The sequence below is a fragment of the Sinohyriopsis cumingii genome, unplaced genomic scaffold (genome assembly GCF_028554795.1).
Source record: "Sinohyriopsis cumingii isolate HCF-2022 unplaced genomic scaffold, ASM2855479v2 utg000873l, whole genome shotgun sequence".
Lineage (NCBI taxonomy): Eukaryota > Metazoa > Mollusca > Bivalvia > Unionida > Unionidae > Sinohyriopsis > Sinohyriopsis cumingii.
The window spans coordinates 1,161,078-1,305,256 of record NW_028315938.1 but is presented as its reverse complement, the minus strand read 5'-3'; the positions used below and the strand labels follow the sequence as shown (position 1 = coordinate 1,305,256).

General features: G+C 37.8%; 1 protein-coding gene across 3 annotated transcripts; it reads left to right on the top strand.

Moving 5' to 3' along the window:
* The first annotated feature begins 25,220 nt into the window (after nucleotides 1-25,220).
* Nucleotides 25,221-117,390, top strand: LOC149773143 (uncharacterized). 3 transcript variants are annotated; one of them, XR_016417459.1, is made up of 4 exons: nucleotides 25,221-25,453; nucleotides 42,213-44,486; nucleotides 111,088-111,159; nucleotides 114,986-117,390. XR_016417459.1 is itself a non-coding variant. In XM_089946749.1 (3 exons), exon 2 carries the CDS (start codon nucleotides 42,232-42,234, stop codon nucleotides 44,476-44,478), a length of 2,247 nt encoding a protein of 748 aa, XP_089802875.1. In that variant the 5' UTR covers nucleotides 25,221-25,453; nucleotides 42,213-42,231; the 3' UTR covers nucleotides 44,479-44,486; nucleotides 46,816-51,886. The 3 variants fall into 3 exon arrangements, 1 of the variants encoding a protein (XP_089802875.1); XM_089946749.1 differs by lacking the exons at nucleotides 111,088-111,159; nucleotides 114,986-117,390 and adding an exon at nucleotides 46,816-51,886; XR_016417460.1 differs by lacking the exon at nucleotides 42,213-44,486 and having other exon boundaries at nucleotides 25,355-25,453.
* The last annotated feature ends 26,789 nt before the right edge of the window (nucleotides 117,391-144,179 follow it).

The following is a 144,179-nucleotide window of genomic DNA, read 5'->3' as shown; positions in this document are numbered from 1 at the left end:
TTCTTGTGGTAACCTCCTAATCTTGTTTGCAATGTTTTTTTTATGTAGCCTTCGTGTTACAAGTCTACGATTTGGCGATAAATGTGACAACGTTTCCTTCCTGACATTTGTGAGCCTGGCACAATTGGTACGTATCACAAAATCAGGAGTTCACAGCTGGGAACCTTGCATCTTCAGATGATTTTGGTAGGGCTGACTAAAGTTCGCTAACAAACTGAGCAATGCACTCGTTGTTGTTCTTCGTCAAGACAAGGTTGAGGCCAAACATCATAAGCATTTCGATTCACAATGCCTGTATTGCTCTCGATTGTTATAGCCAGTCACATTTCACACAACAATAACTGTATCCCAGAAATGCGGTGATACTAGTAATGACATTGAAATGTTCATCGTGTTGATAGATGTGAATGTATTTTCCGTGTTCAAAAATTTTACCTCTAAATAACAGAGATCTACTTTGGATTTCCACTAAAGGTTTTTTCCTAAATTTAATTATTAGGACTTGTGTTTGTAATTCTAGGATCATTTTGGGAATTAAATCCCAATACCGTAGTTTGTTTTCGTCATTTTTCTTGTATTCTGGGGAAATAAATGACTTAATGAATTTTACAAAGCTTATTGCATTTCATTCTTTTCTGTAACTTATTTTAAGAGCATATACTGGTAACAATTCAGGCATTTTAAAATGGTATGAATGAGAGAAGCAATCAGACATTTTAGCACGGTTGGTGAGAGTCCAGAAATTTGACATTTTAACACGGTTGGAGACAGTCGTTGTTGTTGTAGGGTTTAACGCCATTTTTCAGCACAAGATAGGCCATATATGGCGGCCAGTATAACTGGTGGAGGAAGAACCCTGGAAAACCCAGGAAAGAACCACCGACCCACGAGAAGCTACTGGCAGGCTTTCCCACGTACCCACGCTAGCCGAGCCTTGGACTCGAACATACGCAGACAGAGGTGAGATGGCAGTGATCCGGAACGGTGAGCGCTTTAGACCACTCGGCCACTCGGGGAGACAGTCAAGAAATCAAATAGTTTAGCAGGCTTGGAGAGAATCATGCATTTAGACATTTTAAAACTGCTGAAGAGAATCAAGTAATTAGACATTGGAACACGGTTGAAGAGAGTCAAATAAATAGTCTTTCTGACAATGTTGGATAGGGTCGAATATTTAGATCTTTAAACATGGTTGAAAATAAATTGAGAGAAAATATTGCAAATATCAATGAAATTATTTGAGGGAAACTATGTGGAAACTTGTAAACACTACTTAAAGATGACTACAGCGATAACAATGGTTATGTCAACAATTGAGATATCTATAAAAAAATGACTATATCAACAATAGGTGTGTACATTGCAAAATCGATAAATTGCCGTTTTTTTGCGATCCCCGCTCGGCCTGATTCTCATGCTAGTCCCACTCTGTCAACTCCTCCTAGGTCTCTACCTCCACATTGATTTAATTTTCATCCCATTTACTGACTTGACGTTGGTACACCCAGTACTGAAGTAAGCATCTGATTTATTAGAAATGGACTTGAAAACACAACACATGTGGATCTAAAATTAGTCGGCGGCTCGTAATCAGCAGATCGAACTAACCGTTTTCCACGTGACAGGATGGGGACTGGGTCTGTATGAAAAGACCACCTAGATAGCATTTTAAAAAATTACCTTACTCGCAGCTAAAACGTCCAACGCGATATTCTGTTTATCAAAAATAGATTAAAGAATGTTAGAAATGAAAAGAAATTTCAAAAGATAAGAAGTGGCGCTCCACGCTGATTATTTCATTGAGCAAAAGTGAACGTTGATAGCGTCACGATAAATCTGATAGATCAAACAATTAACGTGGTGAAGGTCGTTGCACGTAACCTTATGAACACAAAAGCGTGAGTAGTGAATGGGGGCACAAGAGGGAATTAGCATTAAAAACACCCCTGGGCAAATATAGCGACAATGGAAATTTAACATGGAGAAAAATCGTGGGCAAATATAGCGACAAGAGAAATTAACATGGAGAAAAAAAAATCGTGGGCCACTCTAGCGACAAGGGAAATGAACATGTGGGAATAAAGTGTGGGTCTATCTAGGGACAAGGGAGGAATTGAATATGGGATTTTTTTTTTTTTAAATATTTTTTTTTTAAATTTAACAAAGGGGTAGGCAATTGAAAGTCATTCTCTTTTCTAGAAATATGGGTGGCCCTGAAAAGGGCCTTTGGGTTTTTTTTCTTCTTCTAACTCCTTAACTTCTTCCACCATCCTCTTATTTTTTCCATCATTCCTTTCTCCTTCTTCTTTTCTGTTTCCGGCATCCAGTCCGGGTGACCCATGGCTCGGAACTTCTCTTGGATTTTCATCCAATTGTTGTTAAGCCGCTCAAACTCTTCCTTTTTCTTTTTGTTTTCTTTTTCTTTTCTTCTACAGTCCAAATGTCTTTTATTATCTTGACTTGTGCTCTCATCACTTTCCTCTTCATCTCCTCTGCTTTCATCATTTGGTTTAAACCCCATTTCACATGGGACCACTCAGTCAACTCCAAAATATCTGTTTAAAAACACCTCACTTCAATAGCATAATCAAGGGCCCCTTTCAGTTTACCTACTTTCACATAGTCAAGTTTTATGAAGCCTCTTAACTTTTTAACCTCCTCTTCAATCATGTCCCCAATCAGATTCCTGGCAAGTTTTAGACTCGTCACTTGACTTTTGACAAAGTCCTTAGTAACTTCATGCATCCACTCCTTATCTAGCCTTTCCACCACATAGGCTGCATCTGTCATCCAGTACCAACTATCCTTTAGCTCATTAAATAGTTCAATACTCATTTTCTTGGGTTCTTCCGTAGAATGGTGCGAACGACTAACCTTGTGGGTTCTTATAGTGAAAGCGCGGACGTGAAGGAAAACGTCCCCCTAAGACATAAAATTGATATTACCTAGATCATGACCAAACAACGCACGGACGTGAAGGAAAACATCCCCCTACTTTCTCATTTCATATAATAAAACCCAAACTATACTCTCCACATACGCTAAGAAACAATAAAGAAACCCATAATCTACTATTCACACAAACTTACGTGAACGGTTACAAACACAATCACTAACACACAAACACATACACTCTCATTATTAAAAAAATGAGTTAGTGTTTATATTCACACTACTCTACCTACACACACACACATACATTGGCAAATGGATAGTTATTTCTTTTCTAGAGTATTGGGTAGCCCTGAAAAGGGCTGTTTTTTTTTGTTTGGAACTTCATGGACACCTGGTTAATGGTGGCACCTTCCAGGCCTGGCTCCACATACACATCTTGTTCCCCAGTTGCTTTCTACTTTTTTTGGGGAGAGAGCAGAGGCAGGATATGTGGCTTCAGAATCCCAATTTTCTGTCTCTGGGATTCTGAAATTTCTTCTCCTTCTCTCCTTTTCCTCCTCTTCTTTGTTTTTCTCTCCTCCTCCTCTTCTTTGTATCTTCTCTCCACCTCTTTTTTGTATCTTCTCTCCTCCTCTTCTTTGTATCTTCTCTCCTCCTCTTCTTTGTTTCTTCTTTCCTCCTCCTCTCTCATCTCCCCTCTTCCACAATGGCCTCCGCGGCCAGTTCGTTCAACAGGCGCCTGGCATATTCCAGATGCACATGAAGTTCCAACAGTTTCGCCAGTCTCGTGTTCATTCGGGTTTTGATGAATCAACAAGGGTAGCTGGACTGCCGAACGAGTTTCAATTTATACTAAAAGTGCGGACGTGAAGGAAAACATCCCCCTAAAAAACATAAAATTGATCTCACCTAGATCATGACCAAAAAACAACGCGCGGACCTAAAAGAAACACTCACTCGCTTTTTTATACTGCTCATCACTATTCTTAAAAAAATTTCATTAATCACTTCAATATACTATTCACATACGCAAAGCAATACAATCCAACCCCCAAATCTGCTCTCTCCACACCTCAAACAGCCAAAAAAATCAAACATCATATTAATCTACTATCCACACCAACGTACGTGAGCGGTTACAAACACAAACACACAAACACATACACTCACACTATTAAAAAAAGAGTTAGTGTTTGTATTCACACTACTCTACCTACACACATTGGCAAATTGATGGTTATTTCTTTTCTAGAGTATTGGGGTAGCCCTGAAAAGGGCTGTTTTTTTTTTTTTTTCTTTTTGTTTTTTTTTGTTTGCTATGGCAATCTTTTTTTAGTTTCTAAGAATGAGATGTCCTCTGAGGATAGACTTTCTGCCGATAGGTCTGCTTCTTCGGAAAGAGAAGAAGAACTCTTTGGTGTCGATACGACAATCGACAAAGCCTCTGTCAGCTTCAGGTTGCTGCTGCTGCTGCTGTTGTTGCTGTTGCTGCTGTTGCTGCTGTCTCTGAAGTCTGTACTTCTCTGTCCATTCTTCGTTCTCCCTGTTCACTTCTTCTCTGAAGAGCTCTTCTATCAGGTCTTCAGTGACTTTTAACATTCTCACATTCTCTATTTCTTCTGGCGTCGGTATCAGACTGTGTCTGACCCTATGGAAATTCACGTAGGCTTCGTTTAGCTTAGTTAGTTTGGAGCACATCTTCGTAGGAGGATGAGTCGACAATGGATGGTTAGACTGGAAACAACCCCGGTTCTTAAAGTCAAAGCGCGGACGTGAAGGAAAACATCCCACACACGGTTTTCGAGTCGCAACTTTCAATCAGTGACATGAGAGGGATAGTAAGAAATTAAAGAGCATGAATCAAACATTCTTATAGCTAAACAAAAAAGACAAAGGCATTTTTTTTTAAAACACAACATTTTTTATTCAAAAATCACTTAACACTAAACAACAACTCTGACATATTTTTTAAACAATAATCCAACACTATAACATCAAACATTTTTTCTTCAAATGACAATCATTTTTTCTTAATTTACAGTCTACTTTAAACAGAGCTGACAACGTTGTGAATGAAATTGTGATTTCCACTGTTGGAAGTCATTAGGCCATTGATGGACACTACGTTTCCTAGCTTGAGACAAAAGATAAGCATAATGGTCACGAAACCATCGATCTACTTTCACATCGTTTCTAGAAGAATGACGAGGATGAAAATGAGTTACTAAATGTTCTAAGGAATAGCCCAGGCTGCGATGATGCAGAAAATACACACAGTACTGTCCACACACCAAGGAATCTGTGCCTTGTAATTTCACATTATTGAATCGGGTGGTCTGAGCATTTCTTCTCATAAAGTCAATGATATCGTCTTCCAAAGGGGGCAATCCGTACGAATCGATATATTCCACACATCCTTCTTGAGGAAAGTAAACGGCTACCTAGTGGGTTCCTGGGAGATGACTGTCGTCCGTGTTGATTACATAAGCTTGATGGTCTTGAGGTTTGCGATGAGGGAGTTCATCTTTAGCACAGACGACAGGATTCCAAGAAGCCGTGTACGAACTGTGGTTCAAAAGGTAATAAAGTTCCCAGGTATCCATTGTTTTGTGTGTTTTCTTCTTCTTCACAGGTAATAATAAGTCGTCAATTCGATCCTGACTTTTTGCTTGAAAATGTCTGACAAATAACCGTTTCATCGTTTCGTCTCCTCACTCTGATTCAGGAGAGCTTCGATACGATGGATCTCTTGAGTGGTTAATGGTGGACAAGAATGTTCACGCAAGTCTTTATACCACTGGTGTTACACGTCTTCGTCCGAGATGAGACTCCAAGCTTCGTCCAGATACTCGTCCAATTTTTCTTCTTGACTCAACATCAGGCATTTATCGTGTTGAATTTGACTGGGATGATCGTTTTGATATCCATAACACTTTTTTTTTGATCAATTCCGTAATTTTTTCGACCAAGTGTTTGGCAAAACAGCAGACTAAATGGGCTTCTTGTTCTGGCCATCTTGACTTCATCATGATCACTTCTTCTTTTTCCACGGTCTCCACACATTCCATCTCCAAAGTTTCTCCACTAGGCAAAGAGGGATAACAGTCTTCCATGACTTCTAATAATCTAGAATGACTTCTCTCAAACTGTTGATTTCTATCGTATTATCTAATTCGGCATACAGGATGACGTTCAACGTTACATCATCATCACCGATTCTGTTTCCAAACTGAATTTCCACACGAATCTGGCCGGATTTTATAGGGTGGAAATGTCCCTCGTCGTTGCCTTGGTCTGGAGTGAAATCAAAAGCCCACAAAGCATAGCATCCGTCATAATCGTCGTACGTAATGCCATGACTGGTGTTGGTTCCTAACTGTCCCGTGGCTTCGTACAGGGACAAGTACGATCTCAAGTAATTCTTCTTCTCAAAGTCAGGTTCGAAAGGTCGGGTACACAAGGTTTTGCCATCGCGACTGACTTCAATCTTGGACACGTTGAAGTGATGAAAGTTGAAAGGATTTTTAGTGATAGCTCCGTTGAAGGCTTCATTCGAGACCATACCAAGGATCAAACGTTTGGGTAGCTGTCCTTGGAACAGATGATCTTCGATCATGGATCGTTGTCCCCTAGGAATGGTGAAAGTTTTCACTTCCACGTATCGGATCGGATACTTGGCGGTCGTTCTGCTCAACGTCTGACTGATGTCGTTACCTACTTTAGGTAATACTTCCCCACGACGTACGTAGAGTCTGGCTTCTTGGATTTTGGTTTTGTACTCGCCAGCATCATCCAATAAATGGAAAGCGGTACTGCTCTGATTCAGTCTCAGGCGGACATTCACCCCGTTCAGCAAAATTTTTCTTGCAACCACATGTCCAAATGCAAACGATTCATCAGTTCTAAACTTTGTCGATTTAATATTTTCTTTCTTCGTTCTACAAATCCCTCATTGGTGGTTGTTTTTGATTTGGGGTCAGCTTCAATACCTGGTTTATCAAATTCGCTCGCTTCGTCAGGTTCCCATAGCACGCAGGCATTGAGATGTGTGTTCTTGGCATCTATTCCGTACGTCAAGAAATTTTCCAGGTAGGCACGATAAGGGTAAGTATCCATGCTGCTACTGACTAGTTTGTTATTCAAGTACAAGTCCACTGAGCTGAACAAGGAATGCATGAAATTGTTGACGGGAGCTACTGGCTCAGTATCTATAGCATTTCCATCCTTATCTAGAACTTTGACTCTCAGGTACAAGTAACTGCTATTGAGATCGATGTAATCTTCGGGCTGTCCCTTGATTTCAAAACTCGATGGGAGCGGAATCGGCCAATGAGGAGACGGGATGAAATTCCACCCATTGGGATTCTTGCATCGTCATCATGGTGGGGGGGGGGGCATGGCAAACAGATCCAGTTCCGTCTTGGAACAGGCGAAAGACTCTCGGTGCATCATTTATTTTTTGTTGCTGTTTCTCAATAATCGAAAACGTCTAAGTCTCGAACGGTTCTTCTTTTCTTGGCCTTTCTAGCTTGAAGTCTGGTGAAAGGGTGTTTTCTTCGTAGTCTCTTTCTGCCTTCTCCTTGCTGAATGCCTGATTCGGTAGCGTGCAGGGCATTTATAGGTGTGTCTCGGCGGCCCAAAAGGTCTTTACCCGTTTGCAGCAAGACATTTTTGCCTGCCCTCATGAAGGCTTCTTTAGGGTTTTGTTTGTCGATGATGACATTTTGGAGAAATTCTTTGCCTTGTGTCAGTGCCGCATCTTTCAAGGCGTGGAATCCGCGTGTCACCATCGGTTTTAACACCGGGGCCACCGAACGAAAGGCCGATTTGAACATATCTCCTAAACCGTGTCCTCGCTGTCGAGCAACCCCTCGGTACACTGGATACATGACTTACGAGTCGTGAGAGAACCGTTTTCGAAAATGGAGTTTCACCGTGACTTTTCCTTTGGTGAATGGAATATTTTGTCCCAAATCTCCTTTTATAGCAATGTTGACCGTGTCCAAATACGACTTGCTGACAGGCAAATAGTGAGGATGCACAAATTCGCGGTGGACGTGATAAGTGTTTCCACCTTCCTCGTCATTGGTCGTGGTACTATCCACTTTGAAAGGAATGACACGCAGTAACGGCACGGAGGTGTGTCCCACCACGTTGTACTCCACCACATCGGAGTACACAAACATCAAATTCAGTCCTTGGTTCAGTTCTACCGGGAAACGAAAATACTTGTAAAATTCCGTATTGCTGTTGACCTTCGGATTAAAATTTAGAGCCATTTATGTGTCTCCACCTAAAATATCAAACAAGTCACAATTGAAACTGATGGACATCATTTGGGTATCCGGAAATTTCATCAGTAAGCGACGAGCCACTTTACGGTAGGCCAGGGTGACACGTTTATTTATTCTGTTCAGGGCTTTGCCAAAGGCTAACTCGAACCTGTCCACAATAGTGTCAACCAAATGTTGGCCACTAAAATAAAACCCTGCCGGAATTTTCAAGGTGTAGATTTTGAAGGCTGGATTGCTGGTGGATGGTTTTGTGATCCCTGATAACTCGTTGATGTCATTCATGGTCTTTTGTAATTGTTCGTTCAGGATTTCGACCTCAAAAGTGTTTTGCTTTTCGGTGATGTTTTGGATTTGTGTAGGGTGAATGATTTCTACCAAAGCCACTTCCCAATGGGCTTCGTGATCTAATTGGATGGCCTGAGGTAATTTAGCCGTGTAACACCACAACATGTTGTGGGGAAACACCTCCATGGAACTGTCACTGGGTAAGGTTAAGTAAAATTGGTGTTGGTGACTCATAATTCCAGAGTTCTGTGGCTGTCCGAGGGGTTAGAGGACGTCAGAGGCGTGTCTCCGCCCAAAATGGGGTTCTGGTTGTGGTTGTTGTTGTTGTTGGAGTGGTGACTGGCACTGGCACTGGACACAAGGTTCCCGTGGTTCCCGTTGGAAGAGAATTTCAGGGAGGGATTGGGAAGCAGGTAACCGATGCAACTGCTCAATAAAATGGTCCACAATTGTTTGTCTCCTTGTTACAAACTCAAATTGGCGATGGCTGCCCCGATAACACAATACACCACGAAGATTTGGCAGAAAAAGACGATTTGCGTTTTAGGCACACGTTCTCCGCACCACACACACAAGGGTTGTTTTTGTAAATCTTGCACAGAAAAACTAGGTGAAGGAGGAGTGGTCGATGTAGCTGCGTCTGTGTGAAAGGGCATGATGGTCACTTCTTTTTTAGTCGATGACTTGCGAAGCGTCGATCCAAGAATCAAAACTGGGTGGATATCCTTTCCAACGTACTTTGACTTCTTTGACACGTCGTTTGCCCACTTTACGGGTTCTGCGTTCGAGAATGCTTTCGATGTCGTACACGTCGTCTTCTTTTTTGGTGACACGTTGTAACTCGGGCAAATAAAACGTTCCTTTGAGCACTTCTCCGTTCATGTCTTGCAATTTATAGACGGTAGGATGACGGCCATGCACTCGTCCAGTAACGCGAAACAATTCGGTCGTCCAGTTAGGTAAGTAACCTTTGTCGAAAGTGCGTTTGGTTTTGCCAATGCGCACCCAATCTCCTACGACCAACTCTCCACTTTTCTTGGGGACAGCCGTCGTCGGGGACGTACCAAACACTTCGTTGTCGGGAGTCACGTCTTGCGGGGCACGTCCGATGCTTCGATTGTAAGATTGGTTGTACGCTTGCACCAGGTGAGGTAAGATGTCGATGTACTTCAGAGTGTGGTGATGCGTAAAATATTTCCACATGCGTTCTTTCAAAGTGCGTTGAAAACGTTCCACGATGCTAGCTTTGGTTTCGGGATTCTCGGTGGTAAAAAAATGAATGTCACGTTTCTTTTATTCTTTTTGGAAAGCTTGGTTCAGAAATTCGGTGCCTTTGTCCGTTTGCCATCGAAGAGGGTGACAACCGCTTTGTTTCAACACCCGTTGCAGGGCTCGTACCAACTCGCTGCTCGATTTGGAAGTCAAGGGCACGACCCAGGCAAATTTGGAAAAGATGTCGATGACACAAAACAAATATTTGTAGCCACGATTGTAACTGGCCAAATGAGAGACATCGGCTAAATCGGCTTGCCATTGATGATCGATGCCTTCCACTCGGGTGCGACTTCTGGCAAACTTGCGTCGAATGGGTTTGTGTAAAGTGTAGGCAGCTTGTTCTTGTAACCATCGTTGCACTTGAGGTAAACGGAGACTTTTCAATCGAGTTTTGGCAGCACGATACAATTTTTGAACTCCTGCGTAACCTGCAGGATGAGAGGGATCGTAGTAAATGCTGGCTAAGACTTTTTCCATTTTTTTGTGTTGGTTTGTGTGTTAATAAGACACCCACTGTTGGAGGATGCTACTCTTTTTCTCTTGGGGTACTTTCTTGGATTGCAATGCTTTGCGTGGGTGACCAGCAATAGGTGTTGAAGAGGAGGATGTCTGAGCGGGTGATATCGGTTCTTGTTTCACTTCTGCCTTCACTTCTGTCTTCACTTTCTTTTTCTCTTGTGATGAAGAAGGGGTGGCCATCATCTTTTTAATCCATCCAATTCTTGAGGTAGGTGGTGTTGTTAACTTGCGTACTTTTTCTGGTTGAGTTTGAAACCCTTCTTCTTCATCTTCTTCTTCTCTTCCTTTTTCTGTCTTGGTCACTGGTACTGGTGGTACTGGTACTGGTACGGGTACTGGTACTGGTGATGGTGCTGGACTTTTCATCAAGGTCTTAAAATCTTTCAGAGTGGGTAGAGCTATTTCGTCTAAAGCTTTCTGGTGAAAGAGTTGCAGTCGTTGCAAAAGTTGACCATACTTTTGCGATTTTTCTGTTTCGGACAAATCTTGGCGATCCATCAAGGACTTCAATTCGTGATCTAACTGGAACATCTCGCTCAAATTGGGATTGGGAGGTAAATGCGGGGTGCGTTGTTCTTGCCACCGATGGTATTCCATCCATCGTTTGTAAGGTACTAAAGCTAGTTTTCGTCCTTCCATGGGGTTGTCAGGGGTCGATTCTGAGATCTTCGGACTTCCGAGGGCCTTTTTATCTTGCTCCCACCAGTCCTCTCAACATGGTTCCCAAGACTCCTTTCAGTATGGGGCCTAACAAGAGAGGCAAAATACCTCCACGTTGGACCAACATCTTCTTCTTTTGACGAATGGGAATTTTCTTTTGAACCATTTGGCGAAGAACGTGACGATGTTTGCTTAAGCATTGTTTCTGGTGTTTGGACAAAGGGATCGTGCCTTTCAAAACGTTCAAACAACATTCGCACACGGTATCGATGACCTCTTTGGAGTCCGATTGAATGAGTTTTTTTCGTAGAGGTGGAGAAGATTTGGACAGGACAGATAACATGTCCCCATGTTTGACTAAACGTGGTGGTAGTCCTTTCCTTTTTTTTCCTTGGAGTTTTCTGGAGGGTGACATCTTTGAGTCTTCAGGAGCACCGAAAAAAACACTGATACCCCCGACTTGGTCACAGGTCTTTTTTATACTGGAACGCGTCACCACTGATTGTCTTTACGTCGTATCAGTTTGAGGACAGGTATGACACGTCGTGGAGGGGTACGCAACGGACTAAATCGAGCCAGTTCTTGCTTGGACAAATCCAGTAAACTTTGTAACATGCCCGATCTTTCATGGACTTTGATTTTGGGAGAAGGTACTTTGTGAGCAGCAGCCACTGCCACTAAATTGGAGGGTCCTGCCACTGGGGAAGTTCTTTTTGGGGTCATCAACGGAGAAGTTCTTGGTGTGATCAACGTCTCCAAGTACTCTTCAGTTCTTGGTGTCATTAATGGAGATGTGGATGAACGTGAGGCTGCCGGAGACGCAGTCACTGCCGTGGCAGGTCGTGGTTTGCGAGTGTAAAGTTGGGTCCTGGCCGAAGTGCCTCTCTTGCGACTAGTTTTCTTCTGTGGACTTTTCTTTTTCTGGGGGCTTCTTTTCTTTTTCCGGGGTGGTGTCTGGTAAGAGGAGGGTCCCGCCACTGGAGAAGTTCTTCGTCTTGGGGACCTGGTCTTTTTCTTTTTCTTCTTGGGGCTTCGTTGGACTTTTTTCTTGGGGATAACTTTGGGGGCATTAGGATCCCATCTTAAGAGAGAGCGAATGATGACCCCTCCTAGAGTACCGCTCCCTCCAGGTTTCAAAATGATTTGTATTTTGGTTTGAGTGTCGATGCGGGGATCGGCCAGTTGGACCAAAGCGACTTTGTTTCGATCGAAAAAGCGTTTGGTTTGATGAGGAATCTGAACGATTCCTTGAAGTATTTGACGTGCCGTCACCATGAACCATCGGAAGACGTCTTTGAGACTAGCTTCTAAGACACGAGCTCGTATTTGTGGATTTTTTTTCTCGACGGACGCCATACAAGGCACGAATCAATTTGACGGGAAGATGCGACTGAAGGGACGTCATGTTCACACTGTGAGTGAGACAGACGAAAAGGGTCTGAGGTTTTTATAGATTTTTTTATGTGGAGTGAAATGAAGTCGAGGACGGAGACGTGTACAGGACAGGCCCTCCGTCTTGGCACCAGTGGTGAAACAAGTGGGTACGAAATCGCAAATCCTCGGGGGTGGTAGGTTTCAAATCGACGAGTAAATAGGCGTGTGGCGTTTGAGTGGCATCGTCGTACGCCTGAGTCAGCCAAGGCGTTCCTAACTGTTTGGCTAAAACTTGCACTTGCGATTTATCTCGAGGGCTTTTAAACAAGACCACGTAATGCGCATTGAGACTGATGGTGCGATGGGCTTTACTTTGTTGAAACAAATTTTGGGTAATGTAAACGACACTGGCATTACGGTGATGCCCTTTGCGCGTGAACCACAGTTTAATTTCTTCTTCGTCTTCTCCTAACATGTCGTCAAAAATGACCAAATGGGTTTGACGGGAGTCAGAGACGATGCCGTCGTCTTCTTTAGGAATGCCTTCCACAAACACGATGGAATCGCCTTGACTTTCTCACAAGAGGCTGTACGCCGATTGCCACTCTTTGTAACACCACACGATCCATTGAGGTGGCCGATCGATCAAATGATGTTTATGTCGATCAAACGTTTGACGAATTCGGTTTTGCCTCAACCGCTATGTCCAGCAATGAGCATGTTAAAGGGATGGCGAAGATACAAAGCTTCCCAACTGGCACGATCTAAGTGTTCGTCGATGATTTTGACAGTAAAGGAAGAGGGAGCAGAGACAGCAGAGGTAGCCATAGTGTGAGAAATGTCACTTGTGACACGAAAACAAACAAGACAAGAGTTTATATACTTTTTCAGAACACGTTTATTGAATGTTTTTCAAACATGAATACGAAAGACAAAAACACATAAAAGCCAAAGGCTTAAGTACAAGGATAAAAGGCACATGATAACCATTAACGTGGAATAAACACAAGTGTCTGTACAACAACATGTTTTGGGTAATGTTCTAACCAGTTCTATAGTAGGGGGTAAGGTCACACAAGTGTCCTCCCGAAAGGGTCTTTCAGGTCTGTCCACGACAGTCCTGTCCTGGGTGACGGGTTCTTCTGGCACCGTCACTAACACGGGTTGAAAAGTAACTTTTTTCCTTGAACAACTCTCGTGCATACTGGGCCACTTCTTGGGTCCAAGCCTCAAAATCCCATTCTTTCCAGGCACGGACATCTGTCCAATGGGGGTGTAAGTCACAAGCTACACACACATCGTCATACACGTCTTGGGTAGCTAAAAGTTGACGAATCTTTTTTTCCCGTAGTGGTCGAGAAGTATCCAGATGAAAATGCAAGGCTTTGAGCAAAAGGAGTTTTTCGTGCCCATTTAAGGCCATTGAGGTGGTAAGTACTGATCGTAAAGAGTCCACAAAGAATCGGCTGGTAAACGAAATCCCAGAAAACAAGTCACTAAGACACACACCACTTGTCGACCCAAATTGAATGGATACAGTTCTTGTAATAATCGATGGTAATGATCCACGGTTTGAATATGGTCATTGAGTTCCTTCCACGGAATCTGTTCAATCACTTGTGACATAAGCCGTGGCATGGATTCCTGTTTTTGTACTCTCTTTTTTTCGGAAGCAATACACGTACATTCTACCCAGACATCTTCGTTCTCCAGAAGGAAATCTAGAATACTGTAACCTACAGTTCAAACTTCGATTAGAAGTTTTCTCTTCCACTAAGCAGATTCCATGTAACATATGTTGATAATCCTTTAACTCTTATTCCTCAATGCGTTGCTCTAGGTGAATCTCGAAATAAGCAAAATGATGAACATTTCGTTCATTCACTAACTCACTAACAAGGTCTGACCACTGAAACAATTTCTGACGAATCAGTTCTCTTATACCATTCAGGTACCAGTGGTTAAAGATCTGGTGACGTAACGGATGCAATTGTTCTTTACGTTTGACTTGTATTTTCACCAGCTCTCGGTAAATCCTTTCTCTCAACTCCTCAGGCAAGCCCAAAATGTTCTCTTGTAAAGTATCCATAAGTATATACACTGTTTTTGGAATCCTTGTGTGGTGGCCAATAGCCTCAATTACCTTTGTGCCTGATGTAATATCCACTCATAATCAGTCTTCTTATACTTTGAAACAGAACATAATTTAAAAACGGTTGAATAACTTTGCGTTTGCGTTTCACTTGTATTTTGATCAGTTCTCGGTAAATGCGTTCTCTCAACTCCACAGGCAAGGCACGAATGTTCTCTAGCAAAGTATCCATGAACAGATTATGGTAAGTTACTTCAATGTCTCGGTCCCACTAAGGGTAAGTAATGACAATTCGGTGACCATCGAGCATGTTCTACGTAGGCCGAATCTTGCGGTTCCCAGTGGTGAAGTGACACACCGCAACTGAAGCACTTGACTTTATCCCCTTCGCCCAAGTAGAAAAATCCGGCTCTGGCTAATTCTTCGGGGGTCGGTCCTCCCAGATACTTAGGCCATTTTCCTTTGAACGATTGAAGACGATTTTCAAAGTCACAGTATTCCGACAAACGCACAGGAAACGAATATTCGTCTTTCACAGGTTCGTTTCGATGAAGGTTGGGTGACATGAACAGGAGTTTGCTCAGGCCTGGATGACATCCATTGGGGGGTAGACGTGAAGGTGAACATTCCCCTTTAAAACGAAAAACAGTAAAATGTCCAAGAGGACGAGCGACATCACTTTCGCATCCCTCAGGTTTGACACGCACAGCATCATTTTCCATGATAAGGGTAGTGACACTAAAGTTCCCATGATGCTTTACGGCATAGCTAAGGTCACAACGTACAGCATCGTACCCATCGCAAGGCTCACAGTCGCATTCCACTTCAGAAGCCTCACACTTGAATTGTGCCTTTCTAAACAACTTGGTTTGTGTTTCTCTGAAAGTATTCATCTTGTTCGCTCGGTCTTGGTAGTCACAATGAACTATCGATCTTGCCTAGGGTTCCTTTTCTATATACAGACCAATACCGACGTGTCCATACGGTAAGGTGAAATGATTGGGAAGTCGCACTCGCTTCTGGTACACGATTTGATAGACTTTCTCTAAGGGCCGACTGACGATGTGGTGAGTGGGTAAACGTACAATCGTGTTCGGTTGGTGAGTGGTCACTTTAAAGTTTCCATCCTCTCCCGATTGCAAGGCTTCTTTCAATACCCCAAAGTTGACCACTCGACTGGTACGATAATTCAGAGTCAGTCCTTTCACTTTGCACGTCGTGTGCACTTCTCCTTGTTTGTCACGGTATTCGTAGCCGTAATTTTTGGGACCGCCACTGACGAAACTTAGAATCTTGTTGTCGGGATGCTCGTCTGTCCAGGCTCCTAAACGGTTTCCTTCGATGTCAGGGTGCCGTTGACTCGGGTGATGGATGTAAATGCAACTGTCCGTGTCAAAGTACAGGACGCGTTCCCCTAACAGTTCTAAAGCTTCGTACAATTTTAAGCGAGCATGAGCTGTCACGTAAGTCGTAATGATGACATTTCCAAAAGGGTCGTCTTGTACAAAGTCCAGATCTTCTTCGTAATTGACCAAGATCAAATTCTCTCGAACGACGTCCACGTGTTTCATGTATTTGGTTTTGTCGTGAATCATCTGGAAGTAGCGGGAAGGTTCTGTCAAATATTCCATCTTGGGTAAACACGGTCGTTGTGCCATTTTACCCCACAAGCAATTTAACATCACTTTGGCAAACGATCGCCTGCCTTCGTTTTACTCGATGTGGTTTAAAGTGATGCCTTCTTGTTCATAGTATTTCTCTTTGAATTGTATTTGGTCTTCGGAAGTGTGACACCAGGAAGGATAGCCGCTGGCTTCTTGTTTCAGTTTCAAAACGGCATCCACGTAGTCGGCGAAAATGCCTTTCTGACTGGGATCACCCTTGTTGTATTGTTGTGTCTTGGGAAAGTGGCAAATTTCGTACACTTCTAACAGTTGGTATCCCATGTCCAGAGCTTTGAACAATTCTACGCTGACCCAGGTTCCCGTCAAGGCACGTTCTTCCTGGGTGTGATGACAAGGTTGGTCTTGGTTGCACGTTTCGGTACAAGTACGGCACAATGAAAACATCAGTTTGCCTTGACAATGGTGAGGTAAGACGGGATGGTATAGGTTCGTGACGGTAAAACTTTACACTTGATCAAGCCTTCGTGTTGTAGAATGTTTTTCAGGTCGATGTGTTCCGTTAACAATACGGGTGCCCTACAGGAAAGTGACAATATTTGCACACGTAGGGATACAGCGAACACAGGTCCAAGTATTTGATTTCTTCTCGTTTCTCTTCGTCGGCTTGGTACAGCAAACAGGTGGCATTGGTCCTTCCTCCGTACAAACTATCCCTCGGGTTCAGCGGGTCCATGAACTGGTAACTTTCCACGAGGCGTTTAAACTCGGGATCGGTTTTCATACGGTGATCGTACTCGTGTTCCCACATTTGCACCACTTGGAATCCTTCCTGTTCCAACTTTAGGCGCCGCTGACAAGTGTCCTGGTACAAGTCTTCCATGGTTCGTTGTAAAAACTGATTTTTAGTGCTACGATCAGGGTAACAGACTGGACATCCGTGAAATAAGCAACCGTTAAACTCGTACACGATCTTGGGGTTTTCTAAGTCCCAGCCATCGACCGAATGCGTTCCGATGGTCTTTTCACCCCCTCCGTTGCGGGCATGCTGAATCCATTTGTCTTCCTTGTCGCACAAGTAATGTAACCAACGTAGGGCTTTGACCGAGTATTGACGTTTGACAAAGTTGGTCGTTTGAGGTCTGATGACAGCCACGGTGTTTTCAGGCATGAATCGTTGCCGGTACACTAAGGAACACGCTTTGGCAATCATGCAAGCTTCTTTTAAAGGATCGACCCATCCGTGTTCCATGAACAGTTCTCGAAATTTTCCACAGCAACGCCTTAAAATGTCCACGTCGGAACGACAATACTTTAGCATTTCTTCCTGAAAGTCGAAAGGGTCCGAGGCGTGAGCCTGGTATCAAGCGTAGAAAGCTTCTCTTTGTTCGGTACGCATGTTGTCGGGGTCGTAATAGTGAGCCTCAGGTAAATGGGGTAGAACGGCGTGTTGAATGGCTTCCGTATTGAAAAAGTGTGGAAAGTACCCTTTTGCCATTTCTGTCATTCCTAACGTTTTAGGCATTCGACTCAATGGCATGGCCAAATAGCTCATCGAATCTTTAAACTGTACTTGTCCCACTTGCATGAAAATGATTTTGGCCCCGTTCAAAGTCACTTTAGGACGCTCGGTGCCATGTTCCGTATAGTATCTGAGAAGAAACTGTCCATCGTATCCGGAGAAATTGTAAGCCATCACCGTGGCATGACTATGACAATCTCCGTAACGTTCGATGTCCTCTTGGCTCCACGTCTTGTCGATGGGGTCTAAGACCCATTGGGCAAAATCGGCTAACGTGTTCGGTCCCCGAAAGATTTTTTCACGTCCTCCAGGTATCTTGCTGCAGTGAGGGCAATGACTGAAGATAGGTTCTTGAATGCACTTCTCGCACGCTCGATGAGCCACGCAGAAATTAGGAATGTGAATGCCGGTCTCTTGCATGCATTCGAAATCGAAAAAGATGAAATTGCCTTTCTTCTTGTGACCATGTGACCATCCTCTTTCTCTGGTGGGGGTTGGTATTTTTGCACGTAGCACTGGTGTTCCAAGTCCACGATGTAGTGACAAATGTGACATTTTTTCTTTCCTTGACAATCGTGTGCCTTGGTACTATTGGTACGTATGCCTTGTCCACACGTAGGGCACAATCTCAGGAGTTGACAAGCACATTTCTGCTGTGAACCTTGCGTCTTCAGATGTTGTTGGTAACAGGTAGGGCTAACAAACGTGCGCAGACAAGTTGAACAAGGCACTGGTCCTTCGCTCAGACAGGGTGAAGAGGCCAAACATCCTGAGCATTTCAATCCACAATGCTTGTGTTGCTCTCGATTATTTAAACCATGGTCACATTTCTCACAGTAATATCTGTATCCCAGGAATCCGGTGATAATGGTAATGGTATTGAAATGGTCATCGTGATAATAGACATGAATGTATTTTCCGTCCTTAAAGTCTTGGCCTCGAAACGACAGAGGTCCGCGCACTTCTTGAGGGTGCACTTTCAAGGTGTAGAGTGGAGCTAGGGCATCTTGCAATTGTTGCATCTCAGGAATGCCACAGGGTGTGTCTTTGGACAGTCCGGCTTGTTGTAACAGGAGTTCTGCTTCGTTTCGATGTTTGGCTCGATCGGATCGTTGAATAGTTTTCCAGGCTCTTTTCCATTCTGCCGTGTCGTTCTTGTTGGCATAGGTTCGTCCCACCACGATGGCTCGAGCTAAACACATCTGGTCTTGAGGATTGTGAATTTGGACAAGGCTACGCTTAATGCTGAGAAGCTCGTTCACCAATAACATCTTTTTGCGTCCGGTCCCTTGTGGAGGAGAGACGTGGGTCATGTCCAATGTGGCTTTTCCATCGGTGATGTCAAACTGGTCATTAGATTGTTGCACGTGTTGAATCTTGTCCATGACTTTGGAAGCGGTCAATTCTGCAGGGGTGCTAAACTCGATCCAAACAGGGGATTTCAAACCGTCATGTTGTATGGAAAGTCTCAAGCGATCGTCTTCTTTGGGTTGACATTGTCGCTTGAGTGCGGTGAGCAAAGAATCCCACACCCCGGTGATGAACACTTCTGCTTTCTCTAACGGTACTTCAGCCTTGAAATCTTTAAACTTCACTGTGTATTTGTAAGCCGTGGTTCTAAATTTTCTAGAGGAACGCTTTTCCGTCTCTCGAATGGAATAGTATTTTTCAGGGTTGACTAAGGGTGGTGAACTTGGTTTAGATGGTTCGGATTCTGGTTCACTCATGTCCTCTTCAAAATCACTGGCATGAATTTGTGCCAAGATTTCAGCCCTGGTACGAGGCGATAGATCACGTTTCTGCTCTTACTTTCTTCTTCTTCATCTTTCTTCTCGAATGAATAGGATCGTTTCATCTTGAGTGAAAAACGTCAAATGACTCAAGTTTAAACACCATAGACTAATTTATAGTCATGGCAGACCAGCGTATATAAAAGGGTGTGTGTCTTGTCCTTTCACTATTCATTTCACTCTCAAACCGAGCACAATGATGGAAGAGACTAGCCAAATCGAACGTTTCGTCAGAGCTTTGCGAGGGGTCATTAGAAAATTCTCTTCAGACCAGCCCACGGACTACTCTCCTTCCTTTCGAGATAAACGTCAAGATACTTGCTATATCTGTCAAAAGAAAGGGCATTGGTCTTCAGAGTGTCCAGACCGTCAAAAAAGAAAAAGACAGGGGCTAAAAAACACAAAAGTCAAGATACATGTTATTATTGTAAAGAAAAAGGACATTGGTCTCCAGATTGCCCCAAAAAGAAACAAAAGGAGTCAGAAGAAAAGAGGAAATCTTTAGAAGAAGAGAGAGATTCTTCAGAGGAAGAGAGGGATTCTTCAGAGGAAGAAGAGGAAGAAAGAAGACAATTCTATTTACAAGAGGCAAAGAAACAGGAGAAGACAAGAAGAAGGGAAGAAAATGAGGAAAAGACGGTGAAGAAATTCAAAAAACAGAGAGACTAAAAAGGAGAAAGAAGAAGTCGATGAACTTTTAATTAAAGTGTTGTGTTGTGAATTGTGAATTGGATTGTAACAATGGATAAAAGAATAAATTAATGATATAAGGTAAGTGTCTTTGAGTTTTGATTTTAAAATAAGAAGGTACACTCAAGCACTCATACACAGACACGTACTATAGGGGGTAAAATGTTTTTTTTTTTTTTTGAGTTATTGGCAATTGAAATTGTATTTCTTTTCGAGAAATGTAGGTGGCCCTGAAAAGGGCCTTTTTTGGTGCAGGGGTGAGTTCAAGCAATCAACTTTAACGGTCTTAAGCCTTTGCCACGGCCAAGGCCTACTTCTGGACTGCGTAATGTTGATGATGATGATTGGGTTGAAATCACTAAGGGTGGTACGGTAGGCTTAGTCACAGGGTTAACGTGTTTAGCTCGGGAAGGTCGTATTCTCATCGGTCGTGATAAAGAAGTCTGATACATTTGTTTCAGACTTCTTAACTCCGCTAAAATGTCCAACAGTACCGTGACCGTTTGATTTTCACCCTCTTGTTTCTTTGCTCCCTCTTCTTCTTGCTGTTGTTGCTGTTGTTACCTCTTCTTCTTGCTCCTGCTGTAGGAGAAAAGCTTGTTCCGCTTTTTTTTGTCGTTGTATAAATTTCTCCAATTCTTCTTTCTGTCTCTGTCTAAAATTCTTCACTTGCGATAATGAAGAAGGTAACGAAGGTTCCGGAACAAATTCTTGCGAGGTAAGAAAATCCACAAAATCCCAATTCACCTCTTCTGAAAGTAAGTCCGGGTTCCCTTGGGCAGTCTCCCCTGCTGGTGCACCCCAATGGATCGTTTTCTGAGTTTCCGTCATGATGAATCACTGTCGCATAGATTGACTGTACACAAGCGCTAGCGAATCTATATAGACCACATGACGTAACAGACTGATCTCTTCGGATTGGATGCGGGCTGACTGAATTTTGTAACTCGTGTTTGGATTGGTGAATGAATTCAATCCGTTTCAATCCTTCCTCTACCTATAAATAAGCGCAGTTCACTGCATTGATTCACCTGTTCTCGTCGCTTCAAGATGTGGACCACAGTCGAATCATCCACCCTTGTGTCTTCCATGATGTTTAGGACGGACATGCTCATGTATGTCCGGTCCAAGTGGACCGTTGTCGACATGTCAGGCACCAGTCTGTGGATACGAAGAGTGTATGTAGAAAGACAAGGTTGCCTCAAGAGGACACTGATTTATGGCCCCCGAGTAAGACGCAGCTTGAGGACAAGAAGATGCCGCAGATGCCCTTTATGTTAATGGATACATTGACATAAACCCAAAGGCCCTTTTCAGGGCCACCCATATTTCTAGAAAAGAGAAAGACTTTCAATTGCCTACCCCTTTTTTAAATTTAAAAAAAAAATTAAAAAAAAAAAAAAAGTCCCATATTCAATTCCCCCCTTGTCCCTAGATAGACCCACACTTTATTCCCACATGTTCAATTCCCTTGTCGCTAGAGTGGCCCACGATTTTTTTTTTCTCCATGTTAATTTCCCTTGTCGCTATATTTGCCCAGGGGTGTTTTTAATGCTAATTCCCATTGTCGCTCTAGTGCCCCCATTCACTATTAGCGTGAAAGAATTGCAATAATGTTACGAGCACATATATTTTATTCTAACAAGAACTTCCGTTGTCAACGAAAGTTGAACGTATCTGTGCTGCTTTTAAGAGCAATATAATTGATGATAAAATAATGATCAACACGCACGAACCTTTCACCGGAACACGTATGAAACATCATGACGAATTAAAACACATCACAATAATATGAACCGTGACGCTCACGTGTTGCCATATCATGAGCACTAAATACTTCCAGTTCGTAATTTTATTTATAACGCAGTGGAGATTATCGATCCCACTGAACGGTAAGAAAACGAGATTATATATTTTTGTGTGATGACACCTGACTACCCAAGATCAATATTTATGACTGTTACACAAATGCTGGATGCTTGATTACGCGCTAGATTAAGATCAACATTAAGATTCGGTGTGGTCATGAAGTATGAATTAACAATAGGATAATAGTTATTCATCAATCCGAGATTGTGTGAGAAGCGATTCAGAAGAGATAAAAACAACATAACCTGGTAGAAGCTCAAACCTTGCCGTAATTATTCATCGACTTCAACAAACTGTAAAATTTGACCGAGTTGCTGAAAGGGTTGAATATATGATAAGGAACTATTATCTGGAATAAGGAAAAAATAATTGATTACGAGAAATTTTATGAAAGGTGATTTTTAAAACATAAATAATGATATAAAGAGGGAAAATATCAAGAAGTTTTGGAACCACAGAAAGCGCAGGTAGAAAGTTTGAGAAGAATGATACCGGAAATTGAACAGAGAATGCCGGGCAGAAAGGAGAAACACATACGGGCGATTAAGATACATTATTATAGAATAATGGTGATATGCAACTTTGGTGGAGGAAATATAAGGCTTGGCTGTATGCAGCTACGAAATGAAAAGGCACTTTATTTGGAGCAAATACTGTAGTCATGTGTTGAGTTAATGAATAAAAATGAAAAGTGTCAAAGCTATTATAATTTTAATGACAGTGACCTTGACGCATTTTGAATAACCCTGTCCTTTTCGTTTAGCCTGCAGCAGTCAGGTAACAACATACGACATTTCATATTGTCCTTAATAACAACATATTTAGCACTTTCATGCACCAGTTGTATATCGTAATCGTCACAACTGCAGCTTTCTGAAACAAGGAAGAGCTACGAAATACCAGGCTTTGTCATCAAAAGTGATTTAGAACCCACAGATCCAGATATCTCTGAAGAAAGCATCTGAACAACACTATATAGCAATTTAGTAGACACAAAATGACATAATTTCTGCAAATTCATCTGAGACAAAATCATAAAAGTAATATAAGTTGCTTCTTAATAGAACAATCTTTAATTATCGCAATATATCAACGGTAAAAATTATTTTTACACGTTCATGCTTGTAAAAGTTTTAAATGTGTAGAAATTTTAAACAAATTAAGTAACATTAAATCTTTATTCAGCCTATACTCCAAAACCATGGAAACAAGTCGCCAACTGAAAAGAGGCTCATCATTTAATGCACTCTTTTGTAGCAGAATTCATGTTTCCGAACGTGTTAGTAAAAATCCTGCCTTCATAAGTCACATATACATAATGATTCTTTAAAAAGAGTTTCTTATTTTACTCTCCTCTTGCATAGTACATATTGTAATTGATAGTGGGTGACTCTTGCTAGCTGTTTATGATGTCCAAGCACAAGGCAAGTTTTCTGTGTGTATGAGTGGTTACTGAAGTGTTCTGTTGTATACATACGGCATGACGTTATTCCTTAGACTTATAGAATAATGGTGACCTTGCGCAATTTTGGCATGATGTATGGAGTTCCATAAGTGGAACTAATGTTGTTTGCAAGCTATTTTCTTAGAGAAATCTCTTTCTACCAAATGGTATTTCATGTTTCCTCTGGAATGTAATATTAAAAACTTCCATTCGTATTATACTACCTGCACATTGTAGTTCAATGTACTTTTTATAACATATATCGTGATCGTGTTTTGATGGATTATGGTCCGTAAAGACCCTTTTATTCTGGATGGTTATAATCTGCAACAATCAAAGATTTGGACATTTTGCAGTTGCAAGTAGAAATGCTGCCTGTCACAAATACCTCTACATCATGTGTAATTGTTGTAGATTAGAATCATAAATGATACTAAATTTGTTTCAGTATGACTCTATAGCTGTAAGTAGGCTTTGAAAATTATTTGACCACTATACATAATCATGACCCTGGGTCGTCACGTAACACCTTCGTATCTGTTTTACTCTACTCATAATGACATGTTCAACCATGTTCGTATTTTCCCAAACAATAAACTTTGCATTTGTTGCGATTCAATGCCTTGGAACTTCCTATATATATATATATATACGCTGGCGGAAACACTGCCCGTTCATGTTTTACCCTGTTTAAAGCATACAATGGCATTTTATATAAAAAATAAACGTGGTGTCTGCTGTTAGTAGAAGTGACACAGTCAGACCTTGTCAAATAATTAAGTACGCCTATTTCAAGGTGCTCATAGCGAAATTCCTTTGCAGTGTCAGATAAAACAACTTTTAGAAAGACGTACGCATAAGTAACTAATAAATGACCGTCAGTGAATACGGCACCAGCATGGATTTTGTAAGTATGTCATATGTATCCAATTATTTCTAACGTCTTTTAAATTTCATACTGATTTTGAGCTTGTTTATATTTGAAGATAGCGTTTGCTAATTTTCTCAGATACATGCACCGAATTGAACTTCATCGTGGTATATTGATCAGTAAAACACATACTTTGATTGGGAAACCTGGATGCCATTTTAATGTTATGGCCCACAAACATTTATGCTCTTGGACATCTTCATCACTGACCTCATCAAAATGTCACTCCCTTCAGATGCAGTGGGCGAATTACCCTTTTTTCTGGGTGTACTCATGCACACTTTCTGCAGATTACTTTGAGGTTTATTTTCCACAAAAATCTGCCCAAGCTGATTTTGCTCCATTTGTCACTGCCAGTGTAACCGCCTTATCAATGTGCAATAAATAGCTCTCATCAAATGTATACAGAATTTTCGGGCCTCTTTGTTTGAATCTGTGTGAGGTATTCAAGCAATACCGTGTTTTCATTGTATTCTTTCCATTCTTTCCATTTTTGCTGTCCCAGTGTCTTGGCAGATTAAAACCGTTGCTAGACACCTCCCTAAATTCCTTCAGTATATTTTGGAAATTGATTAACTGATCAATGTTCGACTTTTGTATATAAACCAGTGCATGTATTTCTTCAATACGAAAATATTTATAACTCATCTCAACTCATCTACATATTAGTTTTTGAAAGTTCAGCACTATCAGGCAGTTGCTGTGAGAAAATCAATGCACAACTTCTGCTGATAAAATTATAGTTACAATCAGTAACACGGGCCTGTTTGTATATAGTATCAATAGGTACTATTCTTCAACCACAGGCACAAGTTGTATCAAATGGTGAGTTTTGCTCTTTCTTGTTCCTCAATGTACGGTACATTGTTCGCTACTGCGCAATGCTAACATCACATACAGTGTTATTCTGCTCACTGTTACAATACGTACCTGTTGGCATACTGTTCATTGCTAAACTACACGTACATGATGTTATACTGCTCACTACTAACTATCTGGCATATGACCTACACAAGCATCGTAATATAGATAACCTATTTAGATAAAATAACAGGTACCTACGCCGCTGTGGACTTAAGCTAATGTGCACTACCCTCTCATCATTCGGCACACAAGTGTTTCTTTCTAAAGATTTATACACTGCATGCAGCATAGTACTGCACTGCCTTCAACTGCTGAGCTGTTTGTAAGGTAAGTGTTTAAATGTTGCCAATAACCTATTCTTAAATATGTGAACACATTTTGTTGTTTTACATTTTTTTTGAAAGCAATACTACACCAAATATATACTGGAAATGCGTATACAATAAGGCAGAGTTGTGTGTGGTAGGTGGTATCACCGTATCTTTATAGCATCTACCCGTATAGTTTACTTAAATGTGTATGGTACAGCAGTACTGAGCTGTCTACCAACCCCCATGCCCCCTCCAGCTTTACAAAACAAAATCTTGTATTTGAATCAAATACATTCTTCAAGTTTTCATGTATATCGTCTTCATTAATTGGATAACTGATGTTAGTGACGATGATGATGATGATGATGATGATGATAATGAGTAGGTGAGGAGGAGGACGCTGAATGTCATTACAGCTGCATCTTCCGTCACATCTCTGATATCATTCCCGGTCTCATTAGCCCAACATGTAATCCTTTACAGATTGTTCAAAATCCAGGATTGTTTTTGCGACATAAAAGCCAATAAAACACTTAAATAGTACGCTTTCATCATGCATGTACTCATTCCACATTGAAATTACATATAATCATCCATTCACATCCTTTCAGAAGTATATTTACATCCAATCACACCTTCATTGTCTTTGTTTTTTGCTAGTTGGCTGCCGTTATTCATTTTTGGTTAAAATTAATTCGTGATCTCTTGTTTCTCTCAGTACTCTGTTAAGTAATCCTTTCTAAGTGAAAAAATATTGAACCCTTTGGACGTATCTCTTCTTAAATGGTATTTATTTCTAGGATCCACAGACGGTGACCGTTTAAGAAAAGTGATCAATAATAGCAGGTGACCTATAAAGGATGGTTAAACGAGCATTACATATAGGGATATTGAGGAGTTTTGTATGTAGGGATACTGATGAATTCATGCAGGGATAGTGACAAGCATTGCATGTAGGAATATTGACGAGTATTTTTTGCAGATATATTGGCTAGCATTACTGATAGAGAGACGTGTCATTAATTAGATTATTTGTTACATGGTGTGTCACGAAGTGGCAGCGTTTCTCTTTACGCACATTTGTGCGTCAGGGACGCACTCTAGAGAAACATGGCGCATACGTTTTGTTGCCGTGCGTTTTTTCTTTCTTTTTTTGGACGCAAAGGATTCGCATAAATGAATCGGGATTTATGTAATATCCAATGTTTTGGATGAGGGATGGCATCGTGTATTCTTGGAACATGTGCATAGTCTGGTTCCCTGCTTCGTATCCTACCTGCCTTGTACTCCGCTATTCGTATAGCGGGGTGCAACGCAGGGAGCATAAACGGGGAATCAGACTAGCAAAGGCAATGTTATGAATACAAAAGAGTGGCTGTGGATCTAACTTTAATGAAAAACGGAGAAAATAATTATCTTTGCTGGAATACGGCACATCCATTAGGATTAATGGTGTGACTTTTGATTGCATGATTGCGAAGACTGCAAAAGTGAATAATCCTTTCGTGACAGGGTTTAAGAATGTAAATATGCCTTGTTCGCCACTATGTATCCGGAGAACACATTATCACCCAAGACATTCTATCACAACAAAGAAATCAGTTATTGCTGAGACAAATGCGTTATTTGGATTACAAAGTCAGGGAGTCATTGCAGATTTTGTTGATTTTTAACTTGATACAAAAAAAAAAGATCTTAAAGTTCCAGGGTAACTTATTAGAAGTAAAATGAAACCGATGATAGTACACAATTTATGACAGGTAGTAAATGAACTACCATTTTGGTTAAAAAGATTTAATTAGCTTTTTGTATTGGCTTATATGTAATGCGTTGGTCTATAATATAGCTACAAAAAGGTTATATAAAGACTGTTAAAAGTACGACTTTGAAATGATAGAAAAATGAACTAATACAATTATTCTTTGAATGGACAATGCATTCTTTTGTTAATTATGTCATTAGGTATATTTGTATTTTTGAGAGAGAGAGAGAGAGAGAGAGAGAGAGAGAGAGAGAGAGCGAATTGTGTGCAAGCTGCAATATCCTATTTTAAGCTGAAAAAGTACGGGCGAGATGAAAAATTTTCAGTACATTTTGACCCCCATATTTTTTATTTGACCCCCAGTTCTGACACCAATGTTTTTACCATCAAGTTTCACCCCTGGGGGATACACTGCGAGGTGGGGATGTGTGAGATTTCCCACTCCTTATGGTTGTGGTTGAGGAGCATTGTATGTAGGGATATCGACGATTTCATGTAGGAATATTGACAAGCATTATTTGTAGGGATATTGAAAAGTAATGCATGTGGGGATATTTTCGAGCATTGTATGTACTGATATTGACGAGCACTATATATCGGGATATTGACGAGCATTGTATGTACCGATGATAGCGAGCTTTGTACGTAGGGATATTGACGAACATTGTACATAAGGGCATTGATGAGCGTTGTATGTTAACATCACCTGGTCAGTTTGAGATCACTATCAGTGACAGGGTCACCGTTGCAGCATTTATATGCCTTCTCTCACTCTCTCGCCTTGCAGTTTCGGGTCACCAACCGTCTTGGTTGTATACTGTGATTTTTCCCACTGTGCAATACAGGTATGGAGCATTTTTACCTTCATATAACAATATAATACTCTGCTTAAATATGTGTCATGTTTGTTCCTTCTCTGGGATTGTAAATATTCTAACTATTTAGGGACCGCTCTGGTGGTCTAGTGGTTAGAGCGTGCGCCTCTGAAGCGGACGGTTGTGGGTTCGATCCAGGCCGATTCTTACCAAAGATTTACAAAATGGTACTAACAGCTGCCTCGCTTGGCGCTCAGCATGAAGAGGTTAGTATTTTGACTGATCGGCCTGGTGTTCGGATAATGTGACTCAGTGGGACATCATGCTACATGTCTGCTGTATGTTGCCCAAGTGCTAAACTATCACACTGCAGATATCGTAGCAATATGGCTGAAAAATTGTTAAAGCTACGTTCAAAATACAAAAATCACACACATCACACACTCACTATTTAGGTCAGATATATTCTATCATAATTTAACATAACTATATATACTCAGTTCGTTTCCAAATACATACTCGCCTTAATAACAGAAAATTAAAGACTTTCTAGCTCCTACTCGCATTCTTAACTAAAACTATGACATAATTAGATCTAAAACACCATACTCGGTGTGGGCTGTCAATTACCAGATGACTATATCTGTCGGCACACGCTCGTTATGTTAAAACAGTCGATTGTCGGTTGAAGAAAATAAATAACTTAATTACACAAACGAAATAATGGGCCTTCTCTCCTTGTCTTATGTCACTTTGATAATTAGCGATTCATTGACACAGACATAGAAAAATACATTCTTGCCATACATGAGACAAATAATATTTATAAAGATAATTTATTTGTTACAATTCGCATCAGAATAAATACACGAACTCCCTTCTGTACATGATCCATAGTACATAAAGAACTACTAAATCTGAACATAATACATTAGTCATATAATACTTGAGAGAAAATGAATGGAAGTAATTTATTTCTGAACTCAGAGAATTCATGCATGAATTTAAAATGAATACATTCAACAAATAATTACAAGCTTACATCAATGCCCATCATTGAACATATATTGTATGCAACTGAGACTAACCTTGTGTTTTATTCGAGACTCGCAACTTTCTAGATTAATCTCTCTCCTTTCGAGTCCCTTCCTTTCAGGCACGCGTCCTTGAACAATTCAACTAATTTCCTGAGCTAAATTTAGGATCGCCTCAGAAACCTAGACTGAATAATTTTGCGATGGCAATTTCTTAAAAGCCTGTATTCCATCAGAGATGATACACCCATCGTTTAGATTAGCCAACAGGAATTGTAAATTGTATCACTACCATCGAAGTCAGAATAATCTCTTTAGGCCGCCTTGATTTCGAATGACCCAAGGCATCCCATAAATGTTCCTTCTTTGTCTCATCTCTTTTCATTTGCCGCTATTGACCTTGCACTAATATTGTCCTCTGTCTATTTCTAAATGTTTACAGGTTTAGAATTTACAATTTGAACATCATGGTAGATTTTGTTTGTTCGAGTTGGAAGATCTGGGAACAGTGCTCATATTGACGTATTAGCTGTTTTAACTCAATCTTTTCCTGTGGCTGTAGATGTGAAAGTTTGTTGTCCAGATTATTTAATATTTCAGAAGCTCTGAATTTTAGTCTGACAGCAAATGTGATGCAGTAGAGACGAACATTAACACTGGCTTTCTCTGCTACCCGAATACGAATGCAATCAATAGAAGAAGACTTCAAAGATAAGGCAAAGTAGAGCTAAGTACCTGACGATAAAATGCACTTACGCTTTTATGCCAATTAATGTCGCAAAAGGGATAAGCTTCTCAGAATCACCAGTATAGAACATATTTTTCATAGTCAAATGAGAAAGAGTTTTATTTGACGAAGCAAATATACTGCTTTGAAAACAATACCGTGACCTTGACGTTTAATATATAAGAGCATTTTGAATAGCCCTGTCCTTTTTGTTTGGCCTGCAACAGTCAGGTAACAACTTACAATATTTCAGATTTTCCTTTCATAACAACATATTTTAGCACTTTCATGCACCAATTGTATATCGTAATCTTCACGAGATTTGCAAATAAGAGCAGTATGTAATAATAAAGTCAAGTGCTCTTTTCCTCGACTTTAACTATTTAGCAAATTTTTTTGCAATGTCATTTCTTTTTATCGTTTTGCACTTGTAATTTAATTCGCATGTATGTGTCTTCTTTTTCTCATTCTTTATCACGCTCCTTTGAGTTTTATATATTATTTTCAATAAGTTCTTTCTCTTTATGGGTTAATTGCCGTAGAGTCGCAACACTTCCTTATTAATTATCATTTCGTTATCTTCTATTTTCATTTGCAATTTCTATCGCACTTCCCTTTCTTCTTTTTCTTGTTTTTATTCAATGTTGTCCTCTTTCTGATTTTAGTAATTGCCGTCCGAGGTTTACACTTTCCTAACTCTATTTACAGCTTAGTTTTTTATTTCATTTCAGAATCCGATATGTACTAGTCAGACACATAGCACCACATTCTTATGAAAAATATTTGGTATTTATTGTTTTACCAGATATGCGTTCATTTCTGAGATAGATTAATATCCATTAAGCTCAATAAATTCATCTTTTTAAAAACTGAAGTCCTTCCCGTTGAAGGATTTTAAATAACGTGAGTATTGAAGAGGGTCACATTATCGTCAGTGGAAATTAGCATTACAATACCCCCTGGGTCACTTTAGCGGCAAGATTTGTTCAGATCACACTGGTTACGTTTAGCGTCAAGAGAAATTTAACATGGGACTGGTGGGACAGAGACAGAGATAACTCAGACAACAGATACTAGCCAAACAACGATACAACACACTAAAAAACGTTTTGAGGCAAGAAAGCAAATTTTGACGCCAAAGTGACCTAGGGGGTATTATGATGATAAAGTGCAACTTCTATACTAACGTGATACCTCGCAATGTTCCCCACCCAACTTAATCGTCCAAGCAGAATTATACTCCACACAGCACGCAGATACACTACAGAGGCCGTACTTAAACTGGTAAACAACTCATCTTTAACTATCAAAGCAATTTCAATCTACAGCTCGAACCAAAGGTTATATATATATATATATATATATATATATATATATATATATATATATATATATATATATATATATATATATAATGTGAGGTTATATATGGAGAAAGATAATTACTTTTCATTTACCACACAATAATATAGTTATGTCTATGTTTATTTCACCCAGCTGTAGAGATTCTCTTTCAGTCGCAAAAACCAAAAATTTTGAAAAGTAGACCTACCTTCGGTTTTACATTACAGAATCATACATAATGTGTTTTAACCTGCTATTTTCAGTTTTGACTTTTCAACATGGAATTAGCACACTTTTAATGGGAAATTAGTGTCAACGCATACTTAGTCTCTGCTTTTCATTTGAAATCTACACCTTTTAATACAAGCTGGTGATACATGCTAGTAATATTTGATTCGTTCAGAGTTGAGATATACATGATGTTCTTACCAATATTCCTTATTTACCCTCTTATATATTTGTGTTTGTATGTCTTATGTCGGGAAACATGTGTATCAAAGTGATAATAATTGACAATAACTTTATATTGAATATTATGTCAAAGCAGATAGCTCCAATGAAATAAACCACGATTTAATTATTTTTTCTCCAAAAAGTAACGATATGCAAAGGTTCCGGGTGTGGTGGTAACTGCGTATCATGCATATTACTTAGAAATGATTTACAGGCCAACACATATGAAAGGATATATACTGTAACGTTGATAAAAAAGCCCTCGTCTCTGGGCGGCATTTACAAATCCTCTTATCAATGATTTCTATAACTTACATATACAAGTCGATATTAAAGCTGATCCCTAAGATAGTGGACTAACCCTAACCCTAACATATGGAAATGCTTTGTTTAGATTCAAAACGAGACGAGTCTATCTGGATATTTTGAAAATTGGAGGATGGAGATCTTTTGACATCAGTATTACTCAGAATATGTTACAAAATGGCTAGCAATAAATGTGTGCATGAATGCAACACAAATTTTGCATATATATATATATATATATATATATATATATATATCACAGCCGACTGATATAATTAGATGACTGACTCCAGTCCAATATACTCTCTTACCACATAAATGTTTATACCCGATCTAGAAACTCACTTGCCACTTCAGACACTCTTGTTCTCATTGTTCCCACTGTTCAAATACAATTAAATGGACAAAGTTCATTTCGTACTTGGACCCATTGATCTTCGACACAAAGTCACATTAATCTCATTCCAGAACGTGCTTAAAAGTCACATATTTCAGTTACAAGAACAGACTTGAAGACTAGCTAATGTTTACTTCTAAGAACAGACTTGAAGACTAGATAATGTTTACTTCCTTAGGTATCTTCAGCATGGTATAGAGTTATAATTATATAGTGTTTCTTTTAGTAATAATGCAGTTGTCTGTGATAGTTCCTGCTTTGTAATATTGTAAAACGCATAGTTCTTGTACTAAGTCCAGATTATTATTGTTATCATTTATTATTATTATTATTATTATTATAAGTGTATGCGTACGTGTTTTTTCTGGCTTTCATAGACTCACTTGTTCAAGTAAAACGCTACGACCAAAATCCAAGATAACTTCTAGACCTCTTAAGGTCTGAATAATAAGGGGAAGTTTAAAAGCAAGATATAAAAAATGGAAGGCAGCAAGAAGAAATCATAGAAAACATGTACAACTTATGCCAAATTTGTGCTGTCTCCGGTCTAATAAATGTGTGTAGAATTCGATGTACGTTCCCATCGAAACAAACACACACACACACACACACACACACACACACACACACACACACACAAACACACACACACACACACACACACACACACACACATATATATATATATATATATATATATATATATATATATATATATATATATATATATATATATATATATATAGATAGATAGATAGATAGATAGATAGATAGATTGCATGGTTCATTGAATAAATACTATAACTAATTTTCTCTATAAATGTTGATTTGTGGTCCGAGATGTCATTTTAGTAAATACATTTAATATTAGAAGTAAACATGTTGATAAGTTCCTGCTTAACTTTTATCCATGGTTGTTGATGCTATTGATCATTCTTTAAAAGCATCTTACATACCTTGTTTTGATTATAGATGATATTTTGCATAATTTGAAAGCTGTAAATAGTTTATTTACTTCGTTTTGAGTTCTAGATCAGCCTTTATTATGGACTTGGAAGATTCTAGATAATGACCCTGTTTACATTTTTGCGTAATTGTCTGTTAGAAATATGTAATTGTATTGCGACATAACTCTAGCTGGAATGTATTGCTACGCAGATTAGTCAGAGATGCATTGAGACATAGAGTAGAGGTAAGGTAAAAAAGGGCAAATAAGTAAAGAAATAGTCATATTCCTGACCCTATTTTATTTTCAATTTGCAGACGTATTTACTGTTTTATTGATATATAATTTGATATCAATACATCACGTATTCCCAATATGACCCTGGCAAAAGCCAATAATTGTATTTAAGTAAAAATTGTTCACTTGGCTGTTACTAAGTTTTAAATTAAGGTCAGGATGTACGTTAGCATTAGCTGTTTACCAAAAGTGTCAGGTCAAACTGACTTTCCGAAAAATAAGCACAAATCACGTTAGCAAGATTACATTATAATAGCATGTAATGGATTAAAAATGTATAACTGGCAAACAAGCAAATTAAATTAAAATAAATACAAATTAAATCAGATATACGTAACATCTTGATAGGGAAAACCGATAATATTCTAATAATATTAAAAGCTGCTTGTGCACACGAATGAAATGTGTCTATATATATATATATATATATATATATATATATATATATATATGCAATGTGGTTGGACATATACAGGATTGGTTGGGGAAGTATCTATCCAGCTCAGCTATCTCTTTTTTATTTAGTCATTCATTTAACATTTTGTAGAACACAACAGTCTTTTTAGGCAGAAGCACATATGAAATGTTAAAACATCAATGGCCATGTCTATAATGTATACGCTGTTACAAGTCCATCGTCTTTAACTAAGTAATATAATAAAGCAAACCCCACAAGAGTTGTAAAATTTAACAAATAATATAATTCTCTAACCTACAAATAAAAGATTAAGAGGAATCTGCATTATTGTTAATTCAATCCTAATAATGTTATCACTAGTCCAGAGTTTGCAGAGTTCCAACTGGATTTCAGCGTTATTGAGGTCATGGATGAATTGATGTACCAAAGATCTGAACCTTGCTGATGTGCTAACAGACTTGACCATTTACAATAATTTCCTTAATTTATTTTGAATGAGATCACTACATTCCCAAACTAAGTTTTTAGTCCAAAATCAATGAACACTTTCTAATTCCAGTGAATAAATAAATAAATAAATCATTCCAAATTGTAACTGAAAAGAACGAAATGATTTATATAAGACTGAACAAAGAATAGAAATAAGAATAACTGTGTTTATCTCCCTTTTTCATATACGTGTTCACCACATGTTGCTAAACGTCTCTATCTGAAATATGTCACATTATATCCCATGATGACACATATCGCAACATTTCAAACATCCAAGTGATGTGACAACATGGCTGTTGAATAGCCAACAACACTGGTGCAAACTTGTGCTCTTCTGCCTCAACGACAATTGCGTAATAGGTGACAATCTCTCCTTACAAAAACATTCAGAAACTGACATGGAAATCCCTCAATTTGCACACTGACAACCAGATAGACCATAATATCGTTACAACATATTAGCGCAGTTCTCTTCAAGGTGTCAATGTCCATCGCTGTGCGTATGTCAACGTACCACACAACAACAGCGAAATGTGTTTGACATCAGCAGGCTTTGCTCACCGGAGAAAATGAGAGATTTTAGCATTGAGCTTAGACATCGTTTTAAAGCAGCAATGAAAATCGTTGGTTATCGATAAAAAAAGGAAAAGGAATGGATAACATTACAGACATGGAAGAGAATATATAAAAGGAGAATGTCCTAAGACAATTTGTTGAGTGCTAAATCACCAAGGTTCATTGAATGAGCACGGAAAGGTTATCAGCTAAAAGATAAAGAAGTCAAACGGAGTACATTAGAATTTGGATTAGAGTTATCACAAGATCTCAAATCATATTTATAAGTCGAAATATAAAAATGATATAAAAGCTTTTACAAAGTTTTATTTACACATTTGTTGAGGAATTTGAAATGAAGCAGAACATGCAGCAGCAAGGTGTAACTGAACATGGTATACAACATACAAAACAACTATGTGTACAAGGTCCAACCAATCCATGCCAGTTAAAGATAGATAGAGAAGAGTGATCAAAGCGCAATGTGAGCAGATTGCGATATGGGTCCAGCACTTTCTTTTTAATTGTTTAATGACCATGATACTTGAAGAGGATTCTGAGGTATACAATCTTTCCAAACTTTCTTCACATTCAAAGTGATATGCAGGCTAAAATTCCAGAACTAAAAATGCATCCTTGATTAGATCAGACAAATTCGGAAAGGTCAAAATGTGTAAATAAAACTTTGTAAAAGCTTTTACTATCGGCTTTATATTCCTACAAGTAAATACCTTTCGAATTCTTATTGACGCACACCTTGTGATCAGGAAGTATTGATTGCTTGACTTGTTCTTAGGTAAATGACCGTCAGATATATTATGTTTGTGTTTTCTACCATTGGCAAGTGTGACAAGATGTACATTATTTTGCAAGCATCATTTTTAAACTTCGACTTATAAATATGATTTGAGATCTTGTGATAATTCTAATTGTTTCCCAAATGACCAGTCTAAAGGTTTTTCATTGAATGAACGAAGAACTTGCTGTCGATATTACTGCGGAACAATAATTTGATAAAGCACGGAGCAATTGTCATGAACGACAACTAGGATAGTCTCCATTGTCATAAGGATGCCATTTTTCACAACATTACAAACTAGTAATTATGTGGCTTCAGGTTTGCTAATAGCTTTCGGAAACAATCAGTAAATCACTGGATCTTATTCGCATGAGACAACTATTGACTGTAGCATGTTACCCTGACTGGAATAAGGAGAATGAGTTGTAAAAAAGAGGATCACTCTAACCAATACGCGCGATTGATCAATACCAGGAGCAAACGTGCCTTCATCAAAAGACTGACCAATAAAGTCGTCAGCTAATGGAATAATTCGACGAGCAACATAATTCTCAATATATAGTTTTGCAATAGCTCTAGAAACTGCACTAGCGGGGTATTAATCAGGGATTTCATTTTCATTTGGATCAAGCTTCTGACCTGACCAAGGCGTATCAGTAACATGTACGTTAACCACAACCATGTCTAGTTAGGTCATTGCCTTGTGAAAATAAATATCTTCGATAGGTAAGTAAATTGCTGTTCCTTTCGACTGCCGTGGTTCCTGAGATTCAGTATAATGACAAATATACACATTGAAATTGGATTTTAACAACGCAGCACTCTATAAAAGTAAATTACCTGATAATAAACGAATTTGATAGGCTCTTGCGTACCTTAATATTCGAATAGTCATGAGCTTGACAGATCCGTCAATGAACGATAGAAACCATTTCGACATGAATATTTCATAACGATCCATAATAAAGTCAGACTTAGGTTTGATTGACTCAGCAAGGGTATTGCTTCCAAGAAACGCCCATGACCTTGATCTCTTAGAAATAAGAGCATTTGGAATAACTCTATCTTTATTACTTTGCTGATTTTCAATCTGTAGCAATCATACATAACGTGTCATTTCTTTTTTGTAGGAAGAGATACGAATTTCTGATCAGTTTTATCTTTTTGTTTCATTCTTAGATGGTTGTTTGCCCCACTCCCAAAAATAAATAACCGAGAAGAAAACGTAATGACAAACGAAAATTTGACAGTCGTGAAGCAATCATTAGCCTTAAGAGCATCATGTTCCAAAATTTATATCTATTCCCATCTTTTCCCATTATGATATATGTTGACATTACTACAGATGAAATGTTTGAGCTCCTTGAACTCTTAAAATAATACTGATATCATAATATTTATCAATCTTCCTCGTGGAGGACAGCCTTTCAAATAATCCTGCTGTGTTTCATATGGATTCGAGAGAGGTTCGTCCCATTTCTTTTCTACGATTCCTACACCTTTGTCTATAAGCCTCAGACACCAACTTGAAAATTTATTTCTTAACTATCATTATCGCCGCTCTGTTGTAGTAATAGTGAAACATTAATATATCAATTGCTAATACGTATCCTTGTAATAACAAAGTCTAGTGTTCTCTTGGCCATTGATTTTCTCTAAGTGAAGAGAATTTCAATCATATACGTTGTTTTTAAAGGGGAAACTAACCTGACATTATTAATAGCATATAAGCATTGACGTGTATGTGAAGAGATAGCAGTGTTCCCTCCTGCCAGTTCTAATTCTTTTGATTTTAATTGTATTATTCATTACTATATCTGCACAGTTCCCAGTCTTCTTTCTCGCTTTGCATCTGCATTTGCAGTTATCTCCCTTATTAGTTCTAATCTCTTGTTTAATTTGAATTTATATTAGCCTCTCCTCTCTCTCTCTTTCTTATTTCTGCATTTGAATTTGTCTTTTTCTTAAGTTTACCTGATTTAGAAACTATATTTTTTCTGTTTTAAGCTCAAACGCTTTAAATTATATGTCCGACTTGTCTTTCAATCATAAATCTCTTAATATCATATCAGATAGAGATAGATACGTGCTAATCAATTTCTAAACGGTTTTATCAAATATTCATTTCCGCCAGATACTGGATCAAAATATATATCTTCTTTTACTAAAGATGCCTTTACGGAAGAAATGGATTGATGTCTGGCAAGCTTAAGAAATAATAAAGGTTTTACAGTATCTTAAGGTTTCACCTTTTTTTAACTTGTCTATCAGTATGCAGTTGGTAAACGCAGTATATATTAGGTTCTTTAAATTATGTTAATTTAAAGAGTGAACTTTCAATTATATCCCCTGATGCAATTCTTTAACAATTATTCGATGTTGTTATAATATACATAATAACCCGAAATTAATCCGAAATTAATGAAAAAGCAATAAAATTAATGTCACTGACATTTTTTAAATAATGTTGCTAATAAAGAAATAACATAAAATAATAGTAAAATATAATATTGTTACACGCACACGGGTATTTACTTGACCGAGCGGTTGTCAAACCCTGGCGCGATTCTCGCTAGAAGTCATAAGTTTCCCCGACTTTCCAAAGACTTCCATACAACCTAAGTTGTAAATCAGAAAGCCAGACGTGTCCATTCTATACCTAAATTTTCCTCAAATTAATGCAAGACCACAGATAAACCAAACTGCCAACAATCTATCAACCGTACATCTGCGTGTTTTGGCTTCATTATGTTTCCGTACCATCAACCGTTCACGCCTTAGAACATATACGAGTACTCCCTAACAATGGGAACTATTTTAACTCCGCCACCTTAGGCCAGTCAATGTATGCTTTCCAGACACATTTCGCCGATATAACTGCACCATATTCGCCCGCATGGCGACATAAACGGTCTCTGCCAAGTCCCTTTTTATTTATGCCCTTGTGTAATTTACCGGTTTAATACCGTTAGTGCTGTCCTTGCAGTCACGCTACCAATGTATACCACTAGATTTTAATATGTACTATTTTACTCAGGGACAGTCATTTGGTATGGGTCGGAATTCACTACTAGTGAACCAGGACATCATGGAAACACACTAACACTTCACTCCGTGACGTTTGCTCCTATTGATTAGCTCATTAGTTCGGGCCAGGAATATTTCCATGGCGCCAAATTCCAATAATCAAACAAGTAATCACACAAATCTAAGAATTGCTTAAAAAACGGGGCACTACAACCACGTGCACATACTCTAAATTTACTACAATATAATTATATAATTTATATAATACCTTTTTCTTTACATTGCTGTCAGTATTATGCAGATAAATATTAAATTTGTACAAGTTCAGTTTCAGCATAATAATTATGAATTATTCTTTTTATAGACAAGACAACATGAACGTAAGACAACGTCATAAGGAATGGATAATGTGAAAAACAAGCTCTAAAATATAAAACATTTAGATAGTTAACAGTTTATGGGGGTGGACCTTCCTAATCTCTAACCAGTCATATATGATATGGGGGTGGACCTTCCTAAGCTTTAACCAGTCATGTATGATCGGATGGACTGGTATTTACTCACAAATAAATAAGAAAACTCAAAACATATAAATCAGAAAATCACACTACATCCGCCCCAGAAAAATAAATACAATCGTAATAATAAACAAAAATAAAGTCAAAGTATAGGCAGGAGTTGCAAAAAAAGAAGAACTGATAAGAAAAGAAACTTTCATGGAAAGTACATATAATAGACGAAAGATATAATGGAAAACTCATCCATGCTACCAGAAACGGCTGGCATGCTATAAACGTATATGCCAACATCAGATAATGAGAAAACCATCGATTGTGTTAGGTAGCTCATGAATTATTTTGGAGATTACGCGAGGGGACCAAGTCTAGTAGGAATGCAATTAAACATATAATACAAATAAATTTGGTGTTTTAGTAGAAAATTAAATATTATGTTCCAATAATATTACTAACTTAGCAATGTTTATCACAGTCTAACAAACTTCACAATAAATGTATTAAACAAATGCGGTGGGAGACGGCTGGAATATAATTGAATAAATAACCGCGGTATGACGTCCTCTGCCTAAATCTGTGAAATCAGAGGATGACTGGGAGGTGTTGCATCAGTATATTGCTCTCCTAGAAGAAATGTTCTGCAAACGGGTCGATCAGGAATTTCCGGAGCCTCCTTCCCTCATTAATCCCCCACCCCGAGAGAGGGAAAGAAAGAGAAAGAGAAAACGAGAGGAGACCTACCCGAAAAATACATAAATTAATGCAGCTGGGTGGGACATCATGCGACATGTCTGTGGCATGATGTCCCAGTGCTAGATATCACTATGAACTGCCAAACTGCCACAAAGCTATGTTTAAATCTAAATCATACACACACATCACATGCTTTTGGTCTTTAAAAGTATAAAAAAAGGAATTGCGCAACTAGAACAATAACTAAAATTAGTCAGCTTAGTATCGCTTATATAATATTTTGATCCAAACACTAATGTTTGAAGATGATGTGACAAAATGCCACAGCAAACCGTATCACAACTGTTCCACACACCAGTCTAGAGAACTGACACTTACAGTTTCATCATTTTGAACAATCGTTTTCGACGCTTATCTCGATAACCTGCTCATAATTGTAATATTATGTGTGTGCCTAAACGTAAGGCCCAGATATAACTAGGTGTGAACATCCAAAGGACAGGGGTTGTATATAGTGTCTAAACATATACAAGGAGAGGGAGGATCGAACGATCTATTATCCCAGGCAAGGTATAATGTGTTGTTTAAATTTCCATTGCATTTTATTTGGTTTTGGAGAAGAACAAAACACAAAAAATATTTATAACATTGATATACATTACCTTGTTACAATATTGGTTTCCTTTATGCGAGCGTAAATCAGAATGTCGACAAGACTTTCCAAGTTCCGAGTACTCCTTAGAAAGTTTTGCCAATTCTGTCAAATTCCACAATACATTAATTGACATTAAACGTAATTATTCTAATTACTACGAAAAGTAAATTCGCTTTGCTTCTGCAATAATATCCATACTACTGATTTGCAAATGTGAGAAAACTATGACGGTGTGATGTATGTACTTCGCCAAATAAAATGACGCTGAATGATGCTTCGGTCTATTTCCGCATAACTATTTAGCCACAATCGGTTCTATATTCCATTCATGAAGGTGTCTAAATAGGGTATATATATATATATATATATATATATATATATATATATATATATATATATATATATATATATATACAATCTGGTGGTTTTCTGCATAGTTGAATATATATATATATATTCAACTAGGCTATATATATATATATATATATATATATATATATATATATATATATATATATATATTCAACTAGGCAGAAAAACACCAGATTGTACGATCTTTGAACACAACTCAAGCAAAACGTTTTATTCTGTCGGAAAGAGTGATATCTGAAAATGTGAATCTGTAATGTGTTTTTTGGGTTGGGTGGGTGTAGGTTCTAGCCAGCTTGAAATAGTTAATGTTTTCCTTAACAGAACATGTTATAGAAATTGCCCTAGGTATATCATACCAGTGATACAATCTGTTTTTTTCAGCATGAATGAAATCTTACTTCGTCTGTGGATATATACGATGACAAGTAACGCAAGATGTGTCAAAAGAAAATGTTGTGAATTTAGCAAAGCTTTGGCCAGTTATTTATACTCTGTTGCGACTTAAATGTAACGCATATTATTGATATCAGCACATGGAATATATTATCAGAAACGGAAATTAGCAAATTAACAATATTGAATTAATCACAGTGAGATGGTAATAAAATAAAATTACAAATTATTAATACTAGATCAAAATAGGTAATTAGTAATATGGATTGGTTTAAAAGTTATTTGTTGCGTGAAGGCAAGATTGATATGATACACTAGCTGCTGCTTATATCCGCCGTCGATTGGTTATATGACACACGAATTAATGGTAGAAAATCACCAGTAACGTACAGAGCTTAGTCTGGCAAAGAATACTTAAAATTATTTTGAAACATTTCAACAGTTGTAACTCCACAACTAGTCATCTAATATGAATTAATGTTTTGTTTTCATTTTTTGAAGAGGAAAGTTTAAATTTCCAGCGAAAACCTAAAGACTAGAATAAGCACACATCAATGTTTAAAGACCAAGGATATTCAGTCCTGAAATGTTCCTTTAGCTCGTCTTACTAATGGTAGAGTGTTACTTATAATAGCAACATGGCACTGTAAAACACATGACTTGGATTAATGTTGTTAAATGTATATTCATTCCTCTCAGAGAATTAGTCGAAAAAATTACAAGTTTCTATACTAACATTTGACCATAAATCTGCAGGAATTGTTTTGCTTTTCAGGTCAAAATGACATAGAAGAATGGGACATGTAATATCGGCCACGATGACGACACAATTGGCAAGACATTTGCTTCAGTATGAAAAAATACAGTTAATAAGTACCAAATTTGCGAAGAAAATTAGTGCAGATGGATTTGATACCATGAGAGCATTGTGGACTACACAATCAATATTGCTTGAGACAATGACTTCATTAAACTCGAATACAAAAATAAAAGTATTTGGAAGTATGGGTGAAGGAATTTTCTATCCTGTAGATTTTAAATATGAAAAAGACATAGACTTTGTAACTATACCAAGCAATTATGTAGCGGTAGAAAATGATCATGATGTGATTCAGGATTGTTCTAATCTTGTGATTTGCTTAATTGAGGACGATCAGTCTTTACCAGGCTATTGTTACCTTTGCGTCAAAAATAAGGATCTGTCTTTGAGTCCTTTCCTTCACAAGTCGTATCTTTCTGGGTCGGCGTTCAAAGGTGCGTTGCAAAACGGAATGTTCATGATCATTCTTTGTCAAATCCTTGGCGGCTGTCAAGAAATATTTAACTATTGGCATGTCGATCAACCATATCAGCAAGGACCAGCAGTACATTATCGTGTAAGTTCCAAATTAACACCGGGTATATGCAAGAGCGATACTGTTGCTTTGATTGCCTGCCCAAAATGGCCTTCATGCGCTTCCAAATGGATCACAAGGAGAAGACTATATGACTGGCCCACAGAAACAATCATCGCAGAAATAGTAGATAAAGGAATATACTTAGCCCCAGTTGGCTGTAAAAGTCACCCAAGGAGAGATCTTCAATGGAGATATTCTTTCAATGAAGCAGAAAGACGTCTTGTCCGATCCTTCAACACAACTCAAGCAAAGTGTTATTCTCTGTTAAAAAGAGTAATATCTGAAAATGTGAAGCCGCACTTTGAGGGAGAAGATGTTATCAGCTCATATCATCTAAAGACCCTAATGTTCTGGACGATCGAAGAAACAGATCCACAAGTGTGGGTTCCTTCCAATTTGATAGGATGCGTTTTCCTTGTTCTGAACAGACTTATCAGGTGTGTGGATAGTAAACATTGTCCAAGTTATTTTATGCCACAAGAAAATCTGTTCCTTCTCAAGGTTACACCGGACAATAAGGACGAATTGTTAACGTGCATATATTCTTGCATGACAGAGAATTGGCTAGTTTTGATGAGACTTTCTAACTTTGCTTTTGATGAAGACTTCTTCAGATATATTCATCAAGAATACGACTCGGAAATGTATCCGACAGCTGCAATCATGCTTGCTCGCTTTGTCTTGGAAGGGATGGAGAATATACTTTTCCCAATGTGTCTTGCATCCTTGGACGTTTTCAAAATCCAGGAGTCAGACAGAATACGTTCTAAGTTTACAGATATAATAAAGCATTTAATTCGTCATGCAAACGACTGTGGTGATGAACGTGCAAAGAAAGGAATAAAAAATATAATTGCAAATGTTTGCAGCAGCTATGGGACCATGTGCCTTTCACGATCTCGCTGTCCGACTGTCGAGAATTCACAAAGAGCTGAAATCGATGACCTAGGATATAAATACATAAAACTGTCGTGCTTGAGAAAACAAGTGGAATGTCTAGCAAAGTACGCAAACTATGAATACGTGCGTGGAAATCTCCAGTCCGTTATCTTCACTGCAGACAACATACTTCCAATGTATTTCAATCGTTTAGGTATCGCGTTTATTATAAGCCCGCGTGTTCCGTTCGATATGCAGCTAAAAATGATTCAATATAAAGATAATTGTTTTCTCAACGAATCGGAACTGTGTGAGTTCATAGATAGTATGCATATCCAGAGAGAGATTACATTCACGAAGAATGAGATATATGCAGTCCCAGACAATGCAAAGGTTGAGATGTCCATGGATAAGCAAGTACGAGGTCCCATCGATCCCGTAATCAGATTCAAGCAATGTTTGGTGGTCGACCCATATTTGTATGTAACATACCTGAGTTTTCTAACATACTCTGATCTGAAGTATCAAGAAGAAGCAGACAAAGCCATAACACGAATGGAGACTATGTGTAGTATGTCTCCCTATTGTTATCAGACAACTTCCCTAAACCTGCTAGGTGACTGCTACCTGAAAAGAGGAAAGGTAGAAAAGGCTCTCCAGACGTTTGCCGTTTCAATGCAAAGGAACAACAAGAGAAATGCTGCACCATGGCATGTGGCTAGGCTGGTATGGAGAAAACTGTTAGAAACATGGTCACAGATTTAGATTATTAGGTAAGATCAAGTTAAAGCAAAAAATAATAATATTTATTTATATGGAAAATAGGAAAGTTTCACGGAAATACTAAAAGGTTAAATTGAGTGAAACGATTTGGTCATGAAAGATGTATGTAAAATAAGATTTTATTGGATCAGTAGGTTTTATCCAATATTGTTCTTTATTAAGTTTATTTTGAGTCTATCTAAAGAACATATTTGATAAAGCGTACCAATACATCGATCATGTCAGGCTGAGATGAATTCATGGGCTATATCATACGAATTCCTTCCTCCAACTCGGATGAAAAGTCGAATAGAATTCTGTATCTATTGTTTACATAGTTGTTATGATTTCAATATATCTTAGCAATACAATTCAAGGGAAATCAAAGGTAAATCTCGATGAATTTCAACTTGCGGAGATAAGTAAAACATATATCAAATGGGACTTTCGCTGTGCAAAACAGAACACGAGCTGAATCAAACAATATTATCTGGGTATGTGTTAAAGTGACTGAGAATAACATATACGTTAATAAAATGTTTTATTATGGGACAGTATATTCACTTTTAGTTCTTATCATGTCCTGATTGCCTCACATATTTACTTAGATGATATTACACGTGTGACCATATTTTGAAAACGGGTGTGAATATCATGTGTATGAAGCCCCTAGTATCGTATTGCAATATTAAAAGAGTTTCATTATTTAATTCCAAATGTAAAAGAGATCAAATTATAGTATAAGGACTGTGAATTACTCAAATACGTTATTGGCTAACGTTATTAAAGGCTACAACATTGTTTGTGGATTCACAACAGTATTGCTTGCGATCTAATGATATGAGATCATGACGCTGTTAAACATGAGCCATATGGAAAACAATGCAATTAGACTTCCATGTAAGATTTATTTATAAATGACAAGTATCACTGTACTAATTATGCTGTTTACATCCATGTATTTCTTTCATTTATCCATTTTTTCGAAGAAATTCTTGTCGTTAGTTTTAAGTAATGCATCACAAGATTATCTCCTCCACCTATGCACTAATGAGAACAAACTATATCTTAAATACAGCATAGGCTATGTTGCACGTTACGGATATAATGTCACGGAATGGTGTAAATGTTGTTCATTAAATACTTGTACTCGGGTTTCGTTTCTTTTCGCTGTACAACGATACCCGAGGGTGATTATATATATGGTCTATGTATTTCGAAATCGTGAGTACGATTTGTCCTATGCCACACGTGCAAGGTGCTTTCGATACAGCAAAACGAAAATTCTAAAGGTATAAATACGTTACTGCATGTAAAGGACCTTTACAATACTAATGGTTTTGTCAGCAAGCGGCGTGCTTAAAGGATTCGCACAACTCCAGCTGTAGGGCTGTGTGTGTTTGGGGGTAGGAATATCCGGGGTGTCCGGTGTTGTCCGAGTGTAGAAACGTCCGTTTGTCCGGAGCGTTTAAGGTGCCGGAGTGTCTAAAGTTTAGCGTCCGGAGTGTCTAATGTCAGGAGTGGCTAAGGTGACCCAGCTGTAGAGCCGTCGAAGGACCAGGGGGTCCGGAGGGTCTAATATTTCAAGTGTCCGGAGGGTCTAATGTTCAAGTGATCATAGTATTCCGAGGGTCCGGAGTCTACAGCAGTTGTGAAATTGATTCGGAGGAGCTGTAGAGCGGATATGGTGCACAGGTAACGGAGTGCATCTTCATACATGTATTTTAGCTGTATGCTAATTTTGGGTTAGTAAGACCCAGTGTATTATTCAGGACCGGAAGGATAGATTGTATATCCGTTCTTGTGTTTAGTGACATAATTTCGCTACCTGAGCGAATACATTTTTTTTTTACTGTGTAAAAACTTGCATCGTTTACTATTTGAGTGAACTATATTCATCTTTCCATTATTGAATCATTTGTGAATCATTTATCCTATGTTTTAGTGTTACTGAACTAATTTATTTGTATATTTTTCCATCTTTGAAACTGTGCGTTTTATGTTAAATAGATCCAATATTTGGATTATAAATACGCACACATTATAATCAACTGCTCATACCAATCATCACATTAAACTATATATCTGTGTCGTCAAAACGTGTTCTGTTGTCAATCCGAAATATCCCACCCGGTTATCTTGTTACACATAATTCAATTTGAAGGAAATAACAGGAACTTTAATTGAGGTGGCCATTGCAGAATCATCCTAATCACAACTGTTTGCTTGGTATCCAACTTGAAAGTTCAAGGAATAAATTTGATACAGAATTTATTGTCACTTTACCCTTTTAATGTTGCGTTCGGTTGAATGCAGTTCAATCTTTTCACTGTTTTGCAGATCTCCAGGATACAACAGAGGAACAGATTATACCGATTTATAGAGATAACAATAAGAAGCGATTAAAGCTGTGTGACACAGTCAGTGTACGGTACAAAGAGACATAGCAAAAGCTGTACCTACTAAATACATATGGTTATGCATATGTGGCAACAATAGTGTAGAACTGTGAAGATTTGTTGCATTTGCCTGCTTATGGATTGATTCTGGGTTTAATTTTTATTACGAGAGAGCGATCCAAGTTGGCGTAGCATGATACTATAGGATTAAACTTAATCTCTAAACACAATGAGTCGCTTCCCATAGTCATCCGCTAATCATGTTTCTTTTACCACTTTTAACTAGATATTCATATTTGGAGACGTATAAAAGGCATCTAATCAGAAAAGAACATTTAAAAACATTGTATAACATTTTGCTAAATGATAAAATTTCAATATTTTTGAGTGAATTGTCTTTTTTAATAATTGTTTCGGAAGTATCATTCTCCTAAATGTTTAAATGTTGTGTTTAATTTGTCAGTAAATGGATGAGGAATGCGTATTTCAGTATGGTGCAAAGAAAGTGAATCATAAACAATTTTAAGATAAATGGAAAATATTGGAAAATATAAAAAGCTTAATGGTTTCACTACAGATTTCTAAAATGTAAATTAATACCAGGGATTTAGAAAGTTCCAAAACGAGATGAAACAAAATTTCAACAACAAAGTTTTCTAAAATATTTTAGAGACATTCGTATCACGGACAAGTCCTCAATTTTCTGATACAAGTCTTTACTCTATAAATAAGTAACATATTTTTTTTTTGAAAAACATCAAGCTTTGCAAAAGTAATAAATAATTGTATTTCCCTAGAAAACAAAGTGAAAATGGAAGATAACAACTTACTGTATTGAGAATGAAATCCCAAAATAATCCAAGAATTGCAGACACATGTCCTATTAATTAAAGTCCTGAATAAAATTCCCCACAAGTCCTCTAATTGAACTCGATGACATGTATGTAGTATCTGTTAAAGTGTTGACGTGTCAGCAGTCTCTTGTTGAATCACATAAATATAATTTCATGTTTGAATTCAGTATAAATTCCAATGACTGTCTTTGTCCAATAATCGTATGAGAGGACGTTTTAATTTCCAGAGAAAAAATTCACTTGAATTTAACAATTTAAAGAAAATAAATTCAGCCCAACTGGTCACAACATAATGCAACGTGAAGGTGACATATGTTAAAGCACAAATAACTAAGTCCTCACAATTAAAAACATATCAATTTCTCTACTTAACCTAAGATCACAATTAGCGTTTTCTATAACATCCATTACCTAATAGAAAATAACCTAGAATGATCCTGATGTTTACTAAACAATAACATAAATTATGTATAATTCAGTTAGGAAACTCCAAAAACTTTGACCCCAAAAATCATATGTACTTCTTCTATTAATAATGATCCTGATATTAAGCCCATTCACAGAGAGAATAATTTAGCTATATTTTAGTTGCTTACACAAAATGAAAAGAAAAAATATAAAACAAAAAACAAATCGATCACGTCAAACAGAAATCAACTGAATTTTAGAAAAAGTCAAAGTCCATCATACAATGTTTCATTACAATAGCAAGCAATGAAAAATAATAGTTTTAAAAACTAACAAACAATTAAATTAAATATACACAACATTTTGTTCATGACCATCTGCCACCTGTACATTCTTTATTCAAACGGTTTGTCTGGACTTCATTTGTCTCTCGATTTCCATATGTCTGACGGAATTGGGGCTATAATTATTTGTTTTGTATTGCCTCCAAAGTAAACAAGTATATAATTCACCTCTAGCCAGACCATTAAACATGTTTACTCTCATTAATCATAAAAAAGCTGAATTCACCATTATTTTATCTAAACTGACTAATCGTTACTCTAGAGGTGTCTTTAGCTAAACAATATATATATATATATATATATATATATATATATATATATATATATATATATATATATATATATATATTGCTAAAATCTAACTTTTATATATTTTATAGTTTGAATATCATAGTAGAGTAAACAATGGTAAAACTGTCGTATCAATTTGTATGTTGCCACGACTGGTTGTTGTAACACGAAACAGGTCTTAATCGTAAATGACCTGCTCAGAGGCAGTAACAGTGTTGACAGAAATATAAAATATACGTATAATTGCTATTTGAGGCCGTGTCTGAAACAGAATTTGTTAAGAAAATTAATTTTTCATGGATTAATCGTGATGTCGACATAAAATAACACTTACTAATTTTGACACACAGAAACATGCACATTCATACGTTCATTCACACACACACACACATATATATATATATATATATATATATATATATATATATATATATATATATATATATATATATATATATATATATATATATATATATAAATAAAGAGAGAGAGAGAGAATCACAAATATGTACCAAACATAATGGAAAGTAATATCCCTGGATTTTACATGAGACTGCTTTATGATACTCGGCAGAATTAATATTTAATATAAAAAATTCAATCATACAAGTAAAATAATTTCAATTCACACACTTCGTAGAATAGAACCCATGCCACCACAATGGTGCTATTGAGACGGCGTTATATGCCTTCATGTGTAGCACAGAAACTCGCATGAACAGATAGTAATTAATTCTCATCTACCAATATATTCATTCCCGATTCTCACCGAAACAAATCGAGTTAAATAAGGCACATTATAGTATTACATATATTTGAGTAATTTATATTTGATTTAATTTATCTTTTATTTGATTTGATTGTATGTGGGTTTTGGAGTCTTTCCATTTTCTTTACATGTCAATGTAATGTAATTTTGTTTACTAGGAATTTGATATTTTCCAGAACATACAGTTTGATCTGAATGTTTACATAAATACCTGATAACATGAACACTTGTTTGTATTTTTGACTTAGTTCCTGGCCTTGAATGAGTGTGAAGTAAACAACATTTACTTGGCGCAAAATGATTGGTTCTTATCAAGGACATACATGAGCTATGTGACTTTTACATGTAAACATGATTACGTCATTCACTATTTCGCAATTAGGCATTTCCGAAATTGCAAAATACTTAGTATTAATAGCGATGTTGAGAGAGAGAGAGAGAGAGAGAGAGAGAGAGAAAGAGAGAGCTTTTACACACTTGATGTCAAGTTATTGTCTTCTGCTGTGACCAGTATTAAAGTATAGAATTTTTGAATTTTGAGTTATTTGTCAATTTTTCTCCAAATTATTTGGACTCTAAAAGATTAGTTCGTTTCTCTGGACATATTTATGTATTCATACAGAATTCTTGAACAAGGACATTTATTGAAATTTTATTTGGATTTCCAAAAAAGAAGGATAAATTATTGTGTTTGTATAAGGTGATGTGATGTGATGTGATGAGATTTGGATTTTTAACGTAGCTTTAACAATTTTTCAGTCATATCGCTACGATGTCTGCAATGTGGAAGTTTATAGTGATGTTTGTATAAGGAACTGTAGACGTCAACACATTACAGGCTAACGCATACGCCATCACCTTCCATCTTGGATTCTTCGTCGGGACTCGAACTTAGAATTATTAGAACATTGAAATATTAGGACTTCAACATTTTTTATTCATGCATTATTCTTGTATTATTTTTGGATTTAATTTTGGAAACCGTAAGTTCTCATATTTTTTCATTTTTGCAGTATTTTTTCAAGGAAAGAAATTGATTGTTATATTTTGTAAAGTTGTTGTTTTCACTTTTTTTTGTGTTACCGTTTTTTCAAGCCTACAGACGTAATATTGGAATAGAGAATAACAAATATACGCCAAATATAACGGAAAGTGCTATCACAGGATTATACAGGAAAATACTTGATAATGAAATTAGGCGGAATTAATATCTCATGCAAATAATACTATCTTACAGGTAAGACATTTTTTAATTCGTACATCGTTTTTAGCGATGTGTGCTTTAGTCGTGATGGAATATAGACTCGTAGGTATTTTTAAGGCGATTGGTGCCTTAACCCGCGGACCTGGGTTTGAATCTCCACAGAGTACGAATTAAAAATTCCTATGTATTAAATATATGCTACATCGCTTCTTTATATTAGACTCAGTAACGCATCAAGGATTTGTGACGTTAATAACACTGTAACAAGAAATGATACCTGATAAAGATTTAAGGGTCCCTATTTACTCCAGAGCATCCTTCTGTGCATGCAAAGGACAATGTCGTGGAAGTTCCTATTAAAAATGTCATATATTGCAAAATGTTCTTTCTTAAGTTATACAAAAATCATGTTTTTATTTTTATTTTTTACAATTTAAAGTCAAATTTAATACATAAAAACTTATTAAAGTTGTATTTTGTTCACTACATTTTACGTAATACATAGCCTCATGTGTTCCAAACACGAAAATGTCATATTCGGCAATAAATTCGTTTTATTAAGACAGGTTTGGATCAATTGCCGTACCAGCACAGTATGAGAGTTTTGACCAAGTGCTCGACATGTCATCCATATCTTTGTAAATATAATAACATATCGTTGTGACTGATAACATATTCAACGTTTAATATATTTCTTATGTTCATAGTTGAATTCCAAAGTTCTGTTACAGGTATAAAAGACGACGTCCTTTGTTTCGATCACAAGGTCAAAAGAGAACTTTCAAAATTTCTGTCTTTTCATTAAGAAGGCAAAGATTAATCAGATCACACTTAGAGCAACACGATTTAAGACAATCATTTAGTTTTATAGCATTATGTATATAGTTGGTAGTTTGGGTTAGTAAGTTAAAATCGTGTTATGTTGTACATAACGGACAGTTATTCTTCTTATCTGGGAGGAAAGGAAGGAGCAATATCGTACGGTGCATAGCCCGCATAGTAATTGAAATCATTTTATTGTCACTTAATTTCCATGTATACCTTCATTATATAATTAGACTATCTTGCGTAATTTATAGCTAATGGATATTTTTATAATGTTATTACTTAATTTGCTTACTTCTTTCTTGTGAAAGACATTCATAGCCATGCAGCAGCAAAGGGGGCGAATCGGACATTTTGTCCAATCGTCATTTGGCTTAATTAATACCTTCTGCACTCAGCGGATCCAGCGTCGTCAGCGCCTGGTAAAAAAAAAAACGACGTCGTCGTCGGGGGGTAAATCGAACGTCATTTAGTTTAATATACTTTCTGCACTCAGCGATCCCAGCGTTGTCAGCGTCGGGTAAAAAAGAGCGACGACCGCGTCGATGTCATCGCCCCCTCTGCTGCTAAGTGGCTATTTACAATGAGAGTCTTTATGATCTTACGAACAGAGTGATCTCTAACTCCTCCTCTTGTAGATCAATTAGGTTATTTGACTGATCGGTAAGTCTAAAATTAATTCTCGTTAAAAACCGATTATGGCATCTCATATAGACCGGATTAATCGGACTCTCAACGATTAAAAATCTCGGAGGGGCTGTTGGTGAAAATGAATAAAGGATATACCCCTGTTGAGCCTGGTTTGATTGCTTGGTATCCACCTGGTAACTCCCTTCGATAACATCACACACTAGATTGATTGCTATCACCGATGCGATATTTACGTTGTATGGAGCAATATGCCTACCACCCTCTCCGTTATCGTGTCTGAGAATAGTTGATGGACCGAGAAAATCAATAAGAGACTTTTTTAGTTCTGGCGCGTTGTATCCTGGAAACTTGAAATTAGGTAAATCGGCTTCTGTGATATTATACTCGGTTAGGAATTTTTGTTTATTATTATCGCTGTTAGCAGATATTGTTTTAACGATTCGCTCATTAATATATTCCATGTCTGATATAAGTTGATTTAACACCTCAACGTGTTTTCGTGCTTTTGTTTTCCGTAGCTGTTCTAGTTGTGATTGGTAAATATAATTAATCTCGGTAAAAGCACTAATGATATCATTTAAATTAACTGTGACCGTGGCGGACGATTCAGGAGTTTCCTTATACGGAAAATACCATTGCATGGTATTCCTGTCTTGAAATATAAACCTGCTGGGTAATAACGTGTTTTTTATAATAGACAAATCATCTCGATAACTGGGATTAATTTCATAATACGATTGCGCATTCGTGTGCAAGTCCGCGGCGATTTCATGAGGTGGATTCTTGGGCCAACCTAGTATGGTTCTTATTGAACTGTTATAAATATCAACCATATACCCCGGTGTGCTTATTTCAATCGTCGACGATAACGTCGGTTCATGAACCGTAATAGCGATTTTTGATTCTTTTTCTGTGATTGATTTTATCCTGCGTTGAAATTCTTTATTAATTTGTTCTATTTGGTATGACCCAGTTGGTATTGTAACCTCCTTCCAGTCTGGGGTCCCATCGGGTTTATTTGTCCATGCAAAAACCAGCGAGTTATTAGGTTGTTGTCCGTTAAATGAGTCCGCTCGGATATTAGGCCAACTGTGATATACTCGCAATTTTGCCAGCGCTATTTCCTTCACTGGAACCGATGATGGGAAGTTCACACTGAATTCGGGTTTCGTTGACGTTATTGATATCATACTTGTTTGTACAGGAGTGGTGTTCTCCGCGATCCGTTGAAGTAATTGAAACCCTTCGGGGTTCAGCGACATTATTATTATTCGCTGTTTCTAGTGTTCAATTTCAACACCGAATATTAACAACTTGCTTGTTTTCAGGAGAATGTTTTAAGCCCATTGAAGTGGTTTCAGCGACGTGGTTTCCAGCTTCCAGTTGAAAATCCTCGATTTTTGACATCGCGGAGTCATACAACTGGACCATCGTGGAGAATTCAACATCGGATATAAACGAATTATCGATCGACAACGAGATCAACCCGGATAATTTCGAGTACGCGTCGGATACTATTTGATGTTTTACTGTATACTCGTTGAGTTTTTTCTGAGAACACGATGATATCTTTCTAGTGATTGCGTTGGCGACTCCAGCAATTGTTGTCGCCGCGGAGATAGCGATTGGAACAGCGATCGGGGCCATCATGGTCACCGTGGATAAAATAACACCGGTACCAGCTACTATACCGGACACCGAGTACACGGCCGCGTCGATGGCGGTTATTTTTCGACGGTATTTTTTTATTTTTACACGTATTGTTCGGAAAGCGTTTTCAAATTCGCGGAGAATTCTTTTACGGTATCGAATCGATATTGATGTGACGTCGGTGATACCTCTGATTCAATTACCTTGGTGGTCATTTTTATTTTAAAAGAGCTAGTGTTTTTAATTACTTAGATCCACTACAAATTCCACATACCATGTAATGTTTGCCCTGACTAAATTTCTATCAACGGCTCTAATTGTAAACGGTTCAGTTGCGTCCTTGTCTATAATTGTTGATATTGTATTGTTAAACCCGGATGAACTCGACGATGATATATTAAACTGCATCATTGAAACCAGTGTCAATCGATAAATGCCCTTAACAGTTGCGGTAATATTTACTATATTCTGTGTAGAAGATGTCCAAGTGAATGATCCATGCCGAATTGTGTATACCGAGTTGATGGTGTTTTCACGAGGGATTTTTATTTTTTCAAATTGCCCTGTCATCCCCGGTAGTCTGTTTTTGATATCTGTAACCTCATTGTCGACTGCTTTTATTTTCCGTTCGTGCACGTCTATATTAGTCCTGATCGCTGTAATATTATTGTCGACTGCTTTTATTTCCCGTTCATACACGTCTACACTATTCTTGATCGCTGTAATATCAGTTTTGACTGCTTTTATTTCCCGTCCATGCGCGTCTACATTATTTTTGTTTGATTCAATATCAGTTTTGACTGCTTTTATTTCCCGTTCATACACGTCTATATTAGTCCTGATCGCTGTAATATCAGTTTTGACTGCTTTTATTTCCCGTTCATACACGTCTATATTATTTGTGATCGATGCAACACTAACGCCGATTGTTTCTATTCTCCGTCCATGCGCGTCTATATTCCCTTTGTTCGCTGCAACATCAGTTTTGATTGTTCTTATTTCCTGTCCATACGCAGTGATATCATTTATAGTTGTTGTAATTTCATCCAGCTTGGTATTTTTTTTACCAAAGAATTTATCAAAGTTGTCATCGATCTTGTTAACATTTTTTCGTAACGTGTAAAATTGGCCCGACAGCGTTGTAAACTCCAAAATAGTACTTTTTATCCCTGCAAGATTTGGTTCGGTCACCGTCGGGGTCCCAAAAAAACTAGCGGTAGTGAGTTGCATACCTGTGACAGATTTTTCCACCTCGGCGAATTTATTCACCTGCGTGTCAAGTTCGGTCACCAATCTATCTAACCTTATAAAACCGTCTTGGATTAATGTTACCCTATTCGTTATCGTCAGGATGGATTCACCCGGTTTGAGTCGTCCGTCGCTGGTATACAACGCGATAGTGTTCTCGGCGGCATCACGCTGTCGTATTAAAACATCGTCGAGTGACACATTACTGGATTTTAATTTACCCTGGCGGTCTTGAAATACAACTATTTCGCCCGGGTCAACACTGGTTAGATTTACCGTATCAGCGATTTCATCCTCGATTAGTTTTTTTATGTCATCGGTGGCGGACGTTATGGGTTCTTTCAGCGCCGAAACCGGTCGTCCCCAGATATCAATCATTGTTATCTAATGTAATTGTCTCTAAATTTCCCACTAGTGTATTTGTTTACAACCACATGAGGTGGTTTCCGCGATGATGAAATCGCCGCGAGTACGTTCAATACCTCACGGCCGCATATCGGTGGGTCACTTAATTGTTGTGTTGGCAGCGTGGAATAAAAAACCGGGGCTGAACACGCCCGGATATACCGCATGAACTCGTTTGGCGGGGCTAACCCGTATGAATCAAAATAGACGATCGCACGCGGATCAATCGCGTATGCAACCCAATGAGTTCCCGCTCCGGAGGATTTATCGAGGTTAATTATACCGGTTTCAATATTCCTTGGTTTTGTTGGTAATTGATCCCTCATAAAAACACCTCTGAAGTTTTTTATCGCTAACGCGTCTGCGGCATCTATTAAATCAAAATTGGATAACGGAACCATAGACTCTTGCGTTAATAAACGGTCCCCGGTAGTCTTAGACCCTTCCCCGAGTACCATGAATACGGGGCTCCCGGTAGTCTTAAACCCTTTCCGGCTACGGATCGTCCTCGTTTCTTTTTTTTATAGCCTCTTCCGGTTGCTTTTTTTAGTGCCATTCCCGCCACGGTACCAACGGCTCCTAACGCCGCCGCCGCCTTAGCCACCGCTGGGGCCGCCGCGGCAATCAACGCCGGAATTGCAGCTAACAACGGAAATATCCCACCGGTCTTTTCCATGTTTTTAATCGCTGCGGCTGAGAAATTTACTTGAATACCCTTTTTATTCTTCATTGCATCATTGAAATGTTTTATTTGACGTGTCGTCAATGATATCTTATGATTACCACCTGCAATCTGCGACGGCTTCAGCGTTATTGTGGTCCCGCATTGTTTAGCCGACTTTGATCGTAATTTCTTGACTTGACCATCAGTTAGTGTAACGCCGACAACACTATACGACATTTTATTGTAAACGCGTTTGTGTTTTCAATTACATATTTTCCACTGGCGCATCAACGATTCTCATTCGTCCACCAACACCTTCCAACAGCATTGATTTATCGCTGAGAATGACAGCAACCGCTCTATAATTAACACCACCCGGGTCTATACGAGTTCGGAAGTGTATATCAACGACGGACTGTCTCGTTAAATCAAGATGTTCCAACGAAAAGTAATAAATCGGATACAGGTTTTTAAAATCAAGTTGTGATATTTGCAAACCAGTGTCGACGTTTTGATCACGACCCATATATGACAGTAATCGATGATACACACGTGCGACATGGTTGTCGCCGTAATTAAGCTGTATATCCTCGGATGGTTCCTGTTGTCCGTTTATTCTCAGTGAAACATCCCTGACTCCTAATTGATCAAATATCATATGGCTGCGTTCTTGATTGCCCAATCGATCCCTATTCTGTAGCGCTATAAATATATGACGCGGGGCTGAAACGCCTTGTTTTGATGCCAAGTGCCATGTAAATGTATCAGCGACATTATCCTCTTTAGCATCAGTTGTTACCGCTAGCCAACTCAACAACGATTTCCCCCCCGTTCCATAAATGATAACAATCGTGCTTCCGTGGTAACTGATGGAGTCAACACCGGCATCCACAATGCTATTTTAGTTAAAACGACTTTACCGTTAGTGACGCTAGCAGCACGCCATATTGCATTGTTATCATCGCCCCTTCGCGTTAGCGCGATTGTATGCTTGGCCCCATAGATAACTTTTCTGACATTTCTACAAAATCCGAATATGTGATGGAGTGGAATCGCGCATGAAAACTGTCGGCGTTGTCCTTGCAACATCCCTAATCGTGTTGCAAATCCTAGATTAAAATTATCGTTAGTACTTTTTATAATAGTAAAATTGTCACCTGGTCTTACCCTGCGGTCTGGATTGGCTGCTTCAGCCTGTGGGTCAGTTACGTTATCTCTTCCCGTCAGCACGTTAATGTACTGAATATGATCAGCGTTATTAGTGGTATCCTTTGCGAACATCATAGATGGGCCCGCCGATCTTGTATAATCATCGGAGTATCTTGCTAGCCCAATTATCGTTGTTGCAACATCAACCTCGCGTTCTATTGATTCAATTTCTCGCCCGTCAATAAGATATCTGGCGCTCTCAAATAACGCCATGATACCGTTGTTGACAAAACCAACTCGAACACGACCGTCATTTGCGTATGGTGCATTATCGGCAGCATTTGTTACAAGTTCCCCTTCGATTTCGATAAACGCTTCACACGGCAAAAAGTATTTACTGGTATCTTGGACTTGAAGTTCAATTCGCGATCGTAGGTCGGCTTGTGGTGGTTGATAGGAATAAAATTGATAATCACGGACAGAATCATCCCTGCGCACTGGGGCGTCCATATCAAACGCGGGATCAGCGGTTCGCGCAAATATTTTATTATTTATCATGTTGATGTTTTCAATTGAAATTGCTTTGCAATTCATTAACGTCGTCTTCGTTTCGGTTTAAGACCACTTCCCGCTATCGCGTTCATGAGCGCGTTGCTTGTTGCATCGGTGAATGGCTCCGCCATCAACGACGACGGGGTCGTTGGCGAAGCCATCGACGTAGTCATCGGAGTCGCCAATGGCGAAACCAATGGCGAGGCCATCGACGCTAGTTTTTTTTCCACCGCGTTATTTATTACCCTGCTGACATTTGCAGGCATCACTGTTGTAGAACGCAACGGCGTTTGTTTTTTTCTTCTCACCAACGACATTAGTTTGTCCTTTGCTGCAGAAAACGCCTTTCCGGCAACATCTCCAATAGCGCTGATTCCCTTATCACGAATAACATCAATGGCTTTCATAGATAATTGTTTAGCTAACGGCGCCACTTTTGGAGCCATTCTTGTAAATAACCCCGCAATGGTGCTACCGAGACCGTCTCCGTACCACGCGCGGTATACAGGCAATCGTGAGTTTACCACGTAGACGCTGACTGGTTTATCATGGTTGTAGTGTATAATCATCTTTATTATAAAAACACCAGTGTTTTCCAATTAATCATCCACGAGTTCGTCTATGAGCGTTCGATATACATTAATGTCCATGATACCACCGGCAAATAACCGCCTGCAAATATCAGCGGCCTCATTGATTATTTCCGAAGAGTTATTTCCGGCTCGTTTTCCTCCGATTAGTACTTCCAGCCGTGATATATCACTGAGAACATTACCAGGACAAGTAACACTAGCGTTTTCAACCACACCGCTGTATCCTTCCCCTCTTTTTGGTTTCCTACTTTTAACATTCTCGAGGAATGCTTTGTAATCGGTATCACCACGTGGTACTGCATCTTTATATCTACTTGCTAAATACACCATTTTTGCCCATTTTCCATCGACCTTATTACTTTTCGTAACCTTTTTTGATATACATCTCTCGTAAACTCTTAGCAAAATTTATAGCAGTAAAATTAACTAATTCTTCATCGCTGTCGAAGGCTCTAATTGTATCTATTGTGCTCTTTTTAAGTACATTACGGGGTATATTTTCCCCTCTCTTTTTTTGTTCTTGTATTTCTTCCGGTATTTCTTCCGGTATTTCTTTCGGTATTTCTTCCGGTATTTCTTTCGGTATTTCTTTCGGTATTTCTTCTTCTGGTGCTCTTGCAGTAGCACCTAGTTCTTCTTCATCAGCCATTGTAACATAAGGTTCTTGTGGGTCCATTATAGCGAGTGGTGGTGGTCTTTGCCGTTGGTGTGTTGTAGCAACCGCTATTTCCGCAGGAAGTGTTTCCAGAGACTTTTTTGTTTGTTCGGTCTGAGCTGCTATCTTTTCAAGCGCACCGAGGACGGGCACAGTTGCACTTTTTACTGGGGCAAAGAGTTGTTCGCTTCCAACAGCAAAATCAGTTTGTAGTTGTTGCCGCGTTTGAAGTTGTTTTCGGACCCTGTCTCGTAACGGTATGAACTTTTTAAGCGCTGCTAGCCGCTCTCTGGCTAGCCGAGTAGTAAGTGATTCACCTACCATTATTGCAAATCGCTCCGCAATTTCTAATTTCCCGCCGAGTCATCCTGTGGCAGGAATATACCCGAACACCTGTCGCGTCAGACGCAATCGTCTTACTATTTTAGTATTACAATTAAAACGTTACCACGACCTATCGGGGGGAAAAAAATATATACAACGTAAAAATTCACTTCCGTTACGCTACGTGAACAGGTATGCCATTAAATTGGGGGCTCCACGGAGTTTTCGTCTATAATTTTTCTAGTGTTTTTAATCTTACTAAAAATCTCCCGGCGTCGTTCATAGGCACGTCCGAGTTTTTTTCGTAAGGTTTCAACGGCAGTGAATAGCCCAATGAATGCATTTACGTTATTGAGGTACAGGTTTTCATTAATCGTATGTTTTAATCGTTTTATAAAAGCGTACTCGCGGGCCAGGGTAAAACGCCCCCGTTTCGATTGTTCGTTAATAATTTCATAATCGGATAATATTCTTTCGCTGTTGAGACTATCAGATAATTCAATTCCTTGATTTTTTAATTTTGAAATCTCGGTTAATATATTATTGATGTCTTCGATATTCATATTCTTATAAACATCTTATTTCTAATATAAAAAAATATATTTTTACAAAATGATCTCTAGGCACATAAAGGTGCTGTTAACATCTTTACTGCCTAGAGAATTATAACCCATTTGGCAATCTCGCTGGCGCCCTATGACGTCAGAGAGACCCAGAGGTTACTTAATTAACTTAATTAAGGACAAGCCATCAACAACACATCTTGGAACCCCTTGGGTGCCTTCGCATCCACTGAGCCCAAGGGAACCCGAAACATGTATCTCCGGGAGGGAGGCCTAGGGTGACAAACGTCATCGTAGACCGCCCAGAAGACATGCTTGGGGGGACATCACTACATGTACTTAATTAATGATGGGACGGCACAAGACGGCACAAACATAAAACGGCGGGGCGGAACTCTACGGTCAATTCAACCAATCAAAAGCAACCCAATTAAATTAACCCGGTTGCATGATTGTGAACAAAAGACAACCACACGCCCGGGTCAAGAGCATGGGTTAGTTTTGATTAGTTGAATTGGCTTTCGAAAGCCCCAGGCTTATAACGAGTCGGCTTATATATAAGGTGACTAATACAACCGCGTCAGTCACAAGGTGTGTTATTGTATTTCGTTAAATTGCTTAAAAAACGCTATCAATAGCGCTTAAACAACACTAAATACTTCGATGAAACATAAAACAGAATATTACAGTTGTTTGTAAAAACAATTTATTCCATCAGTTTTCTTCCGGTATTTCTTCCGGAACAGACAATTTATTAATTGTAATAGACTGTAGCGTTCACACTGTCGGTAACTTCGTCACTTGGTGATATACCATCACGAGTTATTCCCCTTGATGTTACGTATGAAAATCGAATTCTGTGCCCGGTCTTTTTTGAGATCGCTTTTTTAGTTATATCCTCTGCAACAAATCGTACTGAGGTTCTACAAATATCGAAGTATTTACCAGCCGCATTCATAGAGTGAAATATTTTTTCTTCGTGCGTTATTGTATCAAACGATTTGACACTTTTTGCTTTTTTTGCGTGTTTTCCTGTTTTACCCTTTTTGTTATTCTGACTCGGTGTAACAGCTCTTAGATTACACAGTCTGTTATTTTGAGAACATCCATCAATGTGATCAATAACGAGACCGTCGTTGATCAGTCCGTTAAACGCTTCATATACCACCCTGTGAACAAGATAAATTTTTTTCCCAGCACCAAATCGCAAATACCCCTGATTATTCACAGTACCAACCGGCTTCTTCAGTCTGCAGTTTCTAACAACGCCGTCGCGAGATGCCTCGTAATTAACAAGCACAGGGTGAGGTAGAAATTCTTGGTTCATTTGTATAATAATACTACTTGTCTAATTCATTATTTGGTTTAATTATAAACCTTTCAATGTAGTCCTGAGGAGTTTTGATAATTTTATCGTTGTTGGAGTCAACGGTAGAGTTTTTTATTCGTTTATCGTAATAACGTTTTAACTCTCTGTATCGCTTTCCGACAAAATTGATACACAACTGCGATTTTCCTCTTACACCAGCGTGGCAAACCAAGCACGGGAGGGGGCCAAGAGAACCATTACGAACGCTTTGTAAATGATACCCGCAGAATTCACCTCTACATGATTTATTGCACGGGGTTATCGACCCAATCATCAACCATTTGCATTTATTCATTATACTATATTCTTTTATTTAAATACTTGTTTTAATTATATGGAGGAGGAGTTCAAGAAATTAGCAGCAATTAAGCCCTGGAAAAATATTAAGTTTAATCTCGATAGAGCCCTCAAGGACGCACCAAAAGCATTAATAAACGATAAAACCCTGTTAAATAAAATCCGTGATTGTATCAATGAATTCAAGCGTGATGGTGCATCTCATAGTTGGTCAACATTTCGAATTGATGGCGTTGTTGATGCTACCATGAACGACAAGCGCGCATCAACGATAATATCACAACTTGACGGTAAAAAGTATTTTTTCAGAGTAAAATTCATTGTCCGGGTGGAATCAGGTAATTGGATCATACGTGATGAATTTGAACCAGTTCTCAGCGACAAGAAAACAGTCATTGTTAGCCGCGACTCCAAGCCGGGGCTGTTAACCGGAATTGACAAACCATACTATGAACGAGCGTATCTTGAAACAGCAGTTGTTTATGGAATATACCCGTTAAATAAAAAACCTGATATCGCAAAACTAGCGCCGATGAAACAGTCAACGGGGATAAATTGTGTAGCAGAACGAGTAATAGAGCATTTTACAAATGCGTGTCGAGGAAACAAATTGACTGATCTACGGCGTAGCAAAATAAACCAATGGGAACTAACCGTGAAGGAGCGAGGAGCAACCATTAGCGACATAGCGAGATTAGAAACATCGTTGAGATTTCCAATAACCGTTACAACGATAACCGGTGAAGTATTATACGAATCAAAGTACAAATCAAAGGGAGCCCCAATCAAAATTATTGATCATAACGAACACGCATGGACGTCCGCGATCACAGTATTTCCACGGGATAGAACAGTAAAGTATATACCTGAAGAATTCCTGGGAGAACAATTCTCCAAGGACGGTTTTCTCGCGGAGAGGAAACTATTTGATGCTATTGCTTGTTTGTGTAAAAACGACCCTGTATCAGTGTGGTTACTTCGCAGCGCTGAAAACGATGCGGATACCTTTGATCAGTTTGTAAGACCAAACGGTGAATTATATCGCACTGAAGCGTTTCACAACAAGATGAAAAAAACCGCCATGGAATTTAAAGAGCATGATGAACAACTGCTAACAAATTGTTTTACAATTCCATCGGTTGCAGCTCATGTTGCAGCAAAGAAAAATGCGTGGAGACCAACGCGCAAGGAATTTCTACCGGATGTACAATCCAGTTGTTTGGAATACTATCACGGTGGACTATGGAACACTAGATACAACCGCGACGCTATGATTTCCGTTGATATGGTTGCCTGTTATCCAGCGAGTTTTCTCGGGTATGGATCCGCCGCTGAGTACTTTAAACGATTTGGACACCCCAGACATGAAATGACTCGTGTTGCTATTAATGGACCACTGCCTGATTTTGATTTAACCGGATTCGCTCGCATAGTATCATTTGAATTCGCAACAGGACTTCATCGCTGTTGCTATATTTGGATTGGTAGACACATGACTGAAAAGAAGTGACTGCCAATAGCGCTGCTACGGTATATGATTGATTGTAAAATGCTAATTTCGTTGATTGTCAGCGACGCGATTATATCATACCGGGCGCAGACTGAAGTCTGGTTACCAGAACCGGAGCGTCTAGATAGCATAATTGACGAGTCCAGAAAACACATTGATGCCGACGAGGAATATATCGTCGAATGGTCCAAAAAGATATTCAACCAACGAAACCGCGAGGCAAAAGATCTCGGTAGAAGAATAATTGGTAAGTTCACACAAGGTGGAAAAAACTGCGACTACAAACGATATTGCTCAAGGCTGATTATAGATGACGCAGAATATGACTTCGTAATCAAGGACGCAGTGGCGAAAAATAGATACGTGAACTGCAAAACAGCTTTCTTGTCCAATGGAACAAGGTTGGGTACAGTTGTTACTTACAGCGATGGAGACAGCCCAGCATACCCGCATTTGAGGGCGTCTATGCTGGGTTATGCTTGCATAAATTTATTCTCGATGATAAATAGATTTCCCGACACCGCAGTTAGAGTTGCGATTGATTCATTTTACATAGACGTAAAGTATAAGGGAAATATAGCCGAGTTTACTAGTCCGGACGAGAGTTGGGGTACATGGAGAATTAAAAATGAAATACGACGCGATTATTCCCCGTCAGCAGATGTCACCGTTGAGAACAACTACTTACGCGGTGATAATCTATCAGAATGGTCTAATGCACCACCGTGTTCTGATCCAATTTGTAGACACAAAACAGTTTATTTAAGCGGCTGTGGTGGGTCAGGAAAGACGACTCGGGCAATTGAATTATTTCGAACGCGGGCAAGTATAATCGTGCTTACACCAACCCATAGACTAGCGCGAGAGATAAAACAACGAAATGTTGACGCCTATACTTATCACAACTTTTTTCGATACAGCGGCGGTGAGTGGACTCCTGATCGAATGGGTGAAAAATTTATTCCTGAGGTTATCATCTGGGATGAGATATGTACTGTTTCGTTAGATGTTTTACAAACATTTCTTGATTGGTTGCTGCGCGCGAATACAGCGGTGATAATGTGCGGGGATCATGGCCAACCACCACCATTTGTCGGCGAGGGTCCACATGATTGGTTAAAGGGTTTTGTGGACTATTATGAAGAAACCGATACTGATTACCGAGTACTTGATGAACAACTGCGCGAGGTTAAGAAATTAATCAGATTACAGCCGGATAGAGTTCAATGTGAAATAGTCCGCAAGGTGATTCCGGAAACGCCGTTAAATGAATTCTGGGAAACATGGAGACCAAACGATTTGATTGTAGCGAGTAGAAAGATAGTCAGAGACACACTTCAGCAAAAGTTGTTTACGTTGCATAAGGAAAAGTTTCCTACGCGCCCAGTGCCGTTATGTTATAGACCCGCGGATACACGGCGGCAAAACATTGAAGTTGAAATTCCAGGCCCGACAGTGTCAAGGACAAAAAAACAAATTCTTGTGCTGAATGATATCGTGGTCGTTGATATCAGCGTCGTCGAGGACGCGCTACGTGCTGATAAATCCCCGTGGACGCTAGGATACGCAACAACAATACATTCCTCGCAGGGATTAACCATCACGGATACAATTGTTTGGATAGTTGATAATCGCATCGAATGGTCGAATCTAGTCTATCTTGCAGTGTCCAGAGTACGGAGGATAAATCAGCTTCGAAGAATTGTTATTGACGAAGCCAGTGACGGAGTCACCGACAAAGTCACCGACAAAGTCACCAACGACATCATCGATGCAAGCGTCATTGATAGAAAACTTTCGGGTTACCGCCAACAGGATAAAAAAAAACAGCGGCGTTTTGATATTGATGCCGAATTAATAATTGCGTTACGACAACAACAGAATAATCACTGCGCGAGTTGTAATTGTATAATGCGTTGGCGTTATTCGGATAAAGACGCCCGCCAATTTACCGTGGACAGGATCGAGAACAGTCTCGGTCATGTCAAAAACAATGTGAGGTTGACCTGTCTTGAGTGTAATAGACGCAACGGCGCTAGTTAAGACCACGCGGGGGCAATTGAGTATCGTCAGGTATCACTTGTAGTTGCTCGCGTTTAAACCCCCGCTGTGGGGCAGTTAAATCCAGTCTATAGATCGGTGGTCTATCAGTTGATCGTGTTATCGTTGATATGTTATGTGTGGTAACACTCCAGATAGGATCAGTAGCTCTTTTTTTACCGCCTTCAAGCTCTCCTGGTTCATATAGATATCTAACAGTGACATCGCCGAGAATCGGCTTGGAAACGCTATCTATTTTTGATCTTCCGGGTATATACTTTTTTTTAATCGCGTCGCTGGGCTTCATGTTGATTGCTCGGGTAATCTCGTTATTTAACGCTGCAATTACGCCTGGCAACCTTTTAACCCATTCACGAGATCGTTTTTCTTGGATGAATTCTTTTGCGTACTGATATCCAAATAACCGTTCAGCAAGAGTCCGATTGAATCGTTCAACAATTGCCTGATCACGATGTAGCGCAGTATGACCTCGTCGTACCGCGACGCTATGATGTTTCAGCGTTGATAAAACAGCGCCGCGAAATTCACTACCAGGATCAACTTGTAATAGATTTGGCCAGCGCAGAGGGCCTCTTCGATAAATCCGCTCAAACGCATCGGCTACTTCAGTTGCTGACTTTGTTTTTAACGGTTCCGCTTGTTTATATCGACTCGCAACATCAACTACGGTTAGCGCGTATTTGTAACCGTTGTCATGCGGCAGAAATAGTATATCAACCTGATGAACTTCATTAGGTACGCTGACATCAAAGCGCGAGAAGTTGATTTGTTTAGGCGGTGGTAGATAAATTTGCCATATAGCCTGTTTGGATAACCAATTAGCCGCAACGGCCCTCGTTACTTTTGCAGCGCTTGCAAGCTTACCAATTGCGGCCTTCCCCTTCCAGTATCCTCTCGGAGAATAATAGATGGATTCCATGTTGTTATTAATTACCAGCGCCCATCATTAATTTACCTTTCATAGCCGATTTTACCAACCATGAGGCCAATTTTTCTTTGAAGGATTTATCAGGAATAGCATTTAACGCGTGAATTAATTTTACATCCGCGATATGACGCTGTTGCAGATCGCTACTTTTGTTGTAAGCAACATCATGAGCATGACACGCCTTATCGATAGCGTTTATTGGATACTCACCAGGTTTGGGCTGATTTTGATCATCGAGTCTGATATCTAATCGTGTTCCGGGGCCACAGTAGCTATATCCTGGGAGGTGCTTTTCTCCTGGATACTTTGCCCACGGTGTTCCGGGGAGTTTTGATAACTTGGCTGCAATATCACCTCCTCGCTTTTTTTTAAAACATCTCCGGATCTAATAGAAATAAATCTAAATTTCTTTGTACCGCATTGTACACACTTACCAGTAAGTGCCGATCTGTTATTTCTTGTTGTAACGGTTGTCATATCATTTGTGCCAGTACGCACTCTACACTTCACACAATATAGATCCATAATTTATGTATAGAGATATGAATATAATTGATTTTTCGGCGACTAAAACAAGAGAACCAGTTAAGCATGTTGCAGCGTTACCAAACTCGATCCGGATGATTATCATCGGACCATCTGGATCCGGCAAGACGCAATTGTTACTTAATTTAATAATGAGATGGATGAAGTGGGATAAGTTGTATTTAATCGCCCCTAGCGTAGATGATCAACGATGCTACGAGGTGTTGAAAGATTTTAACGAGAATGCATCAGCGATCGCTGAAAAAAATGTTATTGAGTTTATTACAGATATCAATGATGCACCAGGTATTGATGATATTGATGGCGACGTTAACAATCTAGTCGTGTACGATGATGTTATGTTAGACAATCAAAAAAACCCAGCTAAGATATTTTCCAGAGGCAGGCATAAAAACACTGACGTGATATATGTCACTCAACGATACACTCAGATTCCAAAAGTAATCAGAGACAACTGTAATATTCTTGCTGTATTCAACGGCGTTGATACACACACGCTACGAAATATTTGGCAGACATGGTGCGGCGGTGACATGGACTTTAATGTTTTTCGAAACTTTTTTAGTCATGCTCAGTCGACCCCACATGGATTTGTAACGATAAATTTACATGATCCTCGGACACGATATCGTATCGGACTTGACCAAATATTCGGTTAAATTGTAAATAACCTCTTAGCAGCAGAGGGGGCGATGACATCGACGCGGTCGTCGCGCTTTTTTACCCGACGCTGACAACGCTGGGATCGCTGAGTGCAGAAAGTATATTAAACTAAATGACGTTCGATTTACCCCCCGACGACGACGTCGTTTTTTTTTTTACCAGGCGCTGACGACGCTGGATCCGCTGAGTGCAGAAGGTATTAATTAAGCCAAATGACGATTGGACAAAATGTCCGATTCGCCCCCTCTGCTGCTCATGCCTGTACGACATTTTATATATTGTTTTTGTTCGCTCTGTGCCAGTATTACACTTATGTTATTACTCTTTCCATACTTTTTGCATGTGCCTACTTTTTGTCATGTGACAGGGTGTGCAGCGGAAAAACTATTCTAATATATCTTCTTCTCACGGAAAAACAATAAATCAGCTTAATTTGATGCAATAAATTAAAATTTAACATTGTCCAACGGTGTGTAAAGTGATTATAGGTTACTGCATTTGTATGGAAAAATATAAACGAGTTTTTCAGCGTAATACTGCACGGCCTTGGGACCTTGCATTGTTTCTCGAATTTAGTGTTTTAACTTACTTGTAAAACGGCAAGTCTCTTGATAGATATGCGATATCAATTGTCCTCAATATGCTCTGCTATGCTATTTTGGTAGACACAATAGATCACTATTTACAGACTGATTCATTATATTGGTTCTCCTAAATAACTGTTTAAATGCTCAGAAAGGTACATTCAATTAGTATGTTTCTCACCCTTGTTATTTTATATTGCTAATCTCAAGTTAATTCGTTTGCTTCTTTAAACGTTTATTTAGCGATTAAGTCTTGCACATCGTTAACTTTATCATCTGTACTTTCAAATGGACGAAACAGCTTTTTAGTTCATTCACATGCAGATTTAATTGAACATAGAGCGTATAAGACATGAGTTTACATGGCTTGTAGTACCCAATACACAAGGGGCCCCAAGTGGCCGAGTGGTCTAAAGCGCTCAAAGTTCCGGTTTACTGCTATCTAACCTCTGTATATGTTGGTTCGAGTCTTAGGTTCGGCTAACGTGGGTATGTGAGAAAGCCTGCCAGTAGCTTCTCTTGGGTCGGTGGTTCTTCCCAGGGTTTTCCATGGTTCTGCCTCCACCAACTATACTGGCTTCCATGTATAGCCTATCTTGTGCTGAACAATGGTGTTAAACCCTACAACAACCACAACAACATAACACAACAACATAACACACAGTACTATTTGTACACAAACGTGTCGTTCAATATAAAGGTGATCAATATCGAAAAATAATGCACCATTCTGACAATGTAAAGTTCGCGGAGAAAAAAATGAACATATAACAATATATAACATCTCATGCACCTCATGTTAAGTTAAAAGCAGGTAATTTATATTTAACTTGCAATAATGGTTCACAAGCATCTCCCTTTAAAATTGCATTTTTATTCTATATATGCTATGTTTAATTTTCTTGTCTTCACTCGTATTGCCTCTAAAGTTCTTGGATATACTCCACTGATAAATGTCCTGAGTTTCAGATTCTGAAGGAGACATCTACTGAGCAGAAATTATTATTTGTCTAATTTGACATGATTAGATACAATGCTGAAGAGGTAACCAAACATACACAGATGCATAAACAAAAATCTTCATCAATGTGTTGATATCAGCGCCGTATACATATTATTATCTTTTTCAAGTACTGTTTTGATGTGTACACTTCTCTTCATTTGTATTTTAAATCACACGAAAAACCACAAATGCAATACAAGTATAATATATATCAATGACACACATGCATGTTGTAAACAGGAACACTTAGGTATCAAACACACACACACACACACAGACACACACACACACACACGTAGTGATTCAGTCGCTGTATTGCTCGTAAAGTGCTCGGTGATGCTTAATACAACAATCTTGACGTCACCCAGCTCCGTGGGTACACATTCTTCGGAGCATTTAATTACTTGATGAGAGGGAATCGGTACACACTCGTCTCTGCTTGTTCGCGAATGCCGACAATGTTCAGCCGGAAGATTAAGACGTCAGCCAGTACATTTCTGAAACGCCTGGAGAGTACTGGAATTCAAATTCAGACCGTTGTAAATATGCCCTAATCCCTAATGCCAAGTTGGCGTTTGCGAACTTTGTAATATGAGTCAGGCAAAGTTGTTATACATTTTGATAATTGTATAATTTGGAATTTCGGGTACAAAGTAAGTCCCAAATATTTAAAAATAAAGGATATCAATGACCAATTTAATTTTGCCCCACCTTGTTAGTTATTCTTGGGTTGTATTAGGAGCGGTGAATACGGGATGACGTCAGTATAAACTGATATAATCGAATTCAGCATTCGGGGTCAAGTCAAAGTCTTGTAGCCGTCAGGTGGCGTGAACTGTTTCCCTTTTCGATCTCTTGGTCTCCATTGATTGATTAGGTTAGAAACTGTTAGGTTCAGTTGATCGTCGAAAGTCCAGCAGTTTTAAGGGTCTTCTAATTCGTGGGCATCAACCAATCTGAAACATAGTAGTGGTTTCAGCGTGATAGGACACTCTGCATATGCCTCTCATAGTTGTCTCCCGTTGTGGTCTTCTTTGCGTCACTTGGCTTTGTAGTTTTCTCCTCCTTTATTTCCCCTTAAAATAGCCCATCGAGTCATCCATATACTGCTTCTCGGCATGTAGAGGTACATTCATTCAGGCCCATCTTAATCCTTTATCGATAAAATAAATCAAATATTTGACGAGGTTAAGTTAGACGTTCACTGATGGATGTCATTTGGCCATTGATGTACACTACGTTTCCTAACTAGAGGTATATCCATAATAGTCCTAAAACCATCTATCTGATTTTTCATCGCTTATAGAAAAGTCATGATCAAATAAGTCACTAAATGTTCTAAAGGATATCCAATAAATTTCATACAGTATTGTCCACACACAATGGAATATGTGCCTTTTAATTTCACATTATTGACGCGAGTCCTCTGGGCATTTCTCCTCATAAAGTTGATGATGTCGTCTTCCAAAAGTGGTAATCCATACGAATCAAACTATTCGTAAGGAAAGTAGACGACTACCCAGTGGGTTCATGGGAGATGCTGTCGTCCATGTTGATGACATAAATTTGAAGGTCTTTAGGATTGCGATGACGAAGTTCATCTTTAGCACATACGTCAGGATTCCAAATAGTAGTATGCGAACTGTTTTTCTAAGGTGATAAAGTTCCCAGGTATCCATTTATTTGTTGTTGTTTTTTTTTCCCTTCTTTTGTTTTATTCACATGTAAAAATATCAATTCCATTCTGACTTTTTGCTTGAAAATCTTTGTCAAGTAAACGTCTTGTCGCTTCGTCTCCGTACTCCGGGCCACAAAACGTACAATGCGATGGATCTTAAAAGCAGTCAATGGATGATATGAATATCACGTAAATCCTGATACTACTGACGCAACACGGCTTCTTCCGAGGTGAGACCCCAAGCGTCATCCATATACGCGTCTGTTTTTCTTTTTTTTTGACTGATCATTAGACATTTATCGTATTGAATTTAGCTGGGATGATCATTTTAACATCCATATAAATCTTTCGTGGTCAACTCTGTAATTCTTTCGGCAATGACTACTCTCAAACTATTGATTTATATCGAATTGTCGAATTCGGCATACAAGATGACGTTCACCGTCGCGGGTAGAGCTATAGAAAACTAAATTTCCACATGAAACTGACCAGATTTTATAGCGTGGAATTCTCCCTCGTCGCTGCCTTGGTCTGGAGTGAAATCAAAAGCCTACAAAGCGTATAATCGTCGTACATGTCGTGATTACTGTCGGTCCTTAGTTGTCCGGTAGCTTCGTACAGGGACAAGTATGATCTCAAGTCATTATTCTTGTCAAAGTCAGGTTGGATGGGTCTGGAACACAAGGTCTTGCCATCTCGACTGAATTCAATCACTTTGGACAAGTTGAATGCTCAAACTCAAAAGGATTTTGATAGATGGATCTGTTGAGGGTTGCATTGATCACGATGATAATGATTAAACATTCGTGTAACTGTCCTTGGAAGAGATGATCTTCGATCTTGGATCGTAGTTCAGCGGCAATGGTGAAAGTTTTCACTTCCACTCGTTGTGTCGGAAACCTGGCGGATACTTGGCGGTAGATCTGCTCAACGTGTGACTGATGTGTTTTTCTACTTATGGAAACACTTCCACGAGTCGCACGTATAGTCTGGCTTCTTCGATGACTATTTTGTAATTGGCAGCAGCAACCATAAAATAGAAAGCGGCACTGTTGCAATTCAGTCTCTAATGGATATCCACTCCGTGTAGCAAATACTTCTCTTGTAACCACATGTCCAAATGTAAACGTTCCATCAGTTCTAAACTTTGTCCATCCTTGATTTTGTTTCGTCGGTCGTTGAATCACACACTGTGGCTTGGTTCTTTTTCCGTAATCAAGTCGGTGTCTTATACTTTGCTTACCGTGTCCCATATGGATGGTTTGGGCTTATTTTCCGTACGTCAAGAGCTTTACTATGTACGCTCGGTAAGGTTAAGTATCCCTGCTGCTACTAACCAGTATTCGAGTTGTCCTTTCTTGCTTCGTCGTCATAGTGGGTGGCATGGAAAACAGATCCACGTCCGACTTGGAATATTTGCAAGACTCTTGGTTCATCCATTTTGACGTTTAATAATAAAAAACGTCTAATTCTCTGCCGGTTCTTATTATCTTGGCTATTCTAACTCTGTGTGTGTGAAGGGACTCTGGAGGGGTGTCGTCGTCGTCTCTTTCTCCTTTGTCTTTGCTATGGTGTCAGGGAATCAGGAATGCCAGGCTGGGCAGAGTACACGGCAATTATAGGAGTGTCTCGTCAGCCTAAAATGCCTTTGCCAGTGTCAAGCAAGACATTATTGCCTGCTCTCAAGAAAGCTTCTTTGGGGTTTTGTGTGTCGATTTCAGCATATCTCCTAAAGTATGTCTTCGCTCTCAAGCGACTTCTAGGTACAGAAGATACATGATTTACAAGTTGTTTCCGAAAATGGAATTTCACTGTGACTTTCCCTTTGGTGAATGGAATATTTTCTCTCAGGTCACCTTTTATAGTAATGTTGACTGTCGAAGTACGACTTACTGACGGGCAAATAATGAGTATGTACAAATTCGCGCTGAACGTGATAGGTGTTTCTACCATCCTCATGATTGGTTGTGGCAGAATCCTTTTTTGGAATTAATGGCTCTCAGTAATGGTGCAAATGTGTGTCCCACCAAGTTGTACTCTATCACATCAGAATAAACAAATATGAAATTTAGTTCTTGGTTCAGTTATACACGGACTCGAAAAGACGTCACAAAATTTAAGTTGTTGGTGATGGGTACCATTTGGAGTTTATTCTTGACAATCTTAAAATCACCGCCCAAAATGTCAAACAATTCAAGACAAGACATAATAGACAACGTTTTGGCTTCCGAAATTTCACCGGTAGGTGATGAGCCACTTTGTGGTACTCGATGGTGACACTTTATTTCATTCTGTATAAGGCTTTGCCAAATAGCGCATTGACGTTCGAGGCAGTCCTGTCCACCAGATGTTGACAGTTAAAATAATAGTTTCCAGAAGTTTCATCAGATAGATGTACCATGGAGTATCGGGAGACACTTGTTGTTTCATACAGGCATCTACAGTTTCGTTTTCGTTCCAGTATTGTTGCAATTGATCATTCAGAACTGTGACCTCAAAAGTGTTTTGATTTTCAGTGATGTTTTCAATTTGTGTTGGGTGAATCATTTCGACCAAAGCCGCTTTCCAATGGGCTACTTCATCCAACTGGTTGGCCGGAGTTAATTTGGTCGTGCAACTGCACAAAGTATTGTGGGGAAACACATCCATGGAACTGTAAGTGGGCAAATTTAAGTAAAATTGGTTATTCATAATTCCAGAGTTCTGCTGTCCTAGGGGTCACTGAATGTCAGAGGAGTGTCTAAAAGTGGACCGTTGTTGTTGTGACCGTTGAAAGGATGACTGACGTTGGAGGCAAGGTTCCCGTTGTTATGGTTAGGGTATATCAGAGAAGGATTGAGACGAAGGTAACACTTGTTGATCTCCTGCTGGAAACTCAAATTGGCAATGTCAGCACCGATGACATAATTCACTATAAAGAGTTTACAGAAAAAGACGATTTATTTTATGTTTAGGCACACGCTCTCCACACCACACCCATATGAGTTGCTTTTGTAGATATCGCAGAGAACAACTGGGACAAGGAGTGGTCATCACAACTCGGCGGATATCCTTTTCAATGTTCCTTGACTTCTTTGAAACGACGTTTTCCCTCTTTTCGAGTTCTTTGATCAAGAATGCTTTCGATGTCGTGCACTTCGTCTTCGATTTTGATCACACGTTTTATCTCTGGCAAGTAAAGTGTTCCATTTAACACTTCCCCGTTCATGTCTTCCAATTTATTGACGGTAGCATGAATGCCACGCACGCGTCTATTGACGCGAAACGATTCGGTGGCCAGTTTGGTAAGCAACCAAGTAACCTTTGTCGAAAGTGCGTTTGGTTTTGTAACGCGCACCCAATCTCCCGCCGTCAACACTTCATCTTTCTTGGGAACAGCCACAATCGGGGACGCAACAAACAGACGCTCAAAAAGGCTACGTCCTGGTCTGGAGTCACTTCTTGTGGGAGGGGGTAACATCCGATGCTACGATGGTAAATTTGGTTGAACGCTTTGACTAGATGCGGTAAGATGTGTTCAATGTGCATTCAAAACGTTTCACAATGCTGGCTTTGGTTTCTGGATTTTCGTTGGTGAAAAAAGTAAATGTCTCGTTTCTTTAATTCGTTTTGGAAAGATTGTTCATAAATTCGGTACCTTTGTCTGTTTGGAATCGAAGAGGGTGACAACCACATTGTTTCAACACCAGGTTTAGGGCTCGCACTAACTCACTGCTCGATTTGGAAGTCAATCGTGCGAACCAGGCAAATTTACAAATGACGTCGATGGCACGATTATATGTGGCCAGATGAGAATCATCGGCTAAATCAGCTTGCCATTGATGATTGATGACCTCCACTAGGGTGCGACGTCTGTTAAATATTCGCCGAATGGGTTTGTCCAATTTGTACGTGGCTTGTTCTTGTAACCATTGTTGCACTTGAGGTAAACTGACACTTCTGAGACGGGCTTTGGCAGCAGGATACCATTTCTGACCTCCGTATTCTGCAGGATGGGATGGATCATAGCAAATGCTGATTAACGAATTTTACATCTGGTCTTTTTATGTCACCCACTGTTCACTGATGCTACTCTGGCTGAGATGAGATTTTGGTTTGGAAATCTCTCAGACATGCCACAGGAGTAGTAGTCGAGGGTAGTGGTGGTGGTGGCGGTACTGGGAGGTTATTATCTTGCTATCTTGTTTCACTTCTTGTTTCCTTTCGTTCGTTTTGACTTCTTTCGAAGGTGAGAAGACATCGTCGTATTAACCTAAGCATTGAGTTCTTCTCGTTGGGGTGTTGAGGAAGGGATCAACAAGCACGCTGCAATCTTATTAGGGATGGAATCTGCTGGCGGTGTTTGAAAGACTTCTCGTATGTCTTATTCATGTAGCATTCGGTTGGCTGCATCTCTATTGGTCGATGCTGGTAACGGACTTTTCATCAGCGTCTTAAAATCTTTCACATTCGGTAAAACTTTCTGGTCAAAGAGTTGAAGTAGCTCAAACACTTGACCGTACCTATGCCATGTTTCCTTTTCTGACAAATCGCCTAAATCCGTTAACGATTGCAAGTCGTGTTGTATGTGGAACATCTCAGCAGATGAGAATTGGGAGGTAAATGTGGGGTTCGTAGTTCTTGCCAAAGATGTAAATCTATTCATAGTTTGTAAGGTACTAAAGTCAGTTTTCGTCCTTCCATAATATTCTAAAGGTCACGTCTGAGAGAGTTCGACCCCAGGGGTCCCTTTTATCTTCTTGGTACGTTTTATCTCGGACCCATGTGTAAAACATCTCCCAGGAGTCATCCAGGCATGGCCGCTGCTATTCCCTTGACAATGGTTCAAATCAGGGGTGAAAATCCTGCACCAAATTATTTTCCTTTTGACGGATAGGTATTTTCTTTCGAACCATTTGGCGATGAACATGTCGATGTTTTTTTCTGGTGTTGAGACAAAGGTACCGTTCCTTTCAAGACTTTGAAACTACATCCTCACACAGTATCGAATTCGTCTTTGTAGGCTGTTTGAATGAGTTGTTTTCGCATGGGTGGAGGGGCTTTAGACAGAACGGACAACACGTTCCAATGTTTGGCTAAAGGAGGAGGCAGTCTTTTCCTTTTCTTCCCTGTTTCGGAAAGAGAGTGGGGTGGTATGCACTTATTTTAGGGTTCATCTTGTTTCGTTCAGGAGCAAAAGTACGATTATATCCACCGCTTAACACGCCTCCTTTTATCTTATTTGTATTGTGTGTATTTTGGGATTAGGTTTGGGGATTAGGTTTGGGAAACCAAATTCTTTGAACACATGAAATACCATCGCAGCGCCGAATTCTCCCATTCGGATTCTCCTCTTTTTCTTTGGACGATGACATCTATTCTGCGGTGTACGTGATGCTTGCCAAAGCGTTTTTTTCTTCTGATTCGGGTCAAACTATGAGTCTGCCCTTTTCTTTGTCCATTTCCTCTTTGGACATGAGAACCACGATGGTGGTTGTGTGCACTTCCTTTAGGTGACATCTTTGTTTGTTCCGGAGCTACATCAACTAAAGAGGAGGAAGGTATCACCGCTAGAGGAGAATTTCCTGGAGACACGGGTTTCCATTTTGTCATCAAATTAGGAAAGACGTGTGTCAAATGAGGTTGTGCTTGCATCACAAGCAACGGAGAAGTGGGAGAACTCGGGGCTACTAGAGGCGCGGTCACCGATGCTAAACGTCGTGGCTTAGATATGTAAGGTTTGGTCCTGGCTGAAGTACCACTATTGTGGCTACAAGCTACTTTCTGGTGTCTTTTCTGGAGACTTTTCGTTTTTGGGACTATGATCTGGTCTTGATACCACTGAACCTTTTCTTCTGGGTACGTGTGGGACTGGTATTTATTATTTTTTGGGGATGATATTTGGGGCAACAATCCCATTTTAAAAGGGAGTGAATGTTGACACCTCGTAGAGAACCGCTACCTTTAGGTTTCAAAATGATTTGCCTTTTGAGTTGCGTTAAGGCTACTTTGTTTCTCTCACACAAGCTTTTGGTTTGATATGGGATGTGAATGATGCCTTAAATTAACTGAGGTGCTGTCAGCATGAACCATCGTAAGACTTCTCGGAGACTGACTTTAAGACACAAGCACGTATTTGTGGATTTTCTTCGTGACTGATGCCGTACAAAGCACGAATCAATTTTACGGGAAGATTAGACTGAAGCGACGTCATATCAACAATGTGTGAGACAGACCGAAAGTGTCTGAGGTTTTATAGATTGTTTTAAGTGGACAGAGACGTATACACAACAGGCACCAGTGGTGAAACAGATGGGTATAAAATTGCAAATAATCGGGGCTAGTGGTTGTTAAATAGGCATGAGGGGTTTGAGTGCCATCGTCGTACGCATGAGTCAGACAAGGAGTTCCTAATTGTTTGGCTGACACTTGCACTGAGATTGATATGTGGGGCTTTTAAACAATACTACTTAAGGAGCTTTGAGACATAAGGTGCAATGGGCTTTACGTTGTTGAAACAAATTTTGGGTGATGTAAATGACACTGGCATTACGATGATGCCCTTTTCGCCCAAACCACATTTTAATTTCTTCATCGTCTTCTCCTAAAATTTCGTCGACAATGAGCAGATGAGTTTGACTGGGGTCAGACAGGGTTCCGTTATCTTCGCCAGGAATGCCTTCCTCTTCAACCAAGTTCAGCTTGTGTAAAATATTTGCTAAGCTTCTAACTCTTCCTCTGGAATTCCTTGCATTAATTCTACCTTGTAGTAAATAAAATCAAGAGCAAACCAGTCCCTTTGGTCATTGAGTAGTTGATCAATGTCTGACCACTGGAAAGCGTTCATCAGAATCAATCCTTTTATAACATTCAGGTACCATTGGTGATGTAACGGATGCAATCGTTCTTTGCGTTTGTTTTTTGACATTCTCGCGCTAAATGCATCATCCCAACTCCACAGGCAAACCACGAATGTTCTCCTGCAAAATATACATTAAGAGATTACTGAGGGCGTCCCTTTAAAGGTAAGTAGTGACAGGGCGGAGACAATCGAACATGTTCTAGGTAAGCTGAATCTTTCTGCTTCCACTGGTAAAGTGACACACCGGAACTGAAACTATTCGGGGGTAGGTCCTCCTATATATGTAGGCCACATTTCTCGTAACGTTTGGAAGCGACTTTCAAAGTCTCATTATTAAGACAAACGCACAGGGAACGAATGTTCTTCTTGCTCAAGTTCATATTGAAGAGGGTACGGTAAAACCCGCAGTAGTTCGCTCAGGCATGGATGACATCCATAGGTGGTAGCCGCATGGTTTCACGTTGAGGCTGACAACGACAGTAAAAACCATTAAAGTGATAAGATGTACGATAACGAGTGGAGTCGCTTTCGCATCGGACATCATTACTTACCATGACAGGCGTAGTAATATTATTAGTATTAGTCATATCAAAGTTCCCAAGATGTTGTACTGAATCGCTGCAGTCACAAGGTACAGCCTTACACACCACTTGAAAATCATTGAACATGATTTGTGTCTGTTTAAAAGGATTCATCTTTCTCGCTTGCAATTTTAGTCTCAATGAACTATTGGTCTTGGACCTTTTAGCGTTTTATATACTGTCCAATATCGACGTGTCCGTAAAGCAACGAGAAGTGGTTGAAAATCCGCACTTGCTACTGGTGCACAATTTAATACAGTTTTTCTAAGTGTCGACTGACGATTTGGTGTATATGTAAACGGACAGTGAGGTTCGTAGATGGGCACTTTAAAATTTTGATCCTCTCCAGACTGCAATGTTTCTTTAAATACTCCAAAGTTTACCACTTGACTGGTGCCATAATTGAGAGTCAGTCTTGTCACTTTGCAATCAGTGTGCACTTCTTGTGGGTTAAAGTAATCGAAGCCGTAATTTTAGGGACTGCGACTAACAAAGCTCAAAGTCCTGTCTTCGGGGTATTCGTCCGTCAAGGCTCGAAAACGGTCTCCCTCGATATCAGGGCGCCGGTGGCCCAGGCGATCGATGTAGGTGCAACTGTCCTTGTCAAAATACAGCACATGATCTTCTAACTGGTTTAAGGCTTCGGGCTGTTACGTAGGCTGCAATGATGACTTTTCCAAATTCCTCTACCTGTAAAAAGTCCAGTTCTTCTTCGTAATTGACTATAATCATCCCCTCAAGAAGGACGTCCACGAGTTTCAATTATTTGGTTTTATCGTCAATAATCTGGAAGTTGCGGGAAGATTCTGTCAAGTACTCCGTCTTGGGTAAGCACGGATGTTGTGCCATTTTGTCCCACAAATAATTTGGTATCCCTTTGGCAAAATATCGCCTTCCTTCGTTTTTCTCAATGTGATCTAGTGCGATACTCTCTTGCTCCAAGCATTTCTCTTTGAATTTGTTTTGGTCTTGCATTATTTCTAATTATAGCATGTCAACAAGTAGGGCACACTCTCAAGAGTCGGCATGCACTGTCCAGTCCTGTTGAGAAGATACACGTTGGTCATGTACAATGTCGCTTTTCTATCGATGATCTGAAACTGGTCGTTGGCTTGCTGCTCGTGTTCTATATTTTCGATGACTTTTGAAGGTGTCATTACGGCGGGGCTGCTACGCTAGTGACTTCGAACTGTCGTGATAAATGGAAAGTTTCAAATGATCGTCTTCTTTGGCTTGAAAATTCCCTTTCAATGTGGTTAACACAGAATCACACAAATCGGTGATGAATTCCTGCTTTCTCCAGCGGTACCTCTGACTTGATATCTTTCAATTTCGCCGTGTATGTGTAGGCCGTGGTTCTACATTTTCGAGAGGAGCCTTAATACGTGTCTCGAATGTGGCAGTATATTTCATGGGTTACTTGTGGTGAACTTTGTTTTGATGTAGACTCTCTGGGTGTGGATTCTGGAGCACTCGTGTCATCTTCAAAATTGCAGGCATGGATTTGAGCTAAGACTTTATCTACTGCGCAAGGCGATAAGTCACGTTTTTGCCTCTTACTTTCTTCACCCTTTTTAACGAAAATATACGATCGTTTCATCTTGACTGCAAACGGTCAAATGACTACATTTAAAACGCCATGGTCTCCTATATATTAATGTAAGGTCAGTGTCTTCCTACATAAAGGGTCAGTGTCGTCCCTCAAAGTATTCATTTCACTCTCAGTCATAAGAAGAGGACGGAAGAGGCAACACAGCTTTGCGAGGTGTCGTCCGAAGGTTTTCTTCAGAGAGGCCGACGGACTACATCCACTCTTTTTGAGATGAAAAGCATGATACTTGCTATAGCTTTCAAAAGAAAGGGCATTGGCCTTCTGAATGTCTACAACATCAAAGTAAGACAAGCGTAAAAGAGAGAAAGGTTAAGATACCTGTTATCATTGTCAAGAGAAAGGATATTGGTCTTCATACTGCCCTAGAAAAAATTGGAGCAGGATGGATAGAGGGGCTATGAAGAAGAAGAAAAGGTGCCCCCGAAAAGGAAGAAGGATGCAGACACGAACAGAAAGAGAAGAAAAGAAGACGAGAAGAAAGTGAGGAAAAAGACTAAAAAACCTGTGAGAGTACCAAAAAAAAAAGAGAGTGAAAGAAAAAGAAGAAAAATAAATTTTGTAACTGTTGTGTCGCGAAATTGGATTGTTAATGTTTACCAGAGATTATAGCAGAAAGACAAACGTAAGTGTCTCTTGGTTTTGATTTGTAATAATAAGGACCTTCACTCACGCACATACACACGTCCATTAAGGAGAAAAGGGGATTTCAGTTTTATTTGATTTTGACACACATTGAGTAATCTCTTTTCGAGAGAGGTGGGTGGCCATGAAATAGACTGTTCGGTGTTTGCTTTTGTTTTTAAAAAAATCTGTTACGGAAGTAATGAACTTTGCCACGACCAAGGCCTACATGTGGACCTGCTACTGTCCAAGATTTGGTGGAAATCTCAAACCGGGTAGGCTTTATTGAAGTGTTTTGCTCGGGAAGGTCTTTTTCGCTTGGGTCATATTAAAGAAGTCTGATACATATCATTAAGACTCCTTAACTCTGCCAAAATGTCTAAGAGTACCGTGACCGTTTTACTTTCACTGTCCTCTTTCTCTCCAGTGCTTCTTCTCTGTGTCTTTTTCCTGCTATTGTCATTTACTTCTCGACTCTTCTTCCCGCTGTTGCTGTTGAATAAGCAAGGCATGTTCTGCTTCTTTCTGCTGTTGCAAAACTTGCTCACGTCTTCTTTCTGCCTCTGTTTAAAATCCTCGACGTAGGGTAAGGAAGGATAAAGCGGAGAAAGTACTGGTACCGGAATACATTTCTGTGGAGAGAAAAACACCACTAAATCCCAATTAAAATCGTTCTCTTCTGGAACTAGAACAATGGTTGTCTTTGCAGCAGCTGCTATGCTGCCACTTCTCGTCTCAACAGCCTGTCCACCCAATTCATCATCGTCGTAGTTTCCATCATGATCTATGTCGCATTGATTCACTACGCATAGATCTAGCGCACCTATACAGGGAATGTGAGGTCATAAGTAGCTCTCTTCGGATTGGAAGACATACTCCGTAATATGACTGAATTTTGTAACGCGTGTTGGGATTGGTGTAAGGACTCGATCCGTTTCTATACGATATGTCCCTATAAATAACCGCTGTCCACTTCATTCCATTCACCTGTTCTCGTCACAAGATGTGGACTAACGTATACTCATCTATCCTATCGTCGATACTATTTCACCCAGACGATCCCATGAATGTCAGATCATCATGGACTATTACCAAGGTTACATAGACGGCTCTTGGGAAACGAACAATATTTATGGAGAGACAAGGCTCTCTGAAGCGAGTCTTAATCTACGGCCCAGAGGATAGAAGAAGTTTGAGGAAGAGAAGAAGATCCGTGCGATCTATGTTAAGCTTAATCATCTGACTTATCGCCGTTCCTAATGAGAGGAAATAAGTAGTAGTAGTGGTAGTAGTAGTTTTCTTGTTGTAGTATTAATAGCAGTAGCGGTAGTAGTGAAAGGCAGCTGTTCCAGATGATGTATCAAAGCACGTTTTACCAATCATCCGGCCCAACACTTGACATGAACAAAGTAGAGCGTGCCGAGAACCTTATTTCGTATTTGGATCTATTTAATACATTAAGGAATATAGTATATAGGAATATTTTAATGACTCTCTCAACATAGTTTAAGAACATCACTTAAGGAAGCAATATTTTCTAATAGAATGCAAAACACATACAGAATAATCATACAGGATTTCACTGGTCTTCAATTTCCCCAAAACTAATAAGGCAGAATGCGCAGAAAACGCTTTTTAAAACAGTGAGTTTGCATAACATGGAGCATGCTGTCTTGTTTGACGTGTTTCTGTTTTACGAAATCTTTGTTTTGTTGGGTAACATAGTTTTGATGACACTCAACAATGATATCGTGCTGGAAATAAGAATAATTTCATGTTTTACTAAGCTCTGATCCTTACACCTATGAGTGGGTTCCCATGATCCTGGTATAGGTTTGATGACAATGATGATTGTGGTAGTGGTGACAATAGTGATGAGGTCCTGGTGGTGGTAATGGTGGTTTAAAGGGTGGTTGAATTCGACGACACATACAGAACATTTATAAAATTGTACTTTTCATAATTGCAGATATGAATATAATGAAAATGAACAGTTCAACACCGCATATACTCGATTGGGTGAGACATTAAACAAATCTATCTCTCCCTCTCCCCCCCCCCATGTACCTGGTGTATTTCAGTAACATTCTATGCTAACTTCTATATGCTTTTATTTCTATCCAACAATCTAGAGTGGATGAGTGTTTTGAGACTATGTTAATGTAACGCCATACGTGGGTGTCTCATGTACGCCCATGTCCTTTACTAGTGGTCTGCCATCTTACGGTTACCTGTTGGGTGCTTTGCGTTTGTTTCTTATTTTGTCAGATAGGATGTCGCTGAATTACTTAAAGTATGCGGTTTAAGTTTCTCCGCCTGATATGTCATTTAATGCGAGGGCGTAGTGAAATTGTCTCCAGGGATCAAATGTGCAACAAATTTGAACAGCTCCTTTAATTTAAAGTAGTTTTAATCCACAAACTTTGGTCAAATTTGATGTCGAACCATACAATCAAACCAGTTGTAATACTTGAATGAAATAATCAACAATAATGTACTTATGATACCCAATATTATGTATGCTAATTGTTGATATTATGAACAAGGAAGACGCAACTTTCGTTATAAATGTTTACTTTGAAAACAAGATATAATTAAGTCACATAGAACCAGCTGCGATAATATATGCAAGGGAAGTAACTGGTAGTATCACAGCCAACACAAAATGTTCATGTCCCTTGATCATTAGTTTTATTCTGGATTTATCTTCATTTGTTTCATTCTCCTCCACCCAATGAGCTTTTGCTAGAATATAACCCAGCAGTAGAGTGTATTTTGAATAGTTATGACAATATGAGCGGTCTAACTCTGACAATTGGTCCATAAAGTTGATAGTAACTTGTCTCAAGATAGGAGCAGGAGGATGTTTTGTTTTAAGTTAGAGGTCTCGAAATATTCTCGTAAGTAAATACGATCTTAAAAAAATATGAATTACAAAATTTCTACTTAGTAAATACTTGTTTTTATAAATAATGTACTAAAATATGATACTTTAAAGTTTTAAGCTGTTATGAACATTACGGTTTTTAAGCTTCACTTATGTGATGTTGTCCAGAACTGTTCTCGATAAGAGGAACAGAACATTGCAGATTTAAGTGTTCATATGTGCTCCGCACCTATTATCGGATACGAGAATTTATAACTTTAATTTAATTTAAAAATGTGTACACATGTGTACTTAAATCAAATTTATTTATTAAAAATGCTACATAATACTGATATAATTAGAAGAACTAAGACAAATGTGTGCATGTGTAGAATATAGACACATAAATAGGTTGATACGGTTGTTGCAAAAGGCTAAACGTTTACCTGGGAGCGGAGATGTTCAGGTAAAAGACTTGTAGGCATAATAGTGCAGAGTGTACGTAATGTTATGCATTGTTAAGATCATGAAACATATTTCATATGGCAGCGTGGCAAATTATAAACTGAAATAATGTAAAACAATTAGGGTTTGTGAATATTCAATCAGTTAATTGTTACTTAAACGAGAGAAAATGTTGTTAATGGGGGGTGGCGTTTTAATTGAAACTTAAGGTAACGCACTGCTCCGGAATCTCACGTGAACACATACCTGGCTACGTTATCTTCGTCAAGGGGACGGATTATGAGTCACTTGATTGTAACTTAAATATTTATAGTAAACAAATTTAGCGTAAGCACGATGTAGTAAACATGTAAAGGTCACCAGCCTTGGTAGAGATCCGAAAAGAAACTTAGAAGAGTTGCCAGAGAAACCGAACGGAGACTATCAAGGGTTCGTCTTGGGGATCAGTTTGTTCAATGGAGTATACTGATGGAGGAGTTAGAACTGTCATTCAACAATGCCACGACGAAGTTGTTGTTGGATATGTAGGTCAATGTCTAGATTAAATGTGTTTTCCACTTGTTACGTGTCTTACAGGCATGTTGCTCAGTTTGAAAGCAGTTTTTTATCATCATTGGACAGGGATCTGATTTGCGCTCTAACATGCCACAATAACCGGTGTGACCGGAATTTTAACATGCGTTTGAAATTCATATACATATCCAGCTGGTCTCTGTCTCTCTCTCTCTCTCTCTCTCTCTCTCTCTCTCTCTCTCTACCTATCTATCTATCTATTTCTTTCTTGACCACAGGCTTTCGATCGTGTCCCTCATGAAAGAGTCCTCTGTAAGTTGGACCACAATTGCATCATGGGTAATACCCATAAACGGATCAGAAATGTCCTGAAAGACTGATCGCAGAGCGGTATGGTAGTTGAAGCAAATCAAACCCAGCACCAGTCGTTAGGGGGTACCTCTACGGAGTGTTTTGGGTCCCATACTCTTTCTGGTGTTCATCAATGACCTACATGCAAGTGTCAAATCCAGAAGAAGAGGATATTGCAGATGACTGTATAGTCTTACGGGAAATGAATGCCTCCAAGGACTGTGAGATGATTCAAAAAGACTTGAACCAAATGGCCCACTGGGAAAGAACTTGGGGTATGTAGTTCCACCCAGAAAAATGCACCATTCTAGGAGTGTACAGGAAGAAATCACCAATCTTGTCCGAATATACTCTTAAGGGGCACAAGTTATCCAATAGGCAGGGAACAAAATATCTCGAGGTTGAATTTTCTAGAGTCCTCTCTTGGAAAAGGCGCAAAGACAAGATAATGCTATAAACCGTAGTTTCTTCGCCGCAATCTCCAAATCAACAATGAGTAAAGAGTGCAGCATATATCATCCTGATTCGACCAGGTCTTGTGTACTGCTCAACTGTGTGGAACCTACATAATAAAGATCTAATAAATAAGATAAAGATGGTTCAACTGAGAGCTGCTAGATTCACCACAAATAAATATCGTAACATTGACAATGTCAGTGCAATCTTCAACTATCTCCAGTGGGAATCACTCGAATCCAGTGAACCAAGGCCCAGCTGACAACGTCGTCCAAGATTGCGAAGAACCTAGTGGACATACAAGAGGATGAATACCTGAACATGACATATAGCCAAACTAGAGTAAACTACAGGAACAATTTCCAATTAAAGTAAGTATCGACAAATTGTTTCAAGTTCAAATTCCTTCCATTTCAAAACGGGAGTTGGAACAAATTACCATCACTAATTGCAGATACACTTGACTTGGTATCTCTTAAGCAGGAGCTTTCCAAAATCACGTACTAAAGAACTAGTATGCTACAAGTAAGACCTAGTGATTCTCAGGGCTATGCCAGTTGAGGTTCGTCTTCACACTGCTGCTACGTTAGCCGGATTGGTCTGATTATCAAGGGATGACAACATACATTGAAACTCTTTTACTTATTTCTGCCTTTCCTATCATTACTCTTCCGACTGTCATATCTCTTCCGTCTTTTCTTCATCTGTCACCACGCACTAACCGTCGCTTAATAGTCAAATGTGACTGCTTCAACGTATTTTTCGATAGAACACCATATCATCCGATGATTGATATCTCACTCAGTGATTGCGTTCTGTGAGGGGTGGAGAGGGGTATCTAACTGCGCACCCAGTTCATATGTACTCGTGTGCATTACCTTCGTGTGACCGGTTTTTTAACATATGTTAGTAAGTGTATACAGATACAGCTGTTGTATGATCATATTTAATTTTTTATAATTTTTATTCATGGATAAAATGTATTTTGTTTTGCATAAGTGATAATTACTATAAAAATAATAACAACAATTTTAAGAGTGCCTTTGCATTCATAGTTTCGAATGCTGTTTAGGTTTTGCACTGTTCTAGAAGATTTCAGTAACTTCCTCTTGGATTGGGATAGGCCTCATAAGTAATCCACTTTACCGACTATGGGATTTCCATGTTAAATAGTGTCCCGGCACCTTACGGACAAGGGAAATTTAACATAGGTGGATTACTCTACGGACATAGGAAATTTAACATAGGGAATGTATAGCGCCAATGTATTTTACCTGTAAATTGGAGAGGGGTGACGTCACGGTACTGAACACTGGGGAAATATTGGCAACACTGTTGCAAGGGGCTCACCTCAATCGAGCAGAACATAGTTGAAGGCACTGACCTGAATATGCGCTATTCTAGGGACAAATAGAGAGATACATGGCGAAGAAGAGACAGGATTAGAGACATAGACGGAGACAGACAGATAGCAATCAACTACACAATCGACTAAAACCTTTTTAAGCAAGAGAAAATAGGCAACATTTCGAGACAGATTAACATTTTCTTCTTGTACTCTCTCTTTTCTTCTTCTTTTCCACAAGTTCCTTATCTTTGTCACTACACTTGTCTTCTTTTTCTTCTTCTCATCCTTTCTCCTCCTCTTCCTCCGTCTCATCTCCTTCTTTTGTCTTTTTTCATTGTCTTCCTCTTTCATTATTTTTTCCTTGTATTTTCTAGTCTGTTATTTTTCCTCCAAATCCTCCTTTTCTTCTTTTTTCCTGTATTATAAGGTCCCTTAATATTTACTTCCCATTCCTTAAATTGTAAATGTTCATTTTCAATCATGGGGGGGGGGCTATAAAAGCTATAATCAAGCCTTAAAAGCATGTATTCAGCTATCCCTAAGGTATCTATAACACCTTGTAAATTCTGATTTTAGTTCATGCTGCCATCGTTTTGGAAATTCAAAGATGAAGTGCGCGATTAACGAACGCCAAAATATATATACCGCAAACACGGACGTTCATGAATACATCCCCTCTCACCAGCTACACATATCACATACTATTTTGTTATTCAAGTAAAATCCAATTCAATCAACAAGGAATGCATGAACAAGAAATGCATGACATTGTTGACGGGAACTACTCTAACATCGGCTCCCGGAGTGGTATCGTCCATTTTGATCACTTTTACTGTCATGACTGTCAGGTACAAGTAATAGCTACTCAGATTGATGTAATCTTCGGGCTGTCCTATAATTTCAAATTCGATAGGGGCTGAGGTCATCAAAGAGGAGATGGCATGAAATGCTATTCACTGAGGTTCTTGCATCGTCATCATGGTGGATGGCATGGCAAATAGCTCCGAATAAGAAAAATCGCAATACACTCGGTGCATTATTTATTTCTCTGTTATTTAGTAATCGAAAACGTCTAATTCTTGGATGGTTCATTTTTCTTTGTCCTTATAGCTGTGTTTGTATGAAGTCATCTGGAGGTGTGTCTTCTTCGTCTCCTTCGACACTGTCCTTGTTGTGGTGTCAGGGAAGCACAAATGCCTGAATAGGCACCATCCAGTGCATTTATGGAAGTTTCTTGTCCGTCCAAACTGTATTTTCCAGTTTGAAGTCTGCTCTAAAGAAATCTTCTGTAGGATTTCGTTTGTCAATGATGATATTTTGCCTTGCGTCAGAATGGCATCCTTCAAAGCGTGTAATACTCGTGTCACCGCCGGTTTCAAAACGGAATCCACATCAACATCAGACTCCTTTGACATCCGCAGTGGAATTAAACAGGGCTGTGTCATTGCCCCCACGATCTTCGGCATCTTCTTCACAATCATGCTCATGCATGCCTTTGGGACGTCCACAGAAGGGATTTACCTGCACACGCCATCAGACGGCAGACTGTTTATCCTGGCGCGACTGAAGGCAAAGAGCAAAGTGCGTGAAGTAACCATCAGGGACATGCTCTTCGCAGACGATGCTGCTCTAGCCACCCACACAGAAGCTGAGCTTCAGCGCCTGATGGCTCGCTCTGCTAAAGTATGCGATGAGCTTGGGTTAACCATAAGCATAAAAAAAACAACATTGATGGTTGAGGACGCGGACACCCCCCCCCCCCAGCATCATCATCAACAACTACGAACTTGAGGTGGTGAGTCAGTTCATGTAGCTCGGCTCTACCATCACCAACAACCTCTCGCTCGATGCTGAGCTTAAAATGTGGGTCGAAAAGGCATCAACAACTCTCTCCAGGTTGTCGCAGTGACTGTGGAACAACAGCATGCTAACCATGAACACTAAGATCACAGTGTACCGTGCATGAGTGCTAAGCACTGTCATGTACGCCAGTGAAACCTAGACTCTGTACGCCTCACAATAGAAAAGACTGAGCGCCTTTCACATGCGATGCCTCCGACGCATACTCGGGATCACCTGGATCGATCGAGTAATAAACAACGTGGTGCTCGAGCGTGTCAAGATTGCCAGCATGATCACACTCCTCCGCTAACGTCGCATCAGATGGCTGGGCCATGCACGTCGGATGGATGACGGACATTGTTAATTCGGAACTCGCCTCTGGCAAAAGGTCGATCGGACGGCCACATCTCCGCTTCAAGGATGTCTGTAAGCACGACATGAAAGCCCTTGATATCGATGTCAATACCTAGGAAGAGCTCGCTCTAGACAAATCAAGCTGGCGACATGCTCTGCTCACTGGACTGAATGCCGGAGAGGACAAGCAATGCTTGCTAGCTGATGAAAAACGATCGTAGAGAAAGAAGAAGCAGCTCCAACCATCACCAGACGCAACCTTTAAGTGCAGCATGTACTGCCACTCCCGCATTGGACTACTTAGCCACAGCAGACGCTGCACAAATACCACCCGGGAAATCTCTCATGGGTGCATTTCCATCGTCTCTCGAGACTAACGGATGCCAACATATAATGGAGGAATAGGATTCTTTTCTATTTTGAAGTCTTCTGTTCTAGATGAAAGCCTGTAGACACGATCATCTTGTATTAATATATTATTGTACAGGAAAAATGTTTGTTAGTTCAATCGAATTAAAAGGAAATATTTGTTGGACGATACTAATATTCTGGAATTGATGTGAATTATTTAAAACAATTATGGACAACGCCATCGTGATAGCGGCACGGATCCTGGCGGACCAGTTGTGTCGATTTATCTATGTATGTTGTATGTATAGATGAATATATGTTGTATTATATGGATGGATGTTTGTTGTATAGATGGATGAATGTATATGTATGTATGTATATATATATATATATATATATATATATATATATATATATATATATATATATATATATATATATATATATATATATGTATATATGTATATATATATATATATATATATATATATATATATATATATATATATATATATATATATATATATATATATATACGGATGCCTGTTGTATAGATAGATGGCTGTATTGATAGATGGATGTTTGTTGTATAGATAGATGGATGCATGTTGTATGGATAGATGGATCCAAGGTCTAATAATACACGATTAACGTCTGTCTGCACCTGTTTGAAACAAAGTTATTTATCCACAATTTCAGAAACGGGTTCCATTTCCCGTCTTTGTGGCACGTTGTATTATGTGAGCCGATAATCCATATTGTTGCCTGGTATTTCAAATCATTTCAGATCCATCCTATTTCCTACGCAGGACATACTGTTGGGGACAGATTGCATAAACGATGCATTTCTTACTAAAGACTCATCGTGCCGAAGACACTGCATCCATGAGACATCTCGTACTCTGAACGTTCCATAAAGAATACATTTTATGCTCATCACATTTCGTAATCGAGACAAATTCTACCTTGGGTATTGGAAACAGGAGACAATGCATACGCATTACACTTAAAACCAGAGACATTTTGAACCCAGTTACTTTTGCACAACATATTTGACCCCTAACCGTTAGAATCGTTTTATTTTTTAAGCAAAGCGTTTCTTACTCAAAAGATTTGGACCCAATTATTTACATTTGAGACTATTTATATTTAACCGTATCAATCATTATCCATTTAGTAATCAAGACATTCGGCCTTAACGCGATTTGTAACCGAACAGTAAAACCAGCAGTCAAACTAAGAAATCTTTCTTAGAATAGAAACTGACTATACTTATATGGAACTCAATTAGCATTCGGCGTTTCTTACAATTTGCACAGGAGTCTGACGTTTTATCTATAACGTACGGCGAAATCACTGACAACATGAAATCACCTTATCGGTTATATAAATGAACACAAGGAGTGCAAGGGCGATCACATCCCTTAGCTCGATTCAACATTTCTCACGCGTCTTTTATCGCATCAAAATCGCAACGAGACTGAAAACTACACACATACATTTAAAAGACAGTGACGTACCAACGCATAACTCTCGGAAGACCATGTCATTAATCCAGTCCGGCGAATTAACCTTTATTTTCACCACTGCGGTCAAAAACCCTTACATCCAGAATCCACTAGACGGAAGTAGCCCATTCTAACAGTTTCTACCCTGCAGTAAATATGTGATAGGGTCTACTAATTGTACCGAACACGGCGCAGAATATGTTATTATTTTAATACTAGGGAAATTAATAATGCGGTATCAATATATTAGTTGAATGATAATTATCTGTGTCTTAAAAATTCACTGACGAACAGTTGTCTTGCAGTAGGTACTCATGTAGCTGTTTGAATAGTAGCGTTATAATCTTTTTTTTTACATTAATCAGATTTAATTTCTACTGAGAATTGACTTGGAAATATATGCCGACACTCATGCAGTCTCACACTGTAATCCGGTTTAATTTATGGCGCTTTCTCTATTATCAGACTTTTCAGCATTTTTTATCGTGAGTAGTTAATTGTCACAATAGCTGAGTCACATATCATGACAGAGAGCAAGAGAGTGGGCACAAGCATTATCCATTTTAACTACAAAATGGCTGAATTTGTTTTCCAAGGAAAATCTAGCGACTGGGACTGAGATTATAACCTGACATTTTAGAATATTATTGTTGTGTTTATTTTATTCATCATGTTGCAGATTAATTTTGTGTGATATTATTTTGTGCATGTATTTGGAATAATACTTACTTTACCGGTGCATTGGTACTGAAACCTTTTAAATTTAACTTCTGTATTTGTCGCCTATAAAAGACATTTGTTTTGTACTGAAAAATCAATTCATCATGCTGAGTAGGGGTTATGCAATAAACGTGACATACTGACAATTTGATAAATTGAGGTATATTATTGGAAATTCTGTTTGTTATTTCTTTTACATACAGAAAAATCTAAAATAAATTTGACTTACCAAAAAAATCTAAATAATTTTTTTAATGTTTTCATGCAACTATTCACATCCAGAAATGCATGTATGGTATCCACTGTCGTTATCGGTTTTATTACATTATTAATTAAGCAATGCTTGCATCCACATTTATTTGGATAGCAATAATTTGAAAATGTTTCATTAATTATTACTTACTGCAGAGTGAAGTACCCTTCAATGTTTATCCATTGATGTTTACTATTAAGTAGACTTCATTCATTTTCAAGCACATGTTAATAACCCATATTTATGGTATAGTTTGTGTTTTGTTGTATGAACACCGTGTTTGATGCAATAAAAGTTTTATTTAATTTTGCCTTTTTCATAAGCAATATGTAATTCTCAAATAATGTCAGAAGTTACATTATTTTCCAGGTCTCTAATTTATCTTATTTTTGTATCCCTTACATACATATTTAATTAGCAAAGATCATTTCTTAAAGAATAGTGTTGAGTTATTCCAAAATTAAATTATAGGGCTCAGTTACACAGGATATTTTAATGGCCATGATGTTGTTATATTATCCAAGGTATCCTTTCTATAGTGATATAAATAAAACTGTCTAAAACCAGCTGTGTCTATTAACAACTTACAGGGAAGCAGTATCGACTGATATATTTAACTTTAAATACACGACCTTAAAATTGTACAATATATTACTAAACCTCAGCATGTTTGGAACTAGCTTTATTTTGGGTTGGGTACATTTTACCTAAGTTATGTTTTGACTTGGGTACACTTTGACATAAGTAAGTTTTGACCTACTTCCCTTCCATATCTTTATATTTTTTTATATAATGTTATTCTTAAATTCACAGACAGTAGTATTCCATTTACTTGAATTAGGTATTACATTTGATTTAATGCAAAATCTAAACTAGACAATCTGCACTCATGTCAGTGAACAAATATATACTAATTTTTTCTTTGACATTAACCTTTTTAAAGGATTGTAATCTTTATAGGCTATATATGTAGTAACATAGCCACCATTTGTATTTCTCTCAACTTTTAATGATTTAGTCAGGGTTATCTTGTATAGAATTGACAAACATTTTTATAGAAGAGAATTCATTGTCTTACAAAGCATTGCATGCTCATATGATCATGGTATATGTTCATTGATTGGTGTTGTTGTAGGTTGTGGTAAGTTCAGCATTTTAGTGTTCCTCTATATTAGAGCTCTCCTTCATTAGAACACTGTCCATACCAGCCATGGAATACACTGCCTTATCGTGAGACTGTCTCAGACTGATGAAAATGACATATATAATTGTACTACATTATAAAACAATTGGGTACATGACAGTATGTGCCATATAACAGGAAATATATAACAATGGAGCTCCATACTAAGCAGTGTTTCCCTTTACCTTTATTTATGCATCATAAATGTTTAGTTTGAGCCCCGGTTATGACACCAAGGAGACCTTTGACACTGTGGATGCTGATCCAGCCTGGTTTGATGGTAGGATTTGAACCCATATATTTTAAGTCACAAGTCTGGCATCCTAACTATTGTACATTTGTAGCTCTTACCTCTATTAGCTGCCTTTTATGACATGTAATTGAGCACTTTGATCTATTCTTCATAACTGATCGTCAGAAGGAATGAGGGTTATAAATGATACAAGTCAGATAGTGCATATTGGTATAAAAACTGAAATTATCGATAATAATCTGATACATTTTCATCTGCTTTATGCACTAAAATTCTTTGTTGTACAATTTCAGCTAAATTTTAATTAGGCTCCATTATAGGTTTACAAAGTACCAGATGAGTTCTTCATTTTCTCTACGTGTTTGTGCTGTAAATATTTTCCAATGTCACACTATGCAATAACAATAATATGAATTATTATAACATTGGTTACATTTTCTTGAATTCAGTAATATACCTTGTTCAGAGCATAACACTTGTGTAATTTGTTAATTGGCGGTTTGCATATTCCATATTTTTAATCTAGTGAACAGTTTTTGACTCACAATATGTGTAGGTCATAGGTAGTCATGTTCCATTCGTAATTACCATCATCTGGGATATCCTTGTCTCTTTCCAAGGTGAGTTGAATACCTTTGACTCTCAGAAAGAGACTGAAGTAATTGTACAGCTTTGCACAATAAATGAATATTCAGCCAGAGGGGTGTGCGTTCCTCAGATCAGCCCATTTCAACTATAATGGCGTGTCCCTGGGCAAGGCACTTTAGTTTAATTATCTCTCAGCAAGAAAAAAACATACTTGCTGTGCCATAAAACCCCAACAAAGTGAATACTGAAACCCTTCAAAACTGAAATTGTTGAACACAGTAGTCCACTCAATACCAAACTCAAAGAGGGAGTTCCTGAATGTTTCCTTCTTTAATATTATATAATGAAACCTCTCTAATCCGGAAGCTGAAGAAAATGTGCACCACCAATTTCAATTTTACACTTTAAGCAAACCTCATAAAGCTGAAACTAGCTTCCAAGTTGGAAATGTATTTTAATCTGAAATCCTTCTGCTTCTGAATCTGAAGCATATTTTCATCCCCATCCCCAATTAAAATTTTATACTTTTAAAAAACTCTCATTAAACTGAAACTCACCTCATCACTCCAGAACTGAAACAAATTTTTATCCCCGATGTCAATTTTACACTTTTCAAAAAGAATTTCATAAAACCTAAACTCTTTTCAAACTTGGAAATGTATTTTAACCTCAAGCTCATGTGCTCTGGAATTGGATGCTTTTTTCATCCACGTTCCCAATTCAAAATTTACAATTGAAAAACTTATAAAAGTGAAACTCACCTCAAACTTGGAAATGTATTTTTGCGGCTGAATTCCTGACTCACATTGGACCACATAGTTAGTGGTTAGCAAATAATGTAGTAGGCTTATTGGCGGGAAAATATCCCAATGGCATGTGAGGCTATAACTATATCTGACACAGGTGCTGACATGATTACATTGATAATATACTAATTTTAAGTTTTGGCATCTTTTAAGGTAAATTTTTAATAATAATGCCTGTAGATAAGCCACTTAAGAAGATTATGTTCATCAGCAAGTGGAAATAAAGAGAAAAATGTAAGCAGTAACTTTGACTATAACTGATCAGACAAGAATTGTTCCAAACATTATATGTTGTACAATTAATGTAAATAGGGAACTAGACTGCTAAATATGAGTAATTATTTCATTCGTCATCTGCTTTTGCTCTCTTTATCATCATCGGAAAATCATACAAGAATCATTGTGTTCTCTGTTGCGATGTCATTAATTGTAATGTATTGTATTGGTTTTGTCCGTCACAATTATTATCTCTCTCTCTCGCTCTCTCACACAGACACACACATACACACACACACACACACATATCACCATCATCATCAATATTTAATCATTGGTATAAAGTATCAGCTTTTCTCCTTTCCTACTTTTTTCTCTCAATCATTATCATCATAATAAATAATACATCTCATACAAGTATCATATTTTCTTCGCCACTATTATTTTCTGCTTTGAAAAAATATCGGTACAAGTAACAGATAATCTTACAAGGTGGCAATCTATAGAAAACCGATGAACATTTATTTTAGTCTACTGGGTCTAGCATCCGTCTTAAATATTTGAAGTGTGATAACGTCATTAATCGTTATTTCTACTATCCGAACTTTTACTAAATATTTCTGTTCTGCAAATTTATATAAAATTATAAAATGATACACTCTGGAATAAAAAGCGAGCTAAACATTTTATCTTGTGAAATTACTTTCATAATGTTATTCAGCCCGCGGTAGAATTGGCTACTTCCGTCTAGTAGATTTTATATGTAAGGGTTTTTGACCGCAGTGGTGAAAATAAAGGTTAATTCGCCGGATTGGATTAATACCATGGTCTTTCGAGAGTTATGCGTTGGTACTTCACTGTCTTTTGAATGTATGTGTGTAGTTTTTCAGTCTCGTTGCGATTCTGATGCGATAAAAGACGCGTGAGAAAAATCGAATCGAGCTGAGGGTTGTGGTCGCAGTTGCACTCCCTGTGTTCATTTATATAACCGATAAGGTGATTTCTTGTTGTCAGAGATTTCGCCGTACTTTATTGATAAAACGTCAGACTCCTGTGATATTTGTCATTTAGTAAATATTGTCTAATAGAGACACCTTTCCCTCATAATTTGTTTGACCATTTAAGTCTCTAATTTGATTTGTTTAAATTTCTTTTTAATTTGATTTTGAGTATGTAAGTATGTACTATGATTGGATCAGATTGGCCTGCAATTTGATTGTATATGCCTGCTATTGATTTGATCATTTAGGCTAGTAAGTTGATTGGATTATGTAGGCCTGTAATTTGATGAGATCATGTAGGCCAGTAAGTGCAAGTGAAATATTACAAGTCAGTTATCTAAACAGTTGTCAGGAGGTGTAACGATAATGATTACATTCTAGACGGTAGTTCCTGCTTTGAGTTGGCTAAGGCTATCCTACCAACCATCGCCAACAGGAGAACGAAAACGTCCCTTCGCATCCAGGATATGGGATCAATGAAGATAAAGTATGCATGGCCATCATAATAGTTAAACCTAATTGCAGTCTTCGTAAAATGTGGTGAAAATATATGGATCGCTAGTTACAGATTATGTGATATGTGGTCCCAAAAATAGTTATCCCTAATTACAGCATACACGATATGTTGTCATCAAAAATAGTTATACCTAATCCTAATTACAGATATGTGATATGTGGTGACCAACATATGTATCCATAACTATGACCAATTTTATATATGGTGATTAAAATAGTTATCCCTAAATACAATCATTTTAATATGTGATGACAAAAAGTTATACATATTTACAGCCTAAGTAATATGTGTTGACATAACTATTTATCAGTAATTAGAGCATATTCGATATATTGGGACCAATATAGCTATCCATAATAACAATAAACATGTGATGTGGTGGCTATCTAGTTATCGATAATTGTAGTATATTTTATATTTCGTGACTAAAATAGTTACCGTGAGTTATTACGTTGAACAAATTTCGGGTAATGTAGATGATGATGCCCTTTGAGTTTAAACCTTAAAGTTTAATTTCTTCTTCATCCTACTAATAATATGTCAGCTAAGACGATATGATGTATTACTTGTTTATTCTCAAATAAACCGTAACACAGAAAGAGTGAAAACATGAAGCTTTTCATGGGGTCAATTCATGGGGTACCATTCAATAGCATTTTAGCTTGTGCCAGTTTATGTCTAATATTGGGGTCATTTCATGGGGCATTATTCCAAGAAATGCTCATTTTCCAATTTCTGCCTTCATGGGGTCCCTTCATGGAGTACCCTTCAATGAAGTATATTTTTACTTTTGGATTTTCCATGTATTTCTGGCTATACTAAGTTCGTACTACGTATATAGCCGAGTGAAATAATGAGTTTTCTCATGCTCGAGAATGCTATAAACAGCCTGCGGCAAGACGGGTGGATTCAACAGACAATATACTAGTATGTTATATTTTTGGACAGACCGATATACAAGCATATCAAAACTTACACATGTACACATCTTTATATAACATATCACATATAAGTTATTAGGTAAATCGCGCCTGTTCTTTTACTTATCTTGTAGTAGTGCTTATTTTAATATTAATAGCGTACAAGTAGTTTTTAGCGTAGCCAGACACGTTACTGCATACTGTGTCAAATGCTGGGAACCCCACGTGCTTATTAATAGCGCATATGTATACTTGGGTATGGCTAAACCGTGAGTAGAATTTATATTCAAGCAATTTAGGAAATTTGTTGTAGGTGGAAAAACAATACGTACGTTATTGTAATACAATTAAACCTTGTGTATTTTCTGACTTTGTGGTATGTAATTAAATCGGTGATGTATAAGAAAAATGTACAATTCTGCGCTTACCATGGAATGTCATACACCTAAATTAGCTCGACAACGACTAGATGCATTTAAGAAGTATCGTCCACTCCGTGATTGGGTCAAAGAGAAGTTACAACAACGCCAGGAAGCTCATGTGGAATTTACAGAAGCTACAGAAAAGTTATTTAAACCAATGGTCGAACCAACCACAAAATGTGTTGCTACAAATGAGGCAACACAAAACCTCTGACCGTCTTCAGTCACCTCTACCACCAATTCAACCATCACAACAAAGCGATGAAAGACAGATTGCACGATTAGTAAATTCAAACCACAAAAGAATGCGAAGCATCCGGCGCAAGCAGTCCGGTAAAAGTGCCCAACGCCGACGTGATGCCAAATAAATACTACATCTAGCTGCAAATCAGAGATTGAAAGTATTAGCTGGTGTGCCGTCACTGACAAAATAACGAGGAGAAGCAGAGAGAGAGAAAATATTGCAGCAAATCTAATAACAGGATATGGTCTGCCAGTACGGTCGTTTTAGACAACAGCAAATACAAATAAAAATGTTCAAGTGTGTATCTGATCCAGCATTTGACATGAATGCAACGTCCCTCAAAGATGAATCAGTGCGTGTTTATCAGTATTATACTTATGATGCACGTGTACCTGACAGACGTGGACTTATGGAACTACAACTCCAATATACCAGTAGATGGTTTTTTTCTGCCCGCTTGGCATTCATTCAGATCGAAGGTCAACTTCTGAAAACAGATAATACAAGATTGGTGATCGAGTTGGTTTTGTTAACAATGGTGCTATGGCGTTATTTGACAGTGTCATGCATATGATCGATGGAAAGAATACTTATTCATGTCTCGATAATGTTGACGATGCAAAGAGTATATTGGGTCTTACAAGGTATTCCTATGATTATTCAAGGTACGCTGGTCCGACAATGACGTTTACCAAATATACCTCTGATCACCCCGATAGCCATCACATCAAAATGAACGGAGCTAGAGATCAAGTTGCACCAATGAATGAATATTTAAACTTTTCAGCACGTCGAGCGGTATTGCTCCATTGCAAACTAGTTAGTGCATTATTTTAGTAATATCTATAATTTTATTGTTCATGTCGGGAACAATAACATCTTTCCACATATATTCTTGTTGAATCTTCTTTTGTTTTATTTAATTTCTGTTGGATTTAACTCCCACCATCTGACTGGATTTTCGCAATTGCATTTGCAAGTGGAGCAAAGAAATATATTTATGAATTATCAACACGTGCAAGAGATAACCCCATAGCGTGCATAATTCATTTAATCAACTGATTTTCTCTGGGGAGCGTATACTATCCCTCGGATGTTATTTCTTGCAGTGTTTAAAATTCATCCAATATTTGTTGTTGGGGTCAAGTTGTTCAATTAGTTGTAAACCCCTACTTCCACCTGTGGAAGGCCTATCAATGGAATACGGATTATTTAATCGCTGAATCTCAGAAATAATCGTATTAATATTTTCGTGATTAAGTATAATAATAAATACTTGCTTAAATCACATTGTTATTGTAAAAAATAGACAGTATTATTATTAGTTAGGGCGTTAAAGATTCCCCCAGGAGTTACTTCTCCAATTGACGAATCGTACTGTGTTTATTGTTGTTGTTTTCGTGCACAATGAAATACTTAAATCTTATTCGCTGATTATATTTCTTTGACAATGGTGAATTTATTATACCCTTCCGCCACATGCTGTGCTGAAACTCTGATAATACCGAAATATTTAGCGGCGCATATATCGACAGAAATGTTATTGCTTCGTTTGTTTGTGGTTTCACAGACACTACGGGCCGCGGGTACCTCACCCCACCTTTCTTAAAACGTTTTGCATTGTGTAATAGCCTGAAGATTTCCCAGATTATCATTTCGTAGATTCCGATCAATATGTACAATTACTAGACTACTAGACCTCTCTCGATCAAGCAATTGTCCGTTCGTAAACAAATATGTGATGGTAATATTTTGTTCCAGCACTAAACATAAGATAGCCAGTATTAGTATCAAAACCGACTGGTTTTATATTTGACAATTTCGAATCACACGATTAGTGATATGCTCCATAATTGCTAATGATGTGCTCGAAACGTTTGTGATCTAACTTTATGTTCGCTGTTTCCTTACTCTATTTACATAGCACATATCACTCTTCTAAAATATGATCGATGACTAGCAGAAGAAAACAAACAATAATGTGGTACTGGAACCACTAAGGGAATCATCGACTTTACTCAGGGCTGTTGATGCTGGTATCAGTGAAGGTTGCAGTAGATGATTCCGAAAATCTATATGGTCGCTAGCAAGTACGAATGGAGTGCTTTTGTTGGAGTTATTTTTGTTTCTTCTTATTATAATACCATTTTAGTGATCTGTATTTTCTACTTCCACAAACCGCACACAACATCGTCGCCCACGGGACCCCCTTGTTACATTTCAAACACTGTTTTGGTACTAGTCTCTCCGTTCGTACTGTTGCATATGAAACGCACAATAAGTGCCGTAACCCGCTGTACATACGGGTTCGTGGATCCAATCGGCAACCATTTGCAGCTATTCTTTGATCGAGCCGTTTATAAATTAATTAAATTTAAGTTTAATTTAAAGATATTTAATTTCCTTAGTTATATAATGGAGGAATTTACACGATTATCTACGATGGGGAATTCGATGTGGTCCAGTACTGCGACGGCGAACATTGGCCATCTTGTATCCAAAGTACTCTCCTTTTTTACAAGGTGTGACTGATCCAATCATGCGCCATCTACAACTGTTTTTGCCGTATGCATATTATAATACTAGATAAAGTCCTATTGGAACAGAAAACTTTTCACACTTATATAGATGACTAAGTATACTGTTGCAAAACAACTGCGAGAAGAATATTTTAGTCTAGCAGGGATAAAATCAGCTTTACCAAGGTCGAACATTGCACAAGAAATATTACGAAATTGGATAAAATCGTTTTTAACCGCAAGTGAAATATTGAGATTGTCCGCAATAGAGCCAAAAGAAGAGCAGAGACAAAAATTTTGAACGATAACTAAAACGATTGTCTGCGACTGAGCCAGAGCACATCACCAAGTTTGATTTTTAGCGACTTAACGATGATGGAAAACAAATACCATTTTAATTACAGCTGCATCATTTTATCAAACAAACAAAGAAAGAAGTTATCAATGATGGTTCATCTCATGGCATTTCAAAATTTAAAAGAGATGGTGATAGTATTTTAATTGATTCCAATATAAACGACAAACGAGCAACAACTATTATTGCTAATCGTGACGACCGTAGCAATAACATATTCACAATAAAATTTGTTGTCTAACATATCACAACAGATGGTTCACAGTGTATTATTCGCGATAAACTCGACTATGTCAAGGAATCACGGCGACATAACAATATCGTTATAATAGATAACAATTCTAAAGCTTGTATTTTTTTACCGGAATTGACAAATCATATTACAAGAACGTTTATACAGTTTTCGCAGTTGTTTATGCGCTTTATTGTTTGAATGCAACAGACATAGTTGCTCTCTTGCGCCTATGAAAACAGGATTATTAAATTACGTGGCTCAACATGTAAGAGAACACTTTGTAAATTCAAAACTAGGAAATGGAATTACAGAATAACGACTAAACAAATAAATAATTGGAAAAATTCTCTTCATAATGGAGCTAAAATAATCGACGTTGACACATTTGCGTTGACTGAGTCTGTAACAACATTTCCATGAGAAAAAACAACAAGATGGTTGTCTTTGGAACACAAAATGTTATTCCTCCGATATGATTTCTTTTGAAAATATAGCTGCTTATTTTGCTGCTTTTCTTGGACTTGGCGAGTATTATCCTTATCTTGAGCGATTCGGTCATCTGACACATTAAATAACTAGAGTTGCAATAAACGGGCCACTACAAAACATCGATCTTCTTGCATTTGCGGAGAGTGGATCATTCGAATGTTCAGCGGTAATAATAATTGGGTCAGGCATCATTTTAATAAACCAGATTTCAATGTCAATGTCAACTAATGCTGCATAAAAATCATAGTGGTTGGGCTCCAATAGTTATTACGATATATGTTAGACACTAAGATTTTAAGGTCGTTAACGTTAACCCCTGCAAGTATTTCGTACAAAAAACAAACACAAGTTTGGTTACCATAAGACAACAAAGATATTTGTGGAAAAATTATTGGAAAATTCACTCAGGGTTCATCATTAAATAAGACAAGTCGTTCTATAAAAGTGGATGCAGCAGAATTAGGTTTTGTCATCAATAATACAGGGAAAAAGTTGTGTTGGTGTCATGAAGAAATGCAACAACACTTGATGGAAAAATTATTGGAACTATCATTAGTTACTTCGACGGAAATTCTCCTCAATTTGCTGATTTGATATAATATATGCTGTCATACTCCTCAAAAAGAGTTCTTATTGATAATCATCTGATTTCCCAATGATGCTGTTAGAGTCCCCACGGAATCTTGCTATATCAGTCGTTGTAAAATGAATTTTATTATCCCATTTATCGAATTAGGCACGGAATGTGTTAAGTGGGGATCGTGGATAATTAAAAACAAACATATATGTAAACATTCTGAGCCCGTTGATGTTAAAGTACCTAATATATACCGCAGCAACGATAATGTATCACATATTTCATCATCACCGTCAGTGAATGATCCTGTCACAAGACAGTACATTGTCTAAATGAATGATTCAGGTATTTCTGGTACAACAAAATGTGCGATCGAATTATCTAGAAATTCAGATATGATTGTGTTGACGCCTACTCACAGACCTGCCAACGTGATGAGATGGTGTGGTTTCAGAGCAAGCACGTATCATAGTTTCTTTAGATGGCGTGGTGATGCATGGTCACCCGAACGAATGGGAGAAAAATATATCCTGAGAATAATTATTTGAGGCGAAATATGCACGGTGTCTATACATATATTACAACTATTTCTTGATCACCTAACGAAGCAAAACACAGCAAATATCATGTGTGGCGATCCAGGGCATCCCCTGCCATTTACTGGAGAATCCCCACATGACTGGTTAAGCACTACGTTGGCTACTTCGAAGAAATGTTGTATGATCATCGATCACATAATGAAACATTACGACAGTTAAAATCGCTAATCAGACTACAACTACATAATATTCAATAATCATGCTTACTGTAATTCTACAGACAACAATGTCTGATTTCTGTAACTCACGGAGCCATAATGATCGAATATTTGCATCCAGGAAAAGTGTGATTTATGTGATCTTCATGAACAAAGGTTTCTAACTCAGCGAGTCCCGTTGGGTTACCGCTCTGCAGATACACGCGGGTGAAATAAACTTCTTCACATTCCTGCAACTGGCACGAAACAAAAACTCGTTCTTAATGATATGGTCGAAGTTCCACGGCAGACAACGGTGTCACCAGGAATTATCAACGCAGTGAAGAAAAATTAGCTGGTTATGCTCGCGACGACAGAAAAAAAAAAAAAAAACAGCGCCAGTTTGATTCGAATGTGGAATTCCTCATGACGCTGAAACAACAACAAAATAATGACTGCTCCTGCTGAAACAATAATGTTGTGGAAATATTTTCATAATAAAGTAAAATAATTTACCGTGGATATAATCGATATTAGTCTCTGCCACACAAGCGAAAATGTCGGCTTGACATGTCTTGAATGTAACAGACGTAGAGGAGTTTCTTTCGTCAGAGCTAGTGACTCTTGTTAGTGTTTTTCGTTGCCGCGTATCCAACGTCGTGGCAACTGGGTGGTTTGAGGAAGTACCTGTAATTGTTCACAAACAAATCCACGTTGAGAAGCCTATGAGTCTAGTCTGTAGATTGCAGGACGGCCAGTAGATCTTACCACGCTGGAAATGTTATATGTTGTTTCACTCCACACGTGATCAGTTGCTCTTGCTGCTCCACCCTCAAGTACACCAGGTTCATATACATAACTCACTGCTACTTTACTACCCAACCTGGCTGTGATTGATTCATGTGTGACTTCCGTCGTGGTATATGTGTTTTCGTAAGTGTGTCTCAATGGGTTTCATGTTATTTTTTACTAGTGACCTCGTTGCTTAACACGGCTAACACATGAGGCAGTCTCGCAACCCACTCACGAGATCTGTCCCTGCTGAGTAATTTATGAGCATATTGATGTCCAAAGAGTTGCTGTGCAAGTGTTTAATTAAATCGTTCAACGATTGCCTGATCGCGATGTAAAGCGGTGTGTCCACGTCTGATTTTAACGTTATGTTATTGCATCAGCGCCGCTACTGCACCGACAATTCTTTTTCAGAATCAGCCTTTTGCAGTTTTGGCTATCGTAATTGTCCTAGCAAATCAATTCGTTCAAAGCAGCTGCAACTTAAGCTGCTGTTTTAGAAGATAACGGTTACGCGTCGTTGTTTCTACTTGCAACGTCGACGACAGTCAATGCGTATTTTTTATGCGCACCGTTTATGTACGTCATGTAGTAAAAACAAGATATCTGCCTGATTCACTTATTTGGGTGTGCTGACATCAAACCATCATTTTGAATCGTTTTGGGATGTGCAGGATACATTTGCCATATGTCCTGTCGTGACAACCAATCTGCGGCTACACCGCGTGTGACATCTGCTGTGGCAGCGAGTGTTTTCATTGCTGCTGTATCTTTCCAATATCATATTGGACCATACCAAATCGATCCTATTATTTAATTGCAGGTGTTTAATTGGCAGCTCCTAGTACTATTTTACATCTCATCGCCAACCGTATCAATTAATTTGCGGATGATTCTCGTGTATATTTTAATTCTTTATCGAATTTAGCGTGTGAATAGACTTGACAACTACGATATGTCGTTGTTGTAGATCTGGATCTTTATACGTTTTGGCTAATTTTTTTCGTCAAGTCTAATATCAAGACGAGTTCCAGGACCACAATAATCATATCCTGGAAAATGTTGTGTTTTTTTTCGCCAGGATACTTAGCTTATGGCGTTCTTGGTTTTTGCCCGAGTGCCTTAGCAATAGTACCGCCGGGAATGCGAGCATGTCTGACCACAAAGCGATCCAACGTCACAAACGTATATTTTCGTGTGCTGCATTTTTACACATTCATCTGTAATTGTCGGCATGTTCTTTTATCACATTAAATGGAAGTGTCTTTTGCGTGCTCACACGAACAATATGATTTAACTAAATTGGTTCCATTGGCAAGTGTCACTGAAATAATACGACCAGTATTGGAGCGACAATACGAAACTCAAACGGCTGTAAGTGCTTGTGCGAGACAGCTAAAGAAACACTTGTGTCTGATGGTTTGCAATTTGCCGCTAAAATTCCAGAATCCGCCAAGGAGAAATAGCCCAAACAAAAACAATAAAAAATTGAAGACAAAATAAATAACGACAACAAATATGTTGTTAATTTTGTTATCTATATGCATTATTTTTTATTATTCTTTTTTTCTTTTCGTAATGTTTTATGTCATAGTGGACCGTCTTTCTGTGCTTTTATGGCCTGTCACGCAAATGGAAGCTAACATTTAATTCCTCACCTCCTATGTCTAAGAAAGTACCGGCTTGGTCGATTAGACAAAAACGTATTCCAGACAGCGATAGATTATTGCATCGTAAATATAAGGATTGGTAGGCACTGGGCAGTGACAGAGGCAAATGACCCAGCGAGACATCTGGAGAAAAGCTGTAAAGAACATATCCATGCTGGGCCTGTCACTGTAATACTTGCCCAGACGAGGTATTGCTACCGTCGACTGAGTCACAGACCAGATTTACATTTATCGACGACGTGAAATTGACAATGTCGGCTTGATACATGGCGACCACCACCCCTAGGATTGATATTATGTCGGATAATATTATCGTGATTTTTTATTTTTTCGCATGCCGCATAGATCAAAAAATTCGTCGATCATGTCATCGAGATCCCGCTGCATTTTATCGTCTTTTAACCGGGGTATTTCGAACGTAGGCAGTTGCTCTTCTGTGATCTTAAAGACGGCAATACAACGTTTTTGTGATTTGGGTAAAATCTTGTGATATCACCTTCTTTCGAGTAAGCTATTGTTGACAGCACATATTTTTGAGCATATTCCCCGTTATATTTTACCTGGTTCAGATGTTGCACTGTCTCAATGATTCGTTATTTAAGATTATCATTCTGATATTCAATAACATACTGTTCAAACAGTTTACTCAGAGTGAGCTGTGCATTGTCATAATCTTTGCTATTTCATCGGTAACTTCTTCATTAGAAGTATCCTTCGATATGCGCGAATTCCTTTACAATTCTTCTTCATTAAATATTTCCTCCCTAAAACAATTCTTTGCTACAACCAGGACAAATACTCTCATATATCTCCATAGAGTATCGATATCCACCAGAAGATTAAAACCTAACTGTTAGTCTGCACCATCAATATTTATCCAGGATATTAAGTACCCCTGTCTTCATATAATTATTCATTGATCTAATAAGTAATAATTTAGCGTTGGTTCTGGTAGTCCAGCATAAGCTGACACTTCCAACGGCCATCCCGACACGGTTCTGATCGACGACTTATATATGTCAAAGGCATACTTGGTTACGTAGAATCCCATATCGATATTTCAATTGTGGCAATCAGAGTTGAATCGTGTACTTTGATAGCAATCTTTGATTCTTTTTCTGTTATAGACTGGATTCTACGCTGAAGTTCGTCATTGATTTGTTTGATTTGATGTGATCCTGCTGGAAAACAAGTATCTTCTCAGGCAAGAACTGGCTGGACACCTTGCAACTTAGTTTTGTGTGAGAATACAAGAAAATTACTAGCGTTTAATCCACAAATGATTTTTCACTGATATTTTGCCAACTATAATAAAGTCTTACTTGTGCCGGCGCGATCTCAAGTGACCGACCATTGGGTTTTTTATCGGAGTTGGAAAACTAATATCAAATTCCCTCTGCGATGACGTGCTGAAATCATTGTGGTCATCGGTGGCTTTGTGTTAGCGTTGATCTGTTCCAGTTGTGTTTACTTATGCATTCATATTATATATACTGAGGATTCAAAATGTTTCTTCGGCAACTTTGGCGTTGATGTGTTGGTGTTCTTGTGATACCGATAATAAATATCCATAAATGTAGCAAATTCATTGTCCGATATTACTCTATCGTTTAACTCCACAGACAGTATCGATGATCAATTGATGCACGCATATGTCGCTGCGAAAGTTATTTCTAGGTACTCTTGCACTTTTTTACTGGCATATGTATATATATTTTTTCGCGATATTATTGAGGATACCAGATAGTTGTTCCTGCGACCAGCGAGGAAACCGCGTTTACAATATTGTCGATGACGATAGTTGTCTGCGATATTTTTGGTTTTGTTATGTGCTTGACTGTGTTTTCTTACAGCAACTCCTTCCACGTGCATGCTGAATATACCGAAAGGTTTGTGAAGGCTTCCTTATGGCGTATACTAAGCAATCAATTAAGGTATTTGCTCGACGAATTCCGGACAAAAAGAATATGTCTTCTGGATATAGTATGAATGTTTCCATGGTATTTTGATTTAACACGACTGAGACGGTTCCGGAAAATCTATCGGTAGAATGACGTCATATATATATATCGTAAGTACCTTAAAAAGGAAGGCTCTGAACACGGAGTGCCTGTACACCTCGGTGACCTCAGCGGTATGTTTGATGGTGTTGTTTTGTTGGGACAATGTTGCTGATCCAGCCGCCACTGTGTATACCATGTTAATGTGCGGATTCATTTGAATTACCCTATCTTGAATCTGTTTGATTCTTAAGCGATGTCAGTGAGATGTGTACCAATTTTAGCGAGCTTAATGTCGACGACCGTGGGATTTGAAAAGATTCTTTATACCTGGTGGCACGCTGACATGCCACGAATATGTGTCGTGGTGCTGAAATTCCCTGCTGTGATGCGATCTGCCATGAAAATGTCCATGCTCCATGCTATGCCTGGAGCTGTGTCTATGGTCATTGTCAGCTACGAAAGCATTCATTTACCACCACTATTCATAAGCGATAATAATAGTTGTTCTACAGACAACGACGAAATCATTGTTGGCATCCATAATGCTAGTTGTGCTAGTGATACTTTACGACCAAATCGGCACGCCATGTAGCATCGTTGTTGGTGGCCTTACTAAGCAATGCAGCTGTATGCTTGGCTCCGAATATAACTTTTCTAACACGTCTGTAGAATCCGAAGATTTGTGACAATGGTATCAAACATAAAAATCCACCACTAGCGTTAAGTCGAGATCTTCTTGCTGTAAATCCCAGGTTGAATTCTGGATTAGTGCTCTGCAGCGTCGCAGTACCACCCAGCCCTGGTCGGGGTACCATTCCAGCTGGTTGAATATCGACAGTGATGGCCAGTGTCAGTTGTATTATGAGACGCTGCATGTTGTCGGGATGATCGGTAATGTCCTTCGCGAACATTATAAATGGACCGGCAGACCCTGAATAGTCATCGGATGTTCTAACACTTATCAATAAGTGGTTGATAAGCTACGACGACGGGCCAGATCACTACCCGCTATTAAGTTTGTGGTGATGATTCTTTCGCTGTTGTCGGCAGCTTATTTTGTCAAAGATGGCCCACCAGCTAATTCTTTCCACCGCTCATTTGCAGCATGATTTATTATTTTGCTGGCACTTGCTGGCTTAATTTTGGTGCTGGGCAGTTTTACTGGAATGCTTGAGCTGAAATGCGTCACATTCTGCTGTGGTTTTCGCCGTAATAATCATCTGTCTCTGATCGCCGAGAATGCTTTATCAGCAACATCATCAGCAGTCCCAGTACCCTTATCACAAACAACATTGGTGGCTTTCGTGCCTAATTGTTTTGAAATCGGAATAGCTTTTGGTACTAGCCTTCTAAACAAACCTTGAATAATATCGCCGAGTCCATCTCCGTAGATTATTTAATAAACCGGTAATCGTGAATGTATCGCTCTGACATTTTCAGGTCAACGTTGGGCATTTTGTATAATCATGTCATTTATCTATCGGCGATCTAATTGATCACTTAATTTAGTAATCGTAGGTTATTTCAGAGACCGATAAACACTGCTGTCCATGACTCCACCGGTAAATAAACGCTCAAAAATAGCAGATTATTTATTATTAATTTCGTGGAAATTGTTTCCACCATCAGAATTTCGATCAACATCAGCGATGATGTTATTGGAACAAAGTTTATCTTGAATCACTGGTGATTCAGCGATCATATTACCATCTTGCTTTCTACGACCTCGATCGCGAGTGGCAAGGTCACTTCCTTTTGCTCGTTCATGTGGTTCATCATTTGGATCTGGTATTGGTTCTGAAGGACGCTGCCAGGTGGGTATGTTAATCAGCTTGTTTGTTCCGTCGTTGTTTTAGACCTAGTTTTTTCCTGATTTTCCTTCTTTTTAAACTTTTTAAAGTTGACGCTCCAATCCTTTATGTTTGATCCCCATTTTCAGTTGCATTTGTCTAGCATACGTATCTTCTGACCTACTGAAAAGTTCACAATCTTCATCAATGTCTCTGACCTGATTAGTATTGGCAAAATACGATATAAATATTTATGCCATCTTTCATGACTTAAAGTTTTAAAATGTTTAGGTTTTATATAATTTTTCTTTCTTCCCATCCAAGCGCGACAAAATTAAATATTCGATCTTTCTCCCTATTAGCGGGAACACCATCCTCAGTAACTTTATCTACCAAATTAATTATACCTTTTGAAGGTAGATGAACAATCTCTGGTTCTGGTGAAACATGATCTTCTGTATCATTAAGCTCATAAGATAACAATTCGATATCCTTTATAGGTTTTTGTATTTGTTTGAGCAGCAGCTATTTCAGCTGGAAACACTCGGAAAATGTTTTGGTTTTGCTAGTTCACTTTGCTATTTTTTCGGTTGATTCAGCGGTTTATTCTGTTGATGCAAGAATACCTTTAGTGGCTTTTGTTACTGGTTTAAATAACTGTCCTGTACCCTCTGTAAATTCCATATGACCATCATGGCGTTGTTGCAGCTGCTGTTTGACAGAATCACGGACAGGGATATATGTATCAGTTGCATCTAGTCGTTGTCGAGCTAATTCTGCCATAGGAGATTCAATAGTCAGCGAAGAATCACTTATTATTATTATTATTATTATTATTATACAACAACGATTTAATTACAGATCACTAAGTCAGCAGATATATGCAACGTAATTTACTTCACCACAACAAACTGCCGGATTGTCGGAATCTCAATTCTACTCACAGTTTAGCAGTGGCCACATCACGTAGTTGACTGTGCTAAATATACCTATCCGCTAATAATAACACCTAGGGTTTTCCACACCCGATCACTTGTTTGACTGCGCTAAATATACATATGCGTTATTAATATCTCGCTGAGATTTTCAATTCAGGCAAAAATCGATAATTGTATATTTCACAACACACTCTATATAGAAATCTGTACCTGTGACATTAAACATAAAATGTCATATCCTAGAATACTTGATAAATAAATTATACGGTCTAAATGCGTGTGCACGTTTAATGTCTGCCTGGCTGTTTAATAAGTATTGATATTGATATTAGTATAGCTATATATTTAATTTCAGCTATATATTTGTAAGAATACGGTGGCCGAGTGGTTAAGGCGAATCGACCAGTGGAAACTATTTCAATTACAATGGTAAATGAAAACTACAACAATTATAATGGAAAAAATATAAGTACCCAAGATTCAACAGATATCCAATACCGTTCAACCTGGTCGCAGGCACTTCCTGTTGCTATGTTTAAGGTCAGATTACAGTATGGTGGCTGTGGAAGTCTCGTATAAATTTACGTAATTCGCAATTTCTTTTTCTCTTGTTCTGATTCCACAGTGGCTTCAATCAGTATATTTTGTAAACAAATAATTTGATATTTAGTAAAATTCAATACATAGTGTAGCAGATGGTACTACTAATTCAGCTACATAAAAGAAAATTCAATGAGAAAATACAATTCACGTATTTTATCGCAGTTACCAAGAAAACTTGTCAATCATTCTGTTTTGTTTTCAGACAACATTTGGTCATGTAGGGCCCAAAAAATAAACCTTGTCAGTTTCACAAAAATCATCAACGAGGTCACGAAATTGAACAACTAGGAGAACAACCTGTTTTTTTTACAACGATTGGTCACGAAAATGGAGCCTTGGAAATTTTCTTTTGCTTCATTTTCACTTGATCCGGCCGACTCTTTGGTAATGATTTGTTCATATTGTCAGTGAAAATCAAATAAAAATGATCATATTTTATAGTACATAAAAACATCACAATGTGTCACATGTAGTTTATGTTACCATGCGTTGGTCATTCCAACGATTCCATGTTTTTTGCGTCATTTTTTCACCTATGTCTGGCTACCCTTATGTCTGTTGGCCCCCTGCTGCTTATAATAAACTATTTTCAGTATTGAAAATATTCTATCACTATCATAAGCTTTATATTGGTGGCCTTTGTTCGATCATTTTCCAGTATTATCTGTGCTTTGCCTAAGAAAATGAAAAAAAAAAATTAGAACTTTTAAAAAAATAAGTCTCAAACCTTATTCAGTACTACCAGCAACAAACAACATGCTTGCCGCCCAGTAGAAAACAAAGTCAACGAAAGAACGAACTCCTGCCAGAAATTGTTTATAATACTGATCTTTGCATTATCACGTGACAAATTGTGGTGTATAAAACACACGCTTCTCTTCCACAGGTAAGTTGCATTCTGGTTTGTCAAGCGGCTTGTAACAACTTGATACATATTCGCCACCTAAACAGTTGTAAGGTAAGGCTTTTATTGATTTACTAATGATACCTGTTGTTCGTCTATTTCACGGTAACATAAATTCACTCTTATCTACTCCTTCAGTCAGCTGTTCTTCGAAATTTTACTACATAAAGTTTTATAATTATTTATATTATTATCAATCTTGGTGTTAGTTTAAACTGTATTATTGTTCCAGTTGTTACTCTCCTAGAAACACGCAGATATGCCCGGGTTGGTGCACTGGGATTTAACTTTCGCAAACAAATGTTTAAGGTAAAAAAAGATAATACTCATATGTTATTAAAAGCTCACAAGTATTCCTAAATAACTAATATCATACATGGGTGTGAATTTACATTGAAAATACTATACTTTATTTTTAAGTGGTTAACTTCTTTTTGAGCTGGCTAAGGCATTTAACTGAATCAGAATAATTCACACACACACACACACACACACACACACATATATATATATATATATATATATATATATATATATATATATATATATATATATATATATATATAATCACAAAGGAGAATTAGAAAATGTGCGAGAAGAAAGAGGTAAGGCAATATAAACCTATGACAGATACACATTTGTGGATTTATCTCTTTATTTATAACGGTAGTAAACTTATTTTTGGAGCGGGGGGCCATAATAGCACAGCAAATTATATATAACATTTATTGTATAATTCCTATGATTATGGAGGAATCAATTTTAATTAGGTATGTTAGCAGATTCGAAGAATTCGCGGAAATATATCAAATATATCTGACTTATTCTGCCATATATATATATATATATATATATATATATATATATATATATATATATATATATATATATATGATTGTAAACGGTTTTAGAGAAAGTAAGTCGATGTAACATAACATATCACAAATGAAATGGGTCACAGACGAAAAATCATATGTTTGGTGACTATGTCAGAAGTATTTTTGAAAAAGTTAATTTAGGTCAGTACCAGCAAAGAGTTGATATTTTTCCCTCCTTGGGTGGGCTAAAAAGGTGGAAGGTTGCAGTTATTGGCGTTACTATTTTGTTTAAAGGACACGGTCATATTATACATGTTTTAGTCGGTGACTAAATGTACTTCTTACGATACCTAATTATATTCTTTCTCTCGCTGAATAGTATTGTCCTTGTCAATCGAGTCAGTATTATGATCACGTGTGATATGTAATTCTTCAGTAAGCTCATTATTCAAGACTGTTCGTTAAGATGTGATGTAAGGCAGTAAGTAATTGTATCTAAAGTGATCCCTGGACATGACTTACTGGCAATATTTCAGAAAATACAGCACGAATATATTTAGTTATTGGTGTTTAATGGTACATCAACACACGGCAAACTCTCTCCCAAGATTATGAGCATGACACGCTGACCACTGAGTCGCAATGTGAAAAAATAGAGTGATAAAGGCATATACTAAAGAGTTGGACTGTGAAAACTGCATCATGGTCATAGACTGCGGATATTATAAATATCCTGTTGATAATGTTTATGTGTACACAAATTAAACCAGAAACTTGTACGATAAAAAGGACAGTTATATGCTGCAAACTGCAAACAAGTAGACACAAGTTAAATTGCATTTCCACCCAGGGCTCCCTTGAGGCTATTATTTATACGGAAAAGTTATGAGAGTAATTATTTGGTGAACGTCTCTTTCTGTAATTAGTGTCAGATATTTGAAACATCTCTAAATAATTTGTATAATGCGTCAGTTGTCTTTCTGGATCAGGTCACTGAACGTATTTGCACATTACGTACAGTATTATGGTGACTTGCACGCAAATACAAAAAAAGAAATTCAATCTGAGAAAAGCCAACACAGCCTGTTAGAAATTTATACCCTCTGTACAAAACAAATAATCGAATCAGCATTTCTGCAAATATTATAAAGGAGATATTGTGCAAGTAAATCAGCATAGAACATACATACATACATACATACATACATACATACATACATACATACATATAATGAAACAGACAAGACAATTTCGATTAGGAATGTGTATACTTCTCATTTCTCCTAGATATTATTTGTTTAAGAAGTCAGAGATAAGCATGTAAATTTTAATAAAGCACCGCGAATAACTGAGGTAAACTCAATAATATGTTTCATATTATTGATGATAAACGTGTCGCCTTTACCTTCACCAAGATAAGTACTTCTAAGTGGATGAATTGTCAATGGTGCTGGCAGCCAATGTGCATAGCTCTACCGCGCTCAATATCCTGGAAACTCATTTGTCTGTAGGGCCCCGAGTGGCCGAGTGGTCTAAAGCGCTCACCGTTACGGATCACTGCCATCTCACCTCTGTCTGCGTGAGTTCGATTCTCAGGCTCGGCTAGCGTGGGTACGTGAGAAAGCCTGCCAGTAGCTTCTCGTGGGTCGGTGGTTCTTCCCGGGGTTTTCCAGGGTTCTTCCTTCACCAATTATACTGGCCGCCATGTATAGCCTATCTTGTGCTGAAAAATGGCGTTAAACCCTACAACAACTACAACAACATTTGTCTGTAAACTGAAATAAAAACGAAATAAACATAAAATAAAGGTCACAGAGAACCACTTCTGTACTGACGGTATACTACTCACAAATTTGTATTCGTCACAACGTCTTGAACTCATATCATGTTTAATGACTGAATAACAATAATTGCTGAAAACTGAGAAAGAACTTGGCACCAAAGCAAAAATAAAATGAAACACAATATTGTTGATGATATTGTCAAAGTCCAGGTGACTTGATAAGGTATCATATTGCTGTGTCCTGAAGTAGAAATAATCCTGTACACATCCTTTTCTACCCCCCCCCCCCATGGAACAATGAAAGTATTTTTCTGCGTGATATTTAAGTAAAACTATAATACCGCTTGGTTTGGATTTGTGTTTAGCAGTACAGCACAACTGTAAACATCATTTCATCTCGAGACAAGTTGACTAATGTGCCTTGCCTAAGGACACGCAACATTAGTCAGTATTGGATGATTGATTAATGGGAATCGAACCAGTCCCTTTATGGTCATGAATAAAAAACACTAACCAATGACCTACTGCGGCTGTAAACAAATCAGCAAACACACACTACCTAATTAAAAGTTTAATAGGAGTGAGATATATAAAGTGTCTTATTTTAAAGGTCCATATATTTGTGTTCCTCGCAACAGATCGCAAGACTTTGGTCAATTCAGGTAGCATGCTAACACTGATGCGTTTGACAGTTATCTGAATTAGGGCCCCAAGAACTGAAATGTTCCATGAAGCAATAAACTGCAGTTATGTTTGTAAAACTCTACAGACTATAAGAGGTCCACTAACAAAAATAAAATTGAAAATATGGAAATATTTAACAGTAACATGGACCTCGAATCAATTCATCTACGATTCGTGTATACAAACATCAAGTGGTGTTTGACATATTGTGATGCAAGTTTTTTCTTTCTTCATAAAGGTCTAAAAATATCGGCAAAACCTTCAGTTATTTCCGCTTAAATTATTTTTGAGACTATTTATTTGAACTAATATAACCCACGTTGTGTGGAAAATATCAATAAAACGATTACCCATCAAATAATTTCAAAGTCATCTTTCGAAATAAACTTGACAATCCAGGTCAGTAAATATGGATATTGTTTAATTATCTTTAAAGGAATGTTGCTTCCATGAAATGAAGGGCATTCAATACAGTTAATGAACATATATATGCATGTATATTTAGTATTGGACCATTGGACGTCCGTTATTTAAAAAATAAAATTGTTATTGCATAGACATGCGTAAATCATATTTTATTTGGCAAAAATTTCAGCCTATACGGTCATGGCAAGTAAGGATTGTGGCAACGGAGGAACTTCCTCATCGTCAGCGGCAGACACCAAATCTGCAGAAAGTTCATGTATTACTAAAGAGGTCCCATTTGGGAAAAGCGGTGTTTCTGGATATGGAAAGGTGAAATCAGAGGAGGGTGAAACCCATGCTGAGGCTGGGATTCGATTCAGTCGGAAATGGTGATTATGCTTCCTGGATACAGTTTATACCCAATACAATCTGATAAGGAATATATCATGTCTTGGGACAAGCAGAGATTTCTTTGAATACTATAATCAAATAGAAAAGGAAAGAAAGGAAAGAGTGCTAAATTCCAAACATCTATTCTAAGTGTTTCTTTTTCTGAAGCTGCACTTGATTTTGAAAAGTAAACTGTCAAGGAAAACCCGCCGTTTTTTCTTTCCAGTCCTTATAGTGTATCTTAAATACTTTACCATTGGATGTACACTTTCAACACATGATGTAGGAACAATTAGAAATATATTTTGCTGATTTGTAAGTAAGGGAAAACATACAAGGTATTATTTTGTTCGAATTTTGTTGCAGTTATTTATGAAATAAAATATATTCTCATCAGTAACGGAACCAAGCGCAGTAACACGGTTTTAGGGCTCCATTTGATAAAATATAATCTATATTGTACTCGAATTGGTTACTTCATTCTACTCCGTTCATTAACATATATAATCTGTCTCCATTGTGGTTTTGATTACAAAATAGGTTTTGACAACATTTGCTATTTTATTTGGAAATATATATATATTGTCACTAAGAATCATATATGTATGAGATATAGAAAACTGTAAATCCGTATAAAACAATGACCTTACATGCAAACAACATCGCAGACAAATCTGTGTAATAACCTCCATTATGATCAATTGCAAATTGTAACTATTTTTATAACGAATGCTAAAATGTATGCAAGTGCAACCCTTCACAGGAAAAAAAGTTATGCGTATGTAATTACGATGACTACCGATCGTCCTGGGTTATAGCAGTGTGCAGTGACAATACACATGGTAATGAAGGCTGCTTTATTACCAAATAGGTTGGGTCTGCACGCAGGAAAATAATCCGTCATGTAATACAATTAAGTATTAGGCCTCATAATTGATATTCACTTACCAACAACATCCTAGAAATGATCACGCGTTGACGGGTTACAATTAGATATGCTAATACAGAGTAGAAGATCTTAATCTTGTCAGTTTGGGCTGGACAGTGACGCTCTTTGCTACACTTTTCTACTCCTACTAGTTTTGTTTTCCTAGCTTCGTTGGCGAGTTTTCTGCTCGATTCTCTTCCGTTTAAATAATCATATAAAATCTTGTTTAATAATAACCCATATTATGTGATTTCACAATTAGTTTAATAACATTCTTCTTGTCCAAGAACTGAAAACTATTCATCCTAATACGAAAACAGCAGCAGCTAATCTACAACAAAGAATGCGATGATTGATACTAAGCATACTCTCATCCCATAATTGCCTCAAACACATATCCTCCATAGATATATGTACGCGCGCGTACGACAAAATTGTGCTAAATGTAGAACGCCAATGCGTAAAAACGTTTTGGCAACGGATATATGGCTATGCAGTATAAATGGATAGGCAGGTAATAAGTGTGGTTATTTCTCTCCATATTTTGTTTCCAGTGCGGAATGGGAAGTTATATTATCATTTGCTTGCTTCGCTGCCTTCGGAAGCGGTTTTCTACCTAATTATTTATTGAATCTGATATCAAGAAGATCTAGCAGGATTCAAATCAGGTGTGTAATGCTGAACAAATATGTTGTATCTATTTTGTGTTTAGCAACAAGAGGAAGATCGATTATTAGTTTATTAATGGATAACCCAGTGTTCGTTATACGCTTTCATCAAAATTAAATAGATCGGAAGAGAAAAAAAAAAAAAAACTAAATAGACGGCTTTACAAATATAGTGAATACCACGTTTTTTATACATATAAAAGAATGACAAGATATATGCAATATTCTTCAGATTCACTAACAAGGACAGAGACTTTAGCCATTCAGATTTGCTTTGTACATTTTATCATTTAGGTACACGTACACCATTAGCGTTATTAAAAGAAACACATCGCAACATATGAGCACTTAAAATATAGCTAAATTATGATTTGAGTAACCAACACTATATCAACGATTGTCTTTCCTGTTTATATGTAAGCGTAAATGTTATGACCTGAATTTTCATCAAGAAATTGTAACAAAGGCAATTTTGTATGTTTGCATGTAGTTTAAAATTGTTTTCCATCATCTTTATTAATACTATTACTTATTATATATTTGACACAGTAACGTTTATATAAACAGTGGCCACATCACTTTTATCGAAACAGTGGCCTCGTCACTTTTTGAACTACGTTATTTTTCTATCTAGGAAGTATATCTGTCCTTATGTGTGTTATTCAGACCCGTATTTCCATATTTGGGCATGTATTTTCTTCTCTTCCTTTCCTCTTTCCATCACTTTCGTCGCTCTCTTCCCCCACATGAGGATGTACATATCGTAAAAGGTGTCCATTGCAGGCTATCTTGTGTCCATTCATGCAGTGCCGTAAAAACAGGCACAAAAACGAACTCCAAAATAGCAGATGCATTGTTTTCTACCTGACTCAGGGAAACGGTCATTGGCTGACATTAAATGACCTGCAGCTATGTGTCACTCATTTAATATTGAATACCTGAATTACACAAAGACGAAAGGGACGCATTTCCGAGAAGAAAAATCGTGATTAAACATAGTAATAATATTGCTTCAGTAGCAGTTGTAACTCACATCACAATAGTTTTTGAAAAAGATGGATAACTCAGGCTTTGTTTAAACAGACGAAATTAGGGTGACATTCGAAAATTGGCAACATCTTCTGCGTTGAGTTAGGATGCAATCTTGCCAAGGCCAAGACAACATAACAATTTTCATTTGAATAAAGAAATAAATAAAACGACGAACGAAAATCTTTTCATATAAACTCCCAATCATTAAAATCATTTGTTCAGAGACGCTACGCTCATACATATGTTAGACACGGCCTCTATGTTCTGTTTCAAATTACCACACAACAGTCCGCACTTGATGACAAAAACAAACAAATCTTAATTTTGGTACGAACATAATACATTACATATTTTAACAAAGTACACAAATCGAATGAATCATTTGTATAAGCTAGGTTTGCTAAACATCGCTGCACCAATATTACTTTACAAATTAGTAATTTCCTTTTATCGATTTTTTAATGCACCTATCAATTATAATAGCACAAAAAGGAGAAAACAAATAGAAATCGAAGGCTTTTGTTTTTTTAAAAAATATGAATTGAAACTAAAATCTACCTATTTTTGGTAGATATCTAAAAATATTAAACTTGGAAAGTGGGAACATTTTGTATTCATACACTCGTGACAATACAATGTTTCCATTTCACTGCCACAAAGGACTGGAGATGAACAATCATTGCCTGAAAAATACACATTTCTGTAAAAATAACAAATAAAATTAAAATAATATTCGAAATAACTTCATATAGTCTAATTCTGCAGAAATGTAAGCTAGCATTAAATTTCTTTAGCATAATTCTAGTTAAATTTTGTTCAACAGACAAACAAGTTTTGAAATAATACTATGTTTTTGATAAGTAAAATAACTCTGCAAGGAGTTGTTGCATGAAAATAGAAATAATATAAGTTTATGTATCATCATAACTTGAAAACATGAATCGCTGAAGTTTTCCAATGCACAATTAATTCGACATATATATTCAATTGCAAGGGAAATAAAGAAACAACAATCAATTTCAAGCTGACGAAATATTTGTGTGGCATACGTGACTTTGCAAATCCACCTAAATAGCAAATGTGTTTCACCAACAAATTAATACATGTATATTAATTTCCAACTTTGGAAGTTTGCTTCACAGGAGACGAAATATAATCTATTTTTTCATTAAAAACATTGACAAGATATACGGGTTTTCTGCGCACTTTCCTTTACAAACAAGACATCCTTTATCGACCGCCAAGGGGGCCGTGGTTTATTTACCTTTGCATGTGGGTGAAATTCAGCCTGACATGAGAGCTCAGCATATCATACTAATTATCCTTCCAGAAAGCATTGATTTTCTCTCAACTTATTTGAACAAGGGTACGACAGAATTGAGTTGTTATTCTGAACATGCACTATGGACTGAAATAACACCCGAAATGTCTTACTGAATAAATAGAGACTGAGCAATGCAGACTATCGATTTAGATTTGTGTGTTTACCATATCTGATCCACGACAGGTATCTAGGTCCCCAGCACTCCTTCTTCGGGCTTAATTGTTTGCATGTACGTGTGTGTGTGTGTGTGTGTGTGTGTGTGTGTGTGTGTGTGTTTGGTGTAAACCGAGGATATTCGTGAAATTAAACACCAACGTTGCGAGGATATATCTTCAAATAAGGACGTCCTTGGTTGTAAAAATGGTTACATCTTGCTTTTACCAATATGTCAGCCTAGAATAACGGAACCCCATGATTTTTTGGTTGTTCCCATTTAGACGTTTGGTGCATGTTCGCGATTTTGGAGTGTATCTTTCCTCCAAAGCTGGCGGTAAACGCGCCAACACCATGTCATCGATTGCCCGGTGGAAAACTTGTGAAGAGATTTCCGTTATCAAATTAAACGGTTCAAAAAAGTAGTATCTGCCTTTAGATCCAAGCATCAAATACTAATAACGTAGCTAAACTATTAGAAATAAACTTGTGCAATTAACATTCCTTAATATTTTTTAAATTGGTCAGTCAGTCAGCAACAACAACAATATATATATATATATATATATATATATATATATATATATATATATATATATATATATATATATATATATATATTCAGATAATAATGTAATTGCCCTAAAGAACAGTTGTAGATGAAACCTACTTAGTACCAGTATTTATTACGAAGCATCCATATCTAATACAGTATTTCCTTTCGTTTATTTCTTATCTATATGTAGACATGTTATAATACAGGTCGAGCAAAACTCCTTTTTCAGTATCGAAAAAGTATTAGTGTTCTGTATCTTTGTCTAACATAGCAATGGAATACGTTTCCATAATTAAACCATACTCCAGGAAATTCGGAAACTGCTCCAGAAAGAGAGATTCAGTCAGCTTGTACTACTAGGAAGAGGGCGGTATAGGCATATAAAATGGACTGACCTTTGCTCCAGTGTGAGTGTGGTTTGGACTAGTTCAAATGATGTGTGGTCGAAATTGAATGCTGTGGTGTGGTTAAGACCTTTGATCATGGAGTTCTTTGTGGTGACAGCAATTACAACTCTGCCAGAGTGGCGGGGGAACATTGATGGGGTAACCAGTGGGTGTTAAATCCGCGCACTTGGGCTCATCGCCTGATGTTTTAAGCCATGTTTCTGTCAGGATAAAGACGACCATATTCTGGTCGTTGATAAATTTAACTATTTATGTACGCTTTTCCGGTGCTCGAACCGATTGGGTATTGAATAATGCAATACGCAAAGGTATCTCTTGAATAGTTGACACAAAGGTTGATAATTTAATAGGAGTTTTAATTAGGTTATCGAAATCAATGGTCGAATTCTTAAATTGTTCTTGAGCCGGAAAGTACATAATGGAGATAACTGGAATTCATCTTCCTGTTCTACGCCGGCCAGCATTGAAACAACGTTTCTTCTTTCGCTTCTGTTTACATTTAAGTAATGATGAATGTAGTCCCAGTTCATTTAGTCTACAGCACAATGTAGTGTGGAGAGCCAAAGAGTGGTCATTTAAAGCAATTAATGAGGGTCTATCATAGCATAGACGGGTTGACTGGAGAGTATCACGTGATGGCGGTTTGTTCAACAACAAAGGAAGTTGTAGCAGTGGAACAAGACCGCTGAGAAAAAGTCTAATTGTTCTCGTTTCCAAAACAAGGAGATGAAGAAACACATACGAACTGAACAGCCAATACATGGTGAATGCAATAACGTAGACGAGGTGAGGCAACAAGCACATATATCATGAAAACGGCAGCAAAAAAACGGAACAGCTGTTTCAAGCCGGTTAAGCAATAGGGGCCATCTCGATATTTTTTCAATAATCATCAGGCTGTCAGAAATCTCTGAAAAAGAAATAATCAAAATAAAATAAATTACAATTAAAAATCAAAATTAAAATTAAAATGAGATTAAATTAAAATTAAAAGTAAAAGCCTTTTTTTCAAACTGTTGTGTCCATCGAGAAGGAAAGGGCATTCATTAAAAGTAAAACTATTATCTGCACATACATGCATTTAAATTTACAGGAAAATTAAGAATAAGTTATTCGTAAGAACTATTAGTAGGGACAGCTTTTAGTTATCAATGCTTAAAAACGTTTTGTGAAATATAATGTAAAACTGTCGTTTTACAAGCATTTTTGTAAAAAGGGAAATGGATACTGTCAGAAGTGATATGTGTTTAATTTTGCAGATAACTGCGGCATTTTGTAAATATATAAATATACGGGTCGAATTTAGTAGCCGCAGTGACTCAACGGTTAGCTTTCCTCAGTCACTAACGCCATTATGTCCCCGCGCAAACCGCTTTACCATCGGTACTAAATGACATACTTAGCTTGCTTTGTCGTAAAAAACCAAGCATACCCATACTGGGTTAGGATCTTCGTTCAGAATTATGTAATGACCATGAGCGGAATAAATGCCAGTTATATAGTGCGTTCACAATATCAGTGTACCGACAATAAATATAAAAGGGATGTCATCTCTTGATGTTAGCAGTGTGATAATAATAATGCATTTTCTGAATAGTTTTGTTCTCATTGTTTAATACAGATGGTCGATATGAACGTTTTTCTTTTTTTAATAGCGAAATTCCAAAATATACTGCACCCATTGTAGTGTAACTGAAAAAATCTGAAATCCAGACAGACACCAACATTCTGCATGATTATCAGGAATTGTTATACCTAATAAAGTTATAAAAATAAAATTAGAAGTAAATGTTTAATTATGGGAAAGTATTTCACTGCTATGTTAGACAAAGATACCGAAAACTGATACTTTTTCGATACTGTAAAAGCAGTTTTGCCCGACCTGTATTACACTAGGTCTAGATTTAGATACAAGTTGCATGTACGATAACTAAATGACTAATTTTGTCATAGGAAATGAACGATATGAAATACTGTGTTAAATACGGATGCTTCATAATAAATACTAGTATCAAATAAATGTAACCTCCAGGTTTCAGCTACAACTGTTCTTTATATATAGTTGTTGCTGACTGACTGATAAATGTATTGATTGACTGATTGTGCTGCAATTAGATTTTAGTACGACATGACATGCTTCGGACTAATCCACAGCTTTGGAGATCACATCATTTGTCTGGATTTGAGCGTTTACGGCACGAAACTGGCCTTATCGGCAAGGAGTATTCGCTATTGGACAAAATATCTTCGTTGCATAATACGTGTATGAATATCTCTCTCTCTCTCTCTGACATGTGCAGATTTAATGTTAAAAATAAGAACGAATGTTTATGTTAACAATATTGTGTATTTTGCATTTTTCAAGTCACTTTGGCTGAATATATGAATCATGCATACAACATTTTTTCTTTGGTTATCTGTATAGTGTTTTATATCTACCTCGACACAAATAATAATGATATACTAAAAAACAACAAGTACAACAACACAATTATTCTATTTTAACTGAATTTAAAATTCCTAAATAGCTATAAAGTTCAGTAAGACCATAAATGAAGCACATAGTTCACACTATGAGAGTACATGTATGTATAGAGGTAGTGGATAGGGATAGTTTTCTATATCATATTTACAAACAGTTTATCCTCTCTTATTTTTTGGGTGCCATGAATGAAAATGAACACACTTTAATTGTAAAGTACTCTCACGGTTTACTTTCCAAATTACTTAGTTTATACATTTGATAATGCAAGGTACCTCATAAAGGTGATTTGTATCGCTGATTTGAAGTTTAAAAACAGTTTTATTTCCACCTTCGCCTTCTGTGAAAAACTTACTGAAAACAGACTATATGAGCAAGAATATTACAGTCTAATGCAGCTCTAAATAAATGTTATTTTAAGTTATAAATACAGGTTGGTCCAGTAGAACATCCTGAGCATTTGTCTATTGTTTATATCCTCTTTAAATTTGGGAAAATAATATAGATTGATGCCTGGTGCTTAAATCTGTGTTGTTTTAGCAGGACTTTGTTTGCAACAGAACTATGGACGCAAACAGAATTCATGATATGTAAATCAAAGTCATGAAATCAGCAAATGAAGTAGTATATGCATTTAAAAGACTACTGAACGCATTCAACAGTTTATGATTCCTTCAACGTTTAGTCGCAGGTCTTAAGAACGCGATAACGTAAAACATTTTGCTGTAATTAAATGTTTAATTTTGGGACTGATCATCATGATGATACATGGTTGACCTCTACATAATATATTTATCTTTCCATATATTTACCGAAGTTCTATCAGCTCATCTCCCAAATTCGGTTCATGATAATTCGATGTCACCTTAACGGGATCTTTCAGTAGATTCACATCTGTTCTCTCCTGTTTGAACTCTAAGTAGGCAAATTATGAAATGGGGCGGATAGAGTTAGTTTAATAGTCATAACATAAATTTTGCATATCAAAGACGTCTTTTCAATATTTTTTACGCGTGTAAAACCTGGCCGCAAACAGTACGTTTAAACTTTACAGATAGGTTGGATAATTATGCCATTTTGGTAGAACTCTACAAGGAACTGATGCTTGTAGATTTATATGCATGTATTGGACGTGTACAGCATGAATATATTGTGAGTTTTCCACCACTATTGTTTCACATGCTTAAAATATTAATATAAATATGCTCTAGATGTTCTAATTATAGTTAATACATATTAATACAAATATTAAGGAATGTTATATGCACAAGCTTATCTTCTTATAGTTTAGCTACGTTATTGGTATTTGATGCTTGTATCCAAAGGGAGATACTACTTTTTTGAAACGTTTAATTTAATAACGGAAATATCTTCACAAGTTTTCCACCAGGGTAATGGATCACATGGTTTCGGACGCGTTTATCGCCACCTTTAGAGGAAAGATACACAAAAAAATAGCGAACATGCAATAAAAACGGCTAACATAGTTGGTAAAAGCAAGATCTAATATATATATATATATATATATATATATATATATATATATATATATATATATATATATATATATATATATCAAACATGCGATATTACATTACACGTTTGACCCTCTATCATCTGACCTACCACGGCTCCCTTTAACTATAACTACACTAAGTCAAAAGAACGATTGCTATGGACCTAGATACCTGTCGTATATCAGATATGGTAAACACACAAATGTAAATGGATAGACTGCGTTGCTCAGTCTCTATTTGTTCAGTAAGACAATTCGGGTTTTATTTTAGTACGTGTTCAGAATAACAACTCAACTTTATCTTACCCTTGTTCAAATAAGTTGAGAGAAAATCAATGCTTTCTGGAAGGATAATTAGTGTGATATGTTGGGCTCTCATGTCAGGCTGAATTTCACCCACACCCAAAGGTAAATAAACCACGGCCCCCTTGGTTGTCCAAACAGAATTTATTGTATTTAATGAAACGTGTACTGAGTGAAGCCGTATATCTTGTCAATGTTTTTAATGAAATATCATAGATTATATCTCGTCTCCTGTGAAGCAAGCTTCCAAAGCTGGAAATTAATATGCATATCTTAATTTGTTAGTGAAACACATTTGCTATTTAGGTGGATTTGCAAAGTCACGTATGCCACACACATATCTAGTCAGCTTGAAAATGAGTGTTGTCTCTGTATTTCCCTTGCAATTGAATATATATGTCGACTTAACTGGGAATTAGGAAACTACAGCGATTCCTGTTTTAAAGCTATGATGATGCATAAACTTATATTATTTATATGTTCATGCAACAACTCCTTGCAGAGTTATTTCACTTATCAAAAAGCAGTAGATAGGGTGAACATCCTCTAATTGAGTTATCTGTCAAATCGCATAATAAGCTTTCCTCTAAAAATCACAAAAGCTCTAATTGACTTACTCCCAAATCGTAAAAATAAGCCTTCCTGAAAATCGCAAAAAGATAGCGGTGGGAGAGGGTCGAGAAAACACCCTCTCTGCTGCTACCAATTAAAAAAGTTGTATCAAATAATGACAAACATCGGAGAACCTTACACAGCTAGATTAGCTCGAGAACGACTAAAAGCAATAACAAATTTTCTTCCCGTAAGAGATTAGTTCAGGACAAAACTACAAGAACAGCAAGAAGCACAAGTTAAATAAGCTACAGGTACAGAACAGTTATTTATACCCGTTACTGAAAATGTTGTAATGGCCATTAAGGACGAGCTCATTCTAGTATCAAAACAAACTGCTGAACAAACTAAAATAATAGCAGCGAGAACTAAGAAAAAACCCAGATTTTACCAGATCTTTCCATTGACATAGCTGCCGCACAACCTCCACCCGTTGATGAAGAAATGCAACAAATAATTGATAGCATTGATAAAGTTCGCAAGGAGGTCAGTGATGCAAAGATACTTGTCACGCCAGAATCAAACCCAGCTTCAAAACCACCAGCCCAATTAACTCAAGAGGGTTATAGTCAACTTCAGGAGAATTATAGGATGAGTACCGCTTACGGATATAAAGATGGTGATAAATTATTAATTCCAAACACCGCTGATGTTTCAGAAGAAAAATGGATTCCTTTTGTATTTCGAGAATTTGAAAATATAAAAAGAATCACCAGTAAGCACAAGGATAAATTCACACAATTTGAGAAAGAAGTTGAAATGATATATAAAAAAACATCCATTACCAGGAGAAATTTTATCATAAAAAATAAACTTTGTTTGCTCCACCTCGTATTGAGGAGGAAAAATTTAACGATGCGCCTGGCACCAGTGCTACTGGTAGCGGATTTTGCTAAAGGAAGTGGTTTTGTTACTTGTCCTAACAACATTCTCGATGACGTGCAACGACTAGAAGTTCTCATAGAAGGAAAACAAAACGAGTCGGTAATAACTCAAAAACATCGAGGTAATTCAGCAAGAAGTTGACGTTGCCACAACAATAATGGGATTGGCAAGATACTCTGATGATTATTCAAGATCAACCGGTCCCACAATGATGTTTGCTTCAGACACTTCTAATACCCACTGAAAGCAATCAGTATAAGACGAACAAACAAGCACACTGACCAAAACGATGATGCAGATGTAGAAGCTGTCGTTCATGGTTCTAATCCAAATTTTTACCTAGGATTTGCAACATACCGAGCAATGTTGGAGGCGACTCGTATAAATTTTTCATGCGCAATTCGACTCTCACATATGTTTGGATTTTGCAGAAACGTTAGAAAAGTTATCTTTGGAGCTAAACACACAGTTGCTCTCGTGAGAAACGTTACCGACGCCGACGCAATATGGAGACCTGCTGGTGATGCTGGTTAAGTAATAATGACAAAACTTTCGTTGTGGATGCCGGTAATGACTCCAACAATTGCAGAAGAGCAGTAACTATTATCTTTTATGACAAGTGGTGAATCAGTACTGTCATGGTTAAAACATCCACAGATAGCATACAAACTAATATTAACGGGTTATTTACGTGGCATATAGCATCACAGCAAGGTGTTTCTGCACCACGACATAAATTTGTTGCTTTTCAGGAGGCTAATCGATTAAACTCACAAGAACGTAATCACATGATATTTGATAAATTTGATATTACCGAGGTTTCTTTACGACTAAACGGACAAAAAGAGCAGACAGAAAACATACTACTAAACTATCGATAAAATCGTATAGCGCGTGTATGCTACCGTTTGTTGACATTTATGTGACGCGATCAAAACATAGATACCGGTTTACAAATCTCACAGTTGGATTTTAAAAGTCAATATCCGATCTATTACTTTTCGCTGGAGCAATTTGGCTTATACAAACATCCTGTCGTTGATATACACTTCAGAGCCAACGTAAACGCATGTGGTGCTAATTACAGAGCAATTGCGGTCATACTTAGGGTCAAAGCAATGTTACTTGAGGGTAGTAGTGGTCGAATGAGAGTCGTTTATGCACCAGTTGAAAATCTTAATGTGTTACTTTAATCCACGTTATTTAGAAACACGAGTATTATCATAAATGTCTTACCATTATATTAGTAAGATTAAAAAGTTACAATCCGGGTCAGTAAATAAAATACAGGAACCAAGATAACGCTAGAACACAATCAAATTACAGGCGGTCAAAATAAACTATCGTTAACAACGCGTCAACTTAAACATCTCGATAAAGCCAAACTATCCCGAACTGGAATAAGACTTGAACTTTCCTCCGGAGCCATCAGCGACGCAGTTAAGACAGGCGGTATATTTTCACTTCTCGCGGCATTGATATCCGCTGCAATTCCAGAGGTTGAAATGGCGGCTGCGTTAGGTGCTGATGGAACCGCTGCTGAAATGGCATTAAAAAAGCAACGGGACAGGGCTTAAGACTTGCAGGAACCTATCGAGGAAAAGGTGCGAGACATCCAGGAACACTCCGTTGAAAACCAGTGGTTTTACGCCATGTCAAATTTTAATGTACTTCATGCTGCTAAGCAACTAAAAATATTAAAAGAACTTTAGAGGTGCTTTTATGCGACATCAACTACCACAACGACCAAACAATATTGAAGCCGGTATTATTAATCTCGATAACAGCACTGGACCTGGAACTCATTGGGTATCATACGCAATTGATCCCCGTGGAATTGTTTATTTCGATTTGTATGGGTTAGCTTCACCACAGGAATTTATCAAGTATGTCGCATCACCCCAGGTAAACTTGGACGTAAAAACCTGAAAGTCAACACTACCAACACAAACATTGACCGATCCACCAATATGTGGCCGTGAAACAATTGCTGTGCTCGATACTGTATCAAAATCATCGTTGCCACCTCACAAAGTCGTATCTAATTATACAAGTCAACAGTTTGGGAAATCATCGATTTAGATCACTATTTGGAAAAACGACGAAGAAAATAATGATAGATATTTACGGAAGATCCCGCGGTGATACTAATGCGAGTAAAAAATTCCGAGATAGATTTGTCAAATTTCTCGATTAGAGACGAACTCGCTGCTATTAAGAACCTCTCTGGGGTTGACCGGGATGAAGTTGTTATTTTTTGGATAAATACGGCGTTTTAAAAACGAGTAATATCAAATGGAATGATAAGTTAGTAGAGTTATCGGTGCTACCACGGATAACTATCCAGCATTTACAGAATGGGATAGAATCAGAGTCTCACATATATCGTTTACAACCATCAGAGATGAAATTGCATCAAGCGTAGCTAATCGTTTGAAGAATACCGGTGACACATTGACAGATGAACTCAGCATGAAAGGAAATAAAATAGTCGTGCTAAGAGATAAAACATCCGACGAAGATGCGGCAACAAAACAATACGTGGACAACGTAGATGGTAAAGTATCAAAACTGCGAGCCGAGTACGACGTTCATGTAAATATGTTCACGAATAATCTTCGTAGAAACTTTAGAAAACTTAATGAAGTAACTGGTTTATACAGGTTGTCTGTGTTCAGCGCTGAAAAATTTAGTATATACACTACATATCCCTGGCGGCATTCAACCGATAAGTTTTCCGGGGATGTGTCTATTGTGTTATATAGCAGAGATGAAGAAACATTTATACTGGAACCAGCTGATAAGAAATTAACCGCAACATCTTACTGGTGGTATATATAATTTGTTGCTGAAACGCCTCATTTGGTTACTGCGTAAAGTATATTGAGCATTTCAATCGACGTTCAGAAATTTAGATATTATCAAGTACCTGAATGGCAAACAGCGCTGAAACCCATCATTGATAATAATACAACGAAAGTAATAAAATACAGAAGACGTGCAGTTCTCATTGATGTTATTGTGTACGCGGTATCCACACTCGTTGCGTCCACCGGTGTGGGGTTATCAGCGCTAACAGCAGTGACAGCAACAATAGCAGTGACAATATGCGTTTCATCATCGGCGACCATCGCTGGGTTTTTTAAAAGTATTACGTTTCTAATACAAACGGGAGGTTTTCAAATAAAGACCTTTGTTCACTATTGTATGAAAAGGCAAATTTAGTTATTGTATATGCTACACGTTGTACCACGCATGAGTTAATACCGAAATAATTGGCAGCTGCATTCATTGATTGAAAACATATTTCTTCACCGGTTTCAATATTTGTTTATTTGACGGCTCTCCAACTAATTTTTTTCCATACTTCCCAGTATTTCTGAATGCAGAACTCTCACTCTGTGTGATAGCTCGAAGGTTGTATAAGAGTTATTATACTTTTGTTGTCAATATGATCGATCACAAGACCATTTTTGATCACCCCATGAAAAGTCTCGTACACAAACCTGTGACAGTAATAATTTTTCTTCCCAACGGTGAACATGAAATAACATGCATTAGTAATAAAACTGTTTTTTCCTGCTGACAGTGTCTGATTACATCACCACAAGATGCTTCACAATTCTTGATGATAGGATGTCTGATAAACTCTTTTTGCTCCATTATATATAACATTATTTGTCTAAATTCTAATTTGTCTTCAAATCTAGCTATATAATCTTCAGAGGTTCTTATTACCTTATCAAAGACCTTAGCAAATTCAGGGTTGTTATTTGTTTATATCATAATATCGTTTTAGTTCTCTATATCTTTCACCACCACATTGCACACACAATTGCGTTTTCCTTCTAATTCCAACACTATATCGTAAACACGGGTTTGAACCAAGACTCACCCTATTTACACTTTGCAAATACTGCCCGCAGAATTCATTTACGCAAGATTTGTTACAAGGAGTTGACGACTCTATCATCAACCAGTTACAGTGATTCCTTATTTGGGTCATTGTATAATATAATAGTTTTTTACCTACTTGTATAAAATATAATATGGAAGAATATGAGAGATTATCCACAATCAAACCCTGGTAAACTTCTTTTTGTGAATCCAGAGTCGATCTTGCAGAATAACCCCTGACATGCGGATGCGAGCTCTGGCTAATCCGACGAATAATCTGATTAATAATATTCGGAATGCTAAAAAGGAATTTCGTGGTGATGGGGCATCTCATACTTCGTCGACATTCAAATAAGTATGCGCAACGCCAAAAGTGTCAACGAAATCATTGATGCTGCAATGAATGATGAGCGGGCGAAAAAGATTGTTGATTTTCTCAACGATCAAAGATTTTTTTTCAGAATAAAGTTTATTGTGCTAGCAGAAACAAATTCCACTGAGTGGATTATCCGTGACAAACGTGATCCTGTTTTCCATAATGGAAAAACCGCTGTGCTAAGTAAAAATTCAAAACAAGAAATGTTGACTGGAATTGACAGACCATATTACTCGAGCGTATCCAAAGACAGCGATTTTTATGGAATGTATCAGCTAAATGATAACATTAATGATCTTGCGCCAATGAGATTTTCAAAGCCGAATTGTGTAGCCGAACGAGTAATGGAACATTTTACAAACGCGATGCGTGGAAATGAGTTAACGGGTTAACGAATCTACGACGTGAAAAAATAAAGAAATGGGCTGAATCGGTTAAGGATACCGGAGCTACAATAAACGATGTCGCCGAGTTAGGAAGTAGATTACAATTTCCAATAATAGTGAAAGAGATTACCGGAGATATTTAATACGAATCAAAGAATACGACAACGGGTTCTCCAATTTAAATTATTGATCATAATGCTCACGCGTGGACTAACGCAGTAACAATATTTACACGAGATCGGACCGTAAGATTTTAACCCCCAGAGAACTCTGGTAGGGGAAGTATGTTTGATTTTATTCAGGAAATAAGTACAAACGGTCTTGTATCAGTATGGCTATTTAAGAGTTCAGTGATGGAAAATATGATCAATTTATACGACTTGACCGCGAAATATATCGTAAAGAATCTCTCCACGAAGAAATGAAAAATCTTGCGCAGAAAGTTTCATCAGAGAATATTAAACAATTACTAAATAATTGTTTCACCGTTCCGTCAGTTGCAGCTTGCTTTTCAAGAGAGAAAACTTCGTGGAAGCCAAAACGATTTGAACTTCTCGAAGACGTGCAGCTTAGTTGCTGTGAAAACGGACACGGTGGATTGTGGAATACTAAGTATAATTACAGCGACGTCATCTCCTTTGATATGGTCGCGTGTTATCTGGGAAGTTTTCTTGGTTGCGGAGAGTGTTCTGAATATTTTAAAAGATTTGGACACCCCACAAATGAAATGACAAGAGTATCGATAAATGGACCTCTACCAAATTTTGATCTAACCGGATTCGCTTGCATTGTATCATTTGAGTGTGCTAAAGCTCTTCATCCAATCTGTTATGTTTGGTTTGGTAGACACTTTTCAGAAAAACGCTGGGTACCAATAGTTTTATTACAAGATATGCTTGATTTTAAATATTAATATCGTTGATTGTATGTGAGGCAATTATATGATACCGTCTCAGAACGAAGTTCCATTTTCACCACCTGATGATGATAAAACGCAAAGGATTTCGGAAGAAGAATAATCGGTAAATTTACTCAAGATGGGGCATATGATCATAAACGACATTTTGCACGATTAATTCAATGATGTCCTCGATAAAGTGATATAGTAAGGAAAAAAGTTAGCTGGTTATAAACAAAGTGACCAAAATGAACCAAACAAATGAGACTCTAATCTCAATGTTGAATTTGTCAATCATTATGCAAGTTGTAATTGTATAATGTTGTGGCGATATTCAAATAATAATCCAAGAACATTATCCGTGGATACAAAAGATAGTAGTATTAGTCATACGCGCAAAAATGTGATGCTGACATGTCTTGAATGTAATCGCCGTAGTCGGAAGTGATCGCGGTGGTAATTAACATGTTAATTAAATGACCCAGCGGTTCAAGCAAAACATAATTTGTCACAGGTTTGATAGAACATAAACATCATTTGATCTATCGTCCACCTCAACGGACTGTGTGGTGTTACAAAGATTTGCAATCGGCATACAGTCTCTTGCGAGAAAGTTAAGGCGATTTCCTCGTGTTTGTGGGAGACTTTCCTGGCGAAGACGAAGAAATCGTCTCTTATCCCAGTCAAACCCATTTGGTCATCTTCGTCGACATGATAGGAGAAGACGACGAAGAAATCGAACTGTTGTTTAAGCGTAAAGGGCATCATCGTAATTTCTGTGTCATTTACATCACTCAAAATTTGTTTCAACAAAATAAAGCCCATCGCACCATCAGTCTCAATGTTCATTACGTGGTCTTGTTTAAAAGCCCTAGAGATTAGTCGCAAGTGTAAGTCTTAAACAAACAGTTAGGAACGCCTTGGCTAACTCATGCGTACGACGATGCCACAAAAAACCTCCCACCTCTATTTACTTGTGGTTTCAAAACCACCATCTCCGATTATTTGCGATTTCGTACCCATCTGTTTCGTCACTGGTGCCAAGACATAAGGCCTGTCATTTACACATCCCTTCGTCTACTTAACAACAACAACAACAAAATAATCTACAAAAAACCTAGGTCACTTTGTGTCTGACTCACACCTCGTCCCTTCAGTCTCATCTTCCCATCAAACTGATTCGTGCCTTGTACGTCATCAGTCAAGAACAAATCCACAAATAAGTGCTTGTGTCTTAGAGGTCAGTCTCAAAGAAGTCTTACGAGGTTTAAACCTTATTCACATTCAACATCAAACAAACAAAGCAGCCTTGACGCAAGTGGCCGATATTAGCATCAATACTCAAACCAAAACGCAAATCATTTTGAAACCTGGAGGTAGCGGTTTTCTAGGAGGTGTCATCATTCTTTCCTCTTACAATGGGATCCCAATGCCTCCAATGTTCTTCCTAAGAAGAAAGCCACTCCATAAAAAGCCAAACGGACGCAAAAGAAAAAGAGCATTGGTGTCATATCCAGGTCACAGCAACAGCAAAAGAAAAGCCTCCAAAAAAAAGAGAAAAGCCCACAGAAAAGAACCCAGAAAACAGCTTCTTCCCGCAAGAGGCTACGACCTACACCGACGGTGACCGCTTCTGAATTAGTCTCAGGTCCTTCCACTTCTCCGTTGCTGGTGATGCCTGCAAACACACTTTGACAGCCGTTCTGCCTCATTTGATGCAACAATGGAAACCTGCGTATCCAAAAACTTCTCCTTCATCGTAGGCACCCGCCTCCTCTTTAGAGGCAGTGACAGCTGCTCACAAAGTACCTGCCCACAACTCAAAGTCAAAGAGATGTCAGGCATGTTCTAGAGTTTACTGGATTTTTCATAGCAAGACCTGTCTCGATTTAGTCAGTTGCTAACCCCTACACGACGTCTGATGCCTGTCATTAAGTTGATACGACGTACAGACAATCAGTAGTGACGCATTCCATGATACAAAAGGCCTGCTGTAAAGGATGGGGATCAGTGTCTTTTGTTCCTGAACCAAAAGGATGCCCCCTAAAAGATGTGCACATCACTCTCTGGCTAAAAAAGAAAGAAAAGAAAAGGACTGTTACCTCGTTTAGCCAAACATTGGTACATGTCGTCTGTCTTGTACAAAGCTCCTTCAACCATTCGAGAACAACTCACTCAAACAGCCTCCAAAGATGTCATCTATACCGTGAACGAATATTGTCTAAATATCTTGAAAAGAACGATATATTTGTCTAAACAACAGGCAAAATGCTTAACCAAACATCGACACGTTCTTCGCCAAATTGTCCAAATTAAAGTACCCATCCGTCAAAATAACAAGATAATTGTGTCAAAAGAATACCTGGAGCCATGCTTGGGTGAATGTTGGGAACTTTTTTACCCATGGGTCTAAGATAAAAGGACCAAGAAGATACAAGGGACCTCTGGAGTCAAAATATATCAGACGTGACCTAGGAATCAAATGGAAGGACGAAAACTGGCTTTAGTGCCTTTTAAACGATGGATGGAATATTATCTTTGGGAAGAACAACGGACCCCGCATTTGCCTCACAATCCTCATATGATCGAGATGTCCCAGTTACAACAGGAATTGCAATCGTTGATGGATCGCAACGACTTGTCTGAAAAAGAAAAATCGCTAAGTTACGGTCAACTATTGCAACGACTGCAACTCTTTCATCAGAAAGCTGTAGACGAAACACATCTACCGACTCTGAAAGGTTTAAAGACCCTGATTAATGGTCCACAACCACTACACCCAGTGACCAAGAGATAAAAATCAGATGAAGAAGAGTTTCAAACACCACCAGAAAAGGTTAACAATACCACCTAAATCCAGAATTGGATGGATTAAATGATGGCCACTCCTTCTTCCATAGACGAGAAAAGGAAGGTGAAGACCGAAGTGAAAGAACTTATTACCCCAGTTCAGACAACCTTCTCCTTCTCGATACCAATCTCTCACCGGACAGACAACTCATTACAATCCCGGAAAATACCACATAAAAAAGAATAGTATCAGAGAAGAGTGGATGACGTATTAACAAAAGCTAAGAAGATGTTATCCATCATTTACTACGATCCATCCCATTCTGCGGGGTACGGAGGATTTCATAAATTGTATCGTGCTGCCAAAACCCGTCTAAACAGTCTCCGTTTACCTCAAGTGCAACGATAGTTACAAGAACAAGCCCCGTACACTTTACACAAACCCATTCGTCGAAAAGTTTCCAGAAGTCGCACCCGAAAGGAGGGCTTCGATCATCATTGGCAAGTCGATTAACCGATTTCTCTCGTTTGGCCACCTGCAATCGTGGCTACACATATTTATTTTGTGTCATCGATGTATTTTAGAAATTCGCCTGTTTCGTGCCATTGACTTCCAAATCGCATATTGTTAAAACAAAGTGGTCGTCACCCTCGTCTATGGCAAACCGACAATGGCACCGACGTTCCGAAAGAAGCTTTCCAAAAAGAACTAAAGAAACATGACATTAATTTGTTCACCATCAAGAATCCCTAATCCAAAGCCAGCATCTTGAACAGTTTTCAACGCACCTTGAAATAATGAATGTGTCAAAACACTCTCAGGTACATCGATGTCTTGCCGCACTTGGTCCAAGCGTACAACCAATCTTACCAACAAAGCATCGAACATGCCCCCACGAAGTGTCTCCCGACAACGAAGTGATTGTTTTTGAGCGCCTGTTTAGTACTTCCCTGACGGTGACTGTCCCCAAGAAAGGTGGAGTGATGGCAGCAGGAGATTGGGTGTGCATTGGCAAAACCAAATGTACTTTCGACGAAGGTTACTTACCCAACTTTACCACCGAAATGGGTTTCGTTCCTGGACGAGTGCGTGGCCGTCATCCTGCCGTCTATAAATTGGAAGACATGAACGGGAAGTGTTAAAATAAACGTTTAAAATAAATGTTTTTACTTGCCCAAGTTTCAACGTGTGACCAAAAATAAAGAAGAAGTGTACGACATCGAAAACATTCTCGAACGAAGAACCCGAAAAGTGGGAAAACGACGTGTCAACGATAGTATATTTGGATAGTATATTTGTGGATTATGTCTTTCTACTCTTCCCTTGTGTGGATAGTATATTTGGGGTTTGTTTTTGTTTGCCCCTTCCCGTGTGTGGATATTATATTTGTTGTTTGATTTTTTTCTCCTCTTCCCGTGTGTGGATACTATATTTGTGAGTTGTTTTTTTGTTTGTTCCGTGTGTGGTTAGTAAAATTGAGTTTGTTTTTTCTCCCGTGCTTGGCAATGTAAATGGTTTATAAAATACTTTGTTTACTGAATTGTCTTTCAGTATTTATTCAGAATCGGTCGGACAATGTTAAAATTGAAAATAATTATGTTAAATAATCCATGAAAACATGCATGCATATATAAGACATTACCTTGTCTGAACAGAAAACTAATGAGAGCAATATATACCAAACATATTTTGTTAAAATATACACTCGATACAGATCATTAATATGCCTGGGATGGTTTTATCAGAGCGATATTCGGCAAGGGGGGGGGGACATTACACATAGGAACTTCTGGTTAACTACTAAGACAATGTTTTCTATTAAATCCTCGGTTGGTCAAAATAAGATCATTCTCACTGGAGGAACAAACATTGCAAATAAGGACAAACAGTTATGTGAAATCCTCAGTAATTTTTGTTGAGGAGGAATAGAGCCAAGTAATAAAGATATTGTCAAACTAAATGCTGATAACCCTACCAGAATCACATTTGTATGGTCAAGGTTTGTTATTACCCTAATTCTTCTGCAATACAACTTGAAATCTACCACTGTATATATTGATTGCTTTCTTATAACCGTGAAACTATCAGCACCAATATATAGGGTTTCATTCAACAGACATGCTAAAATTAGTTTCGAAAAAAAAAATTGCATTAATACTCAACATAATTTGTAAATATTGAACTGTATTTTCCGGATGTACACAACCGACAAGCAACGGATGGGTGTTGAGAAGAACACACATAAGACAATATGATATTGGAAATTATGTCTTTATACAATTTTTGCTAATCATACTATCACCTAGCTCGAAAACCAGGAATGCAGGTTATACAAAAGAGCGAAGCAGCCACTAGCGAAATTTAGGCTAAGAACACAATTAGTATATAATGGGTTTCCGCCTATGAGGAAAAAACTAATGCGGTAACGAAAAACTATGTAACAGCAAAATATGGCTAAGTATGATTGAGAATACCTAGACAAACTTTGATTTATTACTAGTTTGTCTGATTCATCCAGCAGACAGTTAAGCTATTATATAGCTATATATAGGGAATTGAGCACGCATTGGTCAAATCGACTACAATGATTCTCATTATTTACATTTAGCAATTTGGACCAGGTGATTTTAGCTAACAGAAGATGAAAGATTTGATTAAACGGAAAATCACAAGTGAAATTGGAAGCTGTTCTTTTTAAATTTGAAAGTTTTATCTTAGGGAAATAGAGAATTAATGATTTGTTGCAGTTTACAAAACTTGTTGGTTTTTGCTCCTTTTCTCAAGATAGAGGCTAAACACACAGACACACACACACAAACACACAGGCACACAAACACATATATAATAGATAGGCTAAATGGCAACTCAATTCCTCTTAGTTTACTCCCCCAATCTCCCACCCATACATTCTTACACACAGTAACACCTTCCCTAACCTTAAATTTGTTCAAAGCACTTATCTTAGAAATACTACTACTACTACTACTACTACTACTAATAATAATAATAATAATAATAATAAAAATAAGAAGAAGAAGAAGAAATATTTGGTAATGCGCGATGATATTAACCAATTTGCATATGAAGACATTTGTTAGCATTGATAATTCTTTGCTAAGCCTTTCTTAATGTGTTAAGTTATTAAAATATGGAGAATGATATTCATTTAACGGCTTATGGTAATATATGCACCAACCTGCACTAAAATCTGCAGTAAAATATGCTAGTAGAACTAAGTTTTCATCTGCAATTTTTCAACCTGTTCATGCTCATTTCAAGCAAACAAATTTTCAAAATTGTTTTTTTATATATGTTAATTTAGGTCTACAAATGTCAGTTACATGATTATAACTGAACAACGGACATGCAGAAATTTAATTAATTTCTTTTAACGAAAACTAGTTTTCTCTATTTCCTTCAAAATTCTGTACACGCAATTTGCCTATGAAAAACCGAACCGTGATAAAACAAATAGATTTCAATTTCGTTTGGATTTTTAATGTAGCTTTAAATATTATCCAGTCATATCGCTACGATGTCGGCAGTGTGGCAGTTTAAAGTGATATCTAGCACTCTTACATCATGTAACAGATATGTAGCATCATGTACCAACCAGTCACATTATCTTGACACTAGGCCAACCAGTCCTAACAATAAACTTTTAATGCTGAGCACCAAGTAAGGCAGATGATAGTTCTATTTTTATGTCTTAGTTTTTTTCCACTTTGTAATTTTTGATTGAGAATGCTTTCGTCATCGTCCAAGTGGTATTATTTCGTGGTCAATAGTCCTAAAGTAGGCAAATAAAAAGTTCATTATAAGTTTCCATTCATTTCCTTCAATTTATATGCGGAAAATTAAATCTACGCACTTTTCCTGTGACACGAAATAATTATATAATTCATTTGGGTAAATAAAATTTGTCAAAAGTGTTTATTGAATTTTTTCCCCAGTGCGAAACTAATACTCATTGTTTCACTCCTTTCTTTTCTTCTCGACTTTGGTTTTCCAACCAATCGATCAAACTCCATCACTTGCTTCCACGTGTCATATTTTTGGATGTCATGATGGTATGATTGAATGAAAGGTTTGCCTAGATGCAGTAACATGTTGATGTGTTTGACAGTATTCTGGTCATTGATATATTTTCTTTACACGTTATTTCTGCAAACGTTCATCGACGCTAGCTTTAGTTTTAGGATTTTCACTGGGGAAATGGGTATTTTGTATTTTGTTTTAGGTTTAGTTCGTTTTGAAAAGTTGCGCGTGGATCATATGCCATTGGTTAACATTCATGAAGTTGTTGACCACATTGTTTCAAGACAAATGTTAAAACTGGCACTATCTTTGAATTTGTTTCAAAAGTTGACGGAATTACCCAATGCTATTTTAAAAACATATCAGTAACACAAAACAGATATTGGTCGATTCGATTGTACGATGATAAATGAGAACATGTAGTAAATTCTGGCCTAAACTGTTCCGACGTGGTTAGTGTTGTTGCTGCTCCTTAACTACTGCTCGATGCTGCTTTCTGGTTGGTCGTGTGGTATTTTGGATTGCGATGTTTGACGATGTTTGGCAAACAAATGGAGTAGTCGTCGTTCTCCTTTGCATGCCTTTCCATTTTAAATCTGTCTTCACTTCTTTTTCTTCTGCTGAAGAGGGTGGCGAAATATTTGTTGTTAACCCAAACTTTCATTTTTTATTGACCGGGAGGAAGGAAAGCGTCACAAGGTTATCAGATTTAGAGAAATAGGAAACGGATCAGACGGAATTTGAAACGCTTCTTGTTTTCTTTCTTTCTTTTCTTTTTTACTTCATCCCTGTGGTTGTTTCTGATATTGCCTTTGTTGATTTTTGTTTTTCTTTGCTTTGCATGACATTATTGTAATCTATGAAAGTAGGTTAAACCACTTCGCATAAAGGTGTCCGGTGCAACTGTTCAAAACATTACAATAATCATCCATACTTTGAGACTTTCTGTTTCTCGCAAAGTACTTTTTAATTTTTGTTGTGTGACATTTCTGTAGGATTATGAAAAGGGTGTGTGGTGGCCGTTGCTTCGGTATTTCGGTATTTTCCCGAAACACTTTACCCAGCAGTCAGCAATTTGGGAGGATACAGTGCCCCCACCCCACCCAACATTGACGATCTAAATTTGTTTCAATCACTTTGGATGCGGAATATGCAGGCATAACTGCTATGATTAGATATGCGAGATTACACCAACGACACAATAAATTTCATTTTACACCAGTAATTTGATATGCTGTAACACATCTATAACTGAATATTTCAAAAAAACACAGTGTTTTTCTCTCTTTTTGTCTTTAATCTGTCTTTGACATATCAGCTACCCGTTTTCTCCATGCGTCCGATCCAAGATTTTTCCAGTCAAGTACTACGTTCCAGCTATAAGTCTGTCGGTGAATATCACAGGCAACAAATACTTACTCAATAAGCATAAAGCATGAATAAAGTGAGAGATAAGGGTGAACTAATCATAAATCAGTTTTAACAGTAAGAGTGTCTCATGTACAGATAATATTTTGGTAATAATATTTTTGTAAGTACTGCTCATAAAAATACTGTAAAGAATCCGTTTGTGCAATAAATAGTCACACACACACACACACACACACACACACACACACACAAACACACAATCTTGCACGCCCAAGTCGTCAATTGAATGGTTTCGTCTTGTGTAATAAGTTATTTGACAAATACTTGATAATCCATTAAGTCTTCAAAGCTGTTTTTGACTACTTCTCACGAAATCGGATGAGACACTTATTAGGGAAGTTTTAGTAGTGTCACGACCCTAGTTCTTAAAATATGTAACAGAAAGAAATGAAATCAATTTCAGTAAAATCAACAAGCAATTTATTCTCAAAAATAAAAAGTGAAAATTGAATAGACAGTTTTGTATGCATTGAAATAAAAAAAAATATTCTAAATGTAATATCACAAGTCCAACAACATTGAATGAATTCCTGATGGAACATAATGATGCACTTCTGAATGTTTTTGAATTAGTTCACAATAATCCCAAATAGTATGTATAAATCCCAAAGGTATTGAAAACTTTAATAATTCCAATTGTTAGGACCATAGTCTTATGCAACAGAATGTGAGACCAACAATTTAAGTAAAGTCAACAAAGTTGAAATGTGAACATTCAAGCAACATTTAAATTTCTGTAAATTAAATCCCAAATAATACTAAATGTCGTATCGCAGTACAAACATATAGAATGTTCCAAAAATATAGAATGTTTCAAATGCATTCCAATATCCTGGAGTGCTCTAATGTACCAAAATGATGCAAACCAAAATGTCTTTGAATGAATTCACAATACCCCCAACGTAGTGTGTTTGTCAGTAACTGAATGGTCACTTTGCACTTCCAATGAATAACTTAAATATATAATTCCTCACTAATTATATCGGAATCCTACAATAAAATATGATGTGAAATGTTAAATAACAAAGTCATAGAGATTGTCATGTAAATCATTCAATCAATTTAGTTATACCTATTCCATGCGACTAGGGCTGAGACGTTGAAATCAGAGTGTTGTCACGTTGGTGTAGCCAGTCTCCCATATTATTTAATATTGAATGATCTGGATCAGACACTTCTGCATCTGCTCCCACAAGAAAAGGATGAACTAAAACAGCTATTATTTAAATATGAGCACTTGTTTCCAGATGTTCCAGCACGAGCAAATATAATCTACTAATACAGCTGTAAAATAACATCCTTACAGGAAGACTCGTCTCAAACGAGAATGTTTGAAGAAAAAAGTTCAATATTTGCTGAAAAACTATTTCATAATACCAATAAAAAATAAATAGAGTTCACCATGTATTATTTGACGAAACCAAATAATAATTTTTGTGTGTGTAAATATTACAGGAAAGTGAGCCAATATTGATAAGATAAAACTGGAAATACAAACTTTGACCTTTAAAAGGGTTCTGAAAAATTACTTCAAGGAAAGTGAAACAGAAATGTCGACTTTCATAACGTTGTACGGGTTTGATCAATACAGTGTGACTCCGTTTAATATGAGATGTTCCATGTGAGCGATCCAACGTTTAATGATCATGACAATATCTGGACTAGGAAATTGTTATGCTTACATCGATGACTTCTTTATCTACATGAACACATGGAAAGACCACATGGAAACCATTTGGAAGTTCTTGATCGACTTAGTAATGCAAAATTGACAATTAATTTAGGTAAAAGTTAGTTTCGCTATGTATGAGTTACATTCTGAGTACATGGTATAAGACACGATCAAGTTTAACCTATACAGGTTAAAGCCAGTGCTATATCTGAATTGACTATAAATTATTTTAGTTCCATATTTTGGTCAGTCTTTTAAAGTGTTTGTACTATAACTTTTATGATATATTCTTATGCAATTTAAATTATATTTTTTAGACTAATATGTAAACATGCTTTATTGTATATTTGTTTCTCTTTATGAGGGTGGTGTTATGTATGTATGTATATATATATATATATGGGTTGCTATTTATTATTATATATTTTAAGGCTCATTTTTAAACAAATTATGTAGCTTTAAGATAGTGAGTTTGCACTGTATGATAAGGTCATCTCGCCCAAGTTAGTACGTTATTGTGGCTTTTTGACCTTGGAAGCTGTGGAAGAAATCCTTTTTAGGAAATTGAATGGATTTGAGTTCAGGTCATAAGATTTCCTCTTGAAAAATCAGGTGACGTATTTTCGGATTGGGTAGCTGTGAATGAGCCTGATCGTGTTGAAATGTAGAATATTCTGGAAATATTATTTATCCTTCATTGTGGTTCTCAAACTGCATCTTAGTTTTTCACAAAGAGGATGTATATCTTAGAGAAAAGTATTCCTAGTTTAACATCTGAAGAATACTTAATTATTTTAGTTGTGTTTAAATATTATTTGAGAGGATTTCTTTATCGTAAATTATTTACTGGAATTGCAAACTGCTCAAACTGTTGGTTAAGTAACTATTTTAGAATTAATATGATTTCATTTATAGACATTTGCAATTGTGAGATATTAAGCATGTTAGCATACCAAACTTTTCTAGATTATTGGCACATCAACACAATAAATTGGACCTCATTTATAACTCTACCAGAAATCATTTGGAATACTTTTGGACTTGTTACAACAATTTAAGGACTGTTTAATATTTCATTCACCATACTGTAAATTATTTTTAATTTTTCACATTGTATTCTAGGGAAATATATTGTTTGCTGAATTTTACAAAACATTTTAGTTTTCACTCTTTTCAGTTACTTGTTTAAGACTATAGAACCATAAAATAATTATTACATCTTTGTTTTTTGATGTGCACGTAATCCCATGGAAAGACAGTTTAATATATCCAAATAACTTTTTGTAGTATTGCTTCAATATGACATGAACTGAAAAGCAATGCAGCAGGCATGGATAATGTTATCAGATTGTAAATGGTCAGATTATTTTCTCTACTTTATTTCACGTAACAATAAACTGATATTGATCATTAACACATGTAACTTGATCCAGATCAGGTTTTATATTACGTTGGAAGGGGCATTTGCGTTTCATTAATACATTTCTAGTTCCAATATAAAGATAATTGGAATAGACCAAGTTTAACCATATAACAATACTATAAATAAACCAAGCGTACTCATATGCCAAGAATAATATGAATGGAACAAGGTTTAATCATATGGCAATATTATATATAGAACAAGTTTTAATCATATGGTAATTCAAGGATTAGACCAGGTGTATTCATATGGCAATGATAGGAATATGCCAAGTGTACTCATGTGGCACGACCAAGTTCTAATCATATGGCAGTTGTAGGTTTATACTAAGTTTAATAATATGGCTGTGTTAGGACTAGATCATGTTAATCTGTTTTCGAAACCAATGAATTTTATTTGGCTTCAAGGACAGTAATAACCCAATACTATAAAGTAGTTTCCGTTAGAAAGGATACTTTCTTGACTGAATAAGCACATATTTTTTTAGAGAGGATACTGTATTGACTGAGTAAACACAAATTTGAAAGATCCAAGGTTATAATGCATTTTAAACAGCATTGTATGAATATTCTTCAAAGTTTTGATTTTCTTGAGAGAAAATATATTTTTGTCAAGCTTACCATATACGGATGTAAATTTTACATCTAATTGTAGAATAAATTGATTTGGTTTTGAAAACACTATATCGTTACTTATTTAACATAGCCATACATTTAACCTCACTATTTAATATAATTATCTATTTAATATCACTATGTGGGTATCACATTAACATAGCCGTCTTTTTGAAACACTATTTATATAATATCATTATGCATTTAATATCACATTTTAACATGGCTATATATTTAATATCTCAATTTTTTATTATGTTATCTATTACAATAAATGCAATGTTGTTAAAACAGGCAAGACACAGACGAACAGACCAAAAATGAAAACGAGGTGTACGACATCGAAAGCATTTTTGGTTAAAGAATCCGTAAAATAGGCTAACAAAGTGCGAAATAATTCAAAGAGCGTTACAAAGGATATTCTACCAATTTTAATTCTTGGAACGACTCTTCGCAAGTCACCGACTCTAAAAAGAAGTGACCATCATGCCGTTTAACAACAACAGCGACCACTCATTCTCCGAGCTCTTCTCTGCAAGATCCACGAAAGCAACCCTTGTGTGTGGTGTGGAGAACGTGAGTCTAAACCTCAAATCGTCTTT

Coding starts and splice junctions, on each gene's coding strand:
- LOC149773143 (XM_089946749.1), top strand. CDS start 42,232: ATGGGACATGTAATATCGGCCACGATGACGACACAATTGGCAAGACAT.